This window comes from Trichosurus vulpecula, chromosome 3 (genome assembly GCF_011100635.1).
Source record: "Trichosurus vulpecula isolate mTriVul1 chromosome 3, mTriVul1.pri, whole genome shotgun sequence".
NCBI classification, from domain to species: domain Eukaryota; kingdom Metazoa; phylum Chordata; class Mammalia; order Diprotodontia; family Phalangeridae; genus Trichosurus; species Trichosurus vulpecula.
Window position 1 is genome coordinate 430,032,365 of NC_050575.1, and position 144,179 is coordinate 430,176,543.

At 39.5% G+C, this 144,179-nt stretch overlaps 1 protein-coding gene and 1 pseudogene across 1 annotated transcript; one reads left to right on the top strand and one right to left on the bottom strand.

Moving 5' to 3' along the window:
• Positions 1-1,298: 1,298 nt before the first annotated feature.
• ADAM28 (ADAM metallopeptidase domain 28) lies at positions 1,299-111,756 on the bottom strand. Its single transcript, XM_036750132.1, has 26 exons — positions 111,705-111,756; positions 108,449-108,519; positions 101,147-101,183; positions 96,944-97,053; positions 82,461-82,537; positions 77,202-77,280; positions 73,619-73,695; positions 63,198-63,393; positions 56,905-56,967; positions 53,228-53,299; positions 50,546-50,715; positions 45,814-45,898; positions 41,624-41,754; positions 40,872-41,049; positions 37,200-37,289; positions 33,563-33,758; positions 30,213-30,315; positions 28,467-28,626; positions 26,825-26,905; positions 23,761-23,839; positions 10,666-10,771; positions 6,166-6,253; positions 4,728-4,793; positions 4,269-4,334; positions 2,843-3,000; positions 1,299-1,359 (listed from the first exon to the last, which is right to left on the bottom strand). The coding sequence occupies exons 1-26, from the start codon at positions 111,754-111,756 to the stop codon at positions 1,299-1,301; spliced, it is 2,652 nt and encodes an 883-aa protein (XP_036606027.1).
• Positions 111,757-126,214: 14,458 nt separating this feature from the next.
• LOC118842818 lies at positions 126,215-127,323 on the top strand (annotated as a pseudogene).
• Positions 127,324-144,179: the final 16,856 nt, after the last annotated feature.

Below are 144,179 nucleotides of genomic sequence, written 5' to 3' on the forward strand. Positions count from 1 at the left end.
CATGTGTAGTGTCAGTCTGAAGCTTAGAATTATTATGTAAACTCTCACTAATTCACATTAATGGAAGGGAAAGCTGGCTTAATGAAATGTTGATTTGACTTTCTTGGGTGTACATAAGGATTGAGAGATAATATGCATTAATACAAAGAAGGCTGGATTGGGCATGAGAAGTCCTATGTTTGAATTTGATTCTGCTCATGGCTCCCTAGGGTCACCTTGGACACGTCAGTTCAATTGAAAACATTTATTAGGTACCTATTTTGAAACAGGCATTGTGCTAGGAGATGAAAATTCAAAGTCAAAAATGAAATTGTTCCTATCCTCAGGGGGTTTACACTCTACAAAAGGGAAATCATAGATGTAGAAGTAAATACAAAGTATATACAAAGAAATACAAAGTAATTTCAAGAGAAAGAAAGGGCCAGTAAGAGGTGGGGGAAAGCCTCATGTGGCAGGAGCACCTGAGCTAAACTTGAAGGAAGCCAGAGGTTCTTTAAGGTGGAGGGCAGAGGTACAAATCCATTAAACTCTCTGGGCCTCAGTTTCCTCCACTTCAAAATGAGAGAGCCGGACTAAAGGGGCTTCCCCACCCTTTGCTACGGGGAAAGAAAGTATCTAACAGTGTGACATCATCAGGTCTGACACATTGGCTTTTTGTGAGTTTGCAAATGTCACCGGGTAACAAATGGGCAAACCCCCAGGGCACTCAACCCAAGTTAGGGAGTGATGTGCAGAAGTCACCGTCAAGGACAAAAGGAATATTTTATGGTTTGGCTTGGTTTTATTTTGTTTCTAATTACACCATAGCATAGTGGAGAGGCATCTTTCCTTGAAGCCAGGAAGATCTGGATTCAAGTTCCACTTCTGACACATCCTAGATGTGTGACCCTGGGTAAGTCACATAACCTCTGTGTTCTAGGAAACCCTTTTAAGATTTAAGTTATAGAGAGCATGCTAACCTGCATTGGTGGAGGGAGTTTGCTCACCCAGGAATTCCCTATACCAATGAAATCAGAGCTTCACACTCCATCCCTAACTCTGCATTCAAGCTTTGGACCTTATTCCCTTCCCCTTCCCCTGTCTCTGGTGGGGAATCCACTCTATGTTGTGTTCTTCTATTTTGCCCCAGCTTCCTCAGCAACAGGTGGCATTACGGAGCACTGTGACAGTCCTGCAATTGTTCCATGAGGGCATATTTCTCTTTGAGATTGAACGTTTAATCACTAAGATACACCAGAACCTTGGTCCTGAAAAAGGAATGGAGGTCTTTTTTTCTGGCCAGATTCCTGTTCTGTCTTCTAGATTTCTGAATTGTTCACCCATCCTTGTTCAGATGCTTCAAACGTGGGGATGTTTGCCCTAAAAAAGATAAAGCTTTGCCATGAACGAATTTCCCAACAAGTAACTATCATGTCAATGTTCTAACTAGAAATAAATGAACCTGAGATCCTCATGAGAAAAATGGTAGTCAGTTTCACTGATTCACTCTGCCCACTATATTTTGTAAAGATTCACTCATGGGGAAAGACGCAAGATTCACATTATCAACAAAGTCCATGAATGGCGGAGCAGAGGTGTAAGGCTAGGATTCAATAACATGGGATCCTGGAAAGACAGGGAGAGGGACACATCTTGAAAGAGTGAATAGCGTGCGGAACTTGGAGTCAAGAAAATATGATTCAAATACCACTTCTGACATGTACTTAACTTTGTGACCTTGAATAAAACAAATCAATCTGCAAAATGGGCATATTATTATATTGCTTGTGAGTGCTTACCGGTAGGTGTTGAAAGGTTTAAATGAGATTGTATGTAAATTACCTTAAAAAATTTAAAGGTCAATATGTATATTGAATGCCGTTATTAGAGTACTTTAATAGAGAATAAGGTGTCAAGGGAATAATTCAATTATAATAAATTAATAGCTAACATCTCTATACATCTCTGTATAATATTTTTTTATTTGCACAACAACCTCATGAAGCCAGTGTTATTATTAGCCCTATTCTATAGGTAAGGAAACATATTAGAGAATTTAGGTGGCCAGTCCAAAGTCACACAGCAAAATTAGTGACTGGGCTAGAATTTGAACCCATTTATTCCTGACTCGTTGGGCCTGCACCCCATTCACCTTACCATTTGGAGGATTATAAGGCATCTTTCTCAAGGTGTTACGGGCCCCTAAAGAGAGCAGGAGTACAGAGCAAGTACAATAGAAGATGTTTCACATCGGCCTTAGTCCGTTAGCCAGGGATCTCATGGGCTGGAAGACTTCCTTTTGCTTCTTGTTCTTTCTTGGCCTATTATTGAATGTCATCCAAGACCTAGAGTGTGGGGACTGTGGTTGGGGTAGGGGGCAGTCACAGAACACAGCCTATGCATTGTGGGCATTATAGGAGCCCTGTCTTGGTGTCTGTTCTGTTCATGTCATACAAATATAGAGGTGATAGCTGTTAATTAAAGATCACATTTATATAGCATTTGTAGTTTTTGTGAAATGCCTTGCATCCATTGTCTCATTGGGTTCTCATAATGAGAGATCTGGATTCAAATCTCACCTCACACACCAACTGCCAAATCTGGTAGTCTCTGGGCAAGTCATTTAAATCTCTCTGAGACTCAGTTTCCTCATCTGCAGAATGAAGGGGATGAACTAGATGACCTCTGCAGTCCTCAAGCTACAGATTTGTCATCCTCTGCCAGGTCAAGGGCCACATTGTTGATGTCTGAGAGCAATTGGAACCAGTTCTTTACTCCTCCATGGAGGGTAGGTAGCATTCTACCTCCCTGCTTAGCCCCTAGAAGTACTGTAATGGGGAGAATTCACTGAGGCCTCTGTTACCTGAGATGCAGCCAGGGATTGTGCTTAAAAGCAGCAAAGGGAAATGCTGCCATTCCCTCATTGACTGCTCCTGGGAAACTTAAAAGGTTTATATCCACAAGGTTAAATGTATACTCATTGCCGCCTTTAAAACACAAATTTTGCTGCACCCATTTAGCCTGCAAATGTGACATTATAGATGTGTACTCTGGGCCTCATATAAAACTGGGGTGCCCATTATCACAGTTGGGGTCATTCAAAGTTATCCCAGAATGGGGAGAGCTGAATCCAACAGAGAAGAAAAAGAGATTTTTTTTAAAAAAACATGTCAATTAGAGATGGAAAGCCCCTGAGACATGATCTAGTGCAATCTCTTAATTTTCTAGGCTGTGAAAGTAAGAAAGGGAAGGAGCATTTAGGTGGTCAGTTCAAATTTAGACCCCTTGTCAGTACAATTACTGTCTCACATGAGTGGAGAGAATATTGGTTCTGAACTCAGAGGCCTAGGCTCAAACCCTTCTCTGCAGCCACACCTACCACCTGGGTTACCTTGGGCATTAATCACTATGTCTCTGTTTCCTCATCTATAAAAGGGGATCTTGGAGAAGGGAAGGGCAAACCATTCTAGTATCTTTGCCAAGAAAGTCCCAAATGGAGTTACATGACTGAAATGACTGAATAAAAACAGCAACAGCATGTGGCGGACGGATTCAATTTGTTCTGTTTTTACCCAGAGGCAGAACCAGGAGCAAAAAGTGGATGTTATAAATGGGATAAATTCAGGCTTGATGTCTGGAAAAAAATCCATAATGACTTTTGTTGTTGTTCAGTAATGTCCAACTCTTCATGGCCCCATGGACCATACATGCCAGCATTGTCCACGGAGTTTTCTTGGCAAGGGTACTGGAGGGGTTTACCATTTCCTTCTTCCATAGAATAAGGCAAATGGAGGTTAAGTTACTTGCCCAAGATCAAACAGCTCGTAAGTGCCTGAGGCTGGATTTGAACTCAGGTCTTCCTGATTCCTGACTCCAGACCCAGCACTGAGGCAGAGCACTAGCTACCTCTATGACTAGAACTGTCCAAAAGAGAAATGGGCTGTGGTGAGAGATGTAGGCTCTTGGAGGTCTTTAATCTGAAGTTAGAGAACAACTTTTCAAGTATGTTATTTTTGGATTCCTTTGGTCTATGTGTTAGACTAGTGGATCACTGAAGCTCCTTACAACTCCCAAATTTTGTGATTCTATGGTTCTTCTCCATATAGTCCTTATGAGGACAGCCAGGCCATACATAGCACATGTACACAGCTGAGCATGATACATAACACAATGTGAAAAGTGCATGTGGAGGGGGAACAGTGCCATTGTTATAATGTTTGGAATACACATCTCATGAGGTCTTCAGAAGGGAACCTGAATCATTCAGAATGACTTGGTTAGTTACTTACTGGGTGGACAAATGAAGACCTAGTTGTAGGAACAAGAGGTAGTAGAAGAGTTGGCTTTGTAATTATCTAGGGAAAAAGAAGAGTTTGTTAGTTGAAGGATGTGACTACACTCCTGGACATATTGAATGAAGAAGATGAGTTTTCCAAATAGTTTCATCCTTAAAGGGGGATGGCTTCAAATATGAGTCTGTCTTTGATATGCTCCAGACCTCAAGGTTTCACTACTTTCATGAATATCCACATTTTAATTGAAAGTTTAGGCCTTAAGGCTGCCTATCTCCTGACAGAGAAGTGGACTCAAGATGTAGGATGAGACACACAGTTTTGGAAATGGTCAACGAGCTTACAGTCTAATGGGTGAGAAAACGGTTACATAAATAGGTCAAACAATAATATTAGGGAAATTAGAAAGGGAGAAAGTTAAGAAGAGAAGGGAAGGAGGGCTTTTGTTATACTTACAAGAGAAAGTGGTGGTTTATTACTCTCCATTGGAGGTGCAGACACAGGTGGACTCACTGGACCCATCTAAATTAAACAATGCTATGTCAAAAAAGGAAAACGACAGCAACGTATCACCCACAAATGTATATGGTGCTCCTTTGAAGCAACATCTGAAAAGCTTGAAAGCTCTGGGACCAAAGAGGCTCTGAGATCAACCTATAATTCATACTAATTAATCAAGCCATCCACCCACCAACAATTAATTATTAAAGTGACTTCCCTTGCTCTCAAGACACATCTCTCTCTCTCTCTCTCTCTCTCTCTCTCTCTCTCTCTCTCTCTTCCCTCTCTCTCTCTCTTCTCTCTCTCTCTCTTCTCTCTCTCTCTCTCTTCTCTCTCTCTCTTCTCTCTCTCTCTCTCTTCCTTCCATTTTTTTCTTTCTCTGAGGAATATTTAATGACAATCTCCTCTAATAGTCTTAAACACAACATTGACATGAATCCTATTTTAGTTAAATTATGTATATACCATTCATCTAACTGACCCTATATTGTGTTTCATATGCCATCCAGCCATCCGCTAAGATACTGGAGGCCACCCAAAGTTGGTATCTTAACATCTATTTTCTGGCCATGAATTTCCTTCCCCGCCTGCTTCTTGCTCTAGCTTTGGGAATAGTAATCATGTTAATGACACTATTACTCCTAGAAAGGCCAGAATGATGGACTATTCCACTCTGCATCATGTAACTCCCTAGATCAAAAGAACATATTTTCTGGCAATGATGGCCCTATATGTATTGCATCTTAGAATTAGAATCTAAGTTCCCTGAAAACATACTTCACTGGCTCCCTAGCACCTGTATAATAGAATCCCAAACCTTCACCTTAGAATTCACTGCCATCCATAGTCTTGCTCCAATTCATTCTTCCTAATTCTCCTCTTTATGAGCCCTACATCTTAGCTGAAATCAACTCAGTTTTTGTCTATGTATATTCTCTCATCTATGTTTTCCTGTCTGTGTACTTTTGACCATGCTATTCTTTCTCCCTGAAATATTTCCTCCCCCAGTTTTACCCATTAAAAATCTTCATCCTTCAAAGATAATGGCAAATGTCACCTCCTTCAGAAAGTTATCCGTGATCACCCAACCCAGAAGGTGTGATCTCTCCTCTCTCTTTTTAGACCTTTAGCATGTTGTACCTTTCCTGTAGTTCAACTTCCACTTTTCTTTTTACCATTGTCCTTATATAGATACATATATGTACACATATTCATTCATATATATTATACATATGTATGCATGTATGTATGCTTAACACAGTAAGCAGTTTCTTTTAATTGAATCATGATTTTGATCAAAAGCATCCAAGGAGCAAAGGGACAGGGTTAAGGAAGTATGAAGTGGAGAAAATTCAGGAAGGACAAAGGAATTGTGGTACAAATTATGGCTTACCTCATGAGAATGAGTATTTTGCACAACCGGTTGTCTCTTCATTGGTCTCCATTGTCTTGGTTTGGAGCCTGAGGTGGGGCAGGATGGGCTAGGGTTAAAAGTGGTCTGTTATTAAACCTCCATCAGCCATTGTGAATAATAGAATACAAGGTCCTGAAAGCCAGGACCAGCTTTTCTTTCTATCTGTATATTCCCAGTGCCTCGCAAAATGCCTCGTCCATAAGAATTAGGAACTAGGCTTGTAATTTCATTGATAGACATTTCACTGATATAGATAGTTAGATGATCCAATGCATGGAGTGATCGATCTGGAGTTAAGAGGACCTGAGTTCAAATTCAGCCTCAGATACAAACTAGCTGTGTGACACTCAGCAAGTCACTTAACTATAGTACCTGATATCCTTATTGGCAAAATAAGATTAATAATAGCACCTATCTCTCAGAGTTTTGAGGATGAAATGAAATAATATTCATAAATTATTTTACAAAACTATTATTAACGTAGGGAACTGATAGACGAGGGATCTTCTGCTGCCAATGCCAGTTAGTACCTTCTCTATAATGCAAAGTCTTAGTTGCTTAGAACACTGAGAAATTAAATGATGTCCATGGAATCAGAGCCAGTAGTTGAAGAGATGGAACTTGGATACAGGTCTTCGTGACTCTGAGGCCAGCTCTCTCCCCACCACTCCACACCACCTCTTTCCACTACACAATATGCATTTGACAAATGCTCTCTGTAGATGGCGGCTGGAAAGCAGGGACTAGCGTGAGCTCCGTACCAAGTCCCTCCAAAAAACTATAAAAAATGGCTCTGAACCAATTCTACAACTGCAGAACCCACAAAACTGCAGAGGGAAGCAAGGCTCCAGCCCAGGACAGCCTGGATGGTCTCTGGGTGAGGTCTATCCCACACAGAGCTGGGAGCTGGGAATGGAGTGGAGCAGTGCCCAGCCTGAGCAGCACGGACCAACCAGACCAGGAGCGGGGCGGAGCGGGCCCTAGCGCCCTGAATCAGTGAGTTGCGGCAGTTACCAGACTTCTCAACCCACAAACACCAAAGACAGCAGAGAAGGTTAGTGGGAAAAGCTGCGGGAGTGGAAGGAGTTCGAGGGTCGGCTTCCAGCCCCGGGGGCAGCGGAGGTGGGGCAGCTACGGCTGTTGTTGCTTCCGGCCCCAGGCCCACCTGGTGGGAGGAATTAAGTGGCAGCTCAGAGCAGGAGTGCACAGCCTGCTGAAGATCTAAGCCCAGTCCAGGTTGGGGGATCTTGGGGAAGGAGCAGTGTTGGTGTGGCAGAGCTGGCACATCCCCCCCAAACGTGGAACATAGAACTCTTTAGTCTACAAGCAGTCATACCCCGCTGAAAAACTCAAGGGTCAAGTAAGTTGGTTGGGAATATGGCCAGGCAGTGAAAACACACCCAGATTCAGTCTCAGATTTTGCATTCTTTCTTTGGTGACAAAGAAGACCAAAACATACAGACAGAAGTTAAGAAAGTCAAAGAGCCTACAACAGAAACCTCCAAGAAAAACATGAACTGGTCCCAGGCCATGGAAGAGCTCAAAAAGGATTTGGAAAAGCAAGTTAGAGAAGTAGAGGAAAAATTGGGAAGAGGAATGAGAAGGATGCGAGAAAACCATGAAAAACAAGTCAATGACTTGCTAAAGGAGACCCAAAAAAATACTGAAAAATACACTGAAGAAAACAACACCTTAAAAAACAGACTAACTCAAATGGCAAAAGAGCTCCAAAAAGCCAATGAGGAGAAGAATGCCTTGAAAGGCAGAATTAGCCAAATGGAAAAGGAAGTCCAAAAGAACACTGAAGAAAATACTACTTTAAAAATTAGATTGGAGCAAGTGGAAGCTAGTGACTTGATGAGAAATCAAGATATTATAAAACAGAACCAAAGGAATGAAAAAAAATGGAAGACAATGTGAAATATCTCCTTGGAAAAACCACTGACCTGGAAAATAGATCCAGGAGAGATAATTTAAAAATTATTGGACTACCTGAAAGCCATGATCAAAAAAAGAGCCTAGATATCATCTTTCAAGAAATTATCAAGGAGAACTACCCTGATATTCTAGAGCCACAGGGCAAAATAGAAATTGAAAGAATCCATCGATTGCCTCCTGAAATAGATCCCGAAAAGAAATCTCCCAGGAATATTGTCGCCAAATTCCAGAGCTCCCAGATCAAGGAGAAAATACTGCAAGCAGCCAGAAAGAAACAATTTGAGTATTGTGGAAACACAATCAGAATAATCCAAGATCTGGCAGCTTCTACATTAAGAGATCGAAGGGCTTGGAATACGATATTCTGGAGGTCAATGGAGCTAGGATTAAAACCAAGAATCACCTACCCAGCAAAACTGAGTATCATGCTCCAAGGCAAAATATGAATTTTTAATAAAATAGAGGACTTTCAAGCTTTCTCAGTGAAAAGACCAGAACTGAATAGAAAATTTGACTTTCAAACACAAGAATCAAGAGAAGCATGAAAAGGTAATTAAGAAAAAGAACAAGAAAAAGAAATTGCAAGGGACTTACTAAAGTTGAACTGTTTTGTTTACATTCCTACATGGAAAGATGATGTGTATGATTCATGAGACCTCAGTATTAGGGTAGCTGAAGGGAATATGCATATATATATATATACACATACACATATATATATATATATATGTTTATGTATATATGTATATATATAAGTGAATGTGTATGTATGTATATATGTATGTGTGTGTGTGTGTGTATATATATATATATATATATATATATATATATATATATAGAGAGAGAGAGAGAGAGAGAGAGAGAGAGAGAGCGGGCACAGGGTAAGTTGAAGATGAAGGGAAGATATCTAAAAGGAATAAAATCAAATTAAGGGATGAGAGAGGAACATATTGAGAGAGGGAGATAGGGAGAGATAGAATGGGGTGGATTATCTTGCATAAAGGTGGCAAGAGGAAGCAGTTCTGTGGGAGGAGGGGAGAGGGCAGGTGAGGGGGGAATGAGTGAATGTTGCTCTCATCAGATTTGGCCTGAGGAGGAAATACCATACATACCCAATTGGGTATCTTTCCCACAGGAAAGAAGAGGGAAGAAGATAAAAAGGGGGGGGGGATGATGGAGGGGAGGTCAGATGGGAGTGGAGGTAATCAAAAACAAACACTTTCAAAAGGGGACAGGGTCAAGGGAGAAAATTCAATAAAGGGGGAGGGGTTGGGAAGGAGCAAAATATAGTTAGTCTTTCACAACATGAGTGTGGTGGAAGGGTTATACATAATGATACACATGTGGCCTATGTTGAATTGCTTGACTTCTTGGGGAGGGTGGGTGGGAAGGGAAGAGGGGGGAGAATTTGGAACTCAAAGTTTTTAAAAACAGACATTCAAAAACAAAAAAAAAGTTTTTTTGCATGCAACTAGAAAATAAGATACACAGGCAATGGGGAGTAGAAATTTAGCTTGCCCTACAAGAAAGGAAGGGAAAAGGGGATGGGAGAGGATTGGGGTGACAGAAGGGAGGGCTGACTGGGGAACAGGGCACCAGAATATACGCCATCTTGGAGTGGGGGGGGAAGTGTAGAAATTGGGAGAAAAATTGTAATTCAAACTCTTGTGAAAATCAATGCTGAAAACTAAATATGTTAAATAAATAAATTAAATTAAAAAAATGCTCTCTGTGTTCTATCACTCTGTTTTTTCACTCCTCATTTTACATATTAAAAAAAAGAAACTCAAGGAAGGGGTTTTATCCATACATAGATAGAATGATTTCAAACAATGAGGGAAATGGAAAAGTTTGTCGGCAAGGATTCTAAGTAGGAAGTGCCTGCATGTGTTGGGATTTTCTTTTTCACAGAGGACCTGAACTCAATTCCTCAAGGTGTGATTCTGGGGAAGTTAATTAATTTGTTTTGCTTTTCTTATCTTTGTTTTTGTTGATCATATCTTTACTTATCTATAAAATGGCAATAGTAACCCTGGTCCTATCTACCGAAAAATGCAATGGAAGTATAAAGTATTTGATTATTATTACAATAATTGGCCCCTTAGGAAGTTGGCATCTAAAAATTTAAATCATTTAGTTTTGCTGTGCCTCAATTTCTTTCTTTGTAAAGGTGAGATGATAGTACCTGGACTGGTCCCTTGCAGAAGTGCTTTGACAATCAAGTGAGGTACCTATAGTGAAAAGCCTGGTAAATCATAAAATGCTATCTCTACTTTGTCAGCTCTTGTGTTAATATTATATTCCTCTTCACTCTCTATATAATAATTCAGTCCTTTGGAAGTTGATTTGCTACCATGGTTTGGTTTGGTGACATTCCCTTCCCCCTCCGATACCCAAACTATTTTGGGCACATTTATTTTATTATTTAAAATGAACAATTATTAATTTTCTGTGAGAATTTTGGGACTGTTCGCAATTTAGATCTTTGGGAACATCACAAAACTGGCAGGAGAATCTCTGGCATAGGAGAAGCAGGCTTACCTTGTAACTTTTTTTCTCTTAGCTCTGCTCTGATATCGGACAACAATTGCGGCAATGATAACTATCGTGGAGAGTGCAACCAGTATACCCACCACAATGGAAAAATCTGGAAAATTCAGAATAGAAAGGAGAGACCTGAGACACTGATAACATGATGGAGAAATCTATACTCTTGAGGATAAAATTAACAAATCTCTAATATTAAGAACACACTGGATAAATATACAATATTGAGAAAGTACATGAGGGAGAAATCTACAATGTACAGAAAATAATAAAGACAACGACAACATTGATACCACAATGGAAAAATCGAGTTTCAAAGACAGAATGGAGAAACCTATGACTTTAAGATTATAATGGAGAAATGGGGACATCAGGGTGTCAATTTAGACCTGGAGGGGACTCTGAAGGTCATTTAGTCTAATACTTTCATTTTGTAAATGGGAAAACTAATGATAAGGGTGGTAAAGTGTCCTGTGCAAGGTGAAACATCTAGAACTGACTCCAAACTCAAATTTGTGTTTACTGTCCAACTCTGGCCCTGTGTTAGACAAAAAAGTGAGTCTGTTTGTGGCTATTGTATGTTTCAAGAATGATATTCTATTTAGTTCTCCCTCTATCTTAATCTATTCTGTATTAATCAATATTATATTTTTGTAGATGTTTCTAGAGATGCCCTTCTCTAGAAAATAAGTCTGGTGGCCAAGAAAGAACATTTGATCTAGAGTCTCAATATTGTTTCAAATCATTCTATCTATGTATATGGATAAATCCCCTTCCTTGAGTTTCTTTTGTAAATCTGTAAAATGAAGAGAATAATGTATACACTGACTGACAGGATGTATAGAAGATACAGTCTTGATTCTACAACTAGAAATAACTGAATTCAAGTCCTTCATCTGATGCATACTATCAGATGACCCTCCACCTCTCAGTGTCCCCAAGGTGGCCCTCTTAGACTATGTTGCAGAGGGGTCATCAGCTCTGGGGAGTTTTCACCCTAGAAATCCATAGAATTAATGAATTTTAATTCCCTGAAGAATGGAAGAGGAGGAAAAGAAGGAGAATGAGGGGGATGAGGAGGATGATGGTGAGGACTAGTGTAAAGACAAGGATCCTGTAGGAGACATCAAAATCGGTTATACACGTTAATATTGAAAGAGCATTCATTGATCACCTTCTCCACGCTAGGTGCATATCTAGTGATTAAAAACAAAAGTAAAAGTCTCTACTCTCCTGTTTTTGTATTTCTTTATACCCCCAAAGGTTAGCTCGGTGCTCAGTTCATAACAAGACTATTGATTGACTGTCCTAAGGAAAGTACTTTACAAGTTTTAGAGTACTCTAAGAGTATATGTTTAGAATGCCAGCTCCCTGAGGGCAAGAGCTGTGTGGTTTAATGTTTTTGTATCTCTGCTACCTGGCACTGGGGCTTGCCCTTAGTTATGGTGAGGCTGAAAAAAAATCTTTATTGAATTACAAACTGAAATGGGTTAAAAGAAGGAAAAAAAAAAACACTGCTAAGCTCTCATTCATGACGGAACACAGTCATCTTGGTCCTGGAGACACAGAACAGGAAGTGATAAAGATGAACCAAGCAGAACTGGCTGATCACCATATGACCTAAGTTCGAGGAGCAAGACGGAGGGTTAGGCATGAGTCTCAACAAAGCAATCTAATTGAAATGTTCTCCCTACCTCCCAACCACAAAAAAGGAAAAAAAGGCTATAGACTTCTAGGTCTTGACATGAGAAACACATGAGGTATCAACCTTAATATGAGATCCAAATGCCCTAGAATTCAAAGGAAGCAGTATAGTGCCTGGCCCATAGTAAGTGCTTAGTAAATACTCATTTTCTTCCTTCCTTCCCACCCCTTACTAGAAGATTTTCCTCTTTATACCTTTAATGCCAATTAGTGTGCTTTGTTCAGAGTAAGAACTTACTGAATATTGGGTTTCATGCCTAGAGAAGGGTATGTGTTGGCTAGGGAAGTAAGGGCTGATATGGCTACATCGAGGCCTGGGTGCTCGGTGCATCAGGCCTTGTTAGACTTCAAAGGAGGAGAGATATTCATGATACAAAAACAGATTCAGAAGCCTTATTCTAGTCCAACTTCTTCATTTCACAGAAGTGCAAACAGACAGCTAGGGACAACTAGGCAATCAGCTCGAGTTGACACAGGCATTAATTTTTGGGGTCAGGATTCGGACTCCAATCCTCTGAGCCCATAAGGGATGACTCCGTTATAACATGCTGTCTTCCCTTCATCACAACATTATGAGCAACACAGGGAAATGATTACTATCTGTGCAACCTTGGGCAAAGCATTTCACTGCCTAGAGATCAGTTTCCTTCTCCATAAAATTAGGCGGTAAAACTGGATGGTTTCTGAGGTCCTGTCCCGCTTTAAATCTATGATCGTATGATTTTATGAACTCCCTGTGCCCCGCTTTCCTCATCTATAAAATGTGGCAATTGGATGAGAAGGCCTTTGGGTTGCGTCCCTTTGGGATCTAAATCTCTAATCCTTTGATCATAGGATTGAGTAAATTACTGTCAAACTAGACAATAACCTTTCTGAATTTACCACAGGGGGAGTTCATGCCAGCCAGAAGCACCCATGGGAGGAAGCAGGAGAAACAAAGGTGCTTACTCCCTTGCTAACCATAGGGCAACTCAGAATAACAGAAAATGGTATGAAAGATCATCAGTTTAGAACTTCTAAGGGATAGTCTGAAGAAAGCTTATCTATGTTGTTGGGCTTGGAAATTAGGAGTCGCGATAGGAGATTCTATCTGCATGGAAGGTACTACTCTGAACTTTTACTGGGGGAAATGCTTGTCCATCACTGTGTGGTACCTTGATCATAAGAGAATAGGCTAGCTCAGGAAGGATAGAGCTCCCACCACCACCTTCTGGAAGCTCAGAAGGAACTCCTTAGAATGCAGGAATCCAAAGGGCAGGAGAAACTCTAGGGCAAATTAGAGGGGAGAGGTCAAAATATCCGTAAGAGGAGTCACAAGCCACCTTGTGCCACTGTAAATACTAGTGACTGCCCCAGGCATATACAAAATATGTTATGTTCATCTTCGTGTATATGTGTGCGTATCTGATTATTTGTTTTTCAGCTTCTGTTTGTTTGCTTTTTCATACTGGTAACAGGAAAGGATATCCAAAATGCACTTGGCCATTAAGGGCAGTCTCTGAAGATTAGTTGAGCTAACAATGAACAATTGTCAAGTTTCTACTATGTGCCAGGCACTGTGTGAAGAACATAGGGCAATTGCTCAGTCATTTTTAGTCTTGTCCAACACGTCATCATCCCACTTGAGGTTTTCTTGGAAAAGATATTGGAATGATTTGCCATTTCTTTCTCCAGCTCATTGTATAGAGGGGGAAACAGAGGTAAACAGGGTAAAGTAGCTTGCCCAGGGTCATAGAGCTAGTAAATGTCTGTGGCCAGATTTGAACTCAGGAAGATGAATCTTTCTAACTGCAGGCCCACCTTAATAAATGCTTGTTGATTGATTGAAGAGATGGCCCTTCCTTAAAGAATCAGGGAGACAGTTAAGGACTTTTAAGCTTAATTTTCCAGATGCTGGGATACAGATGTAGACTTGGTGGGGGGAAGGTAGCTGGAATCACCCTATTTGTGGATTAAGAACTACGATGATTTGACTGTGGAACTTTGAATTCCTAGTACCTCTATTATCATGGAAGATTTGACAGATGACCGTTAAGTAGGATGTGAGTTTTCCTCTTGTGCTATGACACATACAAAAGTTTGATGTGGCCATTTCGTACCAGCTTGTGAGTTAATTGCTAAATTTTCAGCATAGGTATTTACATGTCAGAAGTTGGTAAAGTGCATAAATCAGGGCTTGATTTCTTGTTTTGTTGATAGTGCAGAATTAAGAAAGAAATATTTTAAAATGTTAACAACCTTTCTTAGCATCTTGCTTGGCATATATTATTTTTGCATATATATTTTTGAGAGCTATTTGTTAAACATTTATCAGCCTAAACTTGCATGTGAAGGAGTTTCAATTTAAAAGACTATCCACTTTTATTTTAAGAGTTAATTTGCTTAAGAATTTACTGTTCCTTTCTTTAGTGAGCTGCCAAGTGCAGGAGACCTTAAAAGATGAACAGGCTTCTGCTTGATAGTGTTTAAGAAGGAAAGCTAACCACTTCAATGAAGGGAGTATTTCATGACATCTTTTGAACCAGAACTGTGACCTTAGAGGCTCTAAATTAATAAAGAAGGGATGTTACTTTCAGTGGAGAATTTACTTGTCAAAATCCCACTTTCCTTGTCCACTGTCTACCTTCAGTGGCGAATGTGTGTGTGTGTGTGTGTGTGTGTGTGTGCATGCATATATATGTATATGTAAATGTATACATATATATTTATATATACTCATGTATGTACAGATATATACATACATATATACATGTAAAGCACTTTGCAAATGCCAGAAAACAGTGTTATTATTTTGCTTATGTGTTTCACTTTCTTTCATTAGGAATCCTTTTTCCAATTATAGTTGGGTTACAAGTAATTAAGTCTAGAAGATATGAGGCAAGAGATGATTTTTCCCTACTAAAAGACCACAACCAAAGGTAAGGCAAGAATGATAATATAATCCCAACTTCAAAGCTATCACATATCAACCTTCCTTCTAGAAGAAGTTTCCTCACAAGGAGTTCCGATACCAATAAAGAAAAAAAAAGAAAGAAAAAACGAAAGGAAAGAAGGAAGAAAAAAGGAATGAGGAAGGAGGAAAGGAAAGAAGGAAAGAAGAAGGAAGGAAGGAAGGGAGGAAGGAAGGAAGGAAGGAAGGAAGGAAGGAAGGAAGGAAGGAAGGAAGGAAGGAAGGAAGGAAGAAAAGGAGGGAAAAAGGAAGGAAAGGAGGGAAGAAAAGGGAGGAAAGAAAGAAAGAGAGGAAGAAAGGAAAAAAGGAAGGAAAGAAGGAAGGGAGGGAGGGAAGGGGAAGAAAGGAGGAAGGAAAGGAGAAAAGAAGGAAGGAAGGAGAGAAGAAAGAAGGGAAGGAAGGCAAGAGGTTGGTGAGAAAAAATGAAAGAGAATTGGGCATAGAATTCTCTGTTAAAACTGATGATAGGATTACAAGATAGAAATGATCATAGATCTGGCACCTAAAAAGACCTTAGAGAACATTAAGTTCAACCTCTCCATTTTATGTTTGAGAAAACTGAGGCCTGAGGATGTTAAGTGACTTGCCCAGGGTCATAGAGCTATTAAGTGTCTAAGGCAACCTAACTCTCTATTAGCCTCTGTGTCCTCATTTGCAAAAATGGTGTTAATAATACCTATTTTATAGGCTTGTTATGTGAATCAAATGAAATAACATAAAGTGCTTCACCATATTATTGAAAAAGTACAAATGATAACTGCAGAAGGGACCTAGAAAGCATTGACAAAGATTAAGAAGTTTAGGGAAGTCACCTAGAGAATCAATGGGTAGAACTGTTATTATTTTCACTGAGCTTATAGAAAATAAAGGATGCCAAGAGAAAAAGCTTACTGAGGAAAAGAAGAGGCAGCTTGGTAACGCAGTGAATAGGTTTCCAGGCCTGAAGTCAGGAATACCTGAGTTTAAATTCAACCAATTCAACCCCAGACACTTACTAGTTGTGTGATCCTATTTGCCTCAGTCTCCTTATCTGTAAAATGAGGGAAGAAGGAAATGGCAAACCCTTCCGGTATCTTTGCCAAAAAACCCCAAATGGGTTCACAAGAAGTTGGACATGACTTAAAAGACTGACAAACAAAAGGAAGTGAACAGCTGGCTAAGGAGATGGTGCCGAAGAACATAATTAGTGGTTCTGAAACACCATTTGAAAAATAAGAATGATAGATTCCTGGACAAGGAGAGAGTGTCCCTTACAAAGGCAACTAAGAATGTGTTTTCATGGTGTCTTGCAAATATAATCACAAGACCATCTCCAAACAAGCACAAAGTAAATAGCCAACACTTTGGAGCTGAAGATGTAGAATATATGGTGATAAAGATGAACTAAGATCTCCCCTCTTCTTCCTGGCTTCCTAGCATCCTTCAAACCTAAGCTCAAATCCCACCTTCTACAGGAGGCATTTTCTGGTATTCCAGCTTTATCTCTAAGAATACCATCTCCCCACTCGATATATTTTTAAAATGTGCATAACTATTTGCCTGTTGAATCTCTCATAGAATATAAGATACTTGAGAAGAGGGAGTGTTTTTTTTTCTTTCTTTTTATTTTAGCACCTTGAACAGTGCCTGGCATGTAATAAGTGCTTAATAAATATTTGTTGACTTGGCTTGCATCAGGTACCATGGAAACCCACTTATGTCCCAAGTTATTGGCTTATTTCTTGATGTTAAATGTCAGCACCATCTCTTTTAGCAGAGTATATATTGAGAACACATCTCCTTCCTAAGATTTTTGGACCCCTTGGTTTTAGAATGAGAAGAACAGAGAACCTATCCAACAGGATGAAGTCCACATATCTTATGATTATGGAGGACTAGGGACTAGGGGGTATGTTCATTGATATGTCCCCAGGACAGTGGTGATGTCTAGCTAACATGATTTTATTGGAAACTTTCTCTCTTCCTCTCTCCCCATTGTTCATAAAGAAATTTTAATCAGCCTCCACAGTACAGGTGCATAGACCTGTAGGAATTGTAGCCCAAGGAGATAACATAGGTTCCCCCCTCCCTTGAAAATGACTGCTTTCCTTTTTAACTGAGGGTGTGTGTCCTTATTCTGTCTATGGAAAGCATAATTCAACACCAGCACAAAAAAAGCATGGAAACTTGAATGGGGAGAATTTATTGCATTGCATTAATTTAGTCCTGCATGGCTGAGAAACCAGAACTGTAGCTGAGAGACTAGAATTGTTTAATGCTCAACCCTTTTATACTGACCAGAAGCTCAGTCAGATCTCAAGACTGATGTAAGGAATGTGAGTAGTTTTCTCCTGCTATACCTCTCAAGCAAGCAAAGAAAGGAAAACTTTTTCATGGTTGGCAGAAATTTGTGGCATTAAAAACTAATTAGACATTAAGTGTATAACTGAAGTGCCCTGTCTTTTCTGTAAATTTCCAAATTTTGGTTTGAAGATTTTTTTATAAATGGTGAAATATTTTAAGAAAAAGGAAAATGTGAGATTGTCTTCATAAAGTTTTAGAATGAAGTGCCAGGACTGGTATCAGAAAGATTCTTCTTCCTGAGTTCAAATCCGATCTCAGACATTTACTATGTCACTCTGGGCAATTCACTTAACCCTGTTTCCTTCAATTTCCTCATCTGTAAAATGAGCTGTAGAAAAATGAGCTAGGGAAAGAAATGGCAAACAACTTCCATATCCTTGCCAAGAAAATTCCAAATTGGGTTAGGAAGAGTTAGACATTATTGACATAACTGAACAAAAACAAAAAAAAAAAACTGGAAGCAGTGAGCTCTATATTTTGAGGTGCTAGTAGCTAATAGGAAAATTCAGATTTTGAATGCTATAACTGTTATTGTAAATCCACATTTTATTGATTTTGTCCTAAAGCTAAATTACAATGAGGTCTCAATTAAAATGAGATGTGTTCTCCTACTAGAATAATTGTGATGTTTGATCATCTATAGGTAGATCAGAACTTAATGGAAAATACAGTTGACATTTGGCATTAAGCTGATAAGACATGAATAAGAATTTTATATACATACACACACACACACACATATATATGTATGTATGTATGTATATATATATATATATATATATATATATATATATATATATATATATATGTTATTTTATTTTATGCTGGTCTTCTGAATGCAATTAGCATGAATGCCAAATTGATAGATGGATGAAGTGGTTTACTATATAAGATCATTCAACACACATTTAATAGAATTGATGCTATTTGCCAAAAGTTTTATGTTATGTTTTAAAAAATCCAAGATGTTATTTATGTTATTCCTTGGATTTCTAATTTTTCTTATAATGTTATTTTATAAAGTCCTTAAATATGATAAATGTTGTTAATTTGAAAATCAATGCCCAGAGGCTGATACAAATAATCATTGGAAAATTAATTCCTTTTTGAATAGAGACTGTTGCAATTACGTTTTCTTTTAAAAGACAAAATCCCAAATTAGAATCTCTCACAGCTAAAATAAAGAGGTTTATTGTATAAATAGTGAGTTTTATTTGATAGATTATTTATCCATTAATTATCAAAATTATGAAAATTCACCTGGCATAATATGTATTGAAATCACATCTTCGAGCCAACTTAATATTGACAGATCTAAGACTTAAATATTTCCCTATGACTTTAGGGATTAATATGCAATACTTTCAGATATAGCTCTTATCAGCCTCAAGGTTTATAGTAGCCAGTTTTTTTTCCTGGCTTTTGAGTGACCTATCATGTATTAACTTCATATGTGTAATCATAGAATATGATTATTTTTTAAATTTCTGATGATTGATTTCTGCTCCAGGATGGATTTAAACTAGAATGGAAGAATGAGATAAGACTTTCATGTTTTTATTTTTAACTGTCATTGCAATGACAAGAGAGAAAACAATAATAGCTATATGTAAGCTGTGATTAGTCATTTGGGGAAAAAACTCTTGGGATTATAATTTGAATTTTGATTTCAGGTATAATTATTGGAATTGTTATTAAGCCAATAATCTACCATTTAAGAGAAATACTACGTAGTGCTCCAATGGAATGCACTCTGAAAACTGCTGCAGGTGGATGTCTGTGCCTGGGACCGTTGACAGCACAACTTTGAAAATGTGATGCTAAGATGCTCTTGAATTGGTTTCCTTGATACATTATTTCCTTTCTGAAAAGGAAATTTTACCAAAAATGCCCAGATAAACAGAAGAGGAAATAGACTACTCAACCACCCGCGTCCCCCAAACCCCAGGACAAAATAGATTTACAATTAAATTCTGCCACATATTTAAAAATAATCAATCCCAATATTAATTGAAAAAAAATAGGAAAAAGAAGAAATCCTATAAAATTTCTTCTGTGACCCAAATGTGGTCTTGGTACCTAAACCAGGGAGAGGAAAAAAAAAGAGAAAGGAATTTATAGACCAATTTATCTAATGAATATTGATAAAAAATTTTAAATGAAATACTAGCTAGAAATATAACTGACTATATCAATAAAAAAACAATAAAATCTTATGATTGTCTCAAAAGATGCACAAAAATCTTTTGACAAAGTGCAATGCACATTCCTATTTTTTTAAATGCTTTCTAGTGTTTTGAAACATTAGAATTTATTCCTATGTCTAATTGACATAGGAATAAATGGAACCTTTCTTAAAATGATAAGTAGTATCTATTTAGAACCAAAAGAAAGCATCACCCCTAATGCAGGTAAACTAGAAGCCTTCACAGTAAGATCAGGGGCAAAGCAAAGATGTGCATCCCCCCCCCCCCCCCCCCCACTAGACAACATTCTATTAGAAACGCTAGATATAGCAATAAGACAAGATGAACACACTGAAGGAATTGCAATAGGCAACCAACAAATAAAAGTATCATTCTTTTCAGACAAAATGATAATATGCTTAGAGAACCCTAGAGAATTTCCTAAAAAACAACAACAACAACAACAAAACCTAATTGAAGCAATTAACTTTAGGAAAGTTGCAGGGTATTATAAAACAACAACAACAACAATACTGACATCATTAACATTTCTATACATCACCAACAAAACCCAGCAGGAAGAGATAGAAAGAGAAATTGCACTTAATTGTAGACAATATAAAATACTTGGGAGCCTACTTGCACAAGCAAAACCAGGACTATATGAACACAATTACAAAACACTTCTCAGACAAATAAATTCCTATCTGAACACTTGGAGAAAAGTTAACTGCTCATGGGGAGGCTGCGCAATATAACAAAAATGACAATTCTACCTAAATTCATTTACTTATTTAATGTCATACCAAATAAACTGTCAAAGAATTATTTTATAGAGCTAGAAAAAATAATAAAATTCATCTGAAAGAACAAAAGATCACTAATATTAAGGGAATCAATTATATAAAAGGGAAGGAAGGAGGCCTAGCAGTTCCAGATTTCAAACATTACAAAGCATTAATCATCAAAACAATCTAGTATTGGCTAAGAAATAGGGTCATTCATCAGTGCAGTAGATTAGGTACACTATATATCATAATAAATTAGTATTGATAAACCCAAATATCTAAACTTTAGTTGCAAGAATTCACTTTTTAACAAAAATTGCTGGGAAAACTGGAAAACATTTTGGCAGAAACTAGAAAGAGGCCAACATCTCACACCACGTACCAAGATGAAGTCAAAATGGGTACATGATTTTGATATAAAGATTGATATCATAAGCAAATTAGGGGAGCACTGAAAAATTTATCTGTCAGATCTATGGAAAAGAAAAGTATTTGTGGCCAAACAAGAAATTGAGAAGATCTTGGGAAGTAAAATGAATAACATTGGTTACTTGGAATTAAAAAAAATTGGTTTTACACAAACAAGACCAATATAGCCAAAATTTGAAAGAAAGTAGGAAACTGGGGAGGGGGGGAGAGACAACAAGTTGTTCTGATAAAGGCCTTATTTCTAAGATATATAGGGAACTGAGACAAATTTATGAAAGAAATAAGATCACTATTCAACTCATGGTCAAATAATATAAACAGGAAATTTTAAGAAGTAGAATTCAAAGCTATCAATAGTTATATGAAAATATGGGCTAAATCACTATTTCTTAGAGAATACACATTAAAATAATTATGAGGTATCACCTCATACCTATCAGAATTAGTAACATGATTGAAAATGAAAACTACAAATTATGGAGGGGTTGTGGAAGCATCTGGACACTAATGCATTGTTGATGAAGTTGTGAACTGGTCCAGCCATTCTGGTAAACAATTTAGAACTACACCTAAAAGGCTATCAAACTGTACATACCCTTTAACCCAACAGTACCACTACTAGTTCCGTATCCCAAGAAGATCAAATAAAAAGGAAAAGGAGCTATATGTACAAAACTATTTCTAGCAGCTCTTTGTGTGGTAGCAAAGAAATGGAAATTGAGGAGATGCCCATCATTTGGGGAATGGCTGAATAAGTTATCTTATATGGTTTCAACGGAACACTGTTGTCCTCTAAGAAATGATGAGTGGGATGATTTTCGAAAAACAAAAAGCCTGAGAAGACTTACATGAAGTGAGCAATACAGGAGAACAGTGTATGCAGTAATAGTAATGTAATGATGATCAACTATGAAAGACTTAACTACTCTGATCAAAACAATGATCTAAGGCAGGGGTGCGGAACCTGCATCCTCAAGGCCACAGGTGGACCTCTAGGTTCTCAAGTGTGGCCCTTCTACTGAGTCCTAACTTCACAGAACAAATCCCCTTAATAAAAGGATTTGTTCTGCAAAACTTGGACTCAGTCAAAAGACCACACCCAAAGACCTAGAAGATCTAATGTGGCCTAGAGGCTTTTTTCATTGTCTTTATTTTTCTTGCTTTTATCTGTAATGTGCAAAATTTGGGAAAATGTTTTGCATGACTAATATAATGGGTATCATATTCCCTGCCTTCTCAATGTGTGAGGGAAGGATTTGAACAACAGAACTAAAAATTAAAAAAAAAAAGAATGTTAAAACTAAACAATTAAATAATAAATTAAAACAGAAGAAAATGTTTCAAGTATCACACAGCCACACAGGATAGCTAAGACTCAAGATGAAATAAGTTGATTAAATATAGTTCAATTGGTAACCAGAATTAGTTTACATATAGAGAACTGTTTAACTAGGTTTGTTTCCTTAGAACATGTATCAGATTATGACTCTGATTGTTTTTTCAACTTTTATGACATTGAATGAAGCATGGAATTGTGAATGTCTTTTAAAAAAAACAAACTTTTTGAGATACCTGTGGCCACATGTGTCCTTTCAATGTCTGGGAAATCTCCCTGCATTATGTAGCACGCTTATTTCCCAGTGCAAATCCAAGTCCCTGGCTTATAGCCCTTGATGCTTGCACAATTTGGTCCTCCTGATTATCAATTGCCACCTCTTGTCCCTACCGCTTCTTGAAGGGATTCTATAGTCCTATTGATGAGATGAGCAGTGGGAAAGATGTCTCTACTGACTTGGTTACTTTGATATTAATCTTGCTATCTGCTTCTATGATTGCACTTCTGATGGTATAAGAAAATTGGACTTGAAGTCCCCAAAGGGGAAATTATAGGAAAACTTTATTTCATCGTTTGAACTTAGGCTTGAATAGCTGAGAATCAAAACTGTTGCTTAGAGGCCAGATTTGTCTTGGGACCTAAGTGATGCTAACCAGAAAACTAGTCAGATCTAAAGATTAATGTAAGGCATGTGAGTTCTCCTGCATTATGTATCTCAAGCAACCCATGTGTCTTTTCTGGAAACTGCCTCTTTGTCACCAATCAGCAACTTTTCCTTTAATCTCTGAATTCTATATGATGTGTAACTTATAGACAGTCAGATGGAGTGGGCCACCTCTTTTTTCGACTCTCTTCTTACAGACATCTTAATAAACATTTTTTTTAAATGTTGCATTTCTAGGTTTTGTTCTCTTCCACATCAGTGGTGGTGTCAGAAGTGGGACCCATCCCTTGTGTGATGCCTTTCACACAGAATAGATCTGACTACATTTTGCCCAAAGTGCTCGGAGACCAGAGGTTCAGAGAAGTAGAGTAAAACTCACTGCAAACCTAAACATATATATATATATATATATATATATATATATATATATATATATATATATATATATATATATATATATATATATATATATATATATATGTGTGTGTGTGTGTGTGTGTGTGTGTGTGTGTGCGTGTGTGTGTGTGTGTATTACAAAAGCTAACCAATAAAGTTCTTATGTGATCAGTGTTATACCTTGAAGAAGGACATGCACATATACCCAAACATGTACTGCCCAGAAGAAGACACAGAATTGCCATGAATAAATACAATTTAACAACTACAGTAATTAAGTCAAGAATACCCACGGAAAACAGTGGTGGAATTGTCACAGTTGGGAGGTAACCATCCTTCTTCACACTGACACTGAAGCTCATGGTCACAGACCTAGAGGAGCAGAGACAGGGTTTATTAACATCCCCCATGTTTTCTGTAACTTATCAGAGGTTTTAACAAAAGGGATCACTGTTGGCTGCTGTCCAGTTAGACAGGCACTCCATCACCCTCCCTGGCTGGCAATGGGTGGCCCACGTCACTGCTAGCTTCTGACTGAACTACATCATAGGATCACAGATTTAGATAGAGAAGAACCTTGAGAGGTCATTTAGTCCACCCCCTTCATTTTACAGATGAGGAAAATGAATAACTTAGGTCATGTAAGTAGTAAGTGACAGACCCAGGATTTGAACCCAGGCCTTTGGACTCTAAAATCCAGCCCTTTTTCTACTGTTCCATGCTACCTCTCTAAAGAACAGGAATGTGAATAGCCTGGCTAATACTAGTTACCCAACAGTTGCCACTCTTTAGCAAGTTCATTGCCCTTCTCCCTGAACATGTTTGTTCATTTTCCTCTTTCTGATTTTTCTCAGTGTCTGTGGTACCACCAATCACCCAGTCTCCAATGTTCAAAATCTGGGGTTGCCTTTGACTCTTCTTCTCCACCCCTTATCTTATCAATGCTCTATTCTGGTGATTTCCTCTTTGCACCATGACTTTGTGTCTATTTCACCCCCCATGCCTCCCAACCCTTCCTACTGCTGCTGTCCAGTGCTACTATAATACTCTCCCAGATGGTCTTCCTGCCACCCTTCTCTACTGCCTCCAATCCAACCTTCACATCCTACCAGGTCAATCATGACATTACTTCTCTATCAGATTAAAAAATCTTCAATAGCTCTTCTCCCCACCTCCACCAGAAGAATGTAAGCTGCATGAGGGCAAGGATAATTTTCTTATATCTTTCTATCTCCAGGGCCTAACAGAGGATATAATATGTAGAAGATGCCTAACAAATGTTGATTTAATTCAAATGAATTAAATTATCCACTGCATAGCATTCAAGCCATTATCAAGGCCCTCCATAATCTAGCAGCACTATCAGTTTGCAGACTCATATTACCTCTATGAAATCACACAATTGCAGATTCAGAAAGGACCTCAGAGGTCATTTAGTCCAGTCCTCTCCCTCACACATGATCAACATTCATTCAGCCTTTGCGTGAAGATCTGAAACAAGAGTGAGTTCAGTCTCTCCTGACTCACCTCATCACATTTTTGGAAAACTTTCAATGTCAGAGGCTTTTCCTGACCTCCTTCCTCTATTTGCCTCTTTTGAACTCTCCTCTCACCCAACTGCCCCTAGTTCTGCCCTTTGAGATCAAGCAGAAAAAGAAAGTTTAACCCATTTTTCTATGATAGCAGTTGAAATACTTAGACCAGGATTTCCCCCTGTCTTCTCTTCTCCAGATTGACCATAACAGTTAATATATATGTCATGTCATGTTAATATATATGTCATTAATATATATGTCAGTATATATATATATGTCATGACCTCACAGTCCTTCACCATCCTGGCTGTCTTCCTTTAGACACTTTCCAAATAATCGCTGGCCCTCCTAAAACATGCTACCAAATATTGAATCCATTATCCCAGATGTAGCATTATCAGGATGGAGGACAATGGTACAACTATCTCCCCATTCCTCATCATTATAACCCCCTAAATACAGCCTCAGATTACATGCCTTCCTTGCTTCCCATATCCCATCATATGAATCCATACCATGGATTCATAGTAACCTCGCAAGTCATTAGAATCCCTACATCTATTTCATACAGAAGGAGAACTGCATAGCACTTTCCTGTACTTAGACTCCATTATTTTAAAATCAATGTGAGAATTTGCATGCACCCCTACTAAATTCTATCTTCTGGAAAGCTGGTATGGCAAAATAGTTAGAGCTCTGGAAGGTCTGGGTTCAAATCCCGCCTTACACACTTACTAACTCTATGACACCGGGCTCATCACTGAACCTCTCTCAGGTTTGTTTTCTCATTTGTAAAATGGATCTAATCATAGAATGGGCCTCACAGAGCTGTTGGAAGGGTTGAATGAGAAAGGATTTAAAGTTCTATGCAAATCTTAAAGTTCTATACAAATGACAACTCTCGCTATTATTGTTTTGATAACCTAAGTACATAATTCATTTTAATCAGGTGACATGAACTGAATCAAGGGTGATCTATGGGCTGTCTTACTATTCCCTTATTTATCTTCACTGCCAACTTACAGGATCACAGATCATGGCTTTGAAGGGTCCTCATTATCCATCTAGCCCAACTCTCATTTTATGGATAAGGAAACTGAGGCCCAGAAAGGATGAATGGTTAGTCCAAAATCATAAAGTAGTAATCATTAGAGGTGGAATTTGAACTCAGGTCTCTGCAGAACCAGTATTCTTTTCACGCTACTTTCCCAAGAGTCATTTTGATTCTACCCTTTCCAATCCAAAAGCCACTCACTCTATTTGACAAAGAAAAAACAAGCAAAATGACAACTGAGAAACTTTACCTTTTTGCACTCAATTGTCATTGTTCCATGATCCCTCCGTCACTCAACCGAATTAGATCACTCCTTCTCCCTGTATACCTCCCAAATTCTCCTAGTTCTGAGTTTTCTTAACCCTGAAACTTTTCCCTGAAATGTCCTTCCTCTTCCTTTTCATCTCCTGAATTCCTATGTATTTATTAAGGCCAAACTGTAATGTTGCCTCCTTAAGGGAAGCTTTCCCTAATTCTTCCACGATCAATGGTCCTCCCAGGAGCCTAAAGTTTGCCCCTCTCTAATCTTATGAAATCTTGTCTATTTCAGTCACCTGCATCCCTATCTTCTTTGACCACAATCCCACATCTTTGTAAAATATAAGCTCCCTGATGGCAAGGAGCATATCTTTTTTAGATTGTGTATTTAGACTGTGTATTTTCCCCTGTGTTCACCCAATGCTCAAAGTATATGTTTGTTGAATTTTACAGTTGACTTAAAATTGCTCAGGATTCAGGGAGCTCCAGGGATCAATAATTTGGTCTTACTGCATGTCCTTTGCACTTTGAGGAACAATTTGATGACTTGTAGGCACTCTCAATGTCTATACAATCTCCATTGATGCATACCTGCAGGGGCAGGGAAAAAAGGAATAGTATGTTACTGTTGCCTTGACTTCAACTCTGTTCAACACCCCTGGAAAAACTGTTTGCTAAAAGAATCACAACTTTCAGTGGAAGGGTGAATGTCATATATTGCTCTTGGACCCTCCCTCCTCATACTATCATGTGCACATGCTCATCTTCTCATTTTTAAATGTGTTGTACCACCCCTCCCCCCCAAAAAGAAGGCAAATTGCACAGAGAAGTCATTTCAAATAGGGAGTCAGTTCTCACAACAATAGGAAATAGGTGGGATTGTTATCCCTATTTTACTTATGAGGAAATTGAGGCAGAGAGAGCTTAATTGACTTGCCCTGGGTCACTTCTCACAGGTTTTAAGACTCTGGAGTCATATATGAACTCATATCTTCCTGACTCTCAGCCCATTAAAGAGCATTCACTCGATTGGCTGGGCTTGGGGTATCGCTCAGGAAATAAATTAGAGCCAGAAGGGCTTTAGAGGTCACCCAGGCCAGCTCCCTTATTGTACAGGTAAGGCAATGGATGACAAGAGCATGTAAGTGACACTACCAAGGTCACCCAGCTTTTTAAATGTCTAAGGTGGAGTGTGAACCCTAAGGACTCCTCATTCCAAGTCCAGAATTCTACCCACTACTTCATGCTGGCTTTCTGCAAGAAATGGAGTAGGATTTGGATTCATAGATTCATAGAGGTAAAAGGGATTTTAATAATAATCCAGTCCATCCTCCAAATATTAAACATGAGGTAATTGAAGCCAAGAAAAGAGAAGTGACTTGGCCAAGGTCTCACAGTGAGTAGATGGAAATACCAGAATTCAGACCGGGATATACTGACTCCCTCTCCATCCAGTCTTTGCCTCCTGTTACCGTAGGTATTCATTACTTTGGAAAGCTTAGGGAGGCATGCTCTATATTGCCTTCTTGGCCTAATCTAGGGAAAAGAAGGCAGTAGAGATTAGACTTGAGAGTTCGGTGGTATAGAGAACTCCAGGAAGAGGAAACATCCTTCATCAATGCAAGTAGGCATGCTCCCTACAAGTTACAACTTGTAGAGTCATCTAGAGTGGAGCAATCAAAGATTGAGTAATCTACTTAGGGTCACCCAGATGGTATATGTTAAAGGCAGGTCTTACAGCCAGGTTGTCAGTTTTTTTTCTTTCTTTTTTTTTTTGAGGGGGGAAGGCAGGGCAATTGGGGTTAAGCAACTTGCCCAAAGTCACACAGCTAGTACATGTGTCAAGTGTCTGAGGCTGGATTTAAACTCAGGTCCTCCTGACTCCAGGGCTGGTGCTCTACTCACTGTGCCATCTAGCTGCCCCCAGGTTGTCAGTTCCAAGGCTGGCTCTCCAGCCATTATGCCAAACTGTCACACCTTATTTAGTGTACAAACAGTGAATTCATCATTTGAGTCACACATTTTGCACCCCCATACACATATATGCATGCAGACGTCATTCCTGTTGAACAAGCCATCCTGCCTGTGGATATAAGCTCAGTAACTAGGAATCAAAGATTCCTTGGAGCAAAGACCACTAATGTCAACATACACTCTTGTTTCCACACTTGGTTCCATTAGCCACCATGGAAACCTCTTGATTGTCGTTTTCTGATGAAAATGTTTTGCAGGTTAGGAAAGACATGATCCTTCCCTTCCAGGGCAAAACATCTGATCCTCCATGACAGTATAACTTGCCACACATAGAACTCCTGGGGAGGAAAAAACAAGAAAATTTTAATAATAACAGGGTGACGATGATAATCTAAAAGTGAAGTCTTAAACACATTGGCTATACTACCTCAATACACAGTGTGGCCAACCAGCTTAAAAGGTAATTAAAAACTATTTATTAAAATAAATAAAATGCAATAAAAGATAGGTAATGTTAATTTGTGGCTTTTAAAAGCAATATTCAGCCCTCATGGATCCTTATGTATAGTTTAGTATAGTTCTAATGTATTTGAGTTTGTTGCTACTATTCTAAAGAGCAGTTTGACCTGAGTTGAATAATCAGAAAAATGCAAACTCCTTTGGAGAAGGAAGTATTCCTTTTATAATCTTCATATCCTTGACATCTTACATATAGTAAGTGCTTAATAAATTCATATGGAATGAATGAATGAATGGGTAGCAGGCATTAGATTCAATCACTTCACATGGAGATGGGGCTGTATGTATTCTGGCTGTCTTCCCTTTAGGTCATGGGTATTGTGTCCCCTTGCTAAAGAACATACGTGGCCAGAAGTTGTCAGTCCCTTTCTCTGAGTTCCAATCCAATTCCATCCTCCCCCCACCTCCACCCTCTGTCAACGAATGAAATCAGGATCAATTACGGCTTAACAAATGTTCATTGATTGATGGATTGATGCTCATAATCTTGGTGACATCTCCACTTCCTCCCTCTCAGTTACCCCCCCCCCATCCAGTCAGTTGCTACATCTCGTATTTTCTTTTGCCACAAAATCTCTGGGATACATCTCCTCCTCTTTAGTCACACAAGTACATCCTAAGTTCAGCCCCTCCTCATCTCACACTTCCACTATTATAATAGCCTTCTAATTGTTCTCTCTTCCCTAATTCTCTCCACACTCCAATCCATCTCCTACTCAGCTAAAAAAGGGACCCTCCTAAAGAGCAGGTCTGATCATGTCGTCCATCTACTCAATTCCTCATTACCTTCAAGATGAAATATAAAGTCCTTGGTTTGGCATTTAAAGCTTTTCCCAATCTGTCCTCTTCCTACCTTTCCAATCTGCTTCTATCTAACCCCATCAAACATTCTGGTTCACTCATACTTCCCTAATTGCTTTTCTTCACATATCATACTCCATCTCCTACCTCTTTGTCTTTGCACTGGCTAGCCCCAATGCCTGGACCTTGCTGCTTTCTCCCTTGGGTCTATGGGTTTCTAGCTTCCTTCGAGACTCATCTAATTTCCACATTTTGCAAGACCCTCTGTTGTTGTTGCTTCAAATATAAATCAGCTCGAGAAAATGCTCAGCAAAAGTCAAATAACTTGTTTAAGGACACAGAGGTAAATGTCATCAGAGGCAGGATTGGAACCCAGTTCCTCTCAGTTACGATATGGGAAATAGGATACTCTAAGAATTCAAAGGCTGGAAGACATAGGTATGGGAAAGCGATGCTGTCTAACCTTGCTTTCCCCAATACTGTTTCCATGACTGATTTCCAAGTTTGCTCTCTCCAAACAAAGGTTAAACCAGAGTTAGTGGCTAGCCATGAAACCATGCCATTGTCCTTGGAACCCACAGATAGAAAAAGTCAAAGTCCTTACCCCGCCTTACATGGGATGTGCCTGTCATCCACCTTCCGGCAATAGCCATACGCCGAACCAGCAGTGTTTACTTTGAAGCACGACTTTTCAGCAACTTGAGCCCCTGGCACCATGAAGGATCAGGAAACAAATTGAGGGAAAAATGTTTACACACACACATGTACATTACACATATCGCCCAAGCAATGTAACTAACAAGGTGTTTTAGCCCTGATACTTCCCAGATGGAAAACCACATCTTTGCTTGATTCATGGAATTGACCAGCCAAAGACGTAAGCAAATCCTTGCTCATTCTGAGAGAAATGAATGTTTTGGACCTTTGTATCAAATCACTTTACCCTATTCAGGAAATGTCCTGGGATTTTCAGAAAGAATTAAATATGCTTCTTGCCTGTGTATATAAGTATAGAAGCATTCAAGCAAGAGTTGGACAAGTTTCAGGAGGGCGTTGAGAAGGGCAAGCCTTGTGTCTGCAACCAGAGGATAGCAAGGGCTGGGGAGAATCGATTCCTTCTCCCCATCTCTACTATCATTGGAGGGAAAAACACCAGAACGTGCATGTTTTACATATTATCACCCTCCTTAGAACATGAGCTCTTAGAGAGAGTAAGGGCCATGAGATTCTGGATTTAGTTCTTTCCCTTTATTAGTATCCCTGGTACTTAGCATAGTGCCAGGGACATATTAATAAGTATGCTTATTTATTTTTGAAAAGTCAAAAGATCTGAATTTCACATTGCTGATGGTAGTAGTGTCCTCAGAATATGCGCAGCAAGAACAAATAGCCTCAGAAGTCTGTGAGGGCACTCACACTCAGAGCTAACAAGGCTTTCTACTGGAGGGGGATTTCATTTTCATTTTGTTTCATGAGAGACAAAATGACTTCCTTAAATCAGAAGACATGCTTTAGCATGTCTCCTCCAAGCCTGAGTCCTCTCTTCTCAGGGAACAAGTGTGTGCAGAGCAGAGAATATGGACAGGTTTAAGGGATTTGTTTTGGACATCTGTCATCATTATACTTCCTCAGTAAATGTCTCTTTGTAAAAGCTAATTGATATCAACTGTCTGACTACTATTAGGGAGAAAATTGGATGGCAGTTCATAAACAGAATAAATTCCAACTCCTCTCTGTGGGGAGGAATAGTTACCCACTTTCTGGGGACCTAATCTACCTATGAGGGATAGAGAAGAGAAAGTGGCCCTGGAGGGGTGGTACATATATACGTATATATATATATATATATATATATATATATATATATATATACACACATATATATACATATATATACGTATATATGTATATATGTGTATATATATGTATATACGTATATATACGTATATATGTATATATGTGTATATATATGTATATATGTATATATGTATATGTATGTATGTATATGTATATACACACACACACATACATATATATTTATGTATGTATATGTGTGTATATATAACTGTGTGGGTTTGTGTATGAATATTAAAAGATCCCATACTAAATAGGTTCGTGGGGATTAGATTTGTGATTCCATTGGTATAGGGAACTTTTCAGGTGTGGAAATTCCCTCTACAATTGCAGGTCTGCACCTTCTCTGCCTCTTACAGGTTTAGAGATTGACATAGAGATTTCATGACTTGATGTATAGCCAATGGAAAACAGAAGTAGCACATAAAGTCTGGTTTTCCTGGCCATGATTAGTGCTGTACTAAATGCAAATAATAACTTATCTAACCAGAAGGGATAGAGGTATTAGAAAACACTCCAGGAGATTCTGAGTCTGCCCTGGGGCACAGCACACAGGCTGTGTCAATGTTCTGTCAAAATATTAATTTAAAATGATTCCTCTATATGTTCTTTTAGTGAAATGCTGAGTATTTAAATATTTAGAAAGATCTGCCTGGAGTCTTCACTGTTTATCTGTGTAGAAATAGCCACTGAAAGTTGGAATTGGCCTATTCCCACTAGAAGCTCACAGAACAGCCTTAGAGGAATAGGGAGCAGGCATTGTGCTAGTGGAAAGACTTCTCGGTTTGGTTGCAGGAGGACCTGGGTTCAGCTTATCTGGGAAGATCTGACCTGTGACCTTAGCCTAGAGTTTAATCTGTCTCAGGCTCAATTTCCTAGGCATGAAAGGGAGAGAGTCACTCTAGTTAACTTATAAGGTCTTTCCTGGCTTGTAATCTATGATGCTATGACCAGTCATCAATAGCCTGGAAAACATTTAAGAAGACCAGAGTCAACCTGGAAGTTGCTTATATGTAAAAAAACAGTGGCCTATTTGTGAATTTGTAATAGTTGAAATGAATAAAGAAATCTAAAATTGTTTCCATAGATTCCCTCCTTTGAGCCTCACAACAAAATTATGTAGCAAGTGCTATGATTATTCCCCTTTCACATGTAAAGAAACTGAGGCTGAGTGAGGTTAAGTGAGCTAGCAACAGGATTCAAATCCAAATCCTCTCTTCTAGCCATTATCGAATAGGCACAAATCTCCTCCTGATCAATTATCCCTTTCTTCAGATGATTACACAATCCCAACAGCCAGTTTTTGTGCAGGAAATCAAAGCTTTAGATAAAATAGTAGTGTGATAAAAACTTGAGCAAGACAATGACTATGAACCAAGATGCAATGGGCCACTAGGTGGTGCCATAGTGCACAGAGCTCTGGACCTGGAGGCAGGATGACCTGAGTTCAAATGTGACCTGCCACACTTAATAACCATGTGACCCTGAGGAAGTCGCTTAATTGTTCTGTGCCTCAGTTTCCTCAACCTTAAAATGGAGATAATATTAACAGCACCTACCTCCAAGCATTGTTGTAAGAATCAAATTTGATCATATTTATAAAAGTGCTTAACACAATGGTTGCCTGGTTGTTTCAGTCATGTCTGACTCATCCTGAGAGTGCCTCGTACATAATAGTCACTTAACAAACACTTGTTCCTTCTCTCCCCCATAAATCGATAAACAAATATCCACAATAAGTAATCAGTAGTTTTAAGGTTCTCCAAGTGCTTTACATATAAATATATTATCTCAAGTGATGCTTACAACAATGCCATGAAGTACGCACTAGAATTATCACCATCTTTTAGCTGAGGAAAGAGAGGCCCAGAGATTTTAGGTGACTTGCCTAAGGTCAAACAGCTAGCTAACTAATGCTTGAGACAGGCTTCAGACTCAGACTCCCTTGACTTCAGTCTAATATTCTCTCCACTGCCCCACCTAGATGCCTATCTATGTGCTAGGCATTGTGTGCCCTATAGGCACCAGGTATATAAAGACAGAATGAAAATAATCGTTGACTTCAAAGGTTACACCCCTAAATGTCCTTTCCACTCTTACCTTCCCCCCAAAGACTGACACACTGGTCCTGCAGGGTTGGGCACCGCCCCCTCAGGCAGTAGCCTTGCCCATTCTGGCAGGGAAATCCATTGACTCGGAATCGGTCCTCCGGACAGCTCCCAGACGTGCCATCGCACATTTCTGGCAGGTCACAGTCATCTTTCCTTGGCCTGCACAGGGTCCCAGCCTTTTTGATCTAGAAGAAAAGAAGAAAACAAAGAAAAGAGTAAGAGGAGGTTGTCTCTGTTTCTGATACTGACATCAGGCAGCAGTCAGCATGGTGAAGTGTCAAGAGCTGGAGCTGGGCACAGCACACCTGGGTTCAAGTCTGGTTCTGCCACTTTTGATGTGTGTGACTTTGTACACATCATTCCAATTTTCTGGGTCCCATGTTTTTTATCTGCAAAGTGAGGAAGAATCAGATTGCATGCCTCTGTGCTTCCTTCCAGTTCTAAATCTATGAGCATATAAACCTTGTCAAAGAAGGAAGGAAGGAAGGATGAAAGCAAGCAAGCAAGAAAGAAAGAGAGAAAGACAAAGAAAGAAAGGAAAAGAAAGAAAGAAAGGAAAAGAAAAAGGAAGAAAAGAAAAAGAATATTATGTCTCTTTGCTTCATTAGTGATTAAAGTCATCAATTTGTTCCATTGGTTTGTTTAAAGGCAACAGTTCCATACTTGCACTGTCCATCTATCTCCTCTGTCCCACTTCTCTAAGGGACAAATGCCTTAGAATTTAAAATCTCACACTTTCATGGTGGAAGAACTCTTCAGGGCCATAGTTTTCAGCCCCTCATTTCACAGATCAGGAAGTAAGGGTGGTTAGAGTCTTGGGTGGTCTTGGGCAGTGCATTTAACCTCCAAAGTCAGGAGAAGGCTGGGTTTGCCTGCAAGGTCCCCTGCAGCCCCAGAACTATGATCCCTTCACTTTGCAGATAAAGAAAGAGCAGTGGAGAGAGGTCACATGATGCATTCAAAGATCCACAGTTAGTAATGGTCTATGGCAGGATTTGAGCCTGAGCCTTCTAGATACCAAGCCCAGGGTTCTCATCTCTTTTATTACCTTCTTTTTATTTTACAGATAAGGAAAATTAAGGCCCAGAGAAATGACATAACTTCCCTAAGATAATAGAGGAAAGGTTAGGACTCAGAAATTCTGAACTTGAAGCCAGTTTTCTGTCTATGATTTTCCTACAGCCTCTCAAGGAACAAGCACCTCCCTTCAGTTTATGAATACTATAAACATCTATGATTTCATCTGCTGGGATTGATCCCTGAATCAACACAGGCGTTAACTTCCATAATTTATCAGCTGTTCTTCTATAGTGGCTGGGGTGGAAATATTCCTCACCCTGTGGCCAAAAGTGTTGATAAGCATCTGCCAAGTGAGTTGGCCTAGTGGTCCAAGAAAGGAAGTAGAAGCCATCCCATCGGTCCCTTTCAGGTCCAGCAACCTTTAGCAGATCTTATGTGCCCCAGGCAGAGGCTGAAAATGTCAGGGTGCTAATCTCATTCCCTTCCTCACCCCACCCTCCGCCTTTGAATTAAATGCTGGGAAAATCTTTGGGTATAGGGGAAACAGGCTTAGAAATTAAAAAAAGAAGAAGAAGAAGAAGAAGAAGAAGAAGAAGAAGAAGAAGAAGAAGAAGAAGAAGAAGAGAAGAAGAAGAAGAAGAAGAAGAAAAAGAAGAAGAAGAAGAGAAGGATGGGTCTCAAGAATTTTTAAAGATCTTGGGAGAAGACAACTGTTTCCATATTTGGCACGGATTTCAAAGTTGGTTGAAGCAGGTGAGAGGAAAAGAGAGAGGAGGAGGAGGAGGAAGAGGAGGAGGAGAAGGAGGAAGGAAGAGGAAGAGGAAGGAGGAGGAGGAGGAGGGAAGAAGGAGGGAGAAAGGAAAAGAGAGAAAGGCAGATTTGTTGATAGATGGATAGAGGTTCAGTGATGTGTGTATATATATGTATGTACATACATATATGTGTATATATAGATAGATATATCTATATTAACATATACATACACACACATATATATCTCACACACACACATATATATATATCTCACACATACATATATATATATTTCACACACATACACACACCCTATCTTCCAGCATTGTTGTGAGGATCACATGAGACGACGTATATGTAAAGGACTTTGCAAACCTTACAATACTATGGAAATGCTAATGACTATTATTATAGATGTCTGTTGTGTGATTTATTAAGGAGAGAGGGAAAACATGTTTATTAAGTGACTGTTAAGTGCCAGGCACAGTGCTGAATGCTTTCACAAATATCATTTCATTGGAGCTCCAGGACAACCCACAGAGTTAGGTGCTGTTAGCACCACCTTTCAGCTGAGTAAACTGAGACACAGAGAGGTTCACAGACTTGTCCAGGGTCTTACAGTCACTCAGTGTCTGAGGTCACTTTGAAATCAGGTCTACCTCCATCTCCACAGGCTCACCCAGCTGCCTATCACGCGTCTGTGTTGGCCAGGAACTCTGTGCTAGCCACTGGAGATGATGATGATGATGATGATGATGTTGTTAATAATAGAACAACAATAAAAATGAGGATGATTAGAAAAATGACAATGGCTGATACTTATATAATGCTCACTGTGTGCCAGGCACTGTGCTCAATGCTTTTTGACGATTGTCTTGTGTGACCCTCACAACAAGCCTAAGAGACAGACGCCAACATTATTCCTATTTTAAAGACAAGGGAATGAGACGCGTGTTATCCCATCTTATCTTACCCAAAACCTTTCCAGGTAGGTGCTATTATTATCCCCACTGAATAGGTGAGGAAACTGAGGCAGGTAGTGGTTAAGTGACTTGCCCAGCATCACACAGTTAATAAGTATTTGAGGCTGGATTTGAACTCAGTTCTTCCCGACTTCAGGGCCTGCATTCTATCCATTGTGTTACCTCTCTTTAAAAAATAAATAAATAAATTGCAAAAGCACTGGGAGGCATGGTTAGAAGCAAAAGCAGATCTTTTCTTGTCATTTCCTTTCATCCTTCAGTACACGGCTGATGGCATTAGCCCAAGTCTTCGGCTCCAGGGGCTTCTGTGATAAGATTCCTATCAATCCACACCCTGGACTTGATAAGCCCCACTTCCTCCTCAAGCCGCCACTTCCTACTTTCTCAGAGTGCCTAGACTATCAGTCAGCTCTCTTGACAGAAGCTCCTTCTACCTTATCATGTGAAACATTAGCTTAATTTGTAAATGTGGCTCATTGTATAATGATACATATGAACGATACACGAGGGATTTGTTTCTCACATGATCCAGCTAGTATGTTCTTTGTTTGGGATATCTTGTGAAATGGAAATGACCAGAAGTTTCCCAAATCCTCCTTTTTCAGGGTCTCCCCCGCTTCAGATGTCTTGCTTCTCAAGTGTCTCTAGTGAAGTTTGTGATGGATGTCAAATTGTTTATTGTGTTCTGTGCGCTGCTTTGATCCTCTATACCACCCCAACCCGCCGGCCTTTGCTTTCAATGATTGATTAAAGGAATCTAGAATTTTGAATGTGCTTTTGCTATTACATCATATTTTCACCATCATCACCATCACTAGTATTGTTGTCCTCATTATTTTTGCCAATACAGAATATTGATCAGCATCTTACCTGGCAGTTTTCACAGCATTCTCCAAACGCACACTTAAAATTCGGCTTGATTTTACATGTTGTGGCATCACAGCAAACATTGGTACATTCCTACAAAAATCATCAACAGAAAACATTACAAATGCTGGGTTTTATTTTCATCTCTTCACCATACTGCATTAACTCATTCATTCTCAGACAGGCATGGGGATCGTTCAGACTAGGAACTATATATATATATACATATATACACATATACATATACATTTAATTTATTTATATCTATTATATATATTCATTTATATATTACTATAATTATATAATATGATACATTGATATAATTATATCATCAATATATTAAAATAATTAATATATGCATATATGTATTTATATCTATTTTTATAGGCCTCCATCTCCTATATGTCTCATCAGTGATATACCATGGCATATAATAGGATAGGAGCTGGACCTTTGATTCTATATTTACAGGGAACCATCAGAAGGAGAAAGTCCCTCCACCAATGCATGTTGGCACCTTCTCTGAAGCTAATAGCCTTAGGGAGCTGCTGAGAGGTTAAATGACTCACCCACAGTCACACAACCAGTATCTCTCTCTCTCTCTCTCTCTCTCTCTCTCTCTCTCTCTCTCTCTCTTTCTCTCTGTCTCTCTCTCTCTGTCTCTCTCTCTCTCCCCTCTATTCCATACCACCTCAATATATTTCTATTGAGTTGAATTGAAATCAACTGAACTACCTAAACAGTCTCCTTCAATTAATTAGATATTTCTATTACCAGGACTTAAATTGTACTTGTATAAACCCTCCCCTCCTACTTCATCCTCCTCCCAATAATCAGAGAGGTTCTTTGACTTATTAATCAAGGAGATAGTTATTGCCAATTACTTCTATCTATTACCAATGAAATTGGGTCAATTGCTTTCTGGCCCTCAGTTTACTCAGCTGCAAAATGAAGAGGTTAGATTCAATGATTTCTAAGGTCCCTTCTACCTCTCTGTGTGTGTTCCTATCCAATCCTATTCAATTCCTTTCATCCAACATTTAAGTATCTACAATATGTAATTTAAGGTCACATGATGTGCTAGGTGACAAGGGCATAAAGAAACAAAAGAAACAGTCCTTACCCTCCAGGGATTTACATTATACCACAAGAGGAGGTGTAACATGTATACAGATGAGTAAATATGAAGTAACATAAAGGAATTTCAAGAGGGATGGATGATGCTAATCACTGAAGAGATCAGGGAAGGCCTCTTGGGTGAAGAGACACCTGAGCTGTGCTTTACAGGAAGCTGGGGATTCTATGGGGAGGGGAAGGCTCTCCAAATGTGGATAACCCCTTGTATAAAGACACAAGGGCAGCACATGCAATGACTCTGTTACTTCCTGGAAAACAAAAGCTATCATTTATATAGGTTTGCTAAGTACTTCTTAAATATTATCCTTTAAAATAACCCTGAGAGGTAGGTGTTATTATGACACCATTTGGCATTTGAGGAAACTGAGGAAGAGAGAGGTTAAGTAATTTGTCCAGGGTCACACAGCTGGTAAGTGTCCAAGACTGGACACAAACTCCCCCTTCCTTATTCTGGGTCCACTGCTCTATCCATGGTGCTACCTATTGACAGCAAATAAGGGCTTTCATTTAAGCAGCTCGAAATCCCATGAAGTATTATTTCAATTAGGGGACAAGAGCACTTGGATAACATCAATCACCAAGCTTACTGTCAAAAGTAACATGGCAGACAACTTACATTTCCCTTCCATAATTAACACATTTTTGTGGGAGAAAAAAGATAGGAAACATATGGTAAATAGCCAATTGTTCTTTCTTTTGTGGTGGCCTCTCTCCCCTCACCCTGCCCAATTGTATCTTCTTTGGAGAGACTACGAGATGAAATGGAGAGATAGCAGCCCCTAGAGCCAGGAAGACCACTCTCTATGGGACTGGCTAAAGTGACTCTCGCTCAGCCTTGGCTTCTTCATCTATAAGATGGGGATAATAAAAGCACATTGGACACAGCCTTCTTGCAGCAAATCAAAGAAGGTAAACCATGTTGATCTGTTTGCAAATCATCGATTGCTGTATTAACATCAGCCATGATCATTTAGCAAACAGGGCAGTTTTTTATATTCTCCAGGGTTATAAGGTGCAGAGAAGGTGCTGACCTACATTGGCAGAAGGAGGTGACCTTGAATTTCCCTACACAAAATGAATCAGAGGTCCAATCTCTATCTCTGTCTCTACGTCTCCTTTGTTTTTGTGCAGAAAAAGCCCCACCAGCTTGGGGAGGATCTGATGATGCGTTTGTGTTGGCAAGGGTGAAAGCAGGCGAGGAAGCAGTTTGTGATTTGACTGAGAGAGGACTGGCCATGGAACCATGGAAAGTTTGTGTTCAAATCATGCCTCTGAAACCAGCCATGTGACTCTGGCAAGGAACTTAACCATCTAGTGGCCCCATTTGATTCCTTAAATATATGTCTTTCTCCTAGACAATGTGAAGTTGTGGGTTACAGAAAGGAATTTATAGAATGGGAGATCCAAGTACAAATAAAACCTAAGGTCCAATCCATCTTCTATAATAATGATAAATGGTTAACATTTAAACAGGGAATTAAGGCTTGCAATGCACTTTACATTTATTATATCATTGAGGTAGGTGCTTTTATTTTCATCTCCATTTTTACATATGGGGAAACAGAGGCTGTGAGTAGTTAAGTGAATCACCAAAGGTCTCACAGCTAGTAAGTGTTTGAGGTGGGATTTAAAATCAGGTCTTTCCAACCCCAAGACCAGCTTTCTATTCACTGAACCACCTGGCATCTGATATATGCTATATTATGTACTGTAGCTTTTATGTCAGGGACAGTGGTGAATGCCTGATGGGAGGGAGATGACATCGATTTATACTTACTCTTCTGGCCTGAAATCTACATTTTCTCATTTGATAATCATGATATTTTAGTTAATAGTGATATTGGTGCTGTTATGAGCCTCAAAAATTGGGCTTGGCCAAGGATTCTCTGAAGACACCTCTTGTTGGGACATGTGAGGGTAGAGTGGAACCCTGAAAGGAGGAGAGGGGCTGCAAAATATTTTCTCCTTCATCATTTGATAAAGCACAAGCCTCATAAGGAAGATCCAAATGGGAAAATATAAGAGAATCATAACCAAATCCAGATAACGAGTCCAATTTTTCCAAGTATCTTTCCATGGTATAAACAGAGAACAGTCATAGCTAAGACCTAAATATAACACTTTCAGGTTTGCAAAGTACTTTAAAGATATCGTTGCAGCAATCATAAGTAGATGTTAGTATTACTTAAATCTTACAGATAAGACCAAGAAAGGTTCAGAGACTAGCCTCAGAGTCACACAGCCAAGTAAGTATCTGAGGCCACGTTTGAACTCAGGTCTTCCTGACTCCCAGCCCGCTGCTTCACTCACTGCCCTACGTAGCTGATTCTAAACAGAAATGGTATCTGGCTAATGCGGAAATATGTTTAATAAGATTCTACATTTATAGTCTATATCAGATTGTATGCCATCCTGCGTAGGGAGAAAATTTACACTCACAATCTTATAAAAGTGGATGTTGAAAAACAATAATTAACTAATTAATTAATTAAAAGAAATGGTATCTGGTTCACAGAATAAGGAGGGTTTTTTTAGTACCTCTGGGGACCCACAATCACATTCTTCTCCTGATTCTAGTAGCAGGTTCCCACAGATTGGGGTGGATATTATATCACTAGGTAAAGGGACATTCTTCAGGCAGCTTGGTGATGCTGTTCTCAGGAATTTCTCAAAGCTGTTGCGACTACAGGAACTGAAGTCCTGGGGTATATAATAGCTGTGGGGATGAGAAATAAGAGTGAGGATTACATAGCCCATGGGTGTGCATTCAACCCTGCTGTGTTATAAATGATGAAAGTGAGACCCAGAGAGTTAAAGTGATTTGCTCAAAGTCACATAGCCCATAAGAATCTGACACAAGATAGTAGGATGGAAGCTTTAAAGCTGAAAGGGATACAGAGGCCATCAGGTCCAGCCCCACCCCCCACATTTTTGAGGTTAGGAAATCAAGGTCCAAAAGGGGAAATGATTTTCCTGGATTAACACAGCTAGTAAGCAACTGAAGTAGAACTGGAACTCAGTTATTCTTTCTTCAAACTCCAGCACCATTCAATATCCTCCACCAAAAAAAACAATCAAACGAACAAACAAAAAACATCAGAAACACCCTCTGCTCTTCCAACCTCTTGTCACAGAGAACATTAGTTTTCCACAGAACATGACTTGAGAATCAAAAACTCTTATCAGAACACAAAAAAATAGGACTGGCCATCAGTATCTGCCATGTCCATCCCCTAATGAGTGAGAAGTGTGAAGGGTTTGCTGGGGTTTCTGCTAAAAGGAGGTCTCACCTGAGCGCCTGATCCATCACACATATTGAAGAAGGGCACTTGCACAGATAGGTGTCATGGTACATTCCAAAATTATGGCCCATTTCATGGGCCATTGTTCCTGCAACCCTGAGGAAGTCATAACTGTGGTCCTAGGTGCAAAAACAAAAATCAGGAAGACAGGTTCATTGTCTGGTTTCCACAGCTACGTTATCTTAGGGACTATGAGTAAGAATCAAATGAGAGAGTTCTCTGCATATTTCTGGAACCTTGGTCAAGTCCTCAGGGAACAACCTGCAGACTCCCAGAGGTGCTGTACCCTTAGTGCTTAGAACAGTGCCTACCCTCTGGTAAGCCTTTGATAAATCGCAACCCACAAAATGCTACAAAGTGTTAATTAGTATTACTGTATTATAGTATGGATTCCTCATGATTGGCTCATGAGTATTACATTGGAGGTGGTATGACAGTTCAAAGAATTTATGGAGTCAGAAGACCTGGGTTTAAATTCTGCATGTGCCCATTACTACCTGTCTGGGACTTGGTAACCTCTTCTATAAAGTGAAGAAATTGGGCAAAATGGTGTCTAAAATCACACTGATGACCCTATGACCTTGTTGAAGCTAATTAAGGGCAGAGAACATTTGGTAATTCTCTCCTGCTCTATTCCTCAGAGCACCAAACATGAATATTTTGTGTTTTTTTTGTTTCGTTGTTGTTTTGGGGGGAAGAGCATGAGACACATTTCCGAGGGCCAGCTGCCTTTACCTGTGTTTGATAAACTTTTGTTTTCATTGGAATGCTCTCATTCCTACCTTTACCTGGGAAGGCCTAAACTAAGGCAGGGTGACAGGAGCTTTGGCCCCAGGATGCTGATGTTTAAAGGGTGTCATATTTTAGCCCCCACATTCTTTCAAAGGCATAAAAGGCACTACTGACTGATCCTGCCTCCCCTTCTCCTCACTGGAATTAGTTTTCATTCCTTTTTTGTTCTTATTATTTTCACATACTGAATAATTAAGTTGAAATGTGGGCACCATTTGTGATCCTTGCCCTGGACATGTCTGCGACTATTGTTCTGAATGGGAGGATTATTAATTATAATAATCCACTTCTATCTCTCTGTGCCCCCAAATCATTAGTGTATAATCTTCTCTATAACTTTCTTTTTAAAAGTATTTATTTTTATATGTTGAGTTCAAAATTTTCTTCCTCCCGTTCTTCCTTCACCCATTGTGAAGGCAAGAAACGTGATATCAATTATACCTTCCTACATAACTTTCTTCACCTTGTACTTTGACCACATAGCAAATGAATCCCCCAGCTGACTGTCTCTCTAAAGCCCAAACTTCACAAGCTTAGTTCTCAGACTCCCCATCCTCAGGTGCCAGTGACAAAACCAGATTTACTTGATTCCACCACAGATCCTAACTCTGTGGTCATGGATAAGCCACTTCACTGGTCTGTGTCTCACTTCCCTCCTCTGTAAAATGAGAGGCCTGAAATCGGTGGCGTTAAAGGTCTTATCCAATCTAAATCTGTGTTCCTTTGACTGTATGATGAATAAATGAATAAAAATAGCTAGTATGAATGCATATACATGAGTGTGTACACATACATATACGTGCATATATATGTACATATATGTATGAATATGTAAGTACGTGTGTGTATATTTGCAGGTGTGTGTGTGTGTGTATCACTACTATTTGCCAGGCATCATGAAGAGCACTTTTTACAAATGTTACCTCCATCGATCCTCACAACAAATCTGGGAGCTAAATCCTATTATTCCTATTTTACAGTTGAGGAAACTGAGTCAAACAGAAGCTAAGTTCACTTGGCCAGGGTCACACAGCTAGTAAGTATCTGAGGCCGGATTATGAATATATTTCTCCCTGACTCCAGGCCCAGCCTTCCATATGCTAAACCTCCATGGTACTAAAAGTTGCCCCCAGCTGTACTATCCAGCTGCCTCCATTGCACTAAAAGCTGGTGATACAAGAACAAATGAGTCAATCCCTGCTCTCAAGGAGTTCACAGTAGACTGGGAAAGACAACACATAAAAGAAGGCTTAGCTTCAGGCGCAGTGGAAAGCCTAAGGGTCCTAGAGGTTCGGCACCAGTCAGATGGCAAGAGTCAGGGACGTAGATAGATCCCACCACAGAGATGATCTCCACTATGTAGATCACAGAGCAGTGCCAGGGGCATACAGGAGGTAGAGACAGGGCAGAGAGGAAGCCTGGTGCTCTGCTATCGCACTACAGTACGGTGCCCACTCCTTCCATAGGTTAGATGAGGGTTTACTCTGCCCCCTCTACCAAGAGTTTCTCACATCATGCAGACAGCATCTTTCTTGAGACAGTGGAACGAGCAGGGATTGTAGTGTTAGAGGAGCTGGCTTCTCCTCCTAGCCTGGCTCCTTACTGAGTCACTTCAGCTCTCCATGTTTTTGTTTGTTTTCAGCTAAGGAGGCAAGCTCTGAGCTCTCATCTTTGATCCTACATAGGGACTGTGGTCTGTAAGGGGCACAGGCTGGAGCAGGAAGCAAGCTACTTTTGCTTTTGTTTTTAATTTCTTTTATTTTCAACTCACGGAACAAAATAAGTGTTTCCATAACACAGTACAACAAAAAGATGATTGCACGTGAAACTGCAAATCTACCATGTACAGCTTGCTATTTCCTCCAAATATGCATCAAAGTTAGCATGTAAATTCCTTTTTTTTGTTCCCCATTTTTTAGTCCCTCTTGTTACTCACCTTTGTCCAGGTGGAAGGGAGAGGCTTTGGTGGGAATGAATAAAGGGAGTGGATTTGTTTTAGAAAATGATTGGTGGTTGGGAGAGGGGAGGAAAGTGACTATCAATCTCTTTGATCAGTAGAACTATTACCAGAATTTTACTAGTATGTTCTGTCTTATTAGAGAATTTTGTATTTTGCTTGAAAATACTATAAATCACAAGTTGAAGTGACATGTCAGATATTTTGGGATGCACGGGGAAACACTCTCTCTCTGTCTCAGTCTCTTTCTTTTTTTTTGTGTCTCTGTGTCTGTTTCTCCCTCCTCTCTCTCCCCTCTTCCTGTCTCTCTTTCTCTCTTTCTTTCTCCCTGTCTTTTCTCTCTCCATCCCTTCTCTTTTCCCTCTCCCTGTCTCTTTTTGTCTATCTCTCTGTCTGTTTCTCCCCTCTTCTTTCTCCTTCTCTCTCTCTCCTTTCTCTGTCTCTGTTTCTCTCTATTTCTCTCTGGCTCCATCCCTCCCTTTTCCCTCTCCTTCCTCTCTCTCTCCCTTCTTTCACTCTTTCTCTCCCCTCTCAGTCTCAGTCTTTCTTTCTCATCAGAGATGCTCAGAATTAGAATTAATTTAATTAATATAAATGGACTATGGCAGGTTTGTACCTAAAACAGATAGTAATATGTTTTCTTCCTCAGGCAACAGGGAAGTCATGGGCAGACAATTATGGAGGTCTATTCTTTGTCCAGTCAAGCTGAGGTAATAATGAGGTGTACAAGCTTGAGGTCAAGCATTAAATGAATGTAGAGCCATGAGGTATAGCATGACATAAGAGTCTAAGATCATAGGTTTAAAGCTAGAAGAGACTGAAAAGGCCATCTAGTCCAGTTCTCTTAGTTTATAGGCAATGAACTTGAGTCTGAGAATATTTAAATGAGTTTCCCAAAGCCACACAGGAAGCAAGTTGGAGAGGTAGATTTCATCTGAGACTTTGGAACTCCAAATCTAGCACTCATTACATTCCATTTGTTACATCACTCTCTCATGGAGCCAGTAAGATGATTTAGAAACATATGAAGAAATAAGAAGATATTATGGATAAGGGAAGGGAAGGAAAGATGGGCTAGGCTTGGCTGGGATGAGTTGGGATGAGATGGAATTGATTGAGTTAAGAAAGTACAGAACAAGACGAGATAAGACTGGATGGGAAAAAGATAAGATAGGATAAGATAGCACAGGACAGATCACAACAAGATAAGCCTCTCACTGAAGAAGGCCAAAAAAAAAATCCAAATAAAAATCAGGAAATGTGTTAATGACACAATTTAGGTACTTCTATTCTGGTTTCATTGGAATAGTTTTGGTCCTTATGTATTAGAGAAACGAGTGCACACAACTCCATTGTCTCTACATGCACTTTCTTGATCTCACAGATCACACAACAAATAGCAGAAACCCCAGTTAATCTCCCAACCTACCTGTACGATGCCAACCGAGTGGTATGGATAGCACATTGTTGACATGAATGCCAAGCCCACAGTGGGTCCAGTGAAGTCTGTCCCCCTAGAATAAAGGGAAAACTTTATGTGGATATATCATTTTCAGTAAGTAGATCACTGCTAGTCTCATGAAATAATGAATCATCTAGAAACGGTCACCACAAAGGCCGGCAAAGAGAAGCTTCCTTGTTGCTTCCTTCTGTGATTCCCTGTTGGCAGAGGTCACTTTCCAGGAAAATGCCCCCTATTTTTACATCTCAGTGATCTCAGTTTGCTTTTCAACAACTCGGTTCAATTCAATTTAGTATTAATTAAATGCCTGCTGTATTCCACATAATATACTGGGTGCTTGAGAGGCAGACAAACACAGAATAACTGCTGCCCTCAAGAAACTGCCATTCTACCGGATAATTGAAAATGCTCCCTCAGACTCTCCCAGAATCTCATTTGTCTTTACCTTTTCAAAATTTAGTATCATATTTATACTTCATGGCCATTTCTGAATATACCTCCCCCATTGCAAAGGGTCTTTAATTAAAACAAATAAATAAAAATTAAAACCAATCAAGACATCTAATTTTACCCAGTAGCATGTGCAACATTCCACACCCATTAACCTCCACCTCTCAAATGAAAGAAGTGAATCATCATCATCATCATCATCATCATCTTCATCATCTTCTTCCTCTTCCTCCTCCTCCTCTTCTTCTTCCTCTTCTTCTTCTCCTTCTCCTCCTCCTTCTTCTCTCTTCTTCTTCTTCTTCTTCTTCTTCTTCTTCTTGTTCTTGTTCTTCTTCTTCTTCTTCTTCCTCTTCTTCTTCTCCTTCTCCTCCTCCTTCTTCTCTCTCTTCTTGTTCTTGTTCTTGTTCTTGTTCTTGTTCTTGTTCTTGTTCTTCTTCTTCTTCTTCTTCTTCTTCCTCTTCCTCCTCCTCCTCCTCTTCCTTCTTCTTCTTCTCCTTCTTCTTTTTCTCCCATCATTTATACAGCGTTTTAAAGTCGACAAAGGGCTTTAGATATATTCATACACACGCACACGTGTGTGTGTAATCTCATTCGAACCTCACGTCAACCCTGTGAGATGAGCATTTTTATTATCCTTATTTTGCAAAGGTTAAATGACTTGCCCACCTATCCATAGTGCCACCTAGCTGCTGCAATGATAATAGCATTTCTATAGCTAAAAGCATCCACAATTGGCGGGCTTTTTAATGTGATTTCCTTTCTGAATCCTGCACGATAGTGGACATGTGTCTAGCTCTTTAATGTTTACAAAGAACTTAAAGTAAACTTCACTGGATCCCAAGAGGACTCTGGGAAGTCAATGCTCTGGAGGTATTATTATCACCATTTTCCAAATAAAGTGCTAATTATTAGTGTTGGAGGTAGATTTTTAGGCCAAGCTTCCTCTAACTCAGGGCTTTTCATACTGTCTCAGACTACCTCTTATTTTTACTCCTGTGTTTGATAAATGCATCCGTAAACCAAGACCCTTTCTGGACTCAATGCACATTCAAAAGAAGCCACAGACTCACAGTCCAGTAAGGAAATATTTTGTAACTGTCTTTTTGCATTTAGATAGGAGGGAAATTTCAAAAATGCATGACAGTTAACCAGCTAAATCTTTTTTATTTGTTAAGACTCCTTAGAGAGACCTTGAAATGCTCCCTCCCCACTTAGCATTCTGAATGCACAGTAAGAAGGGAACCAGAGAAGAAGTATCAGTGAACTAGCTGTTTTCTCTTCTAGCAAAACTAGAAAGCCATGTATCAGGTGGGCTGGAGCTGAAGGCTTAGAGGTTCTCACCAGCTCATCTAACTTTTTCTCCTGGCCAAGACCAACCCCTTTAAAACCTAAATGATACTCTTCAATCATGTCCCCTCCAACACATTGCTTTCTCTAGCATCCCCACTCTACGTCAGTCTCTCCTTAACTACTGAATGTTTCCCTACTGCCTATAAACATGCATATGTATCCCCCATTCACAAAAAAATTCCCTCATTTTATTCATCAGTGCCCATTAGCTATTATACCATCTCTCTCCTCCCTTTTGCGGCTAAACTCCTTTAGAAGGACATTATAATGGTTGCCTCCACTTCCTTTTCTCTCACTCTCTTCTTACCTCTGAAATTTCACTTCCTACCTCATCATTTACTTGAAATTGATTTTGACTTAAACTTACTAAGAATCTCTTAACTGTCAACTTCAATGGCCTTTTCTCAATCCTCATCCTTCTTGACATCTCTAAAATCTCTGACATTGCCAATCACCCTCTTCTCCTTGATACTCTCTTACTTCTAGATTTTCATAAAACTTTTATGATCTGCTTCTCCTATCTATCAACCCCTGCTCAGTCTCCTTTGCTTTTCATGATCCAGGTTATACCACCTAACTATGGTGATCCATCAGGGCTTTGTTCTGGGACTTCTTTTCTTCCTCTATACTATTTCACTTGGTGATCTCTTCACCTCCTGTGAGTTCAATTGTTAGATGATTATCAAGAAGTCTACTTACCAGGCCGAACCACTCTGCTGACTTCTTCTCTATCAGTCTCTCAGACATCTTAAACTAGATGTCTTAAACTCAAACTGGCTCCAAACTGAACTCATTATATTTCACTCAAACCTCTTCTTTTTTCCTAACTTTTGTATTGCTGTCCAAAGTGCCACCATCATCCCAGTCACAGAGGCACAGAACCTATGTGTCATCCTTGACTTAATGCACTGTCTCATCCTCCATATCTAATCTGTTTCTAAGGTCTATCAATTTTACCTAAATAGCATCTCTCATACACATTCCCTGCTCCCTTAAGACACTGCCACCACCCTCATTTCGGCACTCATTACCTCTTTCCTGGATTATGGCAAATAGCCAACAGATTGGTTTCCCTGCCATAAGTCTCTCCCCACTCCAGTCTATTCTTGTTAAAGTGATCTTCCTAAATCATGAGTATGAATAGGCATTGTCCCTATTCAACAAATGCCAGTAACTCCCTGTCACCTCCAGGATTAAATAGAAATTCTCCATTTGACATTCAAAGCCCTGCATAATCTGCCCTTCACCATGCTTCCAGTCTTCTGACACCTCACACTCCTCCCCTACTACTATACTCTGTGCAATGATGACACTCACGGTCCTCTATGCTTTTCCTCACACAAGAAACTCCATTTTCTGACTCCAGGCATTTTCACTGGCTGTCCCCCATGTCTTGAATGTTCTTTCTCCTCATGTTTGCCTCCCTGCCTTCCTCTGAGTTTCAGTTAAACCTCAATTTTCCACAGGATATCTTTTTTGATGACCTTTACTTCTGGGGCCTTCCTTCTGTTGATTATTTCCAATTTATCCTGTATGTATCTTGTTTGTGCATTTTTGTTCACTTCTTTCAGTTATGTTCCACTTTTTGTGACCACATTTTAGGGTTTTCATGGTGGAGATAGTGGAGTGTTTTGCCATTTTATTCTCCAGTTCATTTTTACTGATATTGAAAATGAAGCAAACAAGGTTAAGTAACTTGCTCAAGTTCACAGAGCTAGTACGTCTCTGAGGCCATATCTGAACTCAGGAAGATGAGTTTTCCTGAGCTCAGGCCCAGCACTCTATCCACTGTACTACCTGTTGCTCATTTGCACATTATCCCCACCGGTAGACTGTGAGATCCTTGAAGGCAAAGGCTATCTTCTGCCCTTTTTTGTATCCCCAGAATTTAGCACAATGCCTGGCACATAGTAGATGCTTAGTAAATGCTTATTTACTGACTGCCTAGATCCTTCTTGTAGTATTTTATGTCTACTCCTACATAGAAATTAAAGATTTAGAACTACAAAGGACATCAGAGATCAAAACCTTTGCTATTGCAGATAAGACAACCAAGGCCCAGAGAGATTAAGCAATTTGCCCAGAGTGATGTAGGTATTAAGCACCCACCTACTCCACAACAAGGCAGCTAGGTGGCCCAGAGGATAGAGCATTGGACTTTGCAAGGAGACCTAGATTTAAATCTGGCCTCACCCACTCCAAGGGAGTTGGCTGACGGCTATTTGCCTCAGTTTCCTCATCGATAGGGATAACAATAACTCCTGCCTCTAAGAGTTATTGTAAGGAGAAAATGAGAGAGTATTTGCAAAGTGCTTCACAAACCTCAAAGCCTTATAGTAATAAGGTCAATTATTATAATACTCACTTATAAATTTGAAGGCTTATATAGGGTCTGCACAATAGAAATGGTCTAACATTGTTGATAGAGTGCTGAACTTGGGTTCAAATTATGTTTCTTATATTCAATAAGCGTCTGAGCATCATTTCATCATTTGTGAAGTAGAAATAATCATAATGACAATAACCTCTATCACAGGATTATTTTGAGACAAATGAGATTTTGTATATATGTATGCATATACACACATAGGCATATATGCAGATATACACATATATAATGCTTTGTAAGCTTTAGTTATATAAAGTCATCAGTGCTTATTATATAATTATTGTGAAAAGTGAAAATTCTGCTAAATTAACCAGATATTCCCAAAATACTGAGGTACAAAAGAACTAGCTGACTTAGTAGTTGTCGCTTCCCTTTCAAACTGAGCTGATGCAGACATTAAATGCTGTCTATACCCATTAAACACAACCTCCTTGGACAAGATATTTTTTCAAGCATCTTTTCTAGATATTTTGGGGAGCTAGATTTATGCCTAGGATGGTTGAAACTTACGTGATTAATTGGGCAACATCATGGCGCTTCATTTTGGGGAGAATACCCCCTCGCCAATTTGAGAAATTCTCCAAAGTCACATTTGCTTTGGGGCTTATTTTTATCTTATTTCCATTTGTCCATATCTCCATTCCCACCAAGGCCACTTGGATATGGAGTTTTTTATACAACTGTCAAAAGAAAACGCGCTTTAGGACTAGGCAATTTCAACTTCCAATAACAGAGCAGCTATTCAGATTTGCAAAATTATGTAAAAGTTATCATGCGATTGTCTATCTTTCCATACATCCTCATAAGACAGACATCTGGGAAATTATTTTGTAGATAGGACATCTGAGAAATGGGGAAGTAGCAATGCAGGGCAATAGTCTTCAAATTCTTTGGTCTTTTGACCACTTTGTTGAGGCAAAAAGAAAAGACCTCAAGGAAAACTCCCAGAATTTTGGATAGAATTTGGATGTTGAACATATGTAAAGATATGAATAAGGGTCACGAAGAATGAGCAGGCATGATTAATTTATGGTGGGCAGCACTAGAAAGAATACCCATAATGAGAAGAAACAAAAGAAAGAAATAGAAGAGAGGGAGGAGGAGAAGAAAGAGGAGGAAGAAGAAGGGAAGAAGAAGAAGAAGAAGGAGAAGGAGAAGGAGGAGAAGGAGGAGGAGGAGGATGAGAAGGAGAAGAAGAAGGAGAAGGAGAAGAAGAAGAAGAAGGAGAAGGAGGAGAAGGAGGAGGAGGAGGATGAGAAGGAGAAGAAGAAGGAGAAGGAGAAGAAGAAGAAGAAGGAGAAGGAGGAGAAGGAGGAAGAGGAGGAGGAGGAGGAGAGAGGATGAGGAAGCACAAGAAGAACACCAATGAGGAAAAGGAGGAAGAGAAGAAGGAAGAGCAGATGCAGAAGAGAGATTTGGAATTTATCAGTGACCCATATATTGTCTGTTTATCAAATTTGAATCTAAACAAGCCACTTAATCTTTCTGATCCTCTGTTTCTTCACTGGTAAGATCAGGTGGTTAGACTAGTTGTCCTCTGATATCTCTGGATTTTCTGGATCACTAGATCTAGATCTCCCAGTTTAGTCAATGTGTGAAGTCCAGATATTCTACTTCCATAAACATCTTTTATGAGGCTGGATGACCACTTGTTGAGGATACTTGGCTTATGGGTGGGAGGACATTCTTATTTTGGTTAAGAATTGGACATAAGTTAACATGATCCTTCCCATTATTAGAAATTCTTCCGGGTATATTGATGGAAGAATCCTATAGCAACACTGGAGTCTTAGCAAATAGCTTATGTGTGGGACAAGCAGAACCCTAAATCAGTTAATATGCTTTGTGGGTATACACCTCAGATATGTACTGATATCAGGTTCTTTTCCAAGGAAAACTTATTTTTTTAATCAAAACTATCAAGGAAATGAGGGCAGTTCAGTGAATTTCATACTTACTAGAATAAATTAAAGCTAAAAAGCAAAGCTGGGAATTATGACTTCACCACTCATGAGTGTCTGTTCCTATATCTGCAAGATGACAAATTCACACACATATTTCCAGTCTCATGCCAGGATTGGCATGGATCTAACAGGTAGAAAAAAGTCATAGAATTAAATATTCAAAGGATCTTCAGAGTTCATTAAGTCCAACCTTCCCATTTTGCAGACTGAGCCATCCAAGTCTCAAAAAAGGAATAGGGTGTGCTGGTCAGATCCTAGGATGTGGGTCATAGACCTAGAGTTAGCAGAGACTTTAGATTTCATCTAGTCTAACCATCTTATTGGTGGAAATTTAAGCCTAAACACTTCAAGTAATTTGTGCTGGATCATGCTGGTAATAAGAGTCCAAGGCAGATTTTGAACACGTCACGTTATTTTAGAGCAAAAGATAAAATGGACCTTAGAGAATATCTCATGCAATCCTTAATTTACATAGGAGGAAACTAAGGCCTATGGACGTTTCGTGACTTGCCCAGGATCACACAGGTAATAGCAAGTGTCAGAGGCAGGATTTGAACCTAGCTCCTCTGTCTCCCTTGCCGGTGTTCTTTTTATTGTACCTCTTAGACCCTAAATTCAGTGCGATATCACACAATGTCTGCTTAAGACTCAGGATCACAGATTCAGAATTTTAAAAACTCATACTCTGAATTCCTCCTTCATGTATAGAAACTGAGGCCTGAGGAAGTATTGAGCTGCCTGAGGCAGAAAAGGCCAAGCTTGGATTCAAACCCACATATCTGACTTCAAATTGCAGTTTTCTCAGTCCTGTGCTATTCTGCCTTGGGCACTTAAGTACAGAGTGCCTGGTGATATTCCAATAGAAGATTTTTAAGGTAATCTGAGAGCACAGCCAGGTTTAAGAATCAGCTCACAAATGGTCTGGGACTTTTTGTTTGTTTGGGGGCAGTATCTTGCTAATTGAATTTTGCAATTTTGAATTTATAGGTTAGATTAACTCCCAAGCCACAGTGACATTAACTGGAAGTGTCCCTCAGAGTTAACAGGTCCGAGGCATACTAGACATGCCCTCCCTATCATGGTTCATATGGTGATGAAAATGTTCTTTCTGCTTTCCCTGGCTTGACAATGTCACAGACGATATTGGGTAGCCCTAGCCTTCCTGAGAAGCCCCAGATAATGCCCTGACAAATGACTTTCATTTTGACTTAATAACACAAAATCATACCATGTTGACAAAGTTGACCATATCAAAAACCCTCTGTCTTATTTCCTCTGGATTTTGGTTGTACTTTTGGAACTGAAAAAAAGTAATAAATGAGAGTATCAATTTAAACAGAAATAAAATGGTGACATCATAGGGGAAAGGGGATTCCTCTAGTTCAAACAGAATTCAACTGAAGTATATAGGAGTAAAGAAGAAAACTGCATTGTTAGATTGGAGAAGATTGCTGACTTCAGGTTTTTTTTCTGTGATGATATCCTTATCATTGGCATAGACTATGATTTCAACCTTTAGGGAATTCCCAATGTGGAAACTCTCTCTATCAACATAGATAAGAACGCTTTTATATTTTATAGTCTTTGAAAGTTGTCTTGGGCCCTCGAAGATTAAGTGATTTCCATGAGATCATGTAGCCAGTCTATGTCAAATGCAGGTCTCGATCACAAGCTACCCTCCCTCCCAGGATAGTTTTCTATCAGTTGTACAAAAATGGTCGATAAACATTTAATAATCAGTTACTATGTGTCAGGCACCACGCTGAGCACTGGAAATACAAAGAAAGGTAAAAGATTGTCTCTGCCCTCCCGGAGCTCACAGTTAAATGGGGGAGACAATATGTGAAAAACTATGTATAAACAAGATACATAAATAATAAACTGGAAGTAATCAACAGAAGGAAACCATTAGGATTAAGGAAGATCAGTAAAGGGCTTGGTGGAGAAGGTGAGATTTTAGTTGGGACTGGAAGAAAGTCAGGAGGCAGAGATAAAGAGAGGAAGTTCTATGCATAGGAGAGTCAGCAAAAATGCTCAGAATCTGGAGATGGAGTGTCTGATTAGAAAGTCAGTGTCACTGAATTTCGGAGTACATGGCTGGGGGAGGTGGGGTAGAAAACGAAGGGAAAGAAGGCTCTCCATTTCATCGCTTACTTTATGTTCGGAAATTAACACAGTCTAAAATTCAACAGACAAGACCTGTGTTCTCCTTCTTCTGTGCCATCCTTTGGGCTATCCTCCATGCTTGAAAGGCACTCCCTTCTCATCTCTGAACGTTAACATCTTTTATTTTTTTTCTTTAAGCTTCCTTCCACCTGTGTGCTATTTCCTTTGAGATGACTTTTATGATTTTCCTCAGATGTGATTTCTCTCCTGCCTCAAATTTTCCTAGAGCATTTTATCTAAATCTTTCCTTTGGGCTCGTTATGCTACACTTTGAACTACATGTATTTCTATCTGTCTATCTATCTATCTAGGCCAGCTAGGTGGTGCAGTGGATAGAGACTCATCTTCATAAGTTCAAATCTGGCCTGAGACACTAGTTGTGTGACCCTGGGCAAGTAATTTAACCCTGTTTGCCTCAGTTTCCTCATGTGTAAAATGAGCTAGAGAAGGAAATGTCAGATAATTCCAATATCTTTGCTAAGAAAATCCCAAATAGTGTCACAAGGAGTAAGACATGATTAAAATGACTCAACAACAACAAAATCTATCTATCTATCTATCTATCTATCTATCTATCTATCTATGCCTCATCTTCTCCTATTAGACTGTAAATAGCTTCAGGTCAGGGACTGTATCATTTTTATCTTTGTATCTCCAGCTCCTGTCAAAGAATCTATAATTTAGTCAGCTTGACAAACTTGTGCCATGGCACTGACTTCTATTTATTCAGATGGAAACCAGTCTGAGGATCAGTAGATTATTATAGTCTACTTTCTGAGTCATATCCAGGGCCAGGGCCTTGCCTAAAGTTACCCGGGGGGGGGGAGGGGCTTCCAAGAGAGGAATAAAACTCAAGTCATTCAGCTTCCATCACACTGTTCTACCAACTTTAAGATTGCTTTTAACCTCTGCACATATCAGGTATTTAATAAATCTTTGTTAAATCGATTGAATTTACCCTATGATTGTGTTCAAATTTCTTTCATTATCTTTAAACTTGTCTCATGAAGTGTAATTAAAAACTCCCAGTATGGGGCAGTGAGGACAGTGTTGGCTCTAAAGTTCAAAATCCTACATTTTCACATTGTCTTTATTAACTATTCCTCTTTAACCCTGGGTAAGGCACCTTCTGGGCTTCAGGTGCTCCAACTATGACATGAAAGATTTGCATGAGCTGAGAGGGGGAGAGTGAGGGTGGAGGGAGAGAGAAAAAAAGAGAGAGAAAGAGAGACAGAGAGACACAGAGAGAGAAACAAAAAGACAGAGACAGAGAATCAGAGAAAGCAAAAAGAGAAAAAATGTATGTGAGAAAGAGAGAGACAAAGACAGACAGAGAGACAGAGAGAGGGGAGGGAAAGAGAGAGAGAAAGAGACAGACACAGAGAGAGAGAGAGACAGAGATGGAGGGAGAGAGAAAGAGTGGGAGGGAGGGAGAGAGAGATAAAGACAGAAAGACAGAGACAGAGAGTCAGAAAGAGAAGAAAAAGTGAGAGAGAGAGAGAGAGAGAGATGGATGGAGGGAGAGAGAAAGAGTGGGAGAGACAGAGACAGAAAGACAGAGACAGAAAAAGTATATGTGAGAAAGAGACATAGAGAGACAGAGAGAATACAAACAGAAATTAAAAGCAGAATTTATGAACAGAGCAAAATAAACACCAATCAACAGACAGGCTTTTGTCTGACCATGGCATTACATACATAGTTACTAGAGAGAGAAGCACCAACATCTGAGTTTTCAAGGCTGAGGGGTGGGGGGCTCCAATGGCTACCCATAGTCTTGTCTGGCCAAATCACATGGACACTCTTCCCATGAGTAAGCCCCCAAAGCAAATTGCCAACTTCACAGTATATATACCCTGTTTAGGGCTCTGGGGCTTAGTGCCTACTTAGCAAAAGGGTGTAGGTTTGAGGCTTAGCATCTATATAGCAAAATGGAATGGGGAAGAGCTTTAATCACTAGCACCACATCATATATATATATATATATTGTTTCCAATCATTGACTCTTGATTCAAGCAAAGGCAAGACTCAAGGGCACTTGATTGCCATAGTGATGAGAAGCATTCCAAAACAAACAACCACAAAAAGTCCCACTTTAGTTGTCATTACATCTCCCCTCCCCACATTGCATGTAACTATATCTATTTGTCTGTAGATGTACATGCATATACATACATACATGTGCATAAACACAGGTATATACAAATGTATATACAAATATATATTGCATATGTTTATATAGATATATATGTTGTATATACATATATTATATTCTCTCTATAGTATATTGATCATATATGTGTTTGTACATATACACATATATTGGACAGACAGTTCTAGTATGTAAGAGAAAATCTGAATTTACAATAGTGAAAGCTATTGCCAACTGAAAAATCAAACAAGAGAAAATAAGAATGCATAATGGTCATTATAATGGCAATGGGAAGCACAAAATCAATGGGAAAAGAAAATGAGATTTCGAAAAATGAAATCAGTCATGAGTTTTTTTCCCCCTAATCCCCTAGATGAAATAAAGGGAAGTACACTGACTCCAGGCTATCAGCTTATTGCTCAGGTCCACCTTTATCTTCTTAGAACAATTGGTGCCTGAGTGGCACAGAACCATATCTCCTTTCAACTAAGGCAAACAACACTTTTTCCCTTGTTCTCTCAAGAGCTGTGTAAATCACTTCCTCTAAAGGGGAATTAACTAGAACATTGCCTTATCAGAATACTCACCATTTTATTATCAAGGACCAAATAATACTCGATATATTTCTTTTGATTCATGTCTTCTTGTTTCTAACAAGAGATATAAAGAGGAAGTCATTAATATGTCATCTGATAGCAACTCCTGCACCTGTTTATAATTCAATAATACAATTCAACAAGCATCTGTGTGTGTGTGTGTATGTTTTATAATGAACATCAAAAGTTTCTAGGTCACATGAGCAACAAAATGGAGGACTAGACATTTTCTCTTATCCTTCAACCTTTCAAAACCACTTCAAAACAGAAATTACGTGCCAAAGATAAAGCGATGTCCATTGTCTCCATGGTCGAGGACACCCAGAATCAAAATTTGTTAAAATTATCATGAACTGATCCTAACAATAAGCTCATTCAGTACCCTACCCCCCCCAACCCCCATATTTTGCTACTAGCAGCAAGGTCACTCTAGAAGACCCAAGCTTACAAAAAAAAAAAAAAACAACACCCACACCATAGTCCTCCCTCCCTCATTCTAGTACCATGGAAGGCTTGGCTCTAGCCTTTAGAAATGTGCCCTGACCATTATAGACATCCAGCAGCCACACCCCTTCAAGAACAAAAGCTCACCAAGGGTGTCAACCTAGAAGCACTAGTGCTGCAAAACTAGAAAATGTTGGTGCCATGTTAAAGAACTAAGGAAGAGAGGGAATGGGGCAGGTAACCAGTACATGCCATGGATAGAGGGGGCTGTGCAGCATCCCACAAGCTGAAAAAAGTGCACAACATCCAATTCTGACCCCCCACAAAGTCCCTTAGGTCAGACACCTATTCTGATAAATTGTGAATTGCCCAGTACAGGAGACAGCTGAGACACTGAGATTCAGCCTCCAAAGAATCAAAAATTAAAAGGGCAGCAGTCAGGAAGTAAGAGAGAATGAAAAATAATGGGGGGATGGAGAGACTGAAATTACCAAATATTTTAGGAAGAAGAAAACTCAAAAATCCTGAATGTCTCTGGCGTGGCAGGGGAGGGAAGAACAAAAAAAAATAGAAATGTATATGATAACTTTACTATATATTTAAAAGTAATAGCAAGTTGTACATAATGGATTTGTAGTTTCATGTGCATTTTTATTATATTATGTTATGGAAATGCTTGTTTTATTCCATAAGTTAAAAATAAAATATTTTTAAAAGAACATAAGAAGATACATCAAAAGTTAAATGAGTAACAACTGAAGAAACTTGGCCTCCAAATGTAGTAAATTGGCTCAGGCATCAATAAATAAATACTGAAAAAAAAACACAGGAAAATGATCTAATTCTTCATGAGGGAGAAGACTCTATGGAATTTTAGGAGAACACGGAAACGCAACACGCTGTTCCTGAGTGGTTCAAAAGAGAAAGGAGAATTATGAGAGCAGAATTTATGGCCTATATAACAGAAATAATGTGCAGAATAGAAAAAAAAGCTAGAATCTTTAATGACAAGCTTCACCAAAGAAACAAAAAAAGAGAATAATAGATAGGGGATACAAACACACAAAATTAAGGGTGATCTAGAAGCAGAGAAGCAAAAAAAAGAATAAAATTAAAAGAAAACTTGATGTAAGCAAAACATACTGATCTCAAAGACAGGATATGTATAGACACCTAAAGATCAAGATCTCCCAGAAGAACAAGACAAAAGAAAACAAAAACAAACAAAAAAAACAACAATAACAAAAAAAAAACTTTAACATTATAACGCAGGAAATAACAGAAAAGAACTTTTGAACATAAAAAATGAAATATCAACTAAAAGCATTAACAGATTGCCTCCAGAAGGGGAAAAAAACTGAGCCTGCAAACTCCAAGACACATAGTGGTCAAATTTAATAATTAAATTCAGAAACAACAAGTTCTGCAAGCCATCAGGAGAAAGACCTTTACTTACAAAGGAAAAAAAAAACATTCAGATAATTCAAGACTAGTCAGCACCCACCAGAATAAAAGGAGGAGAGACTGGAATGTGTTCTGAAGAGCACTGGAGCTCAGAATGCATCCCATGCTGACCTATCCTTCAAATCTGAGCACCATACATGAAAAAAAATAATGAATGTTCAGTAACAAAGATGTGTTTGAAACATTTTTAGAAAGAAAATCTGAGCTTAAGAGATCATTTTTTTAAGACACCCCAAACAACAGCAATTTAGGAGGACTGAATAAATGCAGCAGTTGAGGATGGCAGCAGCAACAACCGGACAGTGTAAAAACCTCTTTCTAAATGTACCCAAAAAGACTGAAGTGAAAGCAAAAATCTAGTTGAGGAAACAGTCAAGAAGCAGGTGGGAGACACTGTGGACAGAACCTGGCAACACCTTGCGTACGGGTAAGTCAATGACCTTTTTTCGGATTACGTTACAATATGGGAAGGTATATGAAAAAGGAGGAGGGGAACAAGGGGAAAGAGAGGAGTATATGATGTACCAGGGTCAATCAAGGGCTAGCTATGGGGTAAGGTGACCCCTGTGGTCTCAGAAAAATAAGGGCCTACAGGATAGTGGGTGAGGAGAAAGTGAGGAGGAGGATTGAAAAGAAAAATAAAGAAAGGAAGTTTTATTTTGGAGATGGGAAGCACTTCCACTTATGAATGTTCCTTTGGGTAAAGAGAGATGGTCTGTGAAGGAAAATGAGAACCTTGTTCTGGCTGTGGCCTGTACGTTTTGGTGCCTAAAAACTCTACTTATCCTACACTGGGAGGGCCATTGTTGGATTCCTTTGGTGCAACTGGAACCTCAGGGAATGTGAGAGCACCAACCCAGGGAGGAGACTGTGAGGCAAATAGGGAAAGCAAACTAACCATAGAAGGGTATAGGTCAGTGGGAGGTCATGTAAAAGGGATGTGGTGGGGAAGGTAATGGTGTCTTACCACCCCGCGACACTGTCCTCTCTGACACCTAAAGTAATTGCATTGTTTTAGGAGTAAGATGAAAAGGGAAAGGCATATCCATGCAGTAAGCACCACTTGGCATTGGCAGAAACCACCTACATGAGAGAGCCTAGAATGGATGCCTTGGAATCTTGGATTCCATAAGGATTGCAGAGAACAGAAGGAGACCAGATAATTATGGGAGGAAGAGAGGATGAGGAAGAGAGGATGAATGATGAAGAGAGTGAAAATGAAATAAAGAGAGCACACCTTCAGCAAAAGATGAAATTTTAAAAACTAACGAGCAACACCAGATGAAGGGGATGCAAGGAAGGGAAAACATACGTGACTGAGAGCGAAGGGGAGGGTGACAGAATTATAAAACCAGATAAAAGGAAGAGAAAAAAAGGAACTAATAATCAAAACTCCAAAGGGAAAGGAGTAACAAATCAGAGGAAGAGATCAGATATCAGGGGAGGAGAGCTAAAAGATTAAGGCAAAGTAACTGAAGGAATATAGTACTGTATTTAAAGGAGAGCAGGGGAAAATCGTAACTTAAAAAACTATATTAGAGACAGATGGAGGAAAATATGAACCTAATATAATATTAAATGTGAATGGGTTTAACAATTCCATAAAATTAAAAGAGATACAGATTTGGATAAGAAAACAAAACCCTATAATTTGCTGCTTACAAGAAATACATTTGAAAAATAAAAACATTCACAAAATAAAACTGAAAGGATGAAAATATTGTGTATTAATGTATTGGGAATCAAGATGGGCTCTTGGCACTTATTCAACCAAGTGCCCTTGAAGAGTGCAGCCTTTGTTTCCTTGATTAAATTAGGAGCCCTTCATGACCTCCTTGCCTCAAGGGAAAGCCTAGTTTACATGGGTTTGAGTGAAAAGTTTATGACATTAGAGGCTTTTAGACCACATGGGTTTAAGTCTCATTTTTGTGACAATTTTAGGTAACGTGGGTGCATCGCATGTGTGACTCACCTTTGACCCTGAACAAGATATATAAACCCAAAGGTTGGCTTTCTCTTTTGGAGCTCTGAGGCACAGCAGGAGTGGTGCATGACTCTAGACAAGCCATTGTTATGAGCCCCCTGGCTTTGAAGAAAACCCAGATGTTGATGCTTCTCTGGTAACTGTATATCATGATTTTGTCAGACAGAAATCTATCTGTTGATTTGTGTTTATTTGTTCTGTTTGTATTTGCTCTGAAGCTCAGGGTGCTGGCTTTTCCCCTTGAGCTAAGTGAATGATATTTGTATGTTGGATTAAAGCAAGATTGTTAACCCTGCAATGTTGCTTTCCTTAGTAAAGCAGATCAAAAGAACCTGGGCTTACAGCGTTCTTGTTGTTTGGCTCATATTGGTTTTTCACCCCCACAGAAGCTGCTAGCTGAATTGTTGAAACAATAAATACATCAAAATAAAGGATAGGAGTTGCAATGATGCTATCTAACATAGCAAAACCAAACATTGAAAAATATTTTAAATAAACAAGGAAAATATATTGTGCTGAAAGGAACTATATACAACAAAACACTATCAATAATAAACTTATATGTCCCAAATACCTTAGCATCCAACTTCATAAAGAAAACATTATTCATAAAGGAAACATAGGCAGTAACTTCAATATCCCTCTCTGTTTTGGATAAGTGTAATAGAAAGACAAACACAAATGAATTTAATGAATTTAATAAGCATCTGCTATGTGTCAAGTGCTGAGAATATAAAGACCAGATGAAAACAGGCTCTAACTTCAAGGAAATTACATTCTACTAGGGGAATGAAATGTGTGTCTGTGAAAAGGTGAGTATCAAATAAATATGGGACATTTAATTGTAAGCTCAACAAAAGTAGGTATTTGTTGATTTATTTTCCCATCTCTCTTGAGGCTTTGCACAGTGCATTGCATAGAGTTGGGGCTCAAACCGGGGCTAATCTTAGGGCAAACTATGAAGTACTGGGAATGTGTCCCCATACTTCTCTTCTGACTTGATGTACTTCTTAAATGGTGTGTAATGCCCTTTTTGCGTCTCAATTACTGCCTAAGACTCATCCTCCCTAGGCCCATCCTTCCCAGGGCCATCCTGCCCAGACAGTCTCTAAACCTCTCTCCACCTACGTCCCGTTCAAAGCTTCCTCCTGTGTTGCTTTTCACCAAGGAATCATCCTCAGCCAGCTGTGAAATTTAGCAATGTCTAATGAACTAATCTTTTCCAAGGTAGTAAATTAAATGGGTTACTCTTCTCAGGGATATCTTCAATTAAATGTCAGACAATTCCTTAACCAAAAAGTACCAGTGGTGGAATTTCAGTCATAATTGACAAGCTAATAGAATATTAAGAGACAATTGTAAGGGGGAGCTATCCCCAATACTCAGGCTAAGGTGAGCCCTTTCCGGGTGAAAACATATTCCAAAGATCTACAGAAAATAAATGTTAATATAAAGAATTTGTGAGTATATACATATATGTACATAGAGTGTGTGTATACATACATATATGTATATGCATGTGTATATACACATATACAAACATATATTCCATATTGATATGCACATAGAGTATACCATTTATATACACTACACATAAGGCATGTCCCACCATTTAAGTCTTAGACATATGTATAATCTCTAGCAGGGCTGTCCAAAATGTGGCCCGTGAGACGGCCTGCCTACAAGCATAGAAATTTACAGAAATGCTTTAGCAAATGAAGCCAAGCTACTGCAGAGCTCTTACTAAAATGGCAAATAACAATATATTGTCTATTGTTTCAATACAAACCTAAGGATGTTCAGCCTTAATTTAGAGAGTCTTTGGATAGAACTTAACATAAGTATATCCATCCTCATGTCCCACTAAACTAACCATGGAGACCTCCATTATTCTATTTGTTCTCCCTCCATTTTCCTGACTCCTAAGGGAAAAAAAATAAAATACAAATATATTATAGAATCAGGGCTGAAAAGGAATATCAAATATCCTTTAGTCCAACCCCATCGTTTTTCAGATGAGGAAACCAAAGCCCAGAAAGATTAAACGACTGGCCCAAGATCATACAGATAGTAGGTAAAGACCTGGGATTTAGAGTGAAGGCCTCCAACTCCCAATTGATTGTTCTTTCTTTTTATATAGAATCTGTATAATTTTCTTGATACCATTATTCTCCATGATGTCAAAACAGTCATTACTACTGACTCTTATACCTGTTAACCTCAACGGTGATAGTTAGCACGGATGGCAGGCATTGCAATTGTCTGTTATGAAGCCCAGGGCAGCCCAGAAATTTGGCTGAGCTATGGTGGCCCTGATGCCCTTAAGGATTGTTTAGACTAGCTCCCTTTCTGACATAAACATAGTAAAGGGGAGGGGGAGCACCATACTTACCATGGGGTTGTTGCCTGACCTCACAGTCTTCTCCAGGAGTGGTTCTTCCTCTTCTACCATGTCCACTCCACAAGATGTCTCAGGAAGATTCTGTTCCTGGCTTTCATATGTGTACAGAGCATGCTCTTGCTCTTCTTGATCTGCCAACCCCAATGGTTCAATTAAGTACCTTTGTTTCTGATGTTCAAAGAATCCCCTGAAAGACATCAGAGCCAAGCCTTCCTCAAACAGCGATCAATGTTTGGGTTATAAAGAGAGATTCTTGGTCAATAGAATCTCAGAGCAAGAAGGGACCTCAGCCCATCCAATCCATAAATGAAAAGGAATTCCTCAGTTGCATGGCCAACAAGTGGGCAGCCAATCCCTTCTTGAAAACCTTGGATGAAGTACAACTCAGGACCTCCCAAGGAAGCCAAATCATCTTTTGAATACTGTTCATTATCAGGAAGTTTTTCCTCACATCAAACCTAAGTTTCCAACTTTATATTTCCCCATTAATTTTGTTTCTGGCCTCAGGGCCTAAACAGAATAAAATAACCTTTTCTCCATAGTAGACCCTTCAAATATAAAAAACAAAACAGATGTTAAGTCATATCCCCCACTCCACTACGTCTCTTCTTCAGGATAAATATTCCCAGTTCCTTTAAACAAACCTCTCGTGTCATGGACTCCAGATATCCTGGATTGATGCCAATTTGTTAATGACCTTCTAATGACTCTGGAAACTAGATAGATTGAGGAAAATACTTGAGGTACCTCTCTGACTTCATCCAGGTACTTAGGTGAGTCCTGTGGAATCATCTGGGTGGTGACCAAATCTTCACTTTAAGACGGTAGACCACCCAGACAGATCCACAGGCAGTGTCAGATTCACTATAACTCACCAGAAATCAATTTTCATTTTCTACTTTTGACAAGCTTTGGCAAATTTCTGCCACATCCAGAATGCATTCTCTCCCCATACTTACCACCCAGAGAAAAGAGCTGCAGATCCCTCTGTTGGTCAACTAGATGCTTCAGAATCCCTGAGTAGGAGAGTCCTCAACCACTACTGCTCATCTCTTGCTCCTCAGACTCTTCTTGGATTAACATTCTCCTGACAGACAGGCTCTGGGGAGTCACACCCCTTATCTTTGAAGGATATGTACCTGCTTCTGCCCAGAATAGATGTTCTTAACCTGAGATCTGTAAAGGGGTATGTTTGTGTGTATGTGTGTGTACTCATAAACCTATTTCAATAGAATTGCTTCCTTTTGTGATCCATTGCATTCCGTGTATTGCAACCATTATTCATTATATATTGGATCCTAGGTGGCATACTAGGCAACTCATGAATAGAGTACTGGGGCCAGAGTTCAAATTCAGCCTCAGAAACTGACTAGCTGTGTGACCCTGAGCAAGTCACTTAAGCCTGTCTCCTTCAGTTACTTCATTCATAAAATGAGCTGGAGAAGGAAATGACAAACCACTCCAGTATCTTTGCCAAGAAGACCCTAAATGGAGTCACACAATGTCAGACATGGTGAAATGACTGAACAACAATAGAGGTGGCACACTGGATAGAGAATGGTGCTTGCAGTCAGGGCAACCTGAGTTCAAATCTGGTCTCAAACACTTCCTAGCTGTGTGTTGCTGGGTAAGTCATGTAACTACTATTTGCCTCAGTTTCCTCATCTGTAAAATGGAGATAATATTAACATCTACCTCCCAGGGTTGTTGTGAGGAGCAAATGAAATAATATTTCTAAAGTATTTCACCCAATGCCTGGCACAGAGTAAGGTCTATGTAAATGCTATCCATTATTATAACTTTGAGACAGGGTCCATAGATTTTAGCAGACTGCCCAAGAAGTTTCTGACACAAAACAAATTGAGAAACCCTGACTTAGCTGATCTAACACCCCAGTATTTAGGAGAGCCTCCCAATCATTTCTTAGCACCAAGTTTGCAGTGATCCTCCTTTCTTTTCTCCTTCAGGTTACACTCTTCTATCCTATAAACTCCTGACCTGGGACATGATTCTCCCTCTGCCATTTTTTTTGCATTGACATTGAAGCTCTTTTTTCCTTCTCTTTTGTTAAGAAAATACCATCACCATAATTATGTTCATGGACATTCCTCAGGCCCCTTCACTTTCTCTTCGCGGAAAGGGATCAGCCTAGACCTTGAGCATAGATAAGAATTACTTACTGTATGTGGATTATTACAAATTTCCCCCCATACTTCATACATAGTTGAACATCAGTCCTAGTCTTCCTAGCTATCAGTTCTTGTATACAACTCTTGCCATCTTTTCTATTTATCTAATTCTTTTCCATATCATTTTGTAAATCCTTGAGAAAGAGTTCACCCAATGAAGCCTCTGCTAGTCCTGTTAATATTTGAAGGTTATCCATGAAACACTTTGGATATTTATCTACTTTCCTTTACTTGCACTATGTGACTGGCTGTACTTCCTTCTCCAAGTGTAATTACTTTTTTTTTACAAGACAGGGTTAAGTGACTTGCCCACGGTCACACAACTAGTAAGTGCCAAATGTCTGAGGTTGGATTTGAACACAGATCCTCCTGACACCAGGACTGGTCCTCTATCCACCACTCCACCTACCTGCCCTTTCCAAGTCTAATTTAAACCACTTTTCCCATTCTAATCGCTAATGGAAACATGCTGTTGCCTACCTACTTTAGCCACACATCTTCCCATTGCTCTTTGGGTCACCCGTGATATTAATCATTCTAAAATGGTAGTGTCCATACCTTATTCATGTCTCCATTGCCAAGAGAACGTTTATTTAAACACAATGGCGTCTATAATTTTGTTGCTAAAGGTATTCCCTCTGCTGACCAAGTGAAGTGCTTAAACAAGAATTTCTGAAGACATGATAAGAAATAAGTTGATGAGCAGGAATGTAAAGATTTGCCTAAGGAATCAATGAGGATGCATAAGGAACTCACTAACCAATAATGCACAGGCAGGTGATGCAGGATGCAAACAAAAGTGTGACATGACTCCTTAAAACTAGAATTCTGAGCATTAGGGCTAAGACTAACTGAAGCTAGCAAAGAAAACTAAGAATAACAACAAGAAATGTATAGATTTCTTCCAACTATATTGGGGGTAGAGAAGATGCCTAAAGAATGGACTAGATGACTTCTCAAAATCCTGCAGAGATGGCAGGGATATTCTTTGGAAGCTCTGTCTTCTCTGCCAAAGGACAGGGAATTTTGGACTGGAAAGAATGGAACAAAAATGTTAATAGAAGGTTTTATTTGTGAGACAAATAGGGCGATTGCAAAGGAACACTTCCCTTCATCTTCTGGGTCCAAAAGAACCTGAAAGACATGATTCCTGAGCCACTCTCCGGAACCTTTGAAAACTGGAACAGAACAACAGAAATGCTGCAGGATTAGACAAGGGTCAATGCCCAGATTCTCAAACTATGAAAACTGATGTTGTGCCAATTATGAACCAGACTGATTCGTGGAAAATTATTAGCATTTCTGTTCTTTCCTTTCAAGTTTAAAACTCAATGTTCTTTTCAAAGAAAACAGAATTTTTAAAAAATGAGTACAGTCCTGCTCCCTCTCTATCCAACCTTTAAAAAACCACTTGTTCCCTTATAAATATATTATTAGGGAAAAGGTTAGTGAATATCTAGAAGAGGAAGTGGTGATCAGAACCAACATGGCTTCACCCAAAGCAGTTCACACCAGAATAATTGGATTTTCCCTATTTAATGGCTAGACTTAATGCTAGATTGGTAATTCTAAGGGATGCTATAGAAGTACTGAACCCAGATGTTATCAAAGTATTTGACAGTCTCATATACTATTCTTTTTTTTTAAATATGGAGAGTTAGATGTGGGTTAAAGTCCAGGGTTTCTTAATTTTTTTCCACTAGCAATCACTTCAACACTTCTTAAACTGGACAGAGTCTTGACCCATAGTTTAAGAAGTACGTAGTCCAGTAGGAGGATCTGGAACTGATTGAGTGGCTACCTCCAAAGAGGAGTCACTCATATTTCAATGTCGGCTTGGAAGGATGCCTCTTTTGAGTGCCCCATACATCTGAGTTTGGTGGTATGATATTTACCATCTATATTTATGAACTGATGCAGACCATTGGTCCAATTATCAGAAAACACAAAGCTGAGCAAGAGAGCATGACAGAATCATGACCCCCAAATATCTCTACAGCTTAGAGCGTTAGATTGAATTTAACAAGAGAAAAAGAGATAGCTATAAAGCATTACTCTTGGCTTCAGAAATTCAAATATATAAGTTGAAGATGGGGGAGGCAGATCTAAATATTAATTTATCTGAAAAAGAGAGTGTATTGAATGCCTGGGGTATAGTCTATTCAAAAGCATGGCAGCAGACCATGTAACCTTCAATTCTCAGATTAAGTCAGTTAGCTTGGCAGGCTAGTAGAATTTCTAAAAGGAGGAATGAAAATAAGGCAATAAGGAAATAAGGAAGCCTGAAGAATGATCCCATTTGGATTTCACTAGAATATAAGTTCCTTGAGGACAGGACTTAGTTTTGCCTTTGTTTGGATCTTGGGAGTAATGCATAATGCCTGACTTAATAAATGTTTGTTGATTGATCAGGAAGAGTTTTAAATACCATTTTGAAAACATTGTGCCTTTCCTACAGGCAATTAGAGAGCCATTTAAAAATCCGTGAACTTGGTAGTAAAATGGTACTTATCTCCTTTGTGTGGACCAATTCAAGGTGTCCAATAGACAACTGGAAATGTGAGGATCCTGGAGGTAAGGAAAGATGTTAGGGCTAGATAAGTAGATCTGAGAATCAACTGCATAAAGCTAATTGAATCCAGAGCATAATAATAGTTAGAAAAGCAATTGAATCCACTGAATCTGATGACATCTCAAAATGAAGTAGTATAGAGGGAGAAGAGAAGAGGATCCAGGAGAGACACCCATGGTTAGAAGGAGCAACTTGAATGAAGATCAAGCAAAGGACACTGAGGAATAGGTAGGAGGAGAAGCAGGAGGGAAAACCTAGAGAGAAAAGAGTGTCAAAGAGAAAAGGTTGATCAACAGTGTGGTCCAAGAAGACCAAGAAGGATGAGGACTGAGAAGAAGTCAATGGGCACAGCAATTAAGAGATCACTGGCAACTTGGTGTTGAATGATGAGATCAGAAGGCGTCTTGCAGAGAGCGGAGAAGACAATGTGAGGAAAGGAGGCCTAGATCTACTTTGCAGATTTGCCTAAATGTGGCTCTTTCTTTTATTCATTGCTGCTAGGTGTGTACTCTCAGGTTAAGAAGAAGCAGCTTAATGCATGTTCTTTTTCTTCTGTGTTCTTATAACTTCCAGAGCAACAACCAGGTAAACTTTTGTTCCACCATAGCCCTTTAAGTAATCAGAATCATAGGATTATTGATTCAGAGGTAGAAAAGTCTTTTGGTATCATCCAGTATACATCTCTCATTTTACAAATAAGGAAACTGAGACTCAGGCCAAACTCACACAGGTAGTATACAACAGAGCCAGTGCTGACAGCAGACTCAGCATTAGACGCATCATAGCCCATATTGCCACTTTAATACCACCATCACACACCTCCAAAATCCTTGAATTAATCCTCTGCAGTTCCTTCGAGAAAACTTCCTATGACATATTATTTTTATCTCCTACGACCCTTCTCACTTTCTTTTAGAACATTTCAGCTTGTCAAGGCCATTCGTTAAATGTAGTAGACAATGTGGTGTACATACTACAAATGGAGTCAACCTAAAGAAGAATACAGAACAAAGGAGGAAACATATCTGGAATCTTACCAGGTCTAATTTCATTTAATCTCTAATGTAACTGAGCTTCTTGCTGTAAACAACTAATGTAAAATCCTGGCCCAATGTCATCTCCATATATGCAGCTTGCTACTAGGAACTGTTTGTGAATAGGCAGCAGTGTTCTAGCCGTTGCCTGTATATACCATTCCATCTCCCCTATGTGTGCTTTTGTTGGAGTGGTCTCCCATAGCAAATATTCACATGTTCCTCGCCTCTGCCTTAAAGAAGATCCAGCTTTTGTCAAAGCGCAGACTAATGACTAATGGATTTAAACCAGAATACCTCTGAGGTATCTGCCATCTCTAAATATTCTCCTCTTACTGAAATTTTCACACAAAAACTGATTTCGAGTTAGAAGAAATTCTAGAGGCCATAAAGTCCAACCATCTCATTTTACAGATAAGGAAACTGAGACTGAGAAGGGTAAAGGGGCTTGCCCAAAGCAACCTAGCTAGTCAGTGATCAAGGAAGTATTTGAACTCAGGTCTTCCTTACTTTGAGCCCAAAGTTCTATTCACTGTACTACTAAGCTGCCTCTATGACTTCACAAGTAATCTAGATTTACTTATTATTCCAATAAAATGTAAGCTTTTTGAGTGTAGAGATGATTTCATTTCTTATATTGAAGTCTCCAAAATCTGGCCCAGAGCTTCATACATGGTAGATAATTAAGAAATGCTTGCTGATACGGGTTGGTTAGTTGGTTGGTTGGTTGGCTGATTGAATGTGAAAATCCTTGAGGCTAGAGAATGTTAAAATACGTCTTTGTAATTTCAGCATTTTGCTTACTCTTTCACATAGCAAGTACCTAATAAATATTTGGTGAATTGAGTGGAATGATTTCATCAATTTAGGTACTCCTATCACTGGTGCATAAATTATAATTATATATTATACTTAATATACATAATTATAAATTTCAATTCATCTGTTCCTTCTTATCCTCCATCATGGATAATTCTTCCCCATGCATTTAACTCATGAGGTCGTGATGATGACAATGATAATGATGATGATAGATTTAGGGCTAAAGGAGACATAGGAGAACAACTAATAAAATGTCCTCCTATTACAGAGGAGAAAACTAAGATCCCTAGAAGGTATCATAAACGTAAAGTTGGATGGCACCTTAGAGGCCATTGAATCCAGCCTGCCCTATTTTACAGATGAGGAAAATGAGGCATAGGAAGTTTAAGTGATATGTCTAGGGTTACACAGTAAATGCCTGAAGCAGGATTGGAATCTGGGGTTTCCCAGCTCCAGATGCAATGCCATATACACTACCCCATGATATCTAGTAAGGAATAGTAATAATAGGTGTTCTGGGTGGGGGTGGGAGATGGGGTGGAAATAGTAATAATAGTAACAGCCAGGCTCATAGTCAGTTAGGTGGTACAATGGATACGAGTGTTGTCGTAAAGTGCTTAGCACAGTGCCTGACACAGAATAAATGCTTGATTCCCGATTTGCCCATAGAATTTGGAGATTTATAAAATCCTTTACCCACATGCCTCAGTCTCATCCCATCCTAGAACAAAGGATAAAATGTAGACATGGGGAATGTTCACTGATGGTCCTTAAAAGACTTGGGCTCCTTGTAGTTTTAACACTTGCAATGATTTTAGTTATAATATGATATATAATATCTCACCCAAATACATCCCTTCCCATATGGTCCAGTTGGAACTAATAGAAATCTCACATAAATATTCCTTTTTGAAGAAATGTTGGGGTGTGTGCGTGCGCGTGTGCGTGCGTGTGTGTGTGTGTGTGTGTGTGTGTGTGTGTTTAATCTCACCAACCATGCCACTCTCCTTTAAGGTGTCCCAGCTCCTCAATATCCATTTCAGAACATGGCACCCAGAATTGAATAAAATTACCCAGAAAATATTCTGATCAGGGTAGCAAAGAGTAGGATTGTCATCTCATTTCTTGTACTCCAAATAAAATTAATAAGTGGTCACAATACTAACTAACATTTATATAGCTCTTTAAGGTTGTAATGGATCTTACATTCTATTATTTGGTTCTCACAACATCCCTGGGAGATAGATGCTATTATTGTTCCCATTTTACATATGAGTAAACTGAGGTAGACAAAAGTTGAATGGCCTACCTCGGGTCGCATAGATGCTAAGTGTCTGAGGGCAGATTTCTACTCAGATCTGACTCTAAGTCCAACACTCCATATATTACACCACACAGTTGTCTATTCATTGCCTACTATACACCAGGTACCACACCAGGCAATGAGAAAACAAAGACACAAATGCCACAACATCTGCTTGGAGGGTCGTCATCGTTGAGTAGGTTCAGTCATATCCAACTCTTTGTGACTCTACTGGGGCTTTTCTTGGTAAAGATATTGGAGTGGTTTTCCATTTCCTTCTCTAGATCATTCTACAGACGAGGAAACTGAAGCAAACAGGGTTGAGTGACTTGCCCAAGGTCATGCGTCTAGTGACTGAGGCCAGGTTTCAACTCAGGTCCTCATGACTTCAGGCCTAGTACTTACTTTCTAATGAAGGAGTTCACAAGTTCATACTTATACATACACAACTACACATGTAATTAAATATAAAGAGAATAAATACAAAGCAATTGTACAAGGAAAGCATGAGGAACTGACGATGTTAAGAAAGGCTTCATGGAGAAGATGGTGTTAGAATTGTGTCTGGAAGAGACAGAAGGAGTCTTTGAGGTGCAAGCAAAGAGGGAGAGCATTCCAGGCAAGGGGATGGCCAGCGCAACTCACCAAGATGGAAAATAGAATTTTAGGGGTGAAAAAATCATCAAGGTCAGTTTGGCTGAACCACAGAACACAGGATGATGAGTCAAGTCAATGTGGCTGGAAAACTAGATTGGGGCCAAGTTGTGAAGGGCTTTTAAAGTTAAACAAAGAAGTTTATATGTTTCTAGACACTGTTGGAGTTTATTGAATAGGAGAGTGACATGGTCTATCTGGAATCTCACGGATGGTGATACTCTTTGGTGATTCAGGTCCCAAGCCCCTGTTTCTGTACACCCTGTGTGACTTTTGTCGACATTTTCCCATAATTCACCAAAAGGGGTCCACCTAACATGTGAGACTTTTTTTGACTTCTCATGGTTGCCACATGACCAGCCATCTTTTTTCAAACATACGATAACTTGAACTCCACATCAATATTAGGGCAACGCAGATCACAGCCGTAGCAAACACTATCCCTCAAAAATTCCCACTACGTGGATGACTCACAGAGAGCTTACAGGCCTGTAACTACCCCTCATTCCCAGCCCTGGCTTTTTACACAACTTCCCTTAAGACAGTCTCCCATAGTCTGACTTAGACAGCTGATGTATTATAGAACCTGAGGACATGCTGCCATGGTGGAAAGTTCACTGAATTGAAAACCAAAGGACTCAGGCTGGATCTCTAGCTCTGCCATGTGAGCCCTGTGACTCAGTTTCCCCATCTGTAGAGTGAGAGGGACTTGATATCTTCTAAGATCTTTGCTAACTCAAGATCCTATGAACTTGAAATGTCACTGTATCCAATTCTGACCAGTCCCCAATCTCATCTAGCTCCCTCCATTTTGTCCACAGGCAGAGCATGAGAGAATTCTCAAATGTCTTGGTAATAAAGCTGTTAGAAAACAAAGGAAATGAGCTTCATCCGATATGACATGCAATAGTGAGTGGGGTAAACACTTCTTTTCCTCAGCGCTCACAGATAACAGCCAGCCTTCTAGAGCTTGAAGTTTTGGAAATCACTTTCCAAACATTATTTTATTTGTTTTTTACTGCTCAGTCTTTACATTTCCTACTACCCTTTTTAGACACTTCAAATATCTGAGCTTTTGTCATGTGGAAGAGAAATTAGACTGTAATCGGTGGAAGGGGAGGAAGGGGGTATTTCTATTTGATATAAGGATAAATGTTCTATCTTATCTATCTATCTGCTCTGTCCAAAAGTAAAATGACCTACCAGAGAAGCTACCGAGTTACCCAACAATTACTCAGCCATACTCAACCTTGTCTTTAATCAAAGATTCCCAGTTCTTACAAATGATCCTCATATATCCTGGACTCACGGGCCTTCACTATCCAGCCTATCCTCTAGCCACTCTATAGTTTTTCTACCATTCCTAAATTGAGGCACCCAGAAATGAACGCACAACTCCAGTTGAAATCAGATGGGGACAGAGAATGGCAGACACCCCAATCACACTTTTTATAGAAGCTAGATCTCTCTTAATGAATCCCTAAATTCCATTAACTTATTTTAGGAGGGCAATTAACACATGTCATTTATGAATCATGTTTAGCTCACAGTCCACTAAGATCTCCTGATCTTTCATCAATATGGTTAATGTCAAGTGTGGATTAGTAGCTCCTACATTATATCATGTTTATCAGTGGCTTAGAGCACTGGGAGATTGGGTGACTTGCCCAGGACAGCTAGTACATGCCAAAGGCAGGACTTGAACCCAGGTTCTTCTAATTCATGTGCTGATCCTCTTACATGATAGCACACTGCCTCCAAATAGTTTTGTTAATGGGACACAGAAAACATCATTCATCCTATTCAGATTTATCCCTTAGCCACAGTGAAGAGCTCACCTTAGACCCCGACAGGTGCTGATGCTGGCTGTAGACATCTCCTCATCCAGGATGTGTCCTTGGTAATAGCAGTTTTCCTGGGGAGAAGGAAGCAAAGGTGATTCTAGTGGTGGCCACACATTGTTCCATATGAAACTACTGAATGTAGATTTAGAAACAAGAATAAAATGAGGGGAAAACATTTGAATGGCCAAAGATACATTTGCGAATAACCCAGGCTCTGCCTTCCTCTCTGCCATCCCCTTAGCCCTGACACACCTGTGCCCTGGGCAGCTGCCTATGTTGCCTACTACCAGTACTGGGGCTGGGGCTGGGTAATAGCTACAAGCATCAAATACCCAACTGTTAACTGTGGGTTACTCCCCCTCTGCACTGAAATGAAGGCTCTTTTTTCTTGTGTGAATCATTCAATTAGCTCATCTCCAGAGAAGAGACAAAGCTCCATGGGAATCGATATTGCTTCATTCTCTGCATCTCCAGCTCCTAGCACACTGCTTGGCACACAATCATGCTTCACCAATACTGGTTGGGTGACTGACTGATTGATTGATAGAAGGCTAGTCTTGAATTCAAGCATATCTGGTTCCCATTCCTGTTTATTAGACACACTAGCTGGGTGATCTTGGTCAAATGCCTTCTCTCAGCTCCAGGCAATTCTCTACGACTGAAGTTACAGAGGAAGTGCTGATGTCTATCGGGGAGGACTTTCTAAATGGGAAGTTCATTATGTAGATAAAATCACAGATCCCAACCAATCAACCTCCCCTGCCCCATGCACAGATCACATATGATCTTCACTGAAAATCTCCATCCCTCTATATTTCCTAACTTCAGCCAGATGGCTGTTCACACATCCATCATCCTCTTTCTCTTTCTCTCTTCAGCTCGTGGCTTCAGAGACCCCAAGAGATCTCAGCTGTCATCATGTTCAACCCTGTCACTTTAGAAATGAGTCGAATGGGGCACAGGCAGGTTAAGTGATTTGCCCAGGGTCACACAACTTGTGAGTGTTTGCAGTGGGATTTGAACCGAGTGCTCCCTAATTCCAGGATTAGCCTTCTATCCCCAAGAACACATCACCTCTATCCGCTAAAGGGACCCAACCACGCCTCCTGGCAGGTGTCAAACAGTAAGAGCTATAGCCCAGAGGAACTGCAAGTTACATTCAACTGCAAGTTCAATGTCATTACTGGAAGCCAGGCTCTCTGAATGGTTTCCTTGGAGCGGTAAAGCCTAGTGGCAATAGACAGAGACACCTTACAATGTTATGTACCATGAATTGCGGACAGCTAGATGGTGCAGTGCATAGAGTTCTAGACCTGGAATGCGGAATATCTTAGTTTAAATCCATCCTCAGACATTTTCTAGCAATGAAACCCTGGGTAGGTCATTTAACTTCTCTTTGCCTCAATTTCCTCAACTGTAAAATGGGGATAATAATAGTACAATATGGTCATTACAGGGATCAAATGAGACTGTAATTAAAAGCACTCAACACAGTGCCGAGCATACAGTAAGCCCTATATAAATGTGAGGTATTATTAGTAAACTGACCACACTGGGCAATAACAGAGAGGCTTACAAATGGTGGGTCTTAAACAATCGTCTCCATAGACATAGAAAAGTAGATTCACAAGGCAATGGTCAGGCCCATAATGTCCGCAGCACAACTTAGTGGGTAGAGAGTAGTTCTGGGAGTCATATAGACCTGGGTACAAGTCTTGCTTCTGATTTATATTGGCTGTGTCACTCAGCAAACTGTGGAGCTTCTCAGTGGGCCAGGAAGCTCTCCAAGTTTACAGGTTGTAAAGCAGGTGCTGACTTGCATTGGTAGAGGGATTTTCCTGACTGAGAGTTCTTTATGCTAGCAACAGGTCTGCTTCAAAATTAATAACATTGCTCGAGCAAATGAATACTTAAGCATATAAACAAATAAACACATACCAAAAAATAAATAGCCTATTTGTTTGCTGTATGTGAAATCACATTTGTTTCAGTGCCTTTGTCCCCTATGACAGGGGGATGACTCTCCCTTCTCAGAATTCTGTCCCTTTGCCCCAGACTTAGCAGGTAGCACCTCCACAAGGACTCTTTGGGATACCCCTCCCCAAGTTGGGAGGACTCTTCCCTGTTCCCATGAAAAAGATTTTGTATTCACTTGGCATATGTTTTATTGTCCTGGATAGGGACTGGCTTGGGCCACCATCCATCAGGAACAACCGAGTGTGTTCTTGGGTGAATCGCCGAAGCTGTCAATGTGTTCAGGCAACTCTCTGGGCTGGTAAGTTGCAGATGATGGACGGAAGGAAGGAATGAAGGAAGGAAGGAAGGGAAGATGAAAGGGGGAAAGAAGAAGAAAGAAGGAAGGAAGGAGGAAAGGAAGGAAGGAAAGTGAGAAGGAAGGAGGGAGGAAGGAAAAGAAAAGAAAAGAAAGTAGTGGAGAGCAGAGGAGAGGAGATAGGAAGGGAGGGGAGGGGAGGGGAGGAAAGGAAAACAAGTATTAAGCATTTACTATGTGCTAAGCACTGCACAACAAGTGCAAAGGCTGAAATCTTGTCCGTTCTCAAGCAGCTCATGTTCTAATGGAGGAGATGACACATAGAGGGAAGTAGGGGCCCAGAAGGGATGTTTTAGTTTGAAAAGGGATGGTGAATAAAACTTTAGGGAGTAGACTGACCAAACCCTTCTAGCAGAAATGGCAGCATTGATTCAATTGGGTTTCAGAAATGGAAGAGGGTGCAGTCAGGTAGAAGGTATATGCACCCACCCCAGCATGGTAGCTGAAGCGAAGCTGGCTGGGGAGCAAAGGGAAGCATGGCTCGAGCTGACTTAGATATAGTGGGTCACATGAGACATTTTTCCATACTTCCTATAGGACCATATGATTCTAAAGAGCTCTCAGGGTCACTTATCTGTGACCATGTCATAATCTCCAATAGAAAGTATACTCTTTGGTAGCAGAGGCAGCCATTTTGTCTTTGTATCCCCAGTGCTTAGGATTGGGACTGACACAGAATAAGGGCTAAAAAACTCTGATTGGTTGATCAATTGTATATCCACAAGCCCAACAAAGTGCCTGGTACTTAGGGGCAGGGACAAGACCTGTGTAGGCAACTTATAGTTTACAGACTTGTCTGGGACACTGAGAGGTTAAACAACTTGCCTGGGATCACAGTTAGTATGCATCAAAGGCATATTAAACCCTTGTTTTCTAGGTTCCTAGGACCACTCTTTGTTCTCTATGCCATAACATCTTTCACTTGGCACATAGCAGATCCTCAATAAATGTGTTTTTGAATAAATGAATGAATCTGGATAGCTAGGTGGCACAGTGAATAGAGCCCTGGGGTCAAGAGGGCCTGAATTCAAATCCAACCTCAGACACTTGCTTGTTGTGTGACCTTGGACAAGTCACTTAACCCCAATTGCCCCCTAAAAACTAAACAAAACAAAAATAAATGAATGAATCATCGCCACCACCATCATTGATACGTCATCTTATCCAGTGAGAATCTCTTTGCTCAGCTCTGAAACTGTTTGACTTGAGTGAATCCCCATCCAGCAAGAGGCTGTGATACACTACCATGATCTGAGGGCTCGAAGTGACTGATTCGCCTGTGGACAAATATCGAACTTCCACATAATCTGGGGACAGGAGCTCCCTAAAGAAAGAACAAGGACAAAGGTTACTGAGGCTAATCAGAAAGAGAAGATGGTAACAATATTAATAAGAATAAGAATGAACAATATTAAGCTATTTACATTTTTTTAATCATTTCTTTCAGGAGGAAAATAAAACAAACTTGTGAAAGAAGCAGTTTGTAGATGTTACTGTTTTGCCTAGGCTTGTGATTTCACTGATTTAGGGAACTCCCAGTGAGAGAACTCCCTCCATAAATGCAGATAGATACCTCTTCTGTGACGTATAGTCTTAGAGAGTAAACTGGAGCTAGTTAAGTCAGGGCCACAGAGGTACGAAGTGTAAGAGCTGAAATATTAATCCACTTCACTCAATTTCAAGCTAGATATTCCTTCCATTCCTCCTTGGGAATAGACACAAAGAGACTAGTTGTAGATGTTGTCCTGTGATGTGTAAAGAGGGATTGGAATGTTTTGCTTGGCCCCAGAGGATAGAGCTAGCACCATGGAAGGGTCAATCCATCCATCTGCCAGTCAATTTACATGTACTGAGGAAGCACATACCAGGAAGCACCAGACAGTGATGGGCACTTAAGAATTGAAACAAAATAAGAAAAATAAAAGATTCTATGCCCTCAAGGCATAGATGTCAGTGTATAAGAAGCACTTTGCATAATGAGATGGTCAGACCAGGTGACCCCTAGGGTCCCTTATCAATGTAAATCTATGTTCTTCTGATCCTAAATTTCTCCAAGAGGCAAATCAATTTAGATTCAATATAAGGTACTTTTTTCCTAACTAGGCAGTGTAGGTTGCCCTGGTAGTACGTGAGCTTCCTCTTCCTAGTGGTTGTGGCATAGGGACTGCTTGTGAGCAATGTTGTCAACAACCTCTTCAGGTATTGGTTGGACCCAATGGTCCCTGGGAAGCCTTACAGTGCTGAGACTGTATGTGCCCAGAACATCGGTGGAAGTAAAACCAATGACAAGAGAACTGGAAAGTGAAATCTATTCCCAAAGAAGTTGAGCCACTTACTTACACAAGGTCACCAGGGTGGTAATTTGCAGAGATAGCCAGGCAGTATAAAGCATGTAATGCTGGACCTAGAGTCAGGAAGACCCAAGTTCAAATCTGCCCTCATCTACTGGCTATATGAATCTGGCAAGTCATGGTCTGTCTGTCTGACTCAATCTTGTCATCTGTAAAATGGGGACCATTATAGCACCTGCCTCCCAAGGTTGTTATGAGTATCAAGTGAGATACTTGTAAAGTGCTGCACACACCTTAAAGTATTATATAAATATTATTATTATTATTATTATTATCATATAAATAACTATTATCATGAGCCTTTATGACACATGAATTACACTCAGTACCTCTGACATCAAGTCCAGTGCTCTTTGCAATGCACAATCTCTCTGAGCCTTGGTGCACACATGCGCGCACGTGCGTGTGTGTGTGTGTGTGTGTGTATACACACATACACATACATATATACACATATGTATAAATATATGTGTATTTGTATATATGTGTGTACATATACATATATATATATATATATAAATATGTAAATTCCCCATCTGTAAATTGTAAGAAAAATTACTGGCATTGCCCACCTCATAGGCTTGTTAAAAGGAAAAGCTTTATCAACCTTGAAAAGCTTTGGGTTCTGATTTCCTTTTCCGAGTCCCAGCTTCTTCATCTAATAACAACAGCTAACATTTGTATAGTGTCACTACGTGTCAAGCACTGTGCTTGATCCTCATAACAACTCTGAGAAGTAGGTACTATTATTTGTCCCATTTTAGAGATGAGGAAAATGAGGCAGGCAGGGGTTAAGTGACTAGCCCAAGGTCACACAGCTAGTAAGTTTCTGAGACCACATCTGAACTTGGGTCTTCCTGAAATCTAAGTCCAGTGCTCTATCCACTGGGTCACTCGGCTGCTGCATCTGCTAGATGTCTGTCCTTTCTCAAGTATCTTGAGGGGTTGACTGGAAGACTGAGAGGAAAAAGCCAACAATCAGTCGGCTAATTAATAGTGCTCATTTGGCATTTGCTGTGTGCCAAGCCAACATTCACTGTGCCAACCCAAAATCCACTGGAGCTGGGCCGTAACCCGCATCTTCTGACACCTTTGAAACATCCATGAAAGAGATAAGGGAAGGGGAAATGGGCAGGAAACAAACATTTATGAAGCACCACCATGTCCTAGGCGCTGTGCCAAGTACTTTAAAAAAAATCTCATTCGATCCTCACCACAACCCTTCAAAGGATTATTATGAAAATTTTGTAGTTGAGGAGACTGAGGCAAGCATGTTAATTGATATAGCCAGCGTGCCAGGGCCAGTAAGTGTCTGAGATCAGATTTGAACTCAGGTCTTCGTGACTCCATGTCTTTGTGACTCCAAACACAAATCATGGCCTTGTAGAAAGTCCTATAGAGGATTTTACCCCATTCCTGGCTGCTTCTCTGACCTTGGGTTAATCACTTACACTCTATTTATCTCTGAGGGACAAAAAGGGTCCTTACAAGGTCTTCCTCTCTCCTCTCACCAGGATGTTGGGTGGATAAAGAGGAATAATATTTATGAAAATATTTTAGAATCAAAGGAGAGTGCACTTCGCTAGGTGAAGCCTCTGTTGTGATCATTCTCGATGGCTACGAGACGTGTTTCAGACCATCTACTATTTCTCATAGCAGGATCTTAAGGCATCAAGGAAGACTATTTTTTTATTCTAATTTGACTGATGAAGAAGTTGAGGTTCAGAAAGATGTAATGATTTTCCCTCATCCTGGGGGGCCAGAACTTGAACAAAAGATGGATGAGACATAAGATCGGGCTGCTGTGGGTCTTCTGAAATGGCAGTTGTTTATCAAAGTTACAGAGGCAATCAGCAAATGCACAAGTATTGATTAAGTATTTACAACATATCAGGCACTGCCCTGAGTGCTGGGAATACACATATAAAATGCTAGTCACTGCCCACAAGGAGCTTACATTCTGATGCAAGAGACAACATGCACACATAAAGACATTTACAACACACATACAAAGCAGATACAAGTTAACAATGAATTGGAAATCTCTAGCAGTGAAGAAAGGAGGTCATGATCCACCATGAAAGGTCTCCTGAAGAAGGTGTCTTTTCACCCCAAATAGCTTTTATCAGTTCTTTATACTATGCTTTCATCCATAAAACAGCCCAGTGCCACGGTCTCCAAGGGCAGTGATTCAGCAAACCTCTGGCTTATTGTTATTTGAAGTATAATAGGAAACATTGATTTTGGAACCCAGCTTAGCTGATAAAATCACCAAAGGGGCCAGGTAAAAGATAATAGATTACTGTGTTAAGAAAAAGTATAAAAATGACTCAATTTGTTAAAATTTTACAAAGAACAAAGTGTTCCTGATAGAACTGAAAAGCTATTGACTAAGAATTGTTCATGTCTCTGGTGGCCTTTAAAAAAAATAAGGCCGCTAGACCTGGTAGAAACTAAGGCCCATTTCAGGGAGGTAGCAGCTCTGTGTGACTACTTGGGACTACTATAGGTTAGTGGGAAGGAAAAGTTTCTTTCTTCCTCCTCTGCTAGCTTTGACTTTTGATGAGACATAGAAACATGGGAAGCACTTCCTTGGAGTGTGACCTCTGGCAGCAGAGAAGAGAACTAACCATGATTTCAAGGGAGAATTAGCACTGGGGTTGAGAGTTGTGCTTCAGAGAGGATCAGGACCAGGTAATCCATCAGAAAAACTTGCTGCCCAAAGATTCTGCACTTAGAGAGAAGTGGTGTGAAGAAATCGGTAGATAAAAGACATTGGGATCCTATAGTACTGGAGGTATGAGTTGCCCTGGCCACATGTGTTTCCTATATATGTGTCTGATGACTATAAATTGTGCCGCCTCTTACCTCAGATGATACATGTACTTGTGGGAGAGTGTGCTCTAACGTGTACTTGTGGGAGAGTGTGCTCTAGTTGTGGGGGTTTTGGGGGGATAGGGGATTGCGGCTATGGTTCATACTATACTGTCTCCATAAATGCCTTTCCTATGAGCTTATTTTGTCTACTGATTGGTTACCAATAGTGATAATAGTTAATATTTATACAGTCCTTTAAATTTGCAAAGTACTTTACAATGTTACTTTTTTATCCTCAAAATAAGTATGCAAAATAGGTGTTTTTAATGTCCCCATTCTACAAAGGAAGAAATGGAGGTGGACACAAGAGAGGTAGACATGGTCAAACCTGACTCAGGGTCAGACAGCTAGGAAGTGTGTAAGACAGGACCTAAACTCATGTAGTCCTGACTTCAAGTCTATCCATTGAACCACCCAACCTAGACATGTTTATTAAGGGTAATGACGTCAGTTGGGGCTCTCGGGGTACAGTGTTATGGTAGTGACTGAAATCCCAGGCCTGAGAGTGACTTGGCAAAAAAAAAAGCTCCTGGCCATGGTACTCAAGAAATAAAGAGGGAGAATGGGCTAAGGGAAAGGACACTGACTGCGAAGTAAGAACATCTGCACTTGATTCCTAGCTCAAACACATACTCATGATTTTTTTTCTGAATTGCTAAGACAACTCAGGAGCCAAAGTTTTCTTTTTCATAAAATAGAGATTTGGGTTCTTATTGAGATAGAAGCTTTTGTTGTTCAGTCATTTAAATTGTGTAATTGTGTCTGACTCTTCATGACCCCATTTGGGGTTTCCTTGGCCAAGATTCTGGAGTGGTTTGCTATTTCCTTCTCCAGCTCATTTTACAGATGTGGAAACAGACAAACAGCGTTTCATGACTTTCCCAGGGTCACACAGCTAGCGAGTTTCTGAGACTGGATTTGAACTCATGAAGATGAGTCTTCCTGACTCGAGGCCCAAGGTTCTTTCTACTGAATCACTTAGCTGACCTGATAAAAGCTTATGGTAGATAAAAGATTAGCTTCTGGGAGTTTTGAATTCCTAGTGTGTAAAATAGCTTCTGCTTAATGCATGCGTGTTTGATGGAGTGGTTATAACAATTAATCTGAGTTATTCTATTAGAAACCACAAATAAGTGGGACTTGCCCATGCATGTGTCCCTGGCAACCAACAACCCCATTAATACCTCCCACCTTTAGAAGCTAGGTTAAAATCTCCAACAAGATCCATCCTAACTGTGGCAGACATTGATCATAGACATCAGAAGCATTTACTTACTTGTTTTTTTCCAAATGAAGTACCACGGTTTTTCCTTTTAAATTGATTTCATACTGCACCCAATCTTCATACTTCTCCTGCAAATATTCACAAGCATTAGAATGTCAAGGAGCAAGCATCTCTCCACAGCCCTTCTACACCAATACACATTGGCTATTACCAGCCACACAGCTCATGCAAGGCAAAGCTAATGAGTGAGCAGAGAGTTCTCTGAGTGGCAAATGATGTATCTGTCATTCAAAAGAAAGGGACAAAGGTAAGAGAAGAATGAGCAGACTTGAAATAAGGCTGAGAAGTGTAACAGAAGAAAAGAGATGATAATAGGCAGATAACCATTGAGAAAGTGGACAAACCATTTCTCATTCAGAAGAGTGCTGAAGCTCAGGAAAGCCAAATCACTAAATTTGCAGTGTAGGCATTTACATCTTAGAAATTAACAAACATGAATATGGCAGCCAGAAAGCAGGGACTTGTGTGAGCTCCCTACCAGGTCTCTCCAAAAACCTGTAAAAAATGGCTCTGAACAAAGTTTAGAACTGCAGAACCCACAAAATAGCAGAGGGAGGCAGGGCTCCAGCCCAGGACAACCTGGATGGACGCTGGGTGAGGTCTATCGCACACGGAGCTGGGAGCGGAGGGAAGCACAGCTCAGCATGGGCAGCGCAGACCAACCAGACCAGGAGCCAGGTAGAACAAGCCCTAGCACCCTGAATCAGTGAGCTGTGGCAGTTACCAGACTTCTCAACCCACAAACACCAAAGACAACAGAGAAGGTTAGTGGGAAAAGCTGAGGGGACAGAGTGGAAGGAGTTCCTGGTTTGGCCACTGCCCCCGGGGTGGCGGAGGTAGTGCAGCTACAGAACTACAGCTGCAGTTGCTTCCGGCCCCAGGCCCACCTGGTGGGAGGAATTAAGTGGTGGAACAGAGCAGGAATGCAGAGCCTGCTTAAGATTTTCATCAGGTCCGGGTTGGTGGTTCTTGGGGAAGGAGGAGTGCTGGTGTGGCAGAGTTGGCTGTACAGAAATACCTATGAAAACAACAGTGCATCCCCTCAAGCTTGAAACAAAGTACTCTCTACTCTTCAAGCAGTCATACCCTGACAAAAAACTCAAGGGTCAAGTAAGTTGGCTGGGAACATGTCCAGGTAGTGAAAACGGATTCAGATTCAGTCTCAGACTTTGGAATCTTTCTTTGGTGACAAAGAATACCGAAACATACAGCCAGAAGAAGTCAACAAAGTGCAAGAGCCTACACCAAAAGCCTCCAAGAAAAACTGGTCTCAGGCCATGGAAGAGCTCAAAAAGAAGTTGGAAAAGCAAGTTAGAGAAGTAGAGGAAAAATTGTGAAGAGAAATAAGAATGATGCAAGAAAACCATGAAAAACAAGTCAATGACTTGCTAAAGGAGAACAAAACAAATACTGAAAAAAAATACTGAAGAAAACAACAACTTAAAAAATAGACTAACTCAAATGGCAAAAGAGCTCCAAAAAGCCAATAAGGAGAAGAATTCCTTGAAAGGCAGACTTAGCCAAACGTAAAAGGAGGTCCAAAAGACCACTGAAGAATATACTACCTTAAAAATTAGATTGGAGCAAGTGGAAGCTAGTGACTTTATGAGAAATCAAGATATTATAAAACAGAACCAAAGGAATTAAAAAGTAGAAGATGGTGTGAAATATCTCATTGGAAAAACCATTGACCTGGAAAATAGATACAGGAGAGATAATTTAAAAATAATTGGACTACCTGAAAGCCATGATCAAAAAAGGAACCTAGATATCATCTTTCAAGAAATTATCAATGAAAACTGCCCTGATATTCTAGAGCCAGAGGGTAAAATAGAAATTGAAAAAATCCACAGATCGCCTCCTCAAAAAGATCCCAAAAAGAAAACTCCTAGGAATATTGTTGCCAAATTCCAGAGCTCCCAGATCAAGGAGAAAATAGTGCAAGCAGCCAGAAAGAAACAATTTGAGTACTGTGGAAGCACAATCAAAATAACTCAGGATCTAGCAGCTTCTTCCTTAAGGGATCGAAGGGCTTGGAATATGATATTCCGGAGGTCAATGGAGCTAGGATTAAAACCAAGAATCACCTACCCAGCAAAGCTGAGTATCATGCTCCAAGGCAAAATATAGACTTTCAACAAAATAGAGGGCTTTCAAGCTTTCTCAGTGAAAAGACCAGAGCTAAACAGAAAATTTGACTTTCAAACACAAGAATCAAGAGAAGCATGAAAAGATAATCAAGAAAAAGAACAAGAAAAAGAAATTGCAAAGGACTTACTAAAGTTGAACTGTTTTGTTTACATTCCTACTTGGAAAGATGATGTGTATGATTCATGAGACCTCAGTAATAGGGTAGCTGAAGGGAATATGCATATATATATATATATATATATATATATATATATATATATATATGTATATGTATATGTATATAGATGTGTGTCTGTGTATATATGGGTATGTGTGTGTGTGTATATATATATATATGTATGCATATATATATCTATGTATATTGTATGTCTATATATATATATATATATATACACAGAGGGCACAAGGTGAGTTTAATATGAAGGGATGATATCTAAAAAAATAAAATCAAATTAAGGGATGAGAGAGCAATATACTGAGAGAGGGAGAAAGGGAAAGATAGAATGGGGTAAATTATCTCTCATAAAAGTGGCAAGAAAAAGCAGTTCTGTAGGAAGGGAAGAGGGGGCAGGTGAGGGGGAATGAGTGAATCTTGCTCTCATTGGATTTGACCTGAGGAGGAAATACCATACACACTCAATTGGGTATCCTCCCCACAGGAAAGAAGGAGGAAGAAGATAAAAAACAGGGGATGATAGAAGGGAGGGTAAATAGGGGGAAGAGGTAATCAAAAACAAATCCTTTCAAAAAGGGACAGGGTCAAGGGAGAAAATTCAATAAAGGGGGATAGGTTAGGAAGGAGCAATATATAGTTAGTCTTTCACAACATGAGTATTGTGGAAGGGTTTTACATAATGATACACATGTGACCTATGCTGAATTGCTTGCCTTCTTAGGAAGGGTGGATGGGGAGGGAAGAATGGAGAGAATTTTGAACTCAAAGTTTTTAAAACAGATGTTCAAAAACAAACAAAAAAAGGTTTTTGCATGCAACTAGGAAATAAGATACACAGGCAATGGGGTGTAGAAATTTATCTTGCCCTACAAGAAAGGAAGTGAAAAGGGGATGGGAGGGGAGTGGGGTGACAGAAGAGAGAGCTGACTGGGGAACAGTGCAACCAGAATATACACCATCTGGGAGTGGGCAGGAGGGTAGAAATGGGGAGAAAATTTGCAATTCAAACTCTTGTGAAAATCAGTGCTGAAAACTAAATATATCAAATAAATTAAAAAAAATAAAGTATTAAAAAAGAAATTAACAAACATTACAAGTAGTGGCTTCATTTGTTATTTTTATTGATTGTTTAGACATAAGAAAGTAGAGAAAATACCAATAAAGTAAATTAAACTTAAAAGTTTGTCAGATATACATTTTTTTGGAAAGCCTATTGTTAAACATTTATCAGCATACTCCTGTGCTTATGCTATACTTGTGACATTCTACAGAGAGGGAGGATGGAGATGAAGCTGGAAATAGTGATAAAAATGTACACTACACCTGTAGTTGCAGGTAGAAATCTAGTTTTAATGGTAAGTATAAACATAGGTGTAGACATGGTCACAGAAGTGGGTATTGACACAGGCAAATATCTAATAAGCACCCATGATGTGTTAGGCTCTATGTTAAGTGCTGGAGACACAAAGAAATGTGAAAGACACTTGCCTTTAAGGAGCTCACAGTTTACTCTCATATAGGTATAGATATAGATGGAGACAAGGGCATTTTCAAAGTCAAAGAAAATTATTTCTTTAAATCTCTTTGAAATGCCAAAATGCCACGTAAACATGAATTCTTATTGCTGATGATGATTTTATTAAACTACTCAATTTAATTCTATGAGTATTTATTAAGCTCTACACTACTGTCTAAACTATTGTGATAGAGTCAGTCCCTAAAGATACAAAGAGTAAAATGAAAACTAGCACCTGCCGCCAAGAGGCTTATATTCTTCTAGGTGAGACACCACATGGACATAGAGATAAATTCAGCATTTGTTTTTGAGAAGAGTGGGAACATTAACAGTTGATGTGGGGGTGGCTTTCAGAAACACTTTCCAATGAAGCAGAAGAGGAGTTGAAACTTGGAGGAAGGTAGGGACTCTAAGAGGTAGAGATGAAGAGAAAGAACATCATAGGCGTGGTGTGGGGGAGGTGGAGGGAGAGGAGAGGCTAGGACAAGTTCAAGGAAGAGGAAGTAGATGAGTTTGCCTGTTGGTTGGCTGGTTGATTGTTGTCCTTCATTCTTGAAGAGGACCAAAATGACCTCTCTATGCCAGAGTCAAGTTTCAATGTGTCTGACTGACTGATCAGACCAATATGACCTCGGAATGCTCTACCACAGTTCGGGCACAAATAGCCCATGTAAACATTGGAGTGGATATTCTAAATTTGTGCATCTTGTGTTTCCTTTGCGCTGCTGTAGTTCTGCTTTGTTCATAGAGTATAGCACCTTCTTTGATGTGGCCATGCCATGCTAGACAGTCTTTTGCTGGTGTTTCTCATGTTATTCAATCAATTCAAAAATTCTTCAGAGAAACCTTGAGAGTGTCCCTGCCAACCAGCATGTGAGTGCCTGCCTTGTGTGAGTTCTTCATAAAATAGTCTTTTAAGCAAGTGTATTTTTGGCATTAGAATAACAGTGAATATGTTTGGATGCTAGAAAGAACTAATGAATGACTAAGCATGCTATAAGTGTTTCTGCTGTTCCAGGCCCTGGCCTAAGCACAGACACACAAATCAAAGTGGGCATGACAGTCCTTGCCCTCTAGGAGCTTACCTCCTAATAGGAGAGATCAATACATACATAGGAGGCAGAGTTGTAAAGTGTGGGGAGGGGAGGGGAGGATGGACACATGTGGATGGAGATGGAGCCAGTTGGAAAAAAGACACACGAAATCAGGTAGAAAGGAGCTTAGCTCTGAGAAGGAGCAATAGCAAGGCAAAGCAGATTTTTAAGCAGGGGAACAACATGATAAAAATGATGCTGTTGGAACTGTAGTGTAACAGTTTTCCAATTTTTTTTTCTGTTTAAAGCACACCTGCTTATCATACATACTTCCTCATGAAAATTCCCACTGCCTTGCCTTTGCGCAGCAGATCTAGAATGCTTTCCCATTGTAAATTATAATCTTGGAACTAATAGAGTTCCTCAAAGTAAAGTTTATTTGCCCCTTTCTACAAGAGATGTTTATCCTCAAAGCTGTTTTGTCCTCTCCCTATTGAAATTACTTTGTTTTTTTTAAGGTTTATTGATATGTTTTGGTTCACATTACAAATATTTACATATTAGCCTCACTCCATGAGAGGCCTCTCATAAGACAGTAAGAAATAAACAAAACTAATAATACAGTGACCTCATGTGAAAATTCATGTGACATTGCATGTCTTCTAGCTCTTTTTAAAATAATTTTTATTTAAAAAATTATTAATGTAAATCCATTTTCTCTTTCATCCCTCCAATCAATATATGTGTTATTTGATATCTAGATCTATACGTACATATGTTTGAATAAAATGTTTACTTCTCTGTATATCTGCTGTCTCTCCTCCCTTCCCTCAGTAAAATGTAAGCCCTTTGAGGGCATAAATTGGGTCATTTTTATTTCTATATCTCCAGTGCATTGTGAGTCCTTAAAAATGTTTGGGGATTGCAAAACTCCTGGGAGCCGCCCTTGCCCTTTAGGACATGAGAGAACCCTGGATAAGTACATCATTGCCACAAACGAGGGACTGAGCACAGGCCTTTCTTTTCTTCTGCACTCATGACTGTGTCACTACTGTTGTCATTCATGTGGTTTGGTTTTCCACTTTAACCAGCACTCATCAGCAGAAATCCGAACTGCCCAATCCCAAATGATGGAGGGCAATGGAGATGCCCAGGAGATTGGGGCCCAGGGCACTTCCTGGCTCTGCCACTGGTGAGCCCACAGCCTGCAGGCAAGCACTTCCCCTTCATCCTCCTGCAGCTGTATGTGATGCTGACTCATCTCCTCCCCGCCCCAGAAACCTCTTCAGTCTGGAAGCTCACTGGACTGCTCCCACTGGAAGTGCTCTTCACCCCTGAGGCCTGCCCTTCTGATTGACTGGTTCCCTCCAGAACCTCCAATTTCAGGTGATGGCCCAGGCCAAAGATGTCTTCATCCCTCTCCAGGCTGCACTCCTGACCATAATCTCCAAGGAACTTTCTCTGCTCTGTCACATGCCACCCCCAAACGTTCCCTTCCCCCACCTTTCAGCTCCTTTTCGTGCAGTTTACACCTGTTATATTGTGAGCTCCTTGGGATAGGGACTGTCTTTTGCCTCTTTTTGTATCCCTAGCTCTTCTTACGGTGCCTGACACATGGTAGGCACTTAATAAAGGTTCATCGAATTGAATAAATTTTGCTCTTTTTGTATCCCCAGCACTCGGCACAGGACCTGGCTCATGGTAAACTCTTAATAAATGCTTGTTGACTGAGTGACTGACTGAAGCTTCATAAGCTTCCATTTTCTTAGCTAGAAAATGAGGAGAATGAGGTTGGCTTTTGTTATTATTGAAGCTTGATGTTCAGTAATGCCCAGACTGAAGCTCCTCTCTGATGTCTCATTGTAGCATGAAGGAGAAACTATTTTTTTCTTTTCTTTTTGATTTTAGTTATGTTGAGGACTTGTTTTTATATCCTATACATCCCTCTGACCTTCCAATCCACACAAAAGAAGACACACACATACACAGGTATATGTAAATATACATACACATATACATATGTTAAATAATAATATAGCATTTCTAAAATACCTACCTCATGCTAGGCATTGGGCTAATTGCTTTCCAAACACTAACTCATTTTATGTTCACAATAACCCTGGAAGGTTGGTGATATTTGTTATATTTCTTTTTCATAGCTGAAGAAACTGAGGTTAAATGACTTGCCCAAAGTCACACAGCTAGTAAGTTTCTCAGGTTGGATTTGAACTCACATCTTCCTGACTCCAGGCCCACTGAGCACTCTAGCCACTGAATTACCAGTTGCCATATAAACATATATATGTATGTATATATATATATATATATATATATATATATATATATATATATGTGTGTGTGTGTGTGTGCATACATATGTGCGTGCATATTTATATATGCATGTATATGTTTTGCTTATGTGATGATATAGGTATATGCACAATCTATCCGTGTGCCTGTAGATGTATTTATATATGTACATGTGTTTGTACATACATATTGTGTATATATATATATACACACATATTGTGTGTATATGTAAAAACACACATATGTATGTTTTAATCTTTAAGAACTTAAAATTGCATTGATTTTTGGAACACTAGCATACACAATATGTATATGTACACACATATTTCCACATATAAAAGCATTCAGCCAAACCAAGATACACATTGATCATATCCTACAGCAGAAGAATATTCCCTAGTCCTGGGCTCTGTGGCTTCAAATGACAGAACATCACAAGTTGGAAAAGGGAAAATTGCAAGTAGCACCGAGGCACAGAAATATGAATGGTTGGCATAAATATGTGGCCAAAGATGCCAAAAGCCAAGAATTAGCATAAAATATCATTTCAAGGATATTCGAAATCAGAAACTAAAATGGGGTTGTTTATTCAAGAGAGAAGGAGACAAGGTGAGAACAGGTAGGAACTATGTTGGCACTTTAAGATATAAAAAGGAATGAAATGAGGTCCCTAGCACCTGAGTGAATCTCTCCTGGGGAATTTATATAAAGATAAAGATAAGAAATTCACGTGAGTAGAAGGTATGGGTGGAATAAAATCTTTTGTGGTTATAGTGAGTATGCAGGAAAAACTATAGAAATAAATCTAAGTATTTAATTATTAGGAAGATTTTCATTATATTGAATCTAAATCGGTTTGCCTAAATCTGAGGCTGTTGTTATTGTTGTGGTGGTGGTGGTGGTGATGGTGATGGTGGTGGTGGTGGATGGTGATGATGGTGGTTATGGTGGTGATGGTGGTGGTGGTGATGGTGATGGTGATGGTGATGGTGGTGGTGGTGGTGATGGTGATGGTGATGGTGGTGGTGGTGGTGATGGTGATGGTGGTGGTTATGGTGGTGATGGTGGTGGTGATGGTGGTGTTGGTGGTGGTGGTGGTGGTGGTCTATGCCAGCTAGAGTGTCTGAGGCAGGTAGAGTGTTGGACCTAGAGTCAGGAACACCTGAGTTTGAAATCTGTCTTGAACTCTTCTAGGTGTCTAACATTTGGCAAATTGCTTACCCTCTCTCTGCCTAAATTTCCTTATCTGCCAAAACAGAGGTAGTAATAGTACCTACCTCCCATGGTTGTTGTGAGGACCAAATGAGATAATATTTGGAAATCACTTTGCAAAACTTAAGGCCCAATATAAAAGGTAGGTGTTGGTGTTGCTGTTGCTGTTATTGTCCTATATAATAATGACCCTTTTGGGGTGTTTGTTTGTTTGGGCACCTGAAGAAGAAATCAACTCCCTCCTCCAGAATATAAACACTATGGCCCTACCCTTAGGTCTTCTCCAGGTAAAATATTCCTAGTTCTTTCAACTGACCTTCATGTGGCAGGAAGTCAGTGCTCTTCAGTCCTACATAGGCATAAATATGGACATTCTCAAGGTTAGCAATCTCCATTCTTATATGTGGCTCCTGAGCTGTACACATCTTGAGGTTTAGAGTCCAGTGCAAAGAACACATTCCATCATTGTTGGCATTGATTGTACTAATTCAAATAGTTCTTTTCCCCAGGATGTTAAGAGTTATCAGGTTTTTAACTGCATCCTTTGTCCTCTTTCTCTCTTGTTTACTCAAGAATCCATGTCACTCAACTGGCTTTATGAATAGAAAAAAGGAAGTGATGGGAATCCATTAGAAAACAAATATTTATTGAGCACAAAAAAGGACCTATTCCAAACCTAGTGGAAATACAGAGCAAGGGGATTGATTAAAGCTGCTCAGACTTCCCCCAAAAGGGAAGGTGGGAAATAACTGCAAGTAGCCAGAATCCTCCAGTGACTGGACACTAGATATTGGCCTTAACATCAAAGGGATTCAATCAACCCTAGCATTTACCCTTTTCTCATCTGTTAATGGTTAATGTCTTCAAAGGAGCCTAGGATCTATTTATTCTAGACTTTAAGAGCCTGCAGATAGCTTTGTTCTCTGATGTATTAAATAGCACCTAACCACTTCACATTATTCAGTTAACTTTTAGGTCTGGGCCAGGCATGTTATCACATGTAATTTAGAAGGACAACAGTGAGAATGAGATCCAGAGTAGCAGTCACTTAGTCAAGCAATCAATCAGCCAACATTTATTAAGGGTCTGCTCTATGCTAGGCACAGCACTGAACTCTGGGAATACAAAAGCAAAAACCAAAACCATCCCTGCCCTCACAGAGCTGAAATTTCCTGGGGGATAGAGCCAGTGGTGGTATATAAGTGTACATCAAACATATTTGAAATCAATATAAGGCCAATTATGAAAGGAGACCTAGCACCAAGGGGATCAGCAATGTAGAAAGTGATGCTTGAAGAAAAATAATAATAATAACAGGTAGAATTGATGTAGCCTTTCCAGGTTGCTTTTCTTACTTGCTTTTTATAGATGAGGAAACTAAGGCAAATAGGTAGGAAGTGATTTGCCCAGGTCACACAGCTAGCAACATCTGAAGCAGAATTTGAGCTCAGTTCTTCCTCATTCTATGTCCAGCATTCTCTGCGCAGTGGCACCTAGCTGTAAATAAGGTGTTCTAGTGGAAGAGTTCATTCCAGGCAGGGGGATGGCCAATGCCAAGGCTGAGCCAGGAGATGGAATGTCATGTGTGATGTGTAACATGACAGTCATTTTGGATGGAGTGGAAAAGGTAAAAAAGGAAGTAACATGAAGCAATGTGAAACTTATGAGTTCTGAAGATATTCTTGGCCTCAGAACAATAAAGAAAGCTGTAGAAATAGAAGAATCCCCAGGCCAGGCTTCAAGAGTTAAGAAGTGAGGGAAAAGTGAGGAAAGTGAGGAAATAGAGAGAGACAGCTTCCCCCCCTCTCCAGGAGTTTTCCTAAGAAAGGGAGGAAAAATATAGGATATTAACTTTTGGAGATAATAGGATGTAGCAAGAATTTTGTCAGGATAGGGGAGATTTGGATGTGGGCTTGTAGACAGCAGGAAAAGAAACAGTAGATAGGGAAAGACTGAGGATTAGAAGGGATGGGCTAATTGTCTGTGAGAGTGATCTGCTTGCTGGAGTAGCTGTAAGAGGATGGGATCTATCCAAGGTACTTCTAGGAGTAGTTGTCCTTGGCAAAGAGAAGTACCCCCTCTTTTAGTTAGATACTGGAACAAGACAGGAGATGGAGAGAGATGGCGTCAAAGGATTTGAAGTGGAAACACATGTATCTTTATATCCTTTGGCACATAAGTGATCCAACAGTGGTTTGCATATTATTAATATGCACCATAGTTAGATTAAGGTAGCTATAATGAGAGAGAGAGAGAGAGAGAGAGAGAGAGAGAGAGAGAGAGAGAGAGAGAGAGAGAGAGAGAGAGAGAGAGAGAGAGAGAGAAGAGACAGAGAGAGAGAGGAGAGACAGAGAGACACAGAAGAGAGAGAGCAAGTGAGCACTGCTCTTGGAGCCAGGAAGACCCGGGTTCAACTCCTATCCCAAAACCACAGTGGCTGTGTGACCTTGAGTAAGTCTTTACAAAACTTTTCCCTCAAATAAAGTCAGATCCAAACAACTGGGAAAATGATAATTATTCACGGGCAGGCTAAGCCAATATAATCAAAATGACAATTCTACGGAAATTAATTTACTTATTGAGTGCCAGACAAACCAAACTACTAAACAATCATTTTATAGAGTTAAAAAAATAAAATTCAGCTGGAAGAACAAAAGGTCAAGAATGTCAAGAAAATAAATGAGGGGGGGTGGGGGAAGGGAGCCTAGCCATACCAGATCTCTGACCATATTACACAGTGGTAATCAGGAAAAAATGTCGAATACAGGCAGAATCAGTGGAATAGATTAGGCACACAATACACAGTGGTAAATGGTCAAAGTAATATAGTATTCAATAGAATACAAAGAGCCAAGCTTTTGGGACAAGAACTCACTGTTTGACAAAAACTACTATGGAAACTGGAAACTATTTTAACAGAAACTAGGTATAGACCAACATCTTACACCATATACCAAGATAAGGGCAAAATGGGTACATGAATTGCACAAAAGGTGATACTATAAAAAAATTAGGGGAGCATGGAAGAGTTAACCTGTCAGATCTATGGAAAAGGGAAGACTTTATGACCAAATAAGAGATGGAGAGTATTGAAGAATATAAAATAGACAATTTTCATTACATTAAATTACAAGGGTTTTTTTGGTACAAGCAAAACCAATGCAGCTAAGATTAAAAGGAAAACAGAAAAATGGAGGAAAACTTTATAGCAAGTTTCTACAACAAAAAAATTTAATTTCTTGAATATATATATATATATACATATATATATATACATATATGACTAAGCCAAATTTATAGAATACAAGTCATTCTCCAATTGACGAATCGTCAGAAGATATGCATAGGCAGTTTTCAGATAAAGAAATCAAAGCTGTCTATAGTCAGATGAAAAAATGTTCTAAATCACTATTGATTAGAGAAGTGAACATTAAAACAACTCTGGGGTACCACATCACATTTATCAGATTGGCTAATATGGGAGAGAAGGAAAATGGCAAATGTTGGAGGGATGTGGGAAAAGTGGCACACTAGTGCATTGTAGGTGGAGTTATGAACTGCTTCAACCATTCTGGAGAGCAATTTGGAATTATGCCCAAAGGGTTATAAAACTGTGCATGCCCTCTGACACAGCAATACTATTACTAGGTCTATATCCTAAAGAGCTCAGAAAAAAAGAAAAAAATTATATGTATAAACATATTTATAGCATCTCTTTTGTGGTGGCAAAGACTTGGAAATTGAGGGGATTCCACCAACTGAGGAATGGCTGAACAAGTTGTGGTATGTGAGTATGATGGAACGCTATTGCACTGTCAGAAATGACTAGCAGGATGCTTTCAGAAAAATGCTAGAAAGATTGATGCAAAGTAAAATGAGCAGAAGAGGAGAACATTGTACACAGTAGCTAGTCTATTGATTTGTTTCTATCCTTCTGTTCTTCATTCTCACAGAGGACCAAAACAATGTCACTATGTTAGAGTCAATTTACAGTGGCTGATCAGATCAATATAAGCTCAGAATGCTGTACCACAGGTCAGGAACAAATAATCCATGTAAATATTTGGAGTAGGGTCTCAAAATTTGCACATTTCATGTTTATTTTCAGCTATTTCAATTCTGCTTTACTCATAGAGCACAGCACCTTCTTTGATGTAGGCCCTTCATGCTGGGTGTTCCTTGGCCAATGTTGCCTATGCCACCCAATCAATTCTAAATTTCTTCAGAGAAACCTTGAGAGTGTCCTTGGATTGCTTCTTCTGACTGCCATGTGATCACAATAGCATCAATATTACATGATGATCAACTGAGAATGACTTAGCTACTCTCAGCAATAACACAATTCTGAAGGACTTATGAAAAATACTATCTGCCTGCAGAGAAAGAACTGATGATGTCTGAATGCAGATTGAAGCATCCTTTTTTAACTCTCTTTAAAGTGTGGTTTTCTTAGGTGAATTTTTTTTTCCATTTTTTCTTTTACCTGTCTAATTTTATTTTTACGATCCTCCTTGAGCTCTTCCAGGAATGCTTTTTGGGCTTGAGACCAGTTCACATTCCCTTTTGAGGTTTCAGATGCAGGTATGGTGTCCATGCTATCTTCTTCCGAATTAGTATTTTGATCATCTTTGTTTGCATAAAAAGAATCAATGGTCCTCGATTTCCTAGGGTTCTTCTTCATGTTGGTTAACTTTTTCCTGGAATTAAAGTGGATTTCTCCTTCTGGAGTTCAGGTGGCTCTATCCCAGGGTTCTTGTTCTGAGAACTGTGGCTGTAGTTATTTGCTTTGTGTGTTATGGCCTCTGGTTTTGTGAGGTGTGGGGGAGGGGTGGTTTGGCTGCTGGAAGTCTCCTCTTCCCTTAGTGCTGTGGTACAGTCATTTTCTGTGGTGATGTCTGATGTCTGCTACTTCCCTTGGGTGTGAAAAGGCATGTCTGGGGTCCTGGTGTTGACGATTGCTGGCTCTGCCCTCCTTTAGCTCAGGAACTCCCACTGTTCTGGTGAGGTGGGGCCTGCTGGGACACCCCTCTTCCCACACTAGTGTCCTTCTATCACCATGAAAAGGGCCCTCTCCCCAACTTCTCAAGCTAAAAGCCTACTGAGGCCCCACTTCTGGCTCTTTTATTTCAAAGTTTCTCCTGAAGGAGTATGTATTATCTGGGTTAGGGAGGGAGGGAGGGATGAGAGCCATTTTAGCTGTCCATTATGGTTCCCGGAAGTTCAAAAAGGCACATTTCAGACCTTTAGACTTCTGGTTACAAGCCTCTGGAGTAGTTGTTCTTGAGGCCTCAGGCACTGTGCTGCTTCCTCCTGTAGCTCTGACAGACTACCATCCTGGGCTGGGAGGCCTGGGGATCACCACCAGTTTCACACACCCAGCGTTCTCCCAGCCTGGATCACTGGCTGATTTCTGCAGCTGCTTCAGCTTTGGTGTGGTCTGGTACAGCTCCATGGGCTGGGGCCTCTCGCAGCCTACAGAACTGTCCTGTCAACCCTGAGAACTCTCCTGGCTTGGAAATTTGCCACACTCAGTCTACTAGTGTCTTCTGACTCTCTCAAATCTGCCCAGAGTCACCTTTTTAGAAGTATCTGACAGAGTTTGTGTGAGAGATCCTGTAAGACATTGTTTTCACGCAGCCATCTTGCCCCTCCCCCTTTTAAACTCTCTTTGCTTTTCTTGTTTTTTTTTTTTTTATCTCTGACTAATATGGAAACATGCTTTGCATGAGTGTACATATACTCTACATCAAATTGCTGTCTTTCTCAACGAAGGAGGAAGGGAAAGAGAGAGAAAGAGAATTTGGAACTCAAAAATTTTAAAAATGAATATTAAAACTATTTTACATATAATTGGAAAAATAAAATATTTAATTAAATAAAAAACAAGTATTCATTGAGTGCCTACTCTATTTCAGGTACTGTGTTAAGTACCAGGCATAGAAAGAAAGGCCATAAGTACTCCCTGTTCCCAAAGAGTTTGTAATTGATTTGAGCTTTTTGAGATAAATATTCAACATCAAATACACTTAAAAATAGGACCCAGGAAAATTTCCAGTGAGTCCTTCAAATGCCATACCTGCTTTTTAGGCCCTTGGTCTTCTATATCTCTCTTATGTATGACATGCCGTTTCCGTGGATAAATTACATCAAATATCTTTTTCCCAGGGGATTCCTCAACAGTTCTTACTAGGAACAAAAAGAAGGAAGATTATTGAAGCAACATTAGAATATTCCAGTTCATAAATGTACTATTTCCTGGTGCTGGTCAATCTTCATATAGCCCTTCAATGTTTGCCAAATGCTTGATGTGCTTGCTATATTCAATCCTTCAACGACCCTGTGGGGAAGTTACTGTAGATGGAATTACACCCATTTTACAAATGAGTATACTGTGGTCCAGATAAAGTCAAAAATTTTGCCTAGGGGCTCACATGGATATCAAATGTCAGATACAGGATTCTGAGCTGGTTCTCACCTAATTCATGCCAAAGGTGTTTTCAATGAAGATCAATTCAATTCAAACTTTACTTAAAAACATTGTGCCATTTCCTGGGAGATGAAGAGATAAAAATGAAACAATCTCTATCCTCAGTGAAATTATATTTTATTATATTGAACCACTATGTACAGAGAGAAGTAAAAACCAAGCAAGTACAGACTGGTAATGGAACAATGCACCATACTGTCTCTGCTGACCATTATCTCCCGAGAGCTGAAATGAGTCAAAGGAGTTACCTAGAAAGTATAGAAGGTTCATAATGTAATGGAAAAAGTGCAGGAATTGTAGTCATAAGACTTTGGCCCAAATTATATATCAGCTATTTACTAGGCATGTTACCTTCTTTAAGTCAGTCAGTGAACAAGCATTTATTAAGCACCTACTATGTGTCAAACATTGTACTAACCATTGGGATAAAAAGAAAGACAAAAGAAGTCCCTGTTCTCAAGGAACTCAGAACACCAATGGGAGAAATAAGATTGTAAATAACTGGGTACATATGAGATAGATGCATCTCGAAGGGGACGATACTAGCTACTGGGGATAACATGAAAGGGAAGAGTTAGCAGCAGATAAAGTCTCTTATAGGAGGTGATATCTGATCTGAGTTTTGAAAGAAGAGAAAGAAACTAAGAAGTAGAGGGGCAAGGGGACAGGGGATTCCAGGCACAGGGAGAGTCAGTACAAAGGCATAAAAATGGAATCATGTTTGAGGTTCAATATGTAGGCCAGGAGAACTGAATTGTGGTATTTGGGAAGGGACAAAATGCAAAAAAAGAAATTGGAAAGATAGGAAAGGGTCAGCTTCCTACTGGAATCCTAACTTTTCCATTAAGGGAAGGGGCCATGATCTTAAAGGTCCTTTCTACTTCTCAATCGTTTCATCTCTCTGGGCCTCAGTTTCTTTCTCTGAAATGAGAGAATGCTGGACAAAGAAATCTCTGAAAACCTCTCGAACTTTCACATTATATTATGACTTTATCCTCCAGATATGAGCTTAAATAATCTTCCTAAGTTGTTGGACTCAATGGTCTCTAAGGTTCCTTCCAACTCCAAATCTTAGATCTCACCATCTTACAGGTGAACAGAAGGAGAGGAAGAAAGTAACACCAGAAATGTAGATACTAAGATAAAAGTTTACAGAGAAGTCAACGAAAGACAGAGTCAGAGAATCATATCATTAGAAAACCAAAGATCAAGAGAACAAAAGTAAGGACAGTCTCATTCAAGATCACCACCAACACAGAACAATTAGAGATACAAAAATATCTGCTGTTATAGCTGTGGCCTGGATAGACACATGAGAAGTTAATGTCCCTGAAAGAGAAACAAAGAGTCTGTGGGCATGCCAGCAAATGCTCAGGAATTAGCTCTGGAATGGGAAGACAGGGATGGAGGCCACTTCAGGCCCTGAAAATAAGAGACATGACCTTATCATTAGTTGGACCACAACAATTCACTACGTGAGTGTCTGAATCTAAATGCAATCAGAGAAATGAAATGGGTACCTTTTCTAACTGTAGGCCAAATGATGACAAATGCAATGAGTGCATCTGAGGAGAGAACTATCTCTTGGTCAATGGAAACAAATGCTTGAGGAACCAGATCAATAAATGTAGAGTAGATTGTGGCCCAATTTGGTTATCAAGGAATAAAACGAAAGGGCAGTTTGGCTGAAGAACTTTGGCGTTATAAGGATACTGGAGAAATCTGAAATAAAACTAAACAGATTTGATGAACAGATAGAAAAATGTGGGTGTGAGGGACCAGCTGAAGAAATTAGAAGGGGAAGTAGAGCAAAGACACACATTTCTAAGAAATCATAACACCAACATTGTAGAAATAAAGAGTCAGGAACGTCATGGAGAGAGTCAGGAACATCATGGGGCTGGCCTCAAAGCCAGGGAGAATTGAGTTTCCAACCCTCCTCTAGCACTGACTAGCTGTGTCACCTTAGGCAAATCACTTAACATTTCACTGCTCTAGGCCCATAGTGTCAAACTCAAATATAAAAATAATAGGGGCCACTAACCCATATATAATTATCCCTGTAGACTGTTTATTGATTTTTTCTTCAACCATTTTAGTCATGTTTGATTCTGCATAACACCATTTGGCAGAGATGCTGGAGTGGTTTGCCATTTCTTTCTTAAGCTTATTTTACAAATGAGGAAACTGAGGCAAACAGGGTTAGGTAACTTTCCCAGGATCACACAGGTAGTAAGTGACTGAGACTTGATTTGAACTTATGAAAATGATTCTTCCTGACTCCAGGGCACTTAGAAAACCACATATTGATATTATCTCAACCTATTACATTTTCATTTATTTTGTTAACTATTTCCCAATCAAATTCCAATCTGCATCAGGTTATGTGTTATCAATAGCCATACAACTTTTTCATTTGATGCCTCTGTTCTAGACTAATCTCTAGGACCAGAAGTTCCAGAGAAGATGACCACCTATAATAGTAGAGAGGTTTTCCTCATCTGGGAATCCACAAACCAATGTAATCACAGGTCCAGTCCCTTACACTATACTTTATATAACCAGATGTAGTTGATGGTTCAATGATAAATAAAATTACGTTTGGATGTGTACATAAAGTGTTATGCATGTGTGACTTTTACATTTGAGTATTCTTATTGTAGCTAGTGTGGTATTTTTTTTCTCTTCTCATATATTGTTTCAATGTGCACATGTATTATGTTCTGTTTTTTTAGTCTTAGCTTGTATTTAATGCTTTGCGTTATAACATATTTAGTGTATGTCATATTAACATGTAATTGGTTTATCCAAAATGATTTTTAGGGGACTGAAAAACTTTTGGCTAGGAGGAGAAATGTAACACCAGCTTCAATGGTCCTGACACTATAGATACTGTTACTATATTTTTAAGAGAGAATTGAATATAGAGATGGTCAAATTGTCTATCATTCTGGAGGGTGTTTTAACTGTTGTGGCTAGAGAAAGACTGTGTGACAATGAAGAGAAAAGATTAAGAGGACTTCGTTCTTGATAGACTCAGTGATTTAACTGTCAGACACAGAAAATAAATGACTCTTAAGAGTACTGAGTTTCAACTTCTATACTGTAAGGGAACTTGGATACCATCTTGAGAGAACTGAATTGTGGCACAGTGTTTCCAGACCTAAGACATAACTACAGCAGTAATGTAGCAGTGACAATGGTTATGACCAGTCTCACAACTGATATGCTGTAATCAAGAATTTGTATTTTATGTCATTATTTGTTATACTGTTTATAAATCGCATATTCAGTAATCTCTAAATTTATTTGTGAGATTAGGGCATTAACTTCTGAGAGTTATGAGTGAAAAAGCTTATTGGAAAAGAGATATCTGTAATTTATTTAATAAATGATATATAATAAATCAGGGCAGGAATTTAGAACCAATTGGTTAAAGAGATATCATAATTTTAGTATTTTATTTTAAACAATCAGAACAGATTACTTGATTGTATTAGAATTAGGATAAATGAATGTAAGTACTTTTCTTGAGCATTTACTGTATGTCAAGGGCAGCTACATGGCTCAGTGGATAGAGCACCAGGCTTTGAGTCAGAAAGATTAGTGTTTGTGAGTTCAAATCTGATTTCAGACAGCTACAAGCTATGTGACTCTGGGCAAACCACTTAACCCTGTAAACCTCAGTTTCTTCATTCGTAAAATGAGTTGGAGAAGCAACTTGCCAAGAAAACCTCAAATGGGGTCACAGAGAGTCAGACACAACTAAATCAATATAACAACAATATGTACCAGGGACTTTGATCAGTATTGGGGATACAAATGAAAACTAAAACAGTCTCTGTACACAAGGAGCTAACACGATTTAGTGGAGACAGTAGATATGGGAGGGTTCAGCTTCAGAGCATATTGAAAGTATTGAAGTCTCTTAGGGCAAAGTTCAGGCACCCTTAGTATGCCTCAGCAGATCAGATAGCAATGCCCAGGTGGTTTGAAGACTATGTAATTAGGGCATATGGTAAGACGGAGTGGACTTTCGGGAATAATGGCAGGCAGATGGTAAGGTCCAGTGGTGTACCTTCTTCCCTAGGGACTGATGATTTTTTTGGTTATCTAGGGAATATGTGCGATCATGTCCTTTACCCCTGATTGTTGAGAAGGTAATTGGCCTGACAGTCAGAAGGTAGCAGGGCTTTTGTGTAACCTTCTAAAGGGTTCAGATAGGGATCAACATACAGCCAGGAGGGATCATCCAGTAACTGCTGAGAATGAGGCCATGGGGGCTAGAGTAGTGAGGGAAGGATTTTCTGAGGCCTGCTTCTCACAACCTGTTCTTGGGTGCCCCCTGTAATCTGGGTGACCTAGAGGGAGAGAGTGGGGAGAAAGAATTCCCCATGACTGCCTTAGCTGGGCTCTTGGGCTGCCCAATGGGATCTGGGTGGTGGTAGGGGCAATATGTTCTCAAATAAATGATGAAAAAATAAGATTATAAGCCATTGGCAGGTAGAGAGAGGAAATGATGCCCCTATTCATGCTATACATGGATATAGTCAATCCAAACCCCAACTGCATAGGAAAAGAAGGCTTCCTTCATAATGTTTCAGGCTGGCAAAGTTGGCCCTACAATGCAGGGATGGCCCCATTTTAACTGAACCAGAAATACATATAATATCATAGAACTAGACCTGAAAGGAATCTCAGAGACCATACAAACTAACTCCCTCATCTTGCAGATGAGGTCACTGATGCTCAAGGAGTTGAACTGGTATGCCCCAAGTGACCAAGGCAGAAACAATCAGAGGTGGGATTGGAACCAGTGGGCCTTCCTCTTCCTTACATTTCCTTGCAGAGAGTGAACAAAACACACCATTTAGCCCAGTGGAGATTTTGGTGACTGTGGAGTCCAACAGCCTAATAACAGACTCTCTCACTTGGATCTGTAGATTTAAGTAAGACTTTGTACAAGCAGCACATTCCCTAGGACAGAAAGAGCCATCATTGTGGCTGGAATGTGGCCAGGCCAGTTAATGAGATGTTCTGATTGTGGGAGGGTCAGCAAATGTTTCCTCCCCATATGGTAACTTTTCTAGTAACCGCCTTTTTTCAGTTCTAATTCGTAAAACTCCTACATGAGTATTTATGGCTAATACAAATGATATCACTGATTAGAGGGTAACATGGTATTATGGGAAATGTGCTCCATTTGAAATCATAGGAACAACAATTTAGAGGAGTGAGGGTACTGAGTCCAAACAATTAATTTTACAGTTGAGGAAACCGAGGCCCAGAGAGACTTATTTGCTCAAAATCAAACAGCTGGGAAGTGCCTGAGGCAAGATTCAAACCCACATCTTTTTTACACCAAATCCTGGGCTCTAGCCACTCAACTATATTCCTTCTCAAACTAGGTGACTCAAGTTCAATTCTCAGATCTGCCATTTATTAGCTGTGTGTGACCTTGGGAAAGTCATTACCCTCACCGAGCCTCAGTTTCTTCAGGTATAACATGACGGTGTGAAGCTGGTTAGTCTCTCAGGACTGAGGTTTCTTCAAGCCCTAAATCTATGAACCTTTGGTCAATATCTACATAGTACTTTGAGGTTTGCAAAATGCTTTACATTTATTATCTCATTTGAGATGTGATGGATTACAGGAGTTATTATTGGCCCTATCTTATGGAGGAGGAGACTGAGGATTAAATCACTTGTTCACAGTCATAGAACTGGTAGTTATTACAGGTAGGATGTGAGCCCACTTTTCTCCCCTCTCTGAATCTAGTGTGCTTTCCTCTAGAGCACACACTCATTGAATTTGTCAAGGTCAAAGAAAGAAGTCACTGATAAAGGAATCTTACAACCAGCTTGAAGATTTGCAAAATGTTTCCAACGTATTATCTCATCCAATCCTCACAAAGCCCTGAAGAGGTAGATGCTACAATTATTCCTCTTTTACAAATGGAGAGACTGAGGTTCAGAGAAACTTAATGATGCTCAGGATCATATGACTTGCAAATTTAAGAAGCAGGATTCAAACCCACATCTTCCTGACTCTAGATCTAGGCCAGTTACAATAAAAGAAGACAAATTTGGTCTTCTAACTTTTGACAAACCACCTTTCTTGGATTGGAAAACCTGATTTTGTTATTGAACAGCATTTTTTCAAACAAGTCATAATGAATATCCCTTAAAAATATTTGAATTTTTGAATCTGAGGAAGACACTGAGAAGAAAGGACTTTGGACTTGGGACAATCAGTGTCGATTTCCAGCTACTCCCCATGCCCTTAATTATTGTTTGGCTACTGTCTCCTTATGCTAGATGACAGTTTAGCCTCTTCCCAGCTGAATAAGTCCAGGTTAATTATTTTGGAGCAGGCAGAACAAACACAGGTAACTGCCATCCTGGGATTAAAGAAATCCAGTGTGTAACATAATACTTGTCCTCTAATTCATTTTAATTCTTGCTTTCTCACCCTCCAGAATTTTCCACAGAACTCACAGTTGCTGGGTGTGCATTAGAGAAAGAGAGGCACAAACAAGCTAAATGCAATATTGAGTTGGTGAAGTTTAGTTAATATTTTATATGCAATAATACCTATGATTTCATCACTATGGGGAACTCCCTGGTGTGGGAATTCCCTTCACTTTTCCATCTTAGCAACTTTTTTCCATGGTTTCTAGTCTGAAGAGTTGCTTTGGAGGTCAGGGGACTTGTCCATGGTAACACAGCTTGTCAGTATCAGTGGAAGGACTTGAACCTAGTTCCTTCTTCCCCTACAGCCAGCCCTCTAGTGATGATGCTGAGATACCTTTCCTGACATTCCACTGTTTTAGAAAGTGTTTAGAGTTCATTTCTAGTTAAGTCACTTATTAGATTTAAATGCCCAGGAATGGTTAGGTTTTGTGAATGAAAAATATTTACTTTTGTACACGAGAAGTATTGTTATTCAGCCAAAAAGAACCTATAATTTGAAGTCAGAAAACCTAAGTTTAAATCCAGAACTCCTCCTTGCTCATCATATGATCTTAATCTTTTTGACTAGCCGCACCTCAGTATTCTCATCTGGGGAATGAGGAGTTTGGATCAGATGACACTGAATTCTCTTCCTGTTCTGAAACAATGATCTATGGTTCTATGACTTTCCATCTCAGTTCAGAATTAAAGTGCTCCATATTAGGGGAAGGCTTAGATGTGTCCAAATTGCCGAGCTAAGGAGCTGGGGAATATGAAGAGAACCCTCCTCTCAGTAGAACGTAAATATGTGATGGTCAGAGACTCTTCTGATTTGTCTTCATATGCTTTTCTCTCCTTGGATCCAGCCACTCCCCTGGTGCAGGTCCTCATCTCTTCACACTTGAACTGTCAAAAGTTGTGTTACTTCCAATCTTTCCTCTATTCAAGTACCAAAATGATTTTCCTAGAGGGTAGGTACAATCAGTCAATAAACTCTACTGGCTCCTTATCACCTCCAGAATTCAATATAAAATCTTCTATTTGGTGCTAAACGTCCTTCATAACCAAGCCCCCTTTCCACTATGTTTCCAGTATTCTTACTTCTCATTCTTCCTCCACATACTCTTTAATGAAGTGACACTGTCTTCTTTGCTATTCCACTCCATCTACTGACCCCAGGCGTTCTTGCTACCTGGAATGCTCCTCATCTCCACCTCAAGGCTGCCCTGGCTTCCCTCATGTCCTGGCTAAAACCTCACCCTCTCCAGGAAGCATTCCTCAACTGTTCTTAATTCTAGGGCCTTCCCTCTGCTGATCATGTCCCATTTATCCCGCGCACAGCTTATTTGTATATCCTTCTTGGCTTTCTGTCTTCCCCATTGGATTTTAAGCTCCTCAAAGGCAGGGACTACCTTTTCCCTTTCTTTGTCTCCCCAGTCCTTAGCACCATGCTGGTATAGCGCAGGCATTTAATAAACAAGTATTGTCTGATTGATGGTTTATATCCTCTCCACCACTGAATTGCTCTTGTAACTCGATACCTTTTGAAGTAACTCAGGGATTTCTAGTTTTGTATTGGGAAGAACCATGAAGCCTAAGCCAATTGTTTATTCTGTAAATGCTTTTTTTCTTCTTCTATGTTCTATATTCCCTGTGGGGTCCAGGATAGATGGAGACCTGGGATCTACTCCCATGGTAGCCACTTTCTGGAACTGTGATCTGGGGCAAGGTGTTCCATCTCTTGGAGTCTCTGATTCTTCTTTGGGAAAATGAGGGGAAATATTTACATTGCTCTCACCCACGTGAAACTGCTTTGTGATTGTGAGGCATTATTATTTTGTTTGTTTTTGTTGTTGGAAGAAATACTGCAATAAATAATAATAATAATGATAAACATTATTATTATACAGCTCTTTAATGATATATGTTCATATATCACTTTGATATATGAATGATAATTCATATATCACTTTATTATATAGGATTTTACAGAGAGATAGAGACAGGGATGGAAAGATAAAAAACAGAGGCAGAGAGATACAGAGACATACATTATCTCATTTGATTCTCACAACAATCCTATGTGGTGTTAATGTAATCCCCATTTTACAGATGAGGAAACTAAGGCTGAAAGGCTAAGACACTTGCCCAGGTCATACAACTAGGAAGTACCTGAGGCAGTATTTGAACTCAGGTCTTCCTCAGACCAATCATCTCTGTTATGGAACATAGCTCTCTTGGAGGATTCCTAACTGGCAGACAATATGGCAGCATGGACAGAGAGCTGGACTTGGCAGCAAGAAGACCTAAGATTGGATCCTGATTCTGACACTTATTAGCTATGCAACCATGGAAAAATGACTTCATCTTTCTGAGCCTCAGGCAACTCTGTGAGACAATTGGTCATAATAGAGCATCAGGGATAAAATGTTGGAAGAGTTTAATATAGGGCAACATCAGGTTTTTACCTTGTTCGCAGTGAGAGTGGTTTTATTCTTGAGGGAAAGAGAGGCTATTGATTGGTTGGGATGTTTTCCTTATAGAATCACAAGGCAAGAAATAAACTAGATGCCAGGCTCTGTGCTAGACACTGGAGATGGAAAAGGAAATAATGAAATATTCTCCATTCTAACAGAGATCAAAGCCTGTTGACATGCAATTGCTGGACCCATTATGCTAGGATATAGTCAAGCCATTCCTGTCTTTCTCTCTATCTCTGTGTCTCACTCTCTTATCTCCAATCTTTTCTCTCTTCTCTCTCCAACTCCCTTTTCTTTTATCCCTCTTTTATCTATCCTTCTTTCACTCTCTCTCTGCCCCTCCTTTCTCTATATCTTCCTTTCAATTTATCCCTCTCCACCTTCATTTGTCCCTCTATCTCTGCTTTTCTCTCTCAATCTCTTTTTCTCATTCTCTCTTGTGTACTTTTCTCTCATCTCTGTCTCTGTCTTTCTATGTCTATCTCTCTATTTCTCTGTCTATTTGCATTTTGCTGTGTCTATCTGTCTCATTGTCTTTGTCTCTGCATCACTGTGTCTCCCTTTATTCCTCACTGTCTCTCTATCTTTGTGTCTCTCTCTGTATCTCTGTCTATGCCTCTCTGTTTCTGTTTCTCTCTGTGTCTCTGTCTCTGTCTCTGTCTCTCTCTCCCTCTATTGTCTCTCTCTCTCTCTCTCTCTCTCTCTCTCTCTCTCTCTCTCTCTCTCAATATCATGAACGTTTGTTTGTATCTTTTCCTATAATGAAATCCCAAAGGTCCTTTTATCTCTCTGAGGAATGCAAAGTATTTTCCAAACATCTGGCTTGATTTTCCCTCCTCAAAGAATATGGGAGGAGGCAGTGGAGCCTGAGTAAATTTCTCCAATGTACACAAAGCTTACAAAGTTCCTTTCATTTTTTGTTGGTGGGTAAGGGTTAGTGGGTGGGTGTCAGACCTATCATTTAATTGGAGTAAGGGACTCCCAGCATGGAGATTCTTTTCTCTAATTAATATTGGCAGAGTGTGTATCACTTATAGCCTCAGAGAGTCACTAAGAACACTGTGAGGCAGTGAGTTGGGGCAGTGAATAGAACTCCAGGCCTGGATTCAGAAAGATCTGAGTTCAAATCTGACCCCTGATATTTAATAGCTGTGTGACATTGAACAAGTCACTTTACCCCTATTTGCTTCATGTGTAAAATGGGAACACACTGGAGAAGGAAATAGCAAACCACTCTAGTATATTTGCCACGAAAGTCATGAAAGAGTTGAACATGATTGACTAATTGAACAACAAGAACACTGAGGACTTAAGTGACCCACGCATGGTCACTGACGCCAGGTAGTCATTCAGAGAAGTGACTCAGAGACTGGACTTGAGCCCAGATCTCCTTGTGTCCCATCCCATCATCCCCCACACCTCACAATCTCTCAATCAAGCATTCACAAGCTTTATCACTTTGATTTTTTTAAATTGGAGCAAGGAGAATTACCTTCCCTTATGTTCTGTAAGAAAAAAAGGCTTCAAATTGGGATAGATGTGGGAAGATCTTGGGAAGCCAGTGGAATCCCACTATGCCCAAAGATTCCATCAAGGGAGTATGATAAAGTAGAAAAAAGAACTGGGTGTTCAGTCAGACACCCCAGATTCAAATCCTGGCACTGCTGTTTATGACTTGGGAAACTATGGGAGAGTCACATGAAGTTCCGAGCTTCAATTTCCACATGTGTAGACTGGGCACACAGATCAATCACCATGCACCTCATGGAGTTGGTGTGAGGAAAGCATTTGGAAAATATTCTAATTTTTTTAAAATTTTTCTTGTTGTTCTTACCTATATGGGGATTGGCTTTGTTCTGCTAGGCCTCGAGTGGCATAAGTAGGAGCAGTGGGTATATATTGTAGAGAATTCTGGGCTTGAGATAAGGAAAAAAACAAGTTCTAATAATGAGTGCTACCTGCAAATGGAACGAGTGGCTTTGGGAAGTACTGGGGGTCTGGATTTCTTTGAGGAGCAAAGGTTCACTACTCTTCATGTGTTGTACAAACAATGCCTTTGCAGGTGAAATTTCTGGCACGGCCACTCTTCTCGGACAGATGGTGGCTAAATTCTAATTTGTGGTCTTGGAGAGGTGCTGCGGAGCTGCATGAAGTGCTCTAACCTCAATCACATAACCAGCATGAGCCAAGGGAGACCTGGGATCCAGGTGTTTCTGACTGGATGGCCCCTGGTCTGAGGACAGTCAATCCATAAGCTTTTGTAAAGCACCAGGCACTGTGCTGGTGTGGGCAGCACGGTGGTGCAGTGGATAGAGCAGTGGGCCTGGAGTCAGGAAAACCTGAGTTCAAATCTAACCTCAGATATTTACTAGCTGTGTGACCTTGGGGAAGTCATTTAACCCTGTTTGCCTCAGTTTCCTTGTCTGTCAAATGAGCTGGAGAAGGAAATGGCGAGCTCCTCCAGCATCTCTACCAAGAACACCCCAAATGGGGACATAAAAATTCAGACACAACTGAACAACAACACACAAAGAAAAAGAAATCACCACCTGTAACAGCTGACATGAAATTGTCACTCCTGCTGTGCTATTTCCAAAGCCTTAAAAAAGTACCGTGGCATGTTCCTGCCCAGGCTTTATCCCACACACAACCCCACCTTAGAATCCTCCCCTCCCCCCAGGTGTTAGAGCTACAACGTGGACCTGCACTTGAACCCTGGCTCCCCCTCCCCCAAGCTCAGGATCTCTAAAGTTGCAATGTGTGGAGTTCCTAGTTCTCATAACTTTTAGAGGTACAAAGGCTCATGCCACATGACTGGAGGCCACAGTCACAACTCAGTTAAAGCAACTTAATAATGTTTTCTAGGCTCACAACTGGCACAAAATTTTAAGAACTAAGTCTGTCTTGATCATGTAATGATTTTCATTTCCTCTTTATTTGTGTATCTTTATATTCCTGTGTCATTTTATTTTTCTGACTAATATTACATAATATCCATCAGCTAAAAATAATAGTGAATATGTACTGTGAATAAGCCAACATTCCATCCGAAATGCTTTTTGCAGGTTCTTACTTTCTACAATTAAAGAAGCTGTATTCCTCAGTAAGGGTGCTCCCTCCACCCTGTTTAAAAAAAGCCACTACCTTCAAAGAATCTGTGTTCCAAAGGGGGACACCACATGAATATACATAAATACATACTTGATACACACATGATACATATAGAATAAATGGGAGATAAACTCAGAGAAGGAAGACACTAACAGCTAGGGTGGGGGACCAGGAAAGGACTTCTACAGAAAGTCCAATGAAGAAAGCCAAGGAGTCTAAGTGGTTGAGTTGAGGAGAAAGCCCATGCACATACATGGAGTTAGCCAATAACAGGTCACATGTGAGGAACATGCCATAGGTCATGCACATATGATTCTGAGTGTAATGGAAGGGAACTTGCAGGTCATAGAAACAAACTCTTTCCTTTGGCAGGAAACTCTTCCTCAGCGGAGGAAAGACATGGTGGAGGTCACAGAGCTAATTAGGGGCAGACCCAGAATTCAAACCTAGAACTTTCATTCCACTCTTTCCACTACCCACAGTGAGTGGCTTCTTCATTTCTCTTGGGTATATTCACATTTTATAATTTTAGACATCCTTACTCATGAACACACACACACACACACACACACATACACACACATATCTTTCACTGAGACAGCCATTCCTAGAGAGCCAGAATGGAACAGTAGGAATAGAGCCAGCCTTGGAGTCAAGAAGATCTAGGCTCAGTCTTCCGAGGTAACTCCCTATCACTGTAAGTACAAAGGAAGACACCGCCTGCACTGGTGGAGTGTTTCCTCATTGGTGAGATTCCTACCCCAGTGAAATCTCAGCTCCAACCCCTTCCTTTCAAAAGATATACAGAGGATGCTGAAACACACATGGGTGACCAGAAAATTTGTGTCCCACCTTGAAATTTTCAAATTTGTGGCAGGAGGTCAATTATCAGTTTCATATTAATATTGAAAATACACTAAATGATGCCTCAACGTTTTATAAATATGAAATGCTTTAACCAGATCAGTCCCAGGATCTAGAAGGACATTAAAGGTGATACAGTATTTCATTGCTTTTCAGAAGAAGAAATGAGCTAAGAAGATATATGACTTCTTCAAGGTCACACAGTAAGTATAAAAATTGGATTTGAACTTTGAACTCCGTGTGTATGGGGGGGAGGGGGGTCCCAATTTGATTACTATGAGGTCCCTTCCAGCCCAGGCCTATGATCCCAAATCTAGGGAGTTTTCCACCATACACACCACCTTCCATTTCTTTAAATATTCGCATCCTCCTCCTTTGGCCAGTGATTTCTAACTTGTCTAGGTGCATAACAATAATTATAAAACAGGGCTGTTTTTTGAAGTGATGGTTTATATAATGAACAAAGGGTAAATGACTTGCCCATCTGCAAAGAACCAGCAATTGTCAGTAGCAAGAGTTGAACCCAGCTCTTACTAACATAAAGTTTACTGCTCCATCCCCTGAAATCATAGCACATCCATCATCAGCACAGCTAACTTCCTGGCCCTTGGGCCGACCAACCCCAGCATCATGGGGGCAGACCTGTCCTGAACACACACATACTGTATAAGACATTAAGTAGCCTGGAGACACACTCACTGGAGGTCTTCAGGCAGAGGCTGAATGGATGACCACTTGTCTGGGATATTGCAGGGGGCGATGAATGGATGACCACTTCCCTGGGATATTGTAGTGTAGATCTTGAACATATGCAAGTTCTATTACTGAGGGTCCTCAGTTGAGCTGAGATGCTCTGATTGAACTTTTGAGACTTGATCTTAGAAAGTTCTAGCTGCTTGTTTCATGGAGGTCTTTAGGCCTGGCAGTGGGATCACTTCTTGAGAGTGTTACAGAGGGGATTCTCAGCCAGAAGGCCTGAGAGGTCCTGGGATGTAGCCACTCTGGTCTAGCCCTCAGTGCGGTGGCACTCTCCTCCTTTATAGCCAGCAAGGTTGGCTTGATGAAAGTTTGCTGGGTAGGTTTTAGAGTGGACCCTTTCAGCTCCTAGCTCGACTTTTCTTCCAGCTCTGATAATAATATATAATTCATGACATCCTAAATCAAGGTCTTTCAACTTTAAAAAGCAGGTGCTATGAACCCCAAGGCAAGGTGATGTAGTAACTAGGGACTAGGTTCATATTCCACCTCAGACACTCACTACCAGGAAGTTTCTTCACCTCTCTTTGCCTCAGTTTCTACATTTGTAAAATAAAGATTAGACTTAGCCTCTAAAGCCCCTTCCAGCTCTTGATGCAGATCCTAAGAACAGGAGGAAAAATTGTGGGAGAAGAAAAATGCTCCCCAGACTCTCCCAAGGGCCACAGACCCTGACAATGAGCTTACCTGGCACTTGAACAAGAATCCCAACTGTGGCCAGAAGTAGCCCGGGGCGCATGCTGCCGGCCTGCCCAGTCCAACCTGCTTGACTTGGCTCTGCTTAGCTTGGCTCAGCTCAGCTCAGCTTGGCTCCCCAGGGCACAGCTACGGCTGCTCCCATGGGCTCCCGCTTGAGAGAGAAGAGAGGCTCCAACTCTGCCTGCTCCTGCCCATACATGAGGAAGTGTTTACTTAAGGTGTTGCACAACCTTCCAGCTGGGTCCTGGCACAGGGAAGCCAGAAGCTCTACATGCGGAAGGCCTCATGGCTCACTGCCTCTCCAATTACCGGCCCCCACCTTTTGTCTTCTTGAAAGGGGAGAGGGTCAGACAATGTAAGTGGAGGCTGCCAGCATTTGGGAAGAGAAAGGTAGAGAAGGGGAGGGAAGAGGGAAGAAAAGGGGAGGGGAGGGGAAGGAAAGGAAGGGAAGAGGAAGGGAAGAGAAGGGGAAGAGGGAAGGGGAAGAGGAAAGAGGAAGAGGGGAGGGATGGAAAGAAGAATCTTCGGAGAGTACATTTATATCTCAGAAATTGACGAGCACAAAATACTATGGATTGATTTATCCCCTCACTGTCCCCTATGCCTAGAATGCTCTCTCTCTGTCTCTCTCTGGCGCTCTGTCTCTGTGTGTGTGTGTGTGTGTGTGTGTGTGTGTGTCTGTCTGTCTGTCTGTCTGTCTCTGTCTCTCTGTCTCCCTCTGTCTGTCTGTCTGTCTGTCCCTCTCTCTCTCTGTCCCTCTCTGTCTCTCTCTCTCTCTGTGTCTCTCTCTACCTAGTGGATTCCCTGGCTTCCTTCAAGTCTCTGGTAAAATCCCACCTGCCAAAGGAAGTCTTTCCAGATACCCTTAATTCTAGTATCTTCCCTTTGTTGACTATGTCCTTTTTATCCTGTCAATAGCTTTCTTATACATAGTTGTTTGACTGTTGTCTTCCTCATTAGACTGTGATCTCCTTAAGGGCAGGGACTATCTTATGTCTTCCTTTGAATCCCCATTGTTTAGAACAGTGCTTGGGACAAAGTAGGCATTTAGTAAATGTTTAATGGTTGACTTTTACTTAAGAAAGTGGTGGAGTGAATGTCAATAAACTTAAGAGTGTGATGTGTGTATTTTTGAGATTCAGTTGTTAAATATTTATCACCACACCATGGTTTGAAGCCAATATATAGGTGAGACTAGATCCAACAGCAGTCGTGTGCCCCATGGGGTTTTCAGGAGCCACAGGATTATAAGGCTAAAGTTAGAAGAGATAGTGAGATCATGGAGCCATGGGACCATATATTTATAAATTTATGAATGGGTATGAGATGCTACATAATAAAGCCTGTTTTTGTTGGTCTTGTTATTCAGTTGTTTCATTCATGTCCAACTCCTCATGACCCCATTTAGGGTTTTCTTGGCAAAGATACTGGAGTGGTTTGCCATTTCCTTTTCCAGCTCATTTTACAGATGAGGAAACTGAGGCAAATAGGTTATGTGATTTGCCTAGGGTCATACAGCTAATAAGTGTCTTAGGCCAGATTTGAACTTAGGTCTTTCTGACTCTAGCCCCGGCACTCTATTCACTCTGCCACATAACTACCCCTGTTGGAGGGTATTAATTTGTCATGGCTGAAGATGACGTATTGGGGTGGAAAAAAATAGAGCAAATCCCAAATTCTTGTGCTAAGTACTGATGGCAGCATTGACTAAAGGCTCATGATTTTTTTTATTAATTGACTTTTTTTTTATTCTCCAACCTTCCCAGGCCCAGAGAGTGCTTTCCCATAAGGGAGTAACCAAAGGAGAAGCCAGACACACCCAGTGCCATATTAAAGATCTAGGAAGGCGAGGAGATTGTCTATTCATTGAGTTACAGGATTCATTATATAACAGGAGCATGGAAAGAATTTGGGCCTTTGGTCAGCTAATCCAATTTGCCCAGTAACAATATCCACCTCCCTTTCCAGAAGAGAACAAATCTTATTGTCTCTGTTCATGGTGTGTATAACATAATTAAAAGGATCTCTTGGATTCAGTTCGCACCATCCCTCCAAGGGATTCAGAATTCTTTATGGACACAGATCGCAGTATTTGGACAGCCTCTCTCTGAGATGTGGTGAGGCAGGGATGGGGAGAGAGGGCAGATATCTTCCAATCTACCAAGTGTACCAAGGGTCCAAATACACAGTCCTGGGAGGCATCAGAACCAGATCTGTTGTTATTCCCATTTTATAGATAAGGAAACTGAGGCAGACAGTCAAATGACTGCCCCAGGGTCACATAGCTGATAAGTGTTTGAAGCCAGATTTGAAATCAAGGCTTCCTGCTCCAATTTTAACACTCTACCCATCATGCTCCCTAGCTACTTCAGTGTAGTAACTCAACCAATGTCACTAGCAAGTGTCAGATGTGACATCTGAATCCAAGTATCTCCTGACTCCAAATTCTGGACTACATTGTACCAACTTCTTTCCAATAGTAATAAAGTCATGGCCTCAAATTTCCATAGGTAAATGCAAACACAATGTATTAATAAATCAATGCACAAACATTTATTAATCACTTTGTATAGCACAGACTGGCAGAAGACAGTCTGGTTTCGAGCAGCTTACACTCTAATGGCGAAGATGGCATGTTCCTCTTTGTGGAGGGACATTGTCTATCAAGCAAATATTCTCCTGTGAGAAAATTCAAGAACTAGAGTGGACAAGGTGAAGGGCAGATTTTGTTTTCTTCCCAATACCACTCCCATTATGGTCTTCCCCAATACTCACTTTCTACTTCCTAGAGATGAATCATTTAAGCCCTGTTTATTTAACACTGTTTTAGCCCTTCCAAATGTCCTTGAGGGCAAGGACTATTTTTATTGCATTCCTTTGTATTCTTAGAACTTAGCACAGTATCTGGAATCTAGAAAAAAACATTTAATAAGTTCTTGTTGAAAGACTTCTGAGAGGCAAGATGGTGGAGTAAGCAGTAAGTCATTGTCACCCTTTCTTATTGACCTCTGAAAATAACAGAAACTAGCACCCCAGGAAAATCCCAGGCACAGTGGAGTGAGCAGAAAGATGGGGTGGAGCAATCTTTTAACCCAGGAAACTGAAGGTTGGTAAGAAAGGTCCATCACACTAGGGTAAAAGGGGAGCATGTTCCAAGAGAGGAAGCATCCCAGCAAGCCAGCAACAAGCCCCACTACAAGAAACCAATGGAAGATCCTGAGCCCCAGAGCAGTGGAGCAGGCAAACACCAACATCTGGAACCCCTGTGTGCCCTAGCATGGCTAGGGGAATAGCAGACTCCAGCCTGGAGAATTACCAAGTTTCCTGGTGCAACCCTGGACAGGCAGATGTCCCTCAGTGGTCACCCTTCCAACGCTTCAGCATGCACCAGGGTCGGTAGGCATCTCCCAGTGGCCAGGCACCTATGTGCTTCAGTGTAGCCCCAGAGAAATGCAGAAAAACCCCACCTGGCCTCAGTGCATCCAAGATACCACCACTAGATCCACAGTTCACCAAGAAAGCTGACAGACACCTACAGCCTCCAGCAGCCAGCACCTGAGCCTCAGCAAACAAAGCCAGTGACCAGGCCCCTGGCCTCAAGCATAAGAAGCTTGGGACAGCGCACCTTGTGCCCCAGAAGCAGAGCTCAACTTTAAAAGCCAGGAAACAGGCAAACAGGATGAGCAAGAAGCAAACAAAGAACACTAACTATAGACTGTTTCTATGGGGACAGGGAACATCGAAACACAAACTCAGAAGAGGACAGCATTGTCAATACAACTATCCAAAACCTCAAAGGGGAATATGAATTGATCTCAAGCCCAAAAGGCCTTCTTGGAAGAACTTAAGAAAAAATTTAAAAGTCAAATGAGAGAGGTAGAAGAAAAACAGGAAAAGATATGAGAGAGGTATGCAAGAGAGTCAACAGCTTGGACGAAGGACAAAAACTGAATATAGAAAACAATTCATTAAAAAATACAATTGGTCTAACGGGATAAAAACAATCCATTGAAAAAAACAACTCATTAAGAAGTAGAATTGGCCAAATGGAAAAGGAGTTACAAAAGATAACTGAAGAAAAGAATTCCTTAAAAATTAGAAGTGGGCAAGAGTGAGCTAATGAGACAGGAAGAATCAATCAAATAAAGTCAAAAGAATGGAAAAATAGAAGAAAATGTAAAATACCTCATTGGAAAAAAAACAACCGACATAGAAAATAGATCTAGGAGAGATAATTTAAGAATTATTGGTCTACCTGAAGGCTACCATCAAAAATAAAAAGAAAAATGAGCCTGGACAGCATCTTTCAAGAGATTAGCCAGGAAAACAACCATGAGGTCCTAGAACCAGAGAATAAAACAGTCATTGAAAGAATCCACTGATCAACTTCTGAAAGAGACTCCAAAATCAAAAACCTAAAGAATATTGCAGCCAAATTCCAGAATTATCAGGTCAAGGAGAAAATACTGGAGGAAGAAACAACTTAAATAGCATGGAAATGTAGGATCACACAGGATCCAGCAGCTCCTACATTAAAGGACAGAAAGGCTTGGAATATGATATTCCAAATGGCAAAAGATGTTGGATTACACCCAAGGATCAACTCCCTATGGGGAAATTCCATGAAATAGGCAACTTCTAAACTTCCCTGATGAAAAAAAAAAACAGAACTGAACAGAAAATTTGATCTTGAAATACAGGATTCAAGAGAAGCATAAAAAGGTGAACAAGAATGAAAAAAAAACAAGATATTCAATAAGGTTAAACTGTTTACATCCCTACATGTGAAAAAGAGACTTGTAACTATTGAGAAATGTATCTTTATTGTGACATTTAGAAGGGATATATATATAGACAGAGGGTGTGAGTATAACGACTTTGATACGATGATAAAAAAATTAAGACATGAAAAATAATGTGATTGTACTAGGAGAATAGGAAAGGAGGAGCCAGAAAAGGGTAAATTACATCACATAAAGAGGTGCAAAGACCTATTACAGTATCAGGAAAGAAGGGAGGGAGAAAAGAGAGAGGGTACATAGGAGGGAGGGAAGAAATAGTAGGGGAAAGAAAAGAGAGGAAGTTGATAGAAAGGAGGGCAGATTGAGGGAGGTGTTGGTCAGAAGCAAAACACTAGTGAGACTGGAAAGGGAGGAAGGAAACAGAAAAGCATAAACAGGGAAATAGAATGGAGAGAAAGAAACAATTAGTTTTCATAACTGGAAATGTGAATGGGATGTACTCTCCCATAAAGTGAAAGTGGATAGCAGAGTGGATTAAAAACCAGAATCCTACAGTATGTTTTCTACAAGAAATACATTTGAATAAGAGAGATACACACAGCATAAAAGTACAAGGCTGGTGTAGAATATATTATGCTTCAACTGAAGCAAAATAAAAAAGGGGGGGGGTAGCAATGCTGATCTCAGACAAAGCAAAAACAAAATAAAACAAAAAGATCTAATTAAAATACAATAAGGAAGGACACTACATCTTTCTAACTGGTACCATACACAATGAAGTAATATCATTACTAAACATATATGCCCCAAGCGGTATAGCATCTAAATTCTTAGAGGAGAAGTTAAGTGAGTTACAGGAAGAAATAGACAGCAAAACTATGCTAATGGGGGACCTCAACCTCCCCCTCTCAGAACTAGATAAATTTAACCACAAAATAAACAAGAAAGAAGTTAAAGAGGTGAATAGAATTTTAGAAAAGTCAGATACGGTAAACCTCTGGAAAAAACTGAATGGGGGAGCAGGGCCAAGATGGAGGAATGAAAGCAGGGACTGTATCAGTATTTTTTTTTTTTTTACTGTTTTCTCTTTTGGAGCATTTGTTTAATCAAATGCCCTTGAAGAGTCTGGCCTTTGTTTCTTCGATTAAATCAGGAGTCTTTGATGACCTCTTTGCCTCAGGGGAAAGCCTAGTTTACATGGGTTTGAGTCACATGTTTGTGATGTCAGGAGCTTTTAGGCCATGTGGGTTTGAGTCACATTTTCTGACACCCTTTGACCCTGAACAGGATACATAAACCCAGAGGTTGGTGTTTTTCCTTGGGACGCCCACCCACTGGAAGAGTGGCGCATAACTCTGGGCAAGCCATTGTAACTGCCCCCTGGCTTTGCAAACCCAGATGTTGGTTTGTATTTGGTCTGTTTATAATGTATGTTTGTAATTTGTTTGTATTTTCTTTGAAGTTCAGGCTTTTCCTCCTGAACTAAGTGAATGACATTTGTATGTTGAATTAAAGTGAGATTGTTAACCCCTTACAGTTACTTTCCTTAGCAAAACAGATCAAAGAACCTCTGTTAGCAGCCCTTCTGTATGCTGGTGTTATTGGTCTTACACAGCCACAGTAGCTGCTAGCTGAATTATTGCTATGGGGACATACCTGAGCTCTCTCACAAACTCTTTCAGATGCCTCTTTAAAAGTGAATCTGAAGAAATCTGAGAGAGGTAGAATCCACTAGGAGACAGAATGTGGCAGATTTCCAACCCAGGAAAGACTGGAAAGTTGACAAGAGGGATCTATTGCACCAGTCTGGGAGAACACTGAACACCTGGAACAACACCCAATTATACCAGAGCACCATACCAAAACAGGAGCAGGCCTAGCCTGATGGCTGCAGTGGCAATCCCCAGGCCTCTCATCACAGGAAAGGAGTCTGTCAGAGCTAGGTTTGACAGAAGTGCAGTCTGCAGCAGCAGTAGCAGTTACTCCTGGGGCTATCAGTCCACACACTGAATGTTTCAAAGTCACCTTCTTGAACTTCCAGGAGCCATGATGACCAAGTAAGGGCTCTCATCCTTCCCTTGAATAAACCAGAGAATACCATCTTAGAAAAAACCCTGGAATAGAGGAGCCAGAAGTAGGAGTTCAGCAGTCTTTTACCCAGTAAGATGGCCAGTCTTGTGGTGGGCAGGAGACCTGGGCAGGAACGGAAGTATGCAAGCAAGCCCCACCTCAGCAGACCAGTGGGAGTTCCTGATCCCTGGGGGAGAGGGTGGAGCTGGCAAGCACCAACACATGGACCACAGGTATGCCAAATTAGAGAGTTAAAAGAAAAATTACAGAATCTAAAAGGAGAAAATGACTCCTTGAAAAGTAAAATTGGCCAAATGGAAAGGGAGATGCAAAAGTTATCTGAAGAAAACAATTAGTTAAAAATTAAAATTGGGCAACTAGAAGCTAATGACTCTATAAAGCATCAAGAATCAGTCAAACAAAATCTAAAGAATGAAAACAATAGAAGAAAACATAAAATACCTCATTGGAAAAAACCTGACCTAGAAAATAGATCCAGGAGAGATTGTCTAAGAATTATTGTTCTGCAGGAAAGCCATGATGAAAAAAAAAAGAGCCTGGACACTATCTTCCAAGAAATCATCATGGAAAACTACCTTGAGGTCCTAGAACCAGAAGGTAAAATACTCATCCAAAGAATCCACCAATCACCCCCTGAAAGAGATCCCAATTTGAAAACTCCAAGGAAAACTGTAGCCAAACTGCAGAATTATCAGGTCAAGGAGAAAATACTACAAGCAGCCAGAAAGAAACAATGCAAATATCACAGAACTACAGTTAGGAACACACAAGACCTTGCAGCTTCTACATTAAAAGATAGGAGGGATTGGAGTATGATATTCTGAAATGCAAGAGAGGTTGGACTACAGCTAAGGATCAACTATCCAGCAAAATTTATCATAATCTTTCAGGCGAGGAGATGGATATTCAATAAATTAAGGGAATTCCAGACCTTCCTGAAGAAAAGGCCAGAGCTCAATGAAAAAACTTGTCCTTCAAATACAAGACTCAAGAGAGGCATAAAAAGGTAACCAGGGAAAGAAAAAAAAAATCTTGTTATTTAACAATGGCAAATTGTTTGTATCCCTATATGGGAGGATGGTATTTGTTAATCTTGAGAATGGTATAGCTATTAACCATCTAAAAGGGATATACACAGACAGAGGGTATAGGTATAAATTAACTGATGTGATGATAAAAAAATAATTAAGGGATGTAGAGATTGTAATGGGATAAGAGGTAAGGAGGAGGCAGAAAAGGGTAAATTACAGCATGTGAAGAGGCACAGAAATATATTATAGTAGAGGGAAAAAAGAGAGGGAGAAGAGCAGTATTTGAATTTACTCTCATTGGATTCGGTTCAAGGAGGGTATAAGATACTCTGTTAAGTAAAGAAATCAAACTTGGACTACAGGCAGTAGGAGGGGAAAGGGGAAAGAAAAAGGGGGTGTGATTAGAAGTGAGGGAAGAAGTACTAAGGGACAATGGTAAAATAAGAGGGGACAGACAAAAAGGGAATATTGAGGGAGGTGGTGGTCAAAAGCAAAACTCTTTTGAGGAGGGGAAGGGAGAAGGGAGAAATATATGCATAAATGGAGCGGGGGGATATGATGAAAAAAAGAGACAAATAGTAATCATAACTGTGAATGTGAATGGGATGAACTTTCCCATAAAACAGAGGTGTATAACAGAATGGATTTAAAAAAAAAATCTTACAATATGTTGTTTACAAGGAATGCATTTAAAACACGGGGATATAGACAGGGTAAATGTAACAGGCTAGAGTAGAATACATTATGCTGCATCTGAAGTAAGAAAGGCAGGGGTAGCAATCCTAATAGAAAACAAAGCTAAAGCAAAGATAGATCTAGTTAAAAAATATAAGGAAGGAAACTATAGCCTGGTAAAAGGCACCATAGACAATGAAGTAATATCATTACTTAACATATATGTACCAAGTGGTATAGCATCCAAACTCTTGAAGGAGAAGTTAAGGGAGTTAGAGGAAGAAACAGACAGCAAAACCATACTAGTGGGGGACCTCAACCTCCCCCTCTATGAACTTGATAAATCTAACCTCAAAATAAACAAGAAAGAGGTTAAGGAGATGAATGGAATTTTAGAAAAGATAGATATAATAGACTTCTAGAGAGAACTGAATGGGCATTGAAAGGAATATACTTTTTTTTAGTGGTGCATGGCACATACACAAAAACTGACCATGTACTAGTGCATAAAACCTCACATTCCAGTGCAGAAAGGGAGAAATAATCAATGCATCCTTTTCAGATCATGATGCAATAAAAATTAGTTGTAATAAAGGACCATGGAAAGATAGACTAAAAATTTATTGGAAACTAAATAATCTAATCCTAAAGAATAAGTGGGTCAAAGAAAAAAAAATCACAGAAACATTCAATAACTTCATTCAAGAGAATGACAATAATGAGACGACATACCAAAAACTTATGGGATGCAGCAAAAGCAGTTCTTAGGGGAAGTTTTATATCTCTGAATGCTTACATGAATAAAATAGAGAAAGGGGAGATCAATGAATTGGGCATGCAATTGAAAAAGCTAGAAAAAGAACAAATTGAAAATCCCCAATTAAATACAAAATTAGAAATACTGAAAACCAAAGGAAAGATTAATAAAATTGAAATCAAGAAAACTGTTAAGCTAATAAATAAAAATAAGAGCTGGTTTTGTGAAAAAAAAAAACAGAATTGATAAACCTTTGGTCAATTTGATTAAAAAAAGAAAAAAGAAAACCAAGTTACCAGTATCAAAAATGAAAAGGTGAATTCACCTTCAATGAAGAGGAAGTTAAAAAAAATTATAAATTATTTTGCATAATTGTTTGCCCATAAATTTTATAATCATATGGAAATGGATGAATATTTACAAAAAATATAAATTGCCCAGATTAATAGAAGAGGAAGCAAAATACCTAAAAAATCCCATCTCACAAAAAGAAATTGAGCAAATCATCAATGAACTCCCTGGGAAAAAAATTCTCCAGGGCCAGATGCATTTACTAGTGAATTCTATCAAAATTTAAAGAACAATTAATTCCCATACTTTATAGACTATTTGGGAAAATAGGCGAAGGAGTCCTACCAATTTCTTTTTATGACACAAATATGGCTCTAATACCTAAACCAGGAAGAGTCAAAACAGAGAAGGAAAATTATAGATCAATTTTCTTAATGAATATAGGTGCAAAATTTTTAAATAAAATAGTAGCAAAAAGACTGAAACAGCTTATCACAAAAATAATACAGTATGATCAGTTAGAATTTATTCCAGGAATGCAAGGCTGATTCAATATTAGGAAATCTATCAGCATAACTGATCATATCAACAACAAAACTAGCAGAAACCATTTGATTATATCAATAGATGCAAAAAAAGCTTTTTGACAAAATACAACACCCATTCCCAATTAAAAACAATAGTAAACACAGGAATAAATGGAGTCTTCCATAAAATGATAAGTAACATCTGCCTAAAACTATCAGCAAGCATTATATGTAATGGGGATAAGCTAGACACATTTCCAATAAGATGGGGGCGAAACAAGGATGTCCATTATCACCTCGATTATTCAACTTGGTGCCAGAAATCTTAGCTTTAACAATAAGAAAAGAAAAAATGAAGGAATTAGAATAGGCAAAGAAGAAACTAAGTTATCACTCTTTGCAGATGACATGAGTCTCAAGTAAAAAAAAACTATTTGAAATAATAAAAAAAAAAAACTTTAGCAAAGTTGCAGGATATAAAATAAACCCACATAAATCCTCATCATTCTTATATGTTACTAACAAAGCCCAACAGCAAGAGATAGAAAAAGAAATTCCATTTAAAGTTATTGTAGACACTATCAAATATTTGAGAGTCTACCTGCCAAGACAAACCCAGGGGCTATATGAACACAATTATGAAACACATTTCACATGAATAAAGTCAGATCTAAATAAATGAGGAAAAAAATCACTTGCTTGTGCTTAGACTGAGCTAACATAATACAAATATGTTAAGGAAATCAGAGTTTTCCCTGTTCTTCCCTTTTGGGATGCTAAGACTATCAAGTCTCCCTTTTGTTTGAATTGGTGGGCAACTTTTTGCTGTCTTTGATTTGGAATATTTCTCAGCCTCAGCACTGAGGCAATCAGGAGTCATTGACTTGTATATGATGTGATACTGGGGATGGGGAACTTTCACATACCCAGCCTGGGTGAAGTCAGAGCCCTCAGGGATCCTAACAGGATATAATTGAGGGGAGCTTGGTGTTTGACTTTTGGGGCTCACTCATGGAACAAGTGTCAAGACTCTGGGCAAGCCATTGTAATGCCGCCCTACCCCCTCCCCTCCCACCGCCCGCCCCAGCTTTGATAACCCAGACAGATATTGGTGCTTCTCTAGTAACTATGAATTGTGATTTGGATCAGACAAAGTCTGTCTGTTGATGTTTGTAATTTCTGTTTTGTATTTGCCCTCAAGTTCAGGGGGCTGATCTCTTCTCCCTGAACTAAGTGAATGATATGTATGTTTGATTAAACTGAGGTTGTTAACCCCTTACAGTTACTTTCCTTAGAAAGGCAGATCAAAGAACCTGTGTTAGAAGCCCATCTGTATGCTGGTTTCATTTGTCTTACACAGCCACAGTAACTACTAGCCCAATTGTTGCTACAAAATGACAATTTTCCCTAAATTAATTTACTTTCTTAGTGCCATACAAATCAAACTACCAAAAACATAGCTTTCCAAAATTCATTTGGAAGAACGAATGGTACAGAATATTGAGGGAATTAATGAAGAGAAATGCTAGGGAAGATAGCCTAGCCATACCAGATATTAAACTGTATTATAAAGCAGCAATCATCAAAACTACTTGGTACTGGCTAAGAAAGAGTGGTGGATCAATGGAATAGTTAAGTACACAAGATGCAGTAATCAATGACTATAGCAATCTAATCTTTGATAAACCCAAAGTGTCCCCTTCTGAGATAAGAACTCACTATTTCACAAAAAACTGCTCAGATTTAGATATAAAGGCTGATGCTATAAGCAATTTGGGAGAGCAAGGAATAGTTTACCTGTCAGATTTGTGGAGAAGGGAAGAATTTATGACCAAACAAGTGATAGAGATCATTACAAAAGGCAAAATGGATAATTTCGATTACATTAAATTGAAATGTTTTTGTACAAACAAAGCCAATGCAACAATGATTAGGAGGGAAGTAGAAAACTGGAAAATAATTTTTATGACCAGCTTCTCTGATAAATGCCTCATCTCTAAAATATACATGGAAATGTGTCAAATATATAGGAAAACAAGTCATTCCCCAATTGATAAATGGTCAAAGGATGTGAACAGGCAGTTTTCAGAGGAAGAAATTAAAGAAATGAATCTGTAGTCATATGAAAAAATGCTCTAAATCACTATTGATTAGAGAAATGCAAATCAATTCTAACATACCACATTTCTCCTGTCTGATTGGCTAACATGACAAAACAGGAAAATGATAAATGCTAGAGAAGATGTGGGAAAATAGGAACACTGTTACATTACTGGTGGAGTTGTGAAGTGATCTGAACTGATTCTGGAGGGCAATTTGGAACTATGCCCAAAGGGATATAAAAATGTGCATACCCTTTGACCCAGCAATACCACTTGTAGGAATGTAACCCAAAGAGATCACACAAATGGTAAATGGACCAGTATGTACAAAAATATTTATAGCAGCTCTTTTTGTGTTGGCAAAGAATTGGATATCAAGGGGATGCCTATCAATTGTGGAATGGCTAAATAAGTTGTGGTATATGAATATAATGGAATACTCTTGTGCCATAAGAAATGAGGAGCAGACAGACTTCATAATAATCTGGAAACACTTACATGATCTGATGCTGAGTGAGGGAAGCAGAACCAGGAGAACAGTATACACGATTACAGATGCACAGGTATCTGTGATGACTAACTTTGATAGACTTGGCCCTTCTCAGCAATACAAGGTTCTAAGACAACTCCAAAAGACTCATGATGGAAAAAGCTATCTACATCCAGAAAAAGAATTACGGAGTATGAATACAGACTGAGGCAATCTATTCTTTTTTTTCCCTTCTTTTTTTGGTTTTGTCTTTTTTTCGCATGGTTCATTCCATTGCTTATAGTTCTTCTTTACAATTTGACTATTGTAGGTATTGTAGGTATATGTAGAAACTATATCAGATTACATGCCGTCTTGGGAAGGAGTGGGGAGTAGAGGGAGTGGGAGAAAATTTGGAACTCAAAAACTTATGGATCTGAGTGTTGTAAACTAAAAATAAAAAAGCACTTAAAATTTTAAAAAAATTGAATGGGGATAGAAAGAAATATACATTTTTTTTTCCTCAGCATTACATGGCACCTACACAAAAACTGACCATGTACTAGGGCATAAAATCCTCACAATACAATGCAGAAAGGCAGAAATATTATATGCCTCCTTTTCAGATCATGATGCAATAAAAATTGCATGTAACAAAGGGCCATGAAAAGATAGACTAAAAATTTGACTAATTGGAAACTAAATAATCTAATCCTAAGGAATGAGTGGGTCAAACAACAAATCATAGACACAATCAATACCTTCATCCAAGAGAATGACAATAATGTGAAAACATACTAACTATGAGATGAAGCCAAAGAGGTTCTTAGGTCTAATTTTATATTTCTAAATACTTACATGAATAAAATAGAAGAAGAGGAGGTCATTTCATTGGGTATGCAACTAAAAAACCTAGAAAAGAACAAATGAAAAATTCCCAATTAAATGCAAAATTAGAAATTCTGAAACTCAAATGAGAAATTAATTAAATTGAAATTTTAAAAACCATTGAACTAATAAATAAAACTAAGAACTGATTTTATGAAAATAAACAATAAAAAAGATAAATTTTTGTTTAATATTGATTTTTAAAAATTAAGAAAATCAAATCACTAATATCGAAAAAGGAGAATTCACCACCAATGAAGAGAAAATTAAAACAATAAATAGAAGCTATTTTGTCCAACTGTATGCCAATAAATCTGACAACCTTAGTGAAATGGCTGAATATTTACAAAATTATAAACTGCCTAGATTAGTGGAAGGAGAAATAAAATACTTAAGTAACCCCATCTCAGAAAAAAAAAAAAAATTGAACAAGTCTTCAATAAACTCCCTAAGAAAAATTCTCCGGGGCCAGATTGATTTGCCAGTGAATCCTATCAAACATTTCTAGAACAATTAATCCCAATACTATACAAACTATTTGGAAAAATAGGCAAAGAAGGAGTCCTGCCATTTTTTTATTGCACAAATATGGTGCTGATACCTAAATTGGGAAGAGCCAAAACAGAGAAAGAAAATTATAGGCAAATTTCCCTAACGAATATAGATGCAAAGATTTTAATAAAATATTAGCCAAGAGATTACAGCAATTTCTCTTGAGGACAATACACTATGACCAGGTGGGATTTATACCAGGAATGCACAGTTGATTCAATATTAGGAAAACAATCAGCATCGTTGACCATATCAATAATAAAATTAATATGATCAGCTCGGTAGGTAAAGAAAAACCATTTGACAAAAGACAGCACCCACCCATTCCTACGAAAAACTCTGTAGAGGCCGCCCCGCGGGCGCTGGACCCAAGATGGCCGCCTCCACCGACCAGTGCCCAGAGACAAAAGCTGACGTGAGGGCAACTGCGGAGGCGGGGCCGCGCGGGGTGGGGCCCGGGAGCGCGCGCCCGTGGCGGGGTCCCCTTCACTCTCCCCTTCGCCTGCGCCGCCGCATACGCTGCTCCCGTGGAAGCTGGAGCTGGAGCAGGCCAGGGACCTGGAGCAGGCCCGAGCCCCAGCCCCGGAGTCGCACCGGATCTGGCCTCTGAGGAAGAAGAGATGGTGGCTGTGGAACTGGCCCTTCCACCCGGGCCGCTGGAGCAGACCACCAACAGGTTGGGTGACCAGACGTCTCCAGAGGTCCCCCCAGGGGAGGAAACATGAGCCCCCAGCTCTCAAGGCTCAGAATCAGACAACGCGTGAGGTGTGTGGCGTTTGTTTGGAGACCAGACAGGGCCTTTCCAGTCATGCTCGTTCCCACCTGCGGCGGCTAGGCTTGGCTGAGGCCGAAAGTAGCGGGGCTCCCATCTGCCTGCCTTTGAGCTGATGAAGCAGAAAGGAGAACTGGACAGCGGCCCCCCGCCCCCACCCCTGGCCAAGAAAGCCGGCTCCCCCAAGGAGCCAGTCGCTGCCTCCCCCCGCCCAGGCCTGCTGACCCTCAGCAAGGCAACTGACGGAGCCCCCGATCCCCCCATCGACAAGGCCACCGAGTCACCCCCTGGCTTCTCATCTAGGGGCCTTTCCCACCCACCAGGCTCGCCTCTCTCAAGAAGGTGCCGCCTGCCTTGTCGGGGTCCCCGCCGCCCAAGAGCCCCAAGCTGCCCCTGAGACCCATGTCAGGCTCCCCGAAGGAGCAGCAGCCCCAGCCAGAGGATGAGGGGCCCCTGAACCTCACTTTAGACAGTGATTCGGGCAGAGAGCCTGATGGCCACGTGTGCGGGGCCTGGTTTGAGACCAGAAAGGGCCTGTCCAGTCATTCCAGAGCCCACCTGTGCCACCTGGGGGTGAGGGACCAGATGCCGAGGGATCCGCCTTAGACGTGCTTCACTAGCTCATGCAGAGCTACGGCTCCTACACCCGCCTCCCAGCAGAGCCAGAGGTGCTGGCAGAGCCTGAGCGGTCTGGCCTTCCAGCCCTCTGACCTTCGGCCATGGCTCTCTCACTGTTCTCTCTCTCTCTCTCTCTCTCTCTCTCTCTCTCTCTCTCTCTCTCTCTCTCTATATATATATATATATATATATATATATATATATATATATATGTATGTATGTATGTATATGTGTTTGTGTTTGTGTGTGTGTGTATGTACACATATATATGTATATATCCTATATTGGATTGCATGCCACCTTGGGAAAGGGGAGGGAAGACTCAAAATCTCATAAAAGTGAATGTTGAAAACTAAAAATAAATTTTAAAATGGCAAAAAATAAGTTCTTGTTAATGGAGTTGTTGGTTTTAATAGGGTTACCAGGCAAACTGTTTAGAGGAATATTATATGTGCAATTTATCTAGATTTTAGCAAAGTATATGACAAAGAATCTCATGGTGTCCTTGAGATGACTGAGAAAATGGGGACCTGCAGAAATGACAATTAGCTCAATACAGATTGGGTTGAAAGGTCAGACTAAATGATTAGTTACTAACAGTTCAGAGTCAATAATTACTTGTGGAGTGTGCCAGGGACCTACCCTTGCACCTGTAAGACTTCATTATTCCTATCAATGACTCAGAATAAGTCACAAATGCCATAGTCATCGAATTATCAAATAACATAAAGTAGTGGTCAAAAATATCTCTATAGGCTAGACTAAGAACGATATCAAATCTAGTAAGGTGAAATGTAATAGGAAAGACTGTAAAGCCATATTTTAGTTCAAAAAATCAACTTCACAAGTAAGAGACAGAGTCAGGCATTTCTAGATAGAAGCTCAACTGAAAATAATCTGAGGGGCTTTAAAGGACTGCAAATACAAGAGATGTAAATGAAATTTGGAACCAAACAATAAGGACAGACTAATGTCACCTTAACTATATGAAAATTGTTGCTCCTGTTGTTCAGTCACGTCCAACTCTTTGTGACTCTGTGTACCATACTCTCCATGGGGTTTTCTTGACAAGGATATGGGAGTGATTTGCCTTTTACTTCTCCAGTGGATTAAGGCAAACAGAGGTTATGTGACTTGTCCAAGGTCATACAGCTAGTAAGCCTCTGAGGCCAAATTTGAATTCAGGTCTTCCTTGCTCCACTCCCAGTACTTTATCTTCTGACTCCTAGCTGCCTCCAAGTGAAATATTAATCTCCTGTTACCACTTAACATTGCCCAAAATAAAGGAGGCAATAAAGTTTTTGTACCAGACTCTGGTCAGACCTTATCAATATTAATGCAGCAATGCAGAGGTTTTATTCTTCCCTGATTGATTCCTTAGCTCACTCTCTATCAAAGCTATTCCACACTTCTCTCCTCATGCCTACCATTCCTTCTTCACACTTCTCTACCAGTGGAGGATCTTGGATATTACATTAGTGAGAGAATTGAGGTCCTTCTACATCAGCTCTCTTTTCTCCCATTCCTATCATCTCCAATCTCCTTAACATCATGTCCCACTCTTTTCTCCTTTTCCTCAATCTGAAAAAGTTATACTTCTCCATGAATTTGTCCCCATCCAATCTCATCTTTGACAGTGGGTTGTATGCTTGGTCATGCCAAACTTTCCCTACCAATTGGTTCCTTCCCTACTACTTTTCGACATATCCAACTCTTGCCAATTTTTGAAAAAGCCATTTCCTATCCCCTACTAACCCTCATATATATTTTCCTACATATCTCTAGCCTTTATAAACCAAACACCTTGAAAAAATCTGTCTACATTCACTGTCTCCACTTCTTTCACTCAGTCTTCAACCCTTTGCAACCTGACTTCCAACTTTATCACCCACCCAAATTTCTCTTTCCAAAGTTTCCAAATTGGATACTCTAACTGTAAATCTGATGTTCTCTCATCCTTCTCTTCCTTTCTACTACATTTGGAACTCTTGTTGCCAAGGGCTCAGCACAATTCTTGGCATTTAATATGCTCATAGTAAATGCTTATTCTTGACTTAACCACATTGTGTTACTGGGTACTTGCTCCTCTCTGGCTTTGTATGACACTGCTGACTCTGCTTCTCCTCCAGCCCCATCTGACCACTGCTTCTCAGTCTCCTTTGCTGGTCTATCATCTGTATCATCTCCCCCTAACTGTGGACATTCCCTGAGAATATCTGGGCCCTCTTTGCTTTCTTGGCAAATTGATCAGCTCCCGTGGCTTTAACTATCATTTCTATGTGCCTGACTCACAGTTATGGAGCTTTGGCCACTGAATGGACATTTCTCCAATGTTCTAGGCTCAAAAACAGGCCATGGTCCTGGATTCCACACACTCCTTCATCCCACACCACCAATCATTGGTCAAGCCCTGCTCTGTCTACCTCCACAAAACTCTTGAATTAGACTTGTCCTTTTTCGCTCACCCATTGACCACCTTACTTTAAGCACTCCTTGTATCCTGCCTAGATTATTGTAATAGCCTCCTCATTGATCTCCTGGTCTCAAGTCTTCCCACTGGAGTCTATCCTACTCATTTTTGCCAATCTAATTTCTCTTAACTTAAGAATACAGGATATGACTCCCTTACACTATCACCTCTAGTGGTATCCTATTGTTTCTAGGATAAAATATAAACTCATTTGTTTGGATTTTTAAAGATAAATCAACCAAATGAGACATCTGTAAAGTGCTTAGTATAGTGCCTAGAATATAGTAGGTGCTTAATAAATACTCATTTCCCCCTCTCCATCCTTATATCTTTTCACAACCTGTCCTCGTCTGATAGCCTTCCAACCTTACTGGCCATGACTCCTCCTCCTACACTCTTCAGTCTGCCAAACAGGCCTTTTTTCTTTTTCCCACATTCAAAATATTCCATCTCCATTTTCTATACTACTGCACTGGCCATCCCAAATACATGGAATGCACTGCTTCCTCACCTTTATTTCACAGAGTACTTTCCTTCCTTTAAAATGCATGAACCTTTAAGAACCATGAACTAAATGAAACTTCTTCAGATCTCCCCAAAAGCTAGTGCCCTCTTTCTCAATCTATCTTGTATTAATAACTTTTTATATATTTGCATTTAGTCATTTTATATTGAAATCATTGTTGATTTCCATATATAGCCCAGGCTTATGGGCTGATTGACTAGCTCAATCATCGCTCACAACGTAATCATCTGCACATATTCTCATCTGTTTAATAGTGAATTTCTCTTCCTCTTACCCCATTTATTGCCAAAGGAAACTGTTTTGAATAACCCTGGATATCATTTAAGAGACACTGATAACTTCTGTTGGCTAAAGCTCTTTGGGCTTCCCATTATGGTAATTATTCTTAATTGACCATCATAAATGAAATCGATGTGGTGAAGGTCAGTATTTCTACCATTTTTTTCCATTTGATATTTCCTACCATCAACAACTTGTTAACTAAGTTCAGTTTCAATCCCAAATCAATGTAATATTTTCCCTTTCTTTCCTCTTCTTCTATTTTTCCTGATTCCAAAACCGTGCTCTTCCACTGTGTCACCTAGCTGGAAAAGTTAAGTAATGTATATGATAACGAACATTTGTGTCAGGAGTAGGACATGAACCAAGGTCTCCACGTCTCTACATCTAAATTCTATCAAGAATTTATTGATCTTCTACTATGTGCATTCCATTGTGCTCGGCACTAGGGATACAAATAGTAAGAACGACAATAACAACAAACAATACCTTATCTCAAGCAGCTTTCTATTGTACTGTGTAAGTATGCCATATAAACTGATAAGAATATAAATAGTAATTTGAGAAGGGGAAAGTCAGTGGGTTCCAACTTCACAATGATGGCTACAATAATTTTCTAGAGTATAGTTTTTGTATTATTATCTTTTCTTTTAATTTAACCTTAATTTTTACCTTGGCTCTAACTAGTGCATCCTTCATGATTCTGTTATGATTACCACATCTGCAAGTAGTCACTTACTGTCTGGCAACAGAGTCAATGAACTCCTTTTGTTGTGATGCCATTGGATGCTCGCAGTGCTTCTCACCTCTCCTCTTTAAGCATTCATGATCTACAGACTTAAGGCTTTTGGCCTCTTTCACTTTCTAAAACAACTATATTTTACAAAATCCTCTTTGCCATCCTGCACCGTTCCTACTTTGGCATCAAAGCTGCATTTTATCACAAAATATGTTGACTTGGTTTGAAGGATCTTGTCAACATCTCAATTCATTTTGTTTTTGCTCCTTCTTGTGGCTTTCTGTGTTTAAACATTGTCTTTTTTATTATCTTAACCATCATCAACAAATATGGCCATCCAAACACAAAAAAGACAACAAAAACAAGAAGAATGCTGCATATGAAACTGTATACTTTTATGTCATTTTTTTAAAAGAAGAGTATAATAAATTTGATGTTAATGAGATAATTCCCAAGTTTGTTTCTGTGTGCCTTTCTGGTTCCTTTTTTGTTGTCTTCTCCTGTGAATTTTGATGTTCTATTAATGTTCTTTGCTTTTTGAATCTCTGTCATTTCTTAGTAACTCATCACTGCCCCTGTGAAGCCATCTTTTGTAGGAAATGTCTATTTGAACAAAATACACCAACACATTGGCCTGCTATTGACATCCAAAGCCTTCTCCTAATCTTGGACCATATATCTAGCCTCCTGCTCTTAGCCTGCTCATCATGGTGAAGGATCTAAATTGCACCTCAGCCCAGTAATTGGATCCTTGTTTTGTTCCCTGTACCCACATATCTTTCTTGGACCCTATCCCACACAAAAGTAGATCCAAATCTGGGGTCTGTCACCAACCTTTCCAATCACCGTGAAGCTACTGCTCTTCTTTACCCCCTTTGGTTGGGTCTCTATGATTTACTGACAGTACTCCTGATTCCTAGAACTTTGTTTACCATGGGCCAGAACACTATTTTGATGGTGTGTGTTTGATATATTTGGGGACATACTCTATTAGACATTTCCAACCTCATTTAATAAGGTACTCAGGTATGTTATGATTACTTGCTAAAACAATCCTTGGATATTCCACCCCTTGATCCTATCTTTCACTATTTGGCCTGTCTTAGTAGGTGTTTTTAGTCTCCAAAACTTTTTAGTTTGGCTATTCAGCTCTCACTTGAGCCCTAGAAATAGCACATTGATTTTGGTGAACCCATTGGCAATACTAGAAAACATTCACAATAGATATTCATTTGACTTAATTCGTTGATTCATTTCTTCCCATCCTCCTTTTAATTCATGTTACTCTATATATAGGGTTATTTTGCCATGCATTCTTTAAGCAGTCTGGTGAAGACTGTAGACTCCTCCACCCTTGAATCATATTACAAATGACCAAAATGTTTTTTCAGAATTAAAAAGAAAAGTAACTATATGGAAATAGAGTTATCAAAAGTATTGAAAATCAAGGTTATAGATGCCAGATTATTATTTTTTCCTCAATAGTGAGCATGTAATGATCTGTTCAACAATGTTCAGTAGGATTTTGGTGAGGAGATAAAGTTGCCTCTCCACAAATTGCCATCTTTTTTCACTGTGTCATGAAGGTGACTTTGGGTTCTCAAAGGCCATTACAGAACAGCAGGAGCTCAGACAGTTTCTGCTATGCTAGAATGTACATATAAACATTCATGCATGTGTGTATATTTTAATATAGGTGTGTTATATGTTCATGTATATTATATGTGTATGTACCTATATACGAAATGGAATGCATGTATGTGTGTTTATTTATATGTGTATACATGTGTGTGCATAGTAAATTTGCAACTATGTGCATTTTATTGTATTTATGTTATATGTGTATGTACACATGTGTATATGAAGTGATAGTTGGTGGTGGTTGTTGCCCTTCATTTTCAAAGAGGACCAAAGTGGCATCATTATGTTGCAGTCAAGGTACGGTGTGTCCAACTATCGCTGATCAGACTAATATGAGTTCAGAATGCTTGGGGACAAATAGTCCAGATAAACATTTGGAGAAGAGATGACTAAATTTTTGCACCTCACATTTCTTTTGAGCTACTGAAATTCTGCTCTGCTCATAAAACATAGTACCTTATTTGATGCTGCCATGCCATGCTGGGTTGTCCTGTGCCAGTGTCTCCCATGCCTCAACAATTGAGTCCAAAGTTCTTCACATAGACTTTGAAAGTATCCTTGCATCCCTTCTTCTGATGTGCATGTGAGTGCTTGCCTTGTGAGAGTTCTCCATAAAATGCCCTTTTAGGCAAACTTCCTTTTAACATTGGAACAATTTTGGCAAGCCCATTAATGCCACACTCTCTGTGATAGAGTTTGAATACTTGGCTATTTTCTTGGTGTTAATTGTTAAGCCCAAATTAGTACAGGTAGTAGAGAATTAACCCAAATTTTGTTTCATCTCAGGCTGCATTGAGTTCACAGTCATCTACAAACCAAAACATGCCCCAAATCTCCCTCCATGTTCATTTGTGTGTGTATTTGCAGATACGTGTATATATATATATGTATATGTATATATATATATGTATATATATAATGTATGTATATGTGTACTCACATATGTGTGTGTAAATGTCTCTTCCAGCAGAATGCAAGTTTCTTGAGGATAGGAAATGGATCACTTTTATCTCTGCAACCTCAGCATTGTTACAGTGCTTTGGAGAAGCTTAATAAATGCATATTGACTGACTGACTGATTGATTGATGTACCCTGGTGATTGCCTATGGCTTTGTTCCAAGATCAGTTTGAGTAAATATGGTACAGACCATCTCAACACTATTCAAATGGCCAATTAGTGACTATTTCTTTGGCCATTCTAACCAATGAAATAACAATATAGAATGTCTCTCAAGCCTGTGTTTTTTCAGTAACCATAACAAGGTAGGAGAAAAGCAGACAGAGGTCTTAGGATAGGAAGTATAATATTTTACCTCTTTGATCAACATTTGCTTAAATGTTGGTAGTCTAGATGCAAGATCTTTGTCCAGTGACCAACACGTAGACTTACCCAGAGAAGAAATAATTTATATCAATATTGACATTCTTACTCTAATTGAAACCAGAAGATAAAAGAAAAGTACAGCTAGCCAATCCTTCTTGGAGAGGTAAATAAAGGGCTTGGCCAAGTTGGCTTTATCTCACATCCAAAAGCAACAAGAAACAATTTCATGGGGTGCTCTTGAAGGTCATTTGGAAGAAAAAATGACCAGTAAAGCAATTGCAGTTTAGGTGCTCATATCTATGTCAAGGAGTGAAGAGATAAAAGCATCCTATGTACAACTAATTTGTAGGCCAGTCATTTTTCAGTCATATCAAATTCCTTATGACTCATTTCTGGGGTTTTCTTGGCACAGATAATGGAGTAGTTTGCAATTTCATTCTGCAGAACATGTTTACAGAGGAGGAAACTGAGGCAAACAGGGTTAAATAACTTGCCCAGGATCACACAACTAGTAAATGCCTGAGGCTGGGTTTGAAATCAGATCTTCCTGACTCCAGGCTCTTATTTTATCCATTGTGCCAGCTAGCTCCTCAAACAATTCAATAATACCTTCCATATTAAAAAAATTAAATATAGTCTATAAATATAAATTATATTAATTATGTGTGTTATTTATTTCTTTAAAATTTGTTGTCTTTAATGCAAAAGTAGACATAGGGGAAGATGGTGAAATATATGTTGGAAAATGAGGCTGAAGCATAAAAATAAAAAGAGGTCAAGTACTTGAAGACTACATGGAAGTTTTATGGTTCTATATCATGAATCCTGTGTGCTGAAGGGATGTGCTCAGAAGTTAAGCTAACTCTGTCTCTCTCTCTCCCCTTTCTCCTTCTTTTCTCCTTTTTCTTTCTCTTCTCTCTCCACCTTACTCTCTTTCTCTGTCTTGTTCTCTCTCTATCTCTCTGAGTCTGTCTCTGACTGTCTGTCTCTCACACATACGCATACATACACATAAAATCATATAAGCATACATGTCATGACACAACAGATAAGGAAGCTTCAGATCCTTCCTGACCCTAAAATTTTAATGCCTGCCCACATGGAGCTACATTGAAGCATAGGGAGGTATGCTTTTCTTTGAAGCTAAAAAAATTTAAAAATGGATAAAAGGCCTCAGACTTCTGGGAACCAAGTGACAGATTAAGCAATAGATTGTTGTCCCTCTCCAATTCTCATCTCTGAACACCCATAAAACAGCACCCCAGAACAGGTGCTGGAAGAGCAGAGTCAGCAAAAGGGCAGGGAGAAGCAGTCTTTTGATTCTTGAGACTGAGAGGATCTTCAAATAGGTTCTGTATTACTCTGGTAAAAGGGGAGCACAGTCCAAGACAAGAGGCGTCCCAGCAAATCATCAGCAGGCTCCACCTCAACAAACCAGTGGGAGATCCTGAGGTCCAGAGCAGGGGAGCAGGCAAATGCCAACACCAGGACACATCCACCCCACATACCTTAGCACAGGCAGGGGAACCAGTGGACTCTAGCTCAGAGAACCACCACATGCACTCATGCAGCCCTGTGTAGGTAAGTGTCCCCCAGAAGCATACCTTCCCATGCTTCAATGTAGCTCCATGTGGGCAGGCATCTTCCAGCAACCAGACTTCCCCATGATTCACCACAGCTCAGAGAAATGAAGAAAAACCCCACCTTGCCTTAGCCCATGCAAGACACTATCACTAGGACCCCAGCTCAGGACCAGGTAAGCTAACAGACACCTAAAGACTCCAGGTGCCAGCACCTGAGGCCCCAGCACACAAAGCCAATGGCCAGGTCCCTGGATTCCAGGACGAGAAGCTTGGGACAGGGCTCCTTGTACCCCAGAAGCAGAGCTCAACTTAAAAACCAGGAAACAGGCAAAAAATGACCAAACAAGCAAAAACAAACACTACTGATAAACTCTTTTTATGGCTACAGAGATCAAAACACAAACTCAGAAGAGGATAACATTGTCAATATACCTACATCCGAAACATCAAATGGGAATACAAACTGGTCTCAAGCCCAAAAAGCCTTCTTGGAAGTGATCAAAAAGGATTTTAAAAGCCAAATAAAAGAGGTAGAAGAAAAAATTGGATAAAAAATAGGAGGTAGGCAAGAGAGAGTCAACAGCTTGTAAAAGGAAGGACAAAAATTGAATGTAGAAAACAATTCTTTAAAAAATACAATTGGCCGAATGGAAAGAAAATCCACTGAAGAAAACAGTTCCTTAAAAATTAGAGTTGGCCAAGTGGAAAAGGAGGTACAAAAGCTAACTGAAGAAAACAATTCCTTAAAAATTAGAATTCAGCAAGTGGAAACTAATGACTCTATGAGACCTCAAGAATCAGTCAAACAAAATCAAAACAATGAATAAAAATAAGAGAAAACATAAAACACCTCATTGGAGAAAAAGTGATCTTGAAAATAGATCCAGGAGAGATAATTTAAGAATTATTGGTCTACTTGAAAGCCATGGTTTAAAAAAATAACCTGGACAACATCTTTCAAGAAGTGGTAAGGGAAACTGCCAGAGGTCCTAGAATCAGAGGGTAAAATAGTCATTGAAAGAATCCACCGACCTCCTTAATGAGACCTTGAATAAAAACTCCAAGGAATATAGTAACCAAATTCTGGAATCATCAGGTCAAGGAGAAAATACTGCAAACAGCCAGAAAGAAACAAGTTAAATATTGTGGAACCACAGTCAGAATTATGAAGGATGTAGCAATCTTCTACATTAAAGGACAGCAGGGCTGGAATATGAAGGCAAAATAAGTGAAAGGAGCTTGGATTACAATAAAGAATCAACTATCCAGAAAAAACTGAATATAATCTTTCCGGGGAATGATGGACATTCAATAATATAGGGGATTTTCAATCATTCCTGATTAAAAAAAGAACTGAACAGAAAATTTGACCTTCAAATACAAGCCTCAAGAGAAGCATAAAAAGGTAAATAGGAAAGAAAATATGATATTCAGTAAGATTAAACTGTTTACATCCCTATATGGGAAGATGATACTTTTAACTCCTGAGAATTGTATCGTTATAATAGCATTTAGAAGGGGTATACATAGATAGAGGGTCTGAGAATGAGTTGAATTTTATGTGATAAAAAAATAATTTGTGGGTAAAAAGGGGGATTGTATTGGGAGAAACATAAAGGAGGAGGTAGAATACATCATAGGAAAATGTAAGAAGTAGGATGGGAAAGGGGAAAGAAAAGTGAGGGTGGATAGACGAGGGAAGAAGTAGTAGGGGAAAGGGGAAAGAAAAGGTAAGAGGGCTGATAGAAGGGAGGGCAGATTGAGGGGGGTGGTGGTCAGAATCAAAACAACAGTGAGGAGAGAAAGTGAGAAAGGAGAGAGAAAAGCAAAACAGGGAGGAAAATAGAATGGAGAGAAAGACATAGTAATCATAACTGTGAATGTGAATGGGATGAACTCTCCCATAAAAAGAAATTGGATGGCAGAGTGGATTAAAAACCAGAATCCTTCATTTTGTTGTTTACAAGAAACACATTTGAAGCAGAGAGATACACACAGAGTACAGGTAAAAGACGGGAGAAGAATATATTATACTTCAGCTGAAGTAAAAAAAAAAAAGCAGTGGTAGCAATCCTGATCTCAGACAAAGTAGATCTAACTATAGATATCTAACTAAAAGAGATAAAGGAGGATGCTACATCTTGCTAACAGTATAGACATAAAGTAATATCAATACTAAACATGTATGCTTCAAGTGGAATAGCATCCAAATTCTTAAAGAAGTTAAGTGAGTTACTGGAAGAAATAGACAGCAAAATTATATTAGTGGGAGATTTCTATCTCCCCCCTCTCCTAACTAGATAAATTTAACCATAAAATAAATGAGAAATAAGTTAAAGAGGTAAATAGAATTTTAGAAAAGTTGGACATGGTAGATGTCTGGAGAAAATTGAATGGAGATAAAAAGGAATATACCTGTTTTTTTTTTTTTTCTCAGAAGGACATAGCACCTACACGAAAATTGACCACATACTAGGAAATAAAATTCTCACAGTCCAATGCATGAAGACAGAAGTATTAAATGAATCCTTTTTCAGATCATGATGCAATACAAATTACTTGTAATAAAGGGCCATGGAAAGATAGAAGAAAAATCCATTGGAAACTAAATAATCTAATCTTAAAGGAGTGGATCAAATGCCGAATCCATAAAAACTTGCAATAACTTTATCCAAGAGAATGACAATAATGAGACAACATGCCAAAATTTATTGGATGTGGCAAAAGTCATTCTTAGGGGAAATTCTATATCTCTAAATGCTTAGAATAAAATAGAGAAAGAGGAGATCAATGAATTGGTATGCAATTAAAAAACCTAGCAAAAGGAAAAACAGAAAAATTCCCAATTAAGTATCAAATTAGAAATTCTGAAAATCAAAAGAGAGAAAACTATTGAACTAAGAAGTAAAACTAAGAGCTGGTTTTATGAAAAAGAATAAAATAGATATAGCTTTGATTAATTTGATTTTAAAAAGAAAGAAGAAAACCAAATTACCAGTATAAAAAATAAAAAGGGTGAATTTTTCCTCAGTGAAGAGGAAATTAAAAGAATAATTAGCAGCTATTTTGCCCAATTGTATGCCAATAAATCTGACAATCTTAGTGAAATGGATGAATATTTACAAAAATATAAATTGCTTAGGTTAACAAAAGAGGAAATACAATCCTTAAATACCTCCCTCCCTATTTTAGGAAAAAGAAATTGAAGAAGCCATCAATGAACTTTATAAGAAAAATTCTCCAGGTCCAGATAGATTTACAAGTGAATTCTACTAAACATTTCAAGAGCAATTAATCCCAATACTATACAAACTATTTGGAAAAATAGGCAAAGAAGGAGTCCTACCAAATTATTTTTATGATACAAATATCATACTGATACCTAAGCTCGGAAGGGCCAAAACAGAGAAAGAAAATTATAGACCAATTTCCCTAATGAATATAGATGCAAAGACTTTAACAAAATATTAGCCAAGAGAATACAACAACTTATCACAAAGATAATACACTATGAACAGGTGGGATTTATATCAGGAATGGAGGGCTGTTTCAAGGGCTGTTAGGAAAATGATCAGCGTAATTAACCATATCAACAACAAAATTAGCAGAAATATGGTTTTCTCAATAGATGGAGAAAAACCTTTTAACAAAAGACAATACCCATTCCTATTAAAACACTAGAGAACATAGGAATCAATGGAGTTTTCTTTAAAATGATAAGGATAATTTATCTAAAACCATCAATAAGCATTATATGTAATGGGGATAAGCTAGAAGAATTTCCAATAAGATCGAGGGTGAAACAAGGATGCCCCTTGTCACATTGTTATTCAATATCATACTAGAAATATTAGCTTTAGCTATAAGAGAATAAAAAAGAATTGAAGGAATTAGAATAGGCAATGAAGAAACAAACCTATCACTCTTTGCAGATGGTATGATGGTATACTTTGAAAATCCTAGAGAATCAACTAAAAAACTACTCGAAATTAACAAATTTGGAACAGTTGCAGGCTGTAAAACAAACCCACATGAATGATCAGAGTTTCTATATATTAACAACAAAGCCTAGTAGCAAGACATAGAAAGACAAATCCCATTTAAAGCAACAGCAGACAATATAAAATATTTGGGAGTCTTCCTGCCAAGACATACCCAGGAACTATAAGAACACAACTACAAAATACTTTTTACGCAAATAAAGTCAGATCTAAATAACTGGAAAACTATCAGTTGCTCATGTGTAGGCCAAGCTAATATAATAAAAATGACAACTCTACCTAAATTAATTTACTTATTGAGTGCCAAACCAGTCAAATTACCAAAAAATACTTTATAGAGCTAGAAAAATAATAAGAAAATTTATCTGGAAGAATAAAAGATCCAGAATTTCAAAGGATTAATGAAAAGAAATGCCAGAGAAGGTGGCCATAACAGATCTAAAGCTGTATTATAAAGCTGCAGTCCATCAAATCTATTTGGTACTGGTTAAGAAATAGGGTGGTAGATGAGTGGAATAAGTCAGGAACACAAAACACTATAGTTAATGTTTATAATAATCTATTGTGTGATAAACCCAAAGACGTTAGCTTCTGGGAAAAGAACTTACTATTTGACAAAATCTACTGGGAAAACTGGAAAAAAAGTATGGAAGAAAGTAGGCATACAGCAATATCTTACATTGTATGCCAAGATAAGGTCAAAATGGGTACATCATTTAGACATAAAGAGTGGGTGATAGGGCGGTGTCAAGATGGCGGCTGGAAAGCAGGGACTTGCCTAAAGCTCTCCCACAGGACCCTCCAAACATCTATAAAAATGGCTTTGAACAAATTCTAGAATGGCAGAACCCACAAAATTGCAGAGGGAAGTAGGGCTCCAGCCCAAGACAGCCTGGATAGTTGCTGGGTAAGGTGTATCACACCACATTGGGAGTGGAGCAGAGCAGAGCAGAGCACAGCATGGGACATGCCCAGAACAACCAGACCAGGAGCCAGGCGGAACAGGCTTTAGCGCCCTGAATCAGTGAGCTGCGGCACTTACCAGACTTCTCAACCCACAAAAACCAAAGACAACAGAGAAGGTTAGCAGGAAAAACTGAGGGGTCAGGGTGAAAGGTGTCCACAGTTGGCCACCACCCCGGGGGCAAAGGAGTTGGTGCAGCTCTGAGACTGCTTACAGAGCTATAGCTGTAGTTGCTTCCAGCCCCAGGCCCACCTGGTGGGAGGAATTAAGTGGCGATTTCAGAGCAGGAGTGCAGAGCCTGCTTAGATCTGAGTCCCAGTCCAGGTTGGCAGTTCTTGGGGGAGGAGGAGTGCTGGTGTGGCAGAGCCTACTGTGTAGAAATGGCTCTGAAAACAACAGTGCAGGCCCTTGTTTTAATAACCCGGCTAGCAGCTTCTGTAGGGGTATAAGATTCACCCACAGCCAGCACCCAGAAAGCTGCCAACAGCACAGGTTCTTTTGATCTGCTTAATTAAGGAAAGCAAGGTGAAGGGGTTGACAAGCTTACTTTTAATTAAGCATTCAAATATCATTCAGTTAGTTCAGGGGAAAAAGCTAGGATCCTGAAAACAAAATGCAAACAAATTACAAACATCAACAGACTTTCTCTGATTCAAATCCCAACACCTAGTTACCAGAGTTCCACAAAGTTTCAGCATCTGGGTTTACAAGCCGGAGGGCTCCTTAGCTACAGCTGCCCGGAGTCTCCCCATCAACACCATCTCCAGAGCCCCGCACAAATGGCTCTGTCCTCCCTTCTTATAGGGCTTCACACATCATCAAACATCATCTGAATCACCAGAGCTCAGGCTCTGGCGATTGGTTCTTGAGTTGGCCCCTCCCCTTAGGACCTTGGGAGGTTCACATCCACATGGATTAGGTTAACACCTAATGGGGTTTGGGCCTGGGGCTTAGCACCTAGTAAAGCTCACTGAGATAAATTGAGTCACTCGAAGGAAATAAAGGCCATTCTGGCTACAGCCCTCAAGCTTGGGATAAAGTACTCTCTACTCTACAAGAAGTCATACCCTGGTGAAAATCTCAAGGGTCAAGTAGTTGGCTGGGAACATGAACAGGCAGCAAAAATGCAATCAGATTCAGGCTCAGACTGGAATCTTTCTTTGGTGACAAAGAAGACCAAAATATACGTCCAGAAGAAGTCAACAAAGCCAAAGAGCCAACATCAAAAGCCTCCAAGAAAAACATGAACTAGTCTCAGGCCATGAAAGAGCTCAAAAATGATTTGGAAAAGCAAGTTATAGAAGTAGAGGAAAAATTGGGAAGAGAAATGAGAAAGATGTGAGAAAACCATGAAAAACAAGTCAATGACTTGCTAAAGGAGGCCCAAAAAATACTGAAGAAAATAAGACCTTAAAAATAGACTAACTCAAATGGCAAAAGAGCTACAAAAAGCCAATGAGGAGAAGAATGCCTTGAAAGGCAGAATTAGCCGAACATAAAAGGAGTTCCAAAAGATCACTGAAGAAAATACTACCTTAAAAATTAGACTGGAGAAAGTGGAAGCTAGCGACTTGATGAGAAATCAAGATATTATAAAACAGAACCAAAGGAATGAAAAAATGGAAGACAATGTGAAATATCTCATTGAAAAACCAGTGACCTGGAAAATAGATCCAGGAGAGATAATTTAAAAATTATGGGACTACCTGAAAGCCATGATCAAAAAAAGAACCTAGATATCATCTTTCAAGAAATTATCAAGGAGAACTGCCCTGATATTCTAGAGCCAGAGGGTAAAATAGAAATTGAAAGAATCCACTGATCACCTCCTGAAAAAGATCCCAGAAAGAAAACTCCTAGGAATATTGTCACCAAATTCCAGAGCTCCCAGATAAAGGATAAAATATTGCAAGGAGCCAGAAAGAAACAATTTGAATATTGTGGAAACACAATCAGGATAACACAAAATCTAGCAGTTTCTACATTAAGGGGTCAAAGGGCTAGGAATATGATATTCTGGAGGTCAATGGAGCTAGGATTAAAACCAAGAATCACCTACCCAGCAAAACTGAATATCATGCTCCAAGGCAAAATACGGATTTTCAACAAAACAGAGGACTTTCAAGCTTTCTCAGTGAAAAGACCAGAGCTGAACAGAAAATTTGACTTTCAAACACAAGAGTCAAGGAAGCATAAAAAGGTAAACAAGAAAGAGAATTCATAAAGGACTTACTAAAGTTGAACTGTTTTGTTTACTTTCATACATGGAAAGATGATGTGTATAATTCATGAGACCTCAGTATTAGGGTAGCTGAAGGCAATATACATATATATATATATATATATATATATATATATATATATATATATATATAGACAGAGGGAACAGGGTGAGTTGAATATGAAGAGATGATATCTAAAGAAATAAAATCAAATTAAGGGAAGAGAGAGGAATATATTGAGAGAGGGAGAAAGGGAGAGAGAGAATGGGGTAAATTATCTCACATAAAAGTGGCAAGAAAAAGCAGTTCTTTTTATGGGAAGAGGGAGCAGGTGAGGGGGAATGAGTGAATCTTGCTTTCATTGGATCTGACCTGAGGAGGGAATAACATACACACTCAACTGGGTATCATACCCCACAGGAAAGAAGGAGGAAGGAGATAAAAAGGGGGGACAATAGAAGGGAGGGAAGATAGGGGGAGGAGGTAATCAAAAACAAACTCTTTTGAAAAGGGACAGGGTCAAGGGAGAAAATTTAATAAAGGGGGATAGGATAGGAAGGAACAAAATATAGTTAGTCTTTCACAACATGAGTATTGTGGAAGGGTTTTGCACAATGATACACATGTGGCCTATGTCAAATTGTTTGCCTTCTTAGGGAGGGTGGATGGGGAGGAAAGAGGGGAGAGAATTTGGAAGTCAAAGTTTTAAAAGCATATGTTCAAAAAAATGTTTTTACATGCAACTAGGAAATAAGATATACCGGCAATGGGGCATAGAAATTTATCTTGCCCTACAAGAAAGTAAGGGAAAAGGGGATGTGGGGGGGAGTGGGGTGACAGAAGGAAGAGCTGACTGGGGAACTGAGCGATGAGAATATATGACATTTTGGAGTGGGGGAGAGGGTAGAAATGGGGAGAAAATTTGTAATTCAAACTCTTGTGGAAATCAATGCTGAAGATTAAAAATATTAAATAAATAAATAATAATTAAAAAGAGCGGATGATAGTATAAGCAAATTAGGAGAACAAGGAGTAGTTTACCTGTTAGATCTATGGAGGATGGAAGAATTTATGACCAAACAAGAGAGAGAGAGGACATTATGATGTGCAAAATAAGTAATTTTGATTATATTAAATTGAAGGCATTTTGCACAAACAAAACAAGATTAGAATGGAAGCAAAAAGGTGAGAAATAATT

Bases quoted from the DNA above. Each gene is read 5' to 3' on its own strand.
- ADAM28 (XM_036750132.1), bottom strand. From the start codon at position 111,756: ATGCGCCCCGGGCTACTTCTGGCCACAGTTGGGATTCTTGTTCAAGTG. The intron at 82,538-96,943 runs GTATGGCATTTG...GAATATTTGCAG, and splicing joins ACCAAGGGCCTAAAAAGCAG to GAGAAGTATGAAGATTGGGT. The intron at 26,906-28,466 runs GTATGTTGACAT...CTGCCCCTGCAG, and splicing joins CCAAGTGTGGAAACAAGAGT to GTATGCATCAATGGAGATTG.